The 120,061-nt window shown below is 46.1% G+C and overlaps 1 protein-coding gene across 1 annotated transcript; it reads right to left on the bottom strand.

Annotated features, from left to right (window-relative positions):
- Window positions 1-18,206: 18,206 nt before the first annotated feature.
- On the bottom strand, window positions 18,207-80,387 carry LOC138667364 (oocyte zinc finger protein XlCOF22-like). Its single transcript, XM_069755590.1, has 5 exons — window positions 80,235-80,387; window positions 80,029-80,152; window positions 79,848-79,945; window positions 76,711-76,801; window positions 18,207-19,752 (listed from the first exon to the last, which is right to left on the bottom strand). Exons 1-5 carry the CDS (start codon window positions 80,256-80,258, stop codon window positions 18,563-18,565), a joined length of 1,527 nt encoding a protein of 508 aa, XP_069611691.1. The 5' UTR covers window positions 80,259-80,387; the 3' UTR covers window positions 18,207-18,562.
- Between the last annotated feature and the right edge of the window lie 39,674 nt (window positions 80,388-120,061).

The raw sequence follows: 120,061 nt of genomic DNA, 5'->3' as shown, positions 1-120,061 counted from the left end.
TCTGTTGTCTATTCCATTTGCACAGCAGCATGTGAAATTGATTGTCAATCAGTGTTGCTTCCTAAGTGGACAGTTTGATTTCACAGAAGTTTCATTTACTTGGAGTTAGATTCTATTGTTTAAGTGTTCCCTTTATTTTTTTGAGCAGTGTATTTATACATATATATAATAAATATCTAATCTAATATATATAATATCTAATATATCTATTTCATAGGTACATCTTCTTGACCACAACAGCTTACACTGCCGGTGTTGCCCACAGCAACCAATCACTAAGCATCTTTCATTTCACCAGAGCTGTTTAGAAGATGAAAGCTGAGCTGTGATTGGTTGCTGTGAGCAACAGTATTCCTTGTAGACAGTTGTGGTAACTGAGGCCTATTATTCTTATCATTTCTATGGTGTTATCGTCCTTCTGTAAAGCTGGAAATAACACAATTTATTACCGTGGCGACACAGACCGCTCTCTGCCACAGACTGCAGGGGGCCCAGAATCAGGAACTTCTCTTTGTCTGGGATGAAGCATCTCATTAACTTCAACCACAGATTAAAGAAAGAAACACAAGACGGATTTCTCCAACCCAGGAACCATTTTACTCGGTGTAACAGCTCCACCCTGACAATGCCGGGTTCACTTTATACCTATTTATACAGATACAACTAATGTCACTCTAAATCAGGAGAAAAATCTGTAACTGTGTAATCTGTAATTATGTATCGTTTTGGTCCAAAATTGGACCTTCTTCAAACTGGGATACATATATTGAAAGAAAACAAAAAAGAATCTAGAATCAGTTATAACACGTCACTGATATTTGGTAACAGTTAATACAGAAATAGAACATCGAGGCTAAATATTATAATGAATCAGGACCTGATGACACTGGACAGCTTACAATGCTATACAATAACTAAACTACCAGTTATGCATTATTGTATTATTGGGACTATCATATGTTCAATAAATATCTTTCATATTGATGCATTAACCCCTTCATGACCCAGCCTATTTTGACCTTAATGACCTGGCCGTTTTTTGCAATTCTGACCAGTGTCCCTTTATGAGGTAATAACTCAGGAACGCTTCAACGGATCCTAGCGGTTCTGAGATTGTTTTTTCTTGACATATTGGGCTTCATGTTAGTGGTAAATTTAGGTCAATAAATTCTGCGTTTATTTGTGATAAAAACGGAAATTTGGCGAAAATTTTGAAAATTTCGCAATTTTCACATTTTGAATTTTATTCTGTTAAACCAGAGAGTTATGTGACACAAAATAGTTAATAAATAACATTTACCACATGTATACTTTACATCAGCACAATTTTGGAAACAAAATTTTGTTTTGCTAGGAAGTTATAAGGGTTAAAATTTGACCAGCGATTTCTCATTTTTACAACGAAATTTACAAAACCATTTTTTTTAGGGACCACCTCCCATTTGAAGTCAGATTGAGGGGTCTATATGGCTGAAAATACCCAAAAGTGACACCATTCTAAAGACTGCACCCCTCAAGGTGCACAAAACCACATTCAAGAAGTTTATTAACCCTTCAGGTGCTTCACAGCAGCAGAAGCAACATGGAAGGAAAAAATGAACATTTAACTTTTTAGTCACAAAAATGATCTTTCAGCAACAATTTTTTTATTTTCCCAATGGTAAAAGGAGAAACTGAACCACGAAAGTTGTTTTCCAATTTCTCCTGAGTACGCTGATACCTCATATGTGGGGGTAAACCGCTGTTTGGGCGCACGGCAGGGCTTGGAAGGGAAGGAGCGCCATTTGACTTTTTGAATGAAAAATTGACTGCACTCTTTAGCGGACACCATGTCACATTTGGAGAGCCCCCGTGTGCCTAAAAATTGGAGGTCCCCCACAAGTGACCCCATTTTGGAAACTAGACGCCCCAAGGAACTTATCTAGATGCATAGTGAGCACTTTAAACCCCGAGGTGCTTCACAAATTTATCCGTAAAAATGAAAAAGTACTTTTTTTTCACAAAAAAATTCTTTTAGCCTCAATTTTTTCATTTTTACATGGGCAACAGGATAAAATGGATCCTAAAATTTGTTGGGCAATTTCTCCTGAGTACACCGATACCTCACATGTGGGGGTAAACCACTATTTGGGCACATGGTAAGGCTCGGAAGGGAAGGCGCGCCTTTTGACTTTTTGAATGGAAAATTAGCTCCAATTGTTAGCGGACACCATGTCGCGTTTGGAGAGCCCCTGTGTGCCTATGCATTGGAGCTCCCCCACAAGTGACCCCATTTTGGAAACTAGACCCCCCAAGGAACTTATCTAGATGCATAGTGAGCACTTTAAACCCCCAGGTGCTTCACAGAAGTTTATAACACAGAGCCATGAAAATAAAAAATAATTTTTCTTTCCTCAAAAATGATTTTTTAGCCTGGAATTTCCTATTTTGCCAACGGTAATAGGAGAAATTGGATGATAAATGTTGTTGTCCAGTTTGTCATGAGTATGCAGATACCTGTTGTGAATTCTGTGGCAGAGTTCACTCCTGTGGTCACAAGTGGTATTTCGGCTGATTCTCTCTGGGAGCTTCCGTTTGTGGAGGAAAGTGGTACTGCAGCTTCTGAGTTTCCTCCCTCAGGTGATCTGGTGAGCTCGTTAGCTGCTTCTCTACTTAACTCCACCTAATGCTTTGATCCATGCTTCCTGTCAATGTTCCAGTGTTGGACTTGTGTATCTCTGGATCATTCCTGTGGCCTGCTGCTCTGCATAGCTAAGTGCTTCTTTGCTATTTGTTGCTATTTTTTCTGTCCAGCTTGTCTATTTGTTTTGCTGGAAGCTCTGGGACGCAAGGGGTGTACCTCCGTGCCGTTAGTTCGGTACAGAGGGTCTTTTTGCCCCCTTTGCGTGGTTTTCTTTAGGGTTTTGTGTAGACCGCAAAGTTATCTTTCATATCCTTGTTCTGTCTCGGGCCTCACTTTGCTGAATCTATTTCATCCCTACGTTTGTCTTTTCATCTTACTCACAGTCATTATATGTGGGGGGCTGCCTTTTCCTTTGGGGTATTTCTCTGAGGCAAGGTAGGCTTATTTTTCTATCTTCAGGCTAGTTAGTTTCTCAGGCTGTGCCGAGTTGCATAGGTAGCGTTAGGCGCAATCCACAGCTGCCTCTAGTTGTGTTTGGAGAGGATCAGGGATTGCGGTCTGCAGAGTTCCCACGTCTCAGAGCTCGTTCGATTATTTTGGGTTATTGTCAGATCACTGTATGTGCTCTGATCGCTATGCACATTGTGTTCCTGAATTGCCTATCACAACAGATACCCCATATGTGGGGGTAAACCACTGTTTTGGCGCACGGCAGGGCTCGGAAGGGAAGGCACGCCATTTGGCTTTTTAAATAGAAAATTAGCTCCAATCATTAGCGGGTTTTGAGAGTATTGACCATAATCTTTTAAATGGAACTCTAGCGCTTTCATGGCTACATTATGGGGTATGCTTGTGTATAACGAGATTACATCACAACTGAGCCAGGTGTGATTAACCTCCCATTTACGATTTTTAAATGTTTTTAAAATTTCTCTGGAGTCTTTCACATATCCTGGCATTTTTTTCACCAAAGGTTGCAATAATGAGTCAACCCATTCACATAGGTGTTCTGACATGGAGCCTATGCCCAAAATTATCGGTCGCATGGCTGGTAAACCTGTGCTTTTGTGTACCTTAGGAAGGCCATACATGATAGGCAGTTTTGGGGTTTCTACATATAAATATTCGGCTTGTTCCATTTAAAAGATTATGGTCAATACTCTCAAAACCTGATAGATTTTCTATTGAAAGTAACGTACTTTCTTATGGAACATAATATTTTTTCATTTGATGGTGAAATATATATTCAGAAGTCGGGAGTCCCAATGGGGGCAAAATACTCACCATCTCTGGCAAATCTGACAATGGCTTATTGGGAACAAGAATTTATTTATGCTGCTGAGAAACCCTTTGTTGACCACATCTCCTGGTATGGCAGATACATAGATGACACCCTCATTATTTGGGGGGGTGATGTGTCTGCCATACCGGGATTTGTGGAATACATTAATTCTAATAATTTTGGTATAAAATTCACTTATGTTCAGGACAACAAATCCATTTCTTTTTTTAGATCTGGAGCTAAGTGGTACTGTTGGCGAAGAAATCACTAGTCGAACTCATATAAAACCAATTAGCGGCAATACAATTCTACATGCTAATAGTAGTCACCCATCTCACACTATAAAATCCATACCAGTGGGGGAGTTCACTAGGCTGAAACGAAATTGCAGCAAAAAAGAGGATCAATCAAAAGAGTTCCAGGAACTAAAAACCAAGCTAAAAGCTAGAAACTATCCAAATTGGACACTGAATAGGGCCATTAATATAGTGGAGAAAAAACAAAGGGAGGACCTTCTAGTTCCTTCTAAAATCAAAAAAGGTACTAATGACAATAAAAATAAAAACAGAAAATATGCAAATAATTTACATTTATGTTTACAATTTTCCCCACAGTTTAATTTAATCAGAAATATTATCAATAACAGATTACCTATTCTATATGAAGATGAAGGGCTATCACATTTATTAAAGGATGGTGTAAATATAGTTGCTAGAAGGGCACAAACCATTGGTGATATCATTGCCCCTAATTCACTTCAATCTAAAACTAAATCTAAGTCCACTACTTGGTTAGACTGCAAGGGTTTCTTTAAATGCGGTACCGCAGCCTGCAGCACTTGTATTCATGCGCAGCTGGGAAATAAATTCTGGAACTCTGATAAATCTAAAAGCTATAATATAAATAGCTTTATAAATTGTCATACAAAAAATGTAGTCTATGAAATAGAGTGCACTACATGTCAGAAATCCTATGTGGGCTGCACATCGCGCAAATTAAAAACTCGCATTACAGAGCACCTGAAAGATGTCAATATGTGTAATATGACTAATAGAAATATATCAATGGCTGCAAAACATTTTCGTACGATGCATAATGGTGACACTTCATCCTTTAAAGTGCATGGCATAGAAAAAATCTATCCGCCTAATCGAGGAGGAGACATAAAAAGACGTCTACTCACAAGAGAGGCGTTCTGGATTTTTAATCTCAACACTCGATTTCCATCAGGGTTAAACAAAAGAAACAAATTATTATACTACTATTGCTAATTGTTTAGTGTTATTGTTTTAAATTGTAGATCACATATGTGTTTGTAGGACCTTTCACTAGAGATCATATGATGTGGAGAGGGCAGAACCTTCTGTCTAGGAACACTATATGTGTAACTTTCATTTGCAATGTAACACAGGCATGAGTAAGACCGATTTAGGTCGAAACGCGTAGCCTTATCTATTACAAACACCTGTTTGGTCCACCACATGTAAGGATTATCTATTTTAACCATTTGGATTATTAAAGATTTCAAGTTTTTATCGGAGCTGGAGTATCTATTTTCTGTTGGATTTGCTGTTGCTGGACGTTTGGATCAAGACGGACTCTCGTGCTCCATTACTGCTGGTCTGGTTGGTGAGCTGGCTAAGGCTTTCTAAGCCGCTTTTCGTATATATGTACAACCTCCGTATACCAGCTTCGCCTTTATATGCCATGCACAACCTCCGTATACCAGCTCCCCTATATATGCCATGCACAACCTCCGTATGCCAGCTCCCCCTGTATATGCCACGCACAACCTCCATATGCCAGCTTCCCCTTTATATGCCACGCACAACCTCTATATACCAGCTCCCCCTGTATATGCCACTCACAACCTCCGTATGTCAGCTCCCCCTGTATATGCCGCGCACAACCTCCATATGCCAGCTCCCCCTGTATATGCCACGCACAACCTCCATATGCCAGCTCCCCCTGTATATGCCATGCACAACCTACATATGCTAGCTCCCCCTGTACATGCCATGCACAACCTCCATATGCCAGCTCCTCCTGTATATGCCACGCACAACCTCCATATGCCAGCTCCCACCTGTATATGCCACGCACAACCTCCATATGCCAGCTCCCCCTATATATGCCATGCACAACCTCCGTATACCAGCTCCCCCTGTACATGCCATGCACAACCTCCATATGCCTGCTCCCCCTGTACATGCCATGCACAACCTCCATCTGGCAGCTCCCACCTGTATATGCCATGCACAACCTCCATGTCAGCTCCCTCTGTATATGCCATGCACAACCTCCATATGCTACTTCCCCCCTGACACATACCAACCATGCCTCTGTACAAAAAGCAGTATTCCTGGCCCTTCACCTCTGCAGCCCTGTTACCAATGGATGATGCCACCATCCCACTCCTGTCGTCGCTGAAGCACCCCTGGTATACAGCAGGTTGTCTTGTCTCTAACAGTACCTCTGGTCTACAGCAGCTCATATCCTGTACTGATCTCAAGAAGCTCCTCCGTTATGCACAATGTGACCATTCGAGACCTGTTATGCCAGAAGTGAACAGTACAGCATCCGGCATAACAGGGCTTGCGATAGTGTAAATAGAGTTCAGCGGATAGCGCTGGTCTCTAATAAAATGGCGCCTGGCCACACCTACAGCTGTTAATTGGGCAGTCCACAGAAGCGTGCCCAGTTCACAGCTGATGCGGCTGCAATGTTAGAGATAGAGTCAGCATCTGACCGCTGTCTCCTATGCACAGGGACTGCCGTATTTGAGGATGGAAAGTGTTGTTCAGCAGCCATTATAGACCTGCAAAGTAAAATGGCAGCCCCCAGTGGCTGCACTAAAACAGTAAAAAAAAGAGTCACCCTTAGGTGAAAACATCTTTTTAGATAATTTTCATTTTTACAATAAATTATCAAAAATTATGGCGCCTTCCCTTTAACCCCCTTAGTGACAGAGCCAATTTTTACAATTCTGACCACTGTCATTTAATGAGGTTATAACTCTGGAATGCTTTAACGGATCCCACTGATTCTAAGACTGTTTTTCGTGACATATTGTACTTCATGTTAGTGGTAACATTTCTTCAATATTACTTGCGATTATTTATGAAAAAATGGAAATATAGCGACAATTTTAAACATTTTGCAATTTTCAAACTTTTTTTATTGCCATAAATCAGAGAGATATGTCACACAAAATTGTTAATAAATAACATTTCCCACACGTCTACATCAGCACAATTTTGGAAACAAATTTTTTTTTGTTAGGAAGTTACAAGGGTTAAAATTTGACCAGCGATTTCTCATTTTTACAACAAAATTTACAAAACCATTTTTTTTAGGGACCACATCACATTTAAAGTCACTTCGAGGGTTGTACATGACAGAAAATACCCAAACTTGACACCATTCTAAAAACTGCACCCCTCAAGGTGCTCAAAACCACATTCAAGAAGTTTATTAACCCTTTACGTGCTTCACATGAACTGAAACAATGTGGAAGGAAAAAATTAACATTTAACTTTTTCTTGCAAACATTTTATTTCAGAACCAATTTTTTTTTATTTTCACAAGTGTAAAAAGAGAAAATGAACCACAAAATTTGTTGTGCAATTTCTCCTGAATATGCCGATACCCCATATGTGGGGGTAAACCACTGTTTGGGCGCACGGCAGGGCTTGGAAGAGAAGGAGCACCGTTTGAATTTTTCAATGCAGAATTGGCTGGAATTGAGATCGGACACCATGTCGCATTTGGAGAGCCCCTGATGTGCCTAAACAGTGGAGATACCCCACAAGTGGCCCTATTTTGGAAACTAGATCCCCCAAGGAACTTATCTAGATGTGTGGTGAGCACTTTGAACCCCTAAGTGCTTCACAGAAGTTTATAACAGAGCCGTGAAAATAAAAAATTGTATTTTTTACACAAAAATGATCTTTTCGCCCACAAATTCTTATTTTCACAAGGGTAACAGGAGAAATTAGACCATAAAAGTTGTTGTGAAATTTCTCCTGAGTACGCTGATACCCCATATGTGGTAGTAAACCGCTGTTTGGGCGCACGGCAGAGCTTGGAAGAGAAGGAGTTCCGTTTGACTTTTTCAATGCAAAATTGGCTGGAATTGAGATCGGAAGCCATGTCGCGTTTGGAGAGCCCCTGATGTGCCTAAACAGTGTAAACCCCCCACAAGTCACATCATTTTGGAAACTAGACCCCTCAAGGAACTTATCTAGATGTGTGGTGAGCACTTTGAATGCCCAAGTGCTTCACAGAAGTTTATAATACAGAGTCGTGAAAATAAAAAATATTTTTTTCCACAAAAATGATTTTTTTAGCCCCCAATTTTTTATTTTCACAATGTAACAGGAGAAATTGGACCCCAAAAGTTGTTGTCCAATTTTTCCTGAATACGTTGATACCCCCATGTGTGGGGGGATCACTGTTTGGGCACAGTGATCCCCCCTTCAGGGGCTCAGAAGGGAAGTAGTGACATTTTAAAATGCTGGTGTCATGTTGCATTTTCAGAGCCCCTGATGTACTTAAACAGTAGAAACCTCCCACAAATGACCCCATTATGGAAACTAGACCCCCCAAGGAACTTATCTAGATATGTGGTGAGCATTTTGAACACCCAAGTGCTTCACAGAAGTTTGACGCAGAGCAGTGAAAATAAAATATCATTTTTTCCCACAAAAATGATTTTTTAGCCCCCAATTTTTTTTATTTTTGCAAGGGTATCAGGAGAAACTGGACCCCAACAGTTGTCCAATTAGTCCTGAGTGTGCTGATGCCCCATATGTGGGGGTACACCACTGTTTGGGCGCATGGCAGAGCTCAGAAGGGAGGGCGCACCATTTGACTTTTTGAGCGAAAAATTGGCTGTCGCATTTGGAGACCCACTGATGTACCTAAACAGTGGAAACCCCCCAATTATAACTCCAACCCTAACCCCAACACACCACCAACCCTAATTCCAAACCGATCCAAATTCCTAATCACAACCCTAACCATAACCCTAATCACAACCCTAACCCCAAAACACCCCTAACCCTAATCCCAACCCTAACCATAATCTTAATCAAAACCCTAAGCCCAACACACCCCTAATCCTAATCTCAACCCTAACCCCAAACCTAACCCTAATCCCAATACACCCCTTACCCTAATCCCAACCCTAATCCCAACCCTAACCCTAATGCCAACCCTAATCCCAACACTACCCCTAACTTTAGCCCCAACCCTAACTTTAACCCCAACTCTAAACCTAACCCAAACCCTAACTTTAGCCCCAACCCTAACCCTAACTTTAGCCCAACTCAGTTTAGACCAACTGTAACCCTAATTAGAAAACAGAAATACATATATATTTTTTATTTTATCATTTTTTCCTAACTAAAAGGGTGATAAAGGGGGGGTTATTTTCTTTTTTTATTTTGACCACTGTGATAGGATCTATCACAGTGACCAAAATGAAACAAGAGAAAGAATCTTCCTCTGCTGGCCAGCAGATCATGGCGGGCGCACTGCGCATGTGCCCGCCATTTTCTTACAGGAGTAAGAAGCCGGCGGCCAGGAGGTGAAGCAGCAGGACCCAGGGACACCGGTAAGCATGAGGGGGGGATCGGGGACCCTATTCTCTGTCCTCTGATGTGCAATCACATCAGAGGACAGAGAATGACACATCACACTTTATTTTTGCAGTCGCCGATAAAAAGTTAATACCGGCAATCACAAAACAGGGGTAGGTAAAAACCGACCCCGATCATGTTCTTTGGGGTCTCGGCTACCCCCGGCTCCAGCACTGAGCCCACATCTTTTCTGGAACATGCAGCAAGCACACCGGAAATCCTGCCCATCAGTGACCCTGTCACATTATCGCGGCTCACCGATGGGTTGTGTGACACAACAGTCTGGGATCGCCTTTGCTGGGGTCAAAGGCCACGTGGTTTGTGCATTGAATCTGAGGCGTACAGCAGGTTTCTGAGCAAGCTGACCTCAGGTCAGATTTATTAACGTGAAAGCAACATAGAAAAAACAAAACATAAAAATAAATCCTAGCCCGTCCGGCGCTAACTAAACCAACACGTTGCTATCTCAACAACTGGGGGAGCTTCTCCTACCCAGCTAACATCACACAATTCTTGAGCACAGCTCTCACTCACGTTTGTCTCACACAGACAGGCAATCTGTGTGCCCCAGGCTGACGCTGGAAACCCCCAGCTGGTCATCTTTTATTCCTGCACTTGTTAACCCATTAGCACCCTGAAGATACTGAGCGGCCTAATTCACATAGGACAAACACCTGGGCGAGATATACCTGCCTCCAACTACCACACCAGCATGAGTCTTACATATCCCCCCCCCCTTGCTCAGACCACTCCGGTCGAGCAAGAACACTCTTGAAACAGTGCACTCGGGACAGGGCATCGGCGTTCCCCATCTGTACCCCAGGTCGGTGTTCCACCGAAAAAGAGTAAGCCTGCAGGGCAAGGAACCACCGGGTTACCGGACTATTACGGTCTTTGTGGAGATGCATCCACTTGAGAGGGGCATGGTCTGTGACCAGCCTAAACTTCCTACCGGCTAGGTAATACTTGAGGGAGTCGAGAGCCCATTTAATGGCTAGGCACTCTTTTTCAACCACCGCATACCTCTGCTCATGTACATTCAATTTCCGACTGAGGTAGAGGACCGGGTGTTCGACTCCGTCCCTCACCTGGGAAAGTACAGCTCCGACACCAGTATCAGAGGCATCAGTTTGTACCACAAACTCGCTGCTGAAATCAGGAGTCACTAGTACGGGCTGAGAGCACAAAGGCCGTTTCAGGCTGTGGAAGGCCTCTTCAGCAGCTGAGGTCCATTTTACCATGACGGAACCCTTCCCCTTGGTAAGATCCGTCAAGGGAGTAGCCATGGCTGCAAAATTGGGTATGAACCGGCGATAATAGCCGGCAATCCCCAGGAAAGCCTGTACTTGTTTTTTGTTCAGTGGTTGTGGCCAGCCCTGAATTGCCTGTATTTTGTTGATCTGGGATTTAACCACTCCTCTGCCAATCACGTAGCCCAAGTATCGGGCTTCTTCAAGCCCGATGTGGCATTTCTTGGGGTTGGCCGTTAAGCCTGCATCTCGCAGGTCATCAATCACCGCTTGTACCTTCTGGAGATGAGTTTCCCAGTCCATGCTGTAAATTACGATGTCATCCAGGTAGGCAGAAGCGTACTGTCTGTGGGGCCTCAAGACTCGATCCATCAATCTCTGGAACGTTGCGGGAGCTTCGTGAAGTCCAAACGGCATGTAGACATACTGGAACAGACCTTCCGGTGTAGCAAATGCCGTCTTCTCTCTGGCCATCTCGGCCAGAGGGATCTGCCAGTACCCCTTTGTTAAATCCAGGGTCGTAATGTATCGGGCTTTACCAAGCCGGTCGATCAACTCATCGACCCGGGGCATAGGGTACGCATCAAATTTAGAAACCGCATTCAGTTTCCTAAAGTCATTACAAAACCGTATGGAGCCATCCGGTTTAGTTATCAACACGATTGGACTGGACGAGGCGCTGTGCGACTCCTCAATGACTCCTAAGTCCAACATTGCCAATACTTCCCGGGAGACGGCTTCATGGCGAGCTTCCGGAATCCGGTAGGGCTTCACATGAACGGTGACGCCAGGCTCTGTGACAATTTCATGTTTCACTAGCTTAGTCCGGCCAGGTTTTTCCGAGAAAAAGTGTCGGTTCTGTAACAAAAACTACTTAAACTCAGATTTTTGTCGTTCCGAGAGAGTCTCGGCAACCTGCACCTCCGGTACGGTAGGTGAACAAACCGGACGGGGTAGATCCGCCGTTAGGGCAGAGTGGTCTTTCCAGGGTTTTATCAGATTCACATGATAAATCTGTTCTGGTTTTCTTTTACCAGGCTGGTGCACTTTATAATTCACTTCACCAACTCTTTCCAGGACCTCAAATGGGCCCTGCCATTATGCCAGAAATTTACTATCCACCGTAGGGATTAGGACCAACACCCTATCCCCGGATGCAAACGTACGGACCGTAGCGCCTCTATCAAAACTTTGCCTCTGGGCTCCCTGGGCCTGTAACATATGGTCCCTAACAATGGGCATGATAGCGGCAATACGATCCTGCATTTGTGTTACATGGTCGATCACCGTTTTAAAGGGAGTGACTTGACCTTCCCAGGTTTCTTTTGCGACGTCCAAGAGTCCCCGGGGACGACGGGCGTACAACAGTTCGAAAGGCGAAAACCCTGTGGAAGACTGGGGAACTTCCCTAATGGCAAACAGCAAATAGGGTAACAAGTAATCCCAGTTCTTCCCATCTTTGTCTATCGCCTTCCGGAGCATCTGTTTTAAGGTTATGTTGAACCGCTCGACCAGGCCACACAAAACAATGCAATATCCTTTCTGTGGTTTTCTGTACCCCCAGATGTCCCCCCATTATATGTCCGTGGGCCAAGTCCAGTACCTTCCGCCGATAAGGGTTGGGTACCACTAACCGTTGCACTGTGTCTTCCCCTTTTTTTTCTACCTGGTAGAGCAAATCATTTTCAAGAACCATATACGGGTACGCTAGCCTAGTGTCAGGTTCTACAGGTACCCCATCTATCATTTTTACATTTTTCCTAGCCGGGGTCAGGGTAGGATCTTTCATTTGCTCGCTGTGGAAGTCATCCAACTGGACCCCCAAATCTGGCAGGCAGGGGGCCGGATGGCTGTCTGCCTCCGCCTCTCGCTGAGGTTCCTCAGTTTCCTCCGTTTCCCCCGCCATGACGGAGAAGGGGAACTGGAGGTTAGATTCACTAACCTCCCCAGCCACATCTTCCTGTGGGGTCTCCTCTAGGGACTCGGGACCTCCAGATGGCATGGGAGAAGTTTCACGGGTATAGCTACTGTGAAGGAGCAACTGATTCTCCCACAACTGCCAGAAATAGGGAAAATCCCTGCCCAGGATTACATCCTGTAATAATGCGGGAACGAGTCCCACTTTGTGCTGCACTGACCCATAGGGAGTGGAAATCCATATGACCGCTGTTAAGTACGAGCAGGTGTCACCATGCACACACGTTACAGAAAACTTGTCAGACGGACCCGATGGAAGTGCCACCAGGCTAGCTTTCACCAGAGTCGCCACACTTCCAGAGTCTAGTAATGCCACAACATTTTTCCCGTCAACAGATAATTCACACAGGTGTTTCGCTGTATCATTTTGTCTCGCATTCACACTCACTAGCCGAGTAACCAAAGACATGCGTTTTTTAGAGTCTATAACGTCGCACTGCATGGGTTCAGCGGTAACAGGACAGTTTGCAGAAACATGGCCCTTCTCATGGCAGCGGAAACACCTAACAGGTCCCCTACTGGGACCACCGTCCAATACTCTCGGTCTCGGAGTGCGAGCAGTCCCGGGTTCCTCCCCCACAGTTTTAAGTGATTTTCCTTCACCCGTGGTCCCTGGAACAGTTTTACCGGTTCCACGAGGAGGAGGCACAGACCGGGGGCTGGCGGTGTCGTCGGGAAGTCCTTCTGCCACGGAATAACGCTCGACCAACTCCACAAGTTGATCCGCTGTCGTGGGATTTCCTTGGCTTACCCACCTTTTCAGTGCTGGTGGTAGTACTCTCAGGTACTTGTCCAGGACAACCCGCTGGATTATTTCGGGTATTGTCAGTACCTCGGGTTGCAGCCATTTCTTTGTCAAGTAGATCAGGTCGAACATCTGAGACCGCGCCGGTTTATCTTGCTGGTATGTCCACTTATGTACCCTCTGTGCTCGGACAGCCGTCGTCACACCCAGCCGGGCCAGGATCTCAGCTTTCAGCTTCTCGAAGTCCTGAGCGACCTCTGGGTCCAAATCATGGTAAGCTTTTTGGGCCTCGCCGGAGAGAAACGGGGCAATCAAATCGGCCCATCGTGCCTTCGGCCACTTCTCCCTCAAGGCCGTCCGCTCAAACATTGTCAGGTATGCCTCGATGTCATCTTCTGCAGTCAGCTTTTGCCAGTATCGACTCACATGGATCCTTCTGGACTCTGCTTCCGGGTCCGCATCAGGCATGCTCACCAGGCGCTGCGCCACCTGTTGGAGAAGCTGGCAATCTGCAACCGTCATGTCGACTATCTCCTTCAGCTGTGCGGCCATCAAGCGATTAGCTTCATGCTGTGCGGCAGTGGCCTGCTGCTGTACGGCAGTGGACTGTACTAGGGCTTTCACCACGTCTTCCATACTGTCGCCTGTGCCACTGTATGCCCGCGTTCTCCACCACAATGTGACACAACAGTCTGGGATCGCCTTTGCTGGGGTCAAAGGCCACGTGGTTTGTGCATTGAATCTGAGGCGTACAGCAGGTTTCTGAGCAAGCGGACCTCAGGTCAGATTTATTAACGTGAAAGCAACATAGAAAAAACAAAACATAAAAATAAATCCTAGCCCTTCCGGCGCTAACTAAACCAACACGTTGCTATCTCAACAACTGGGGGGGCTTCTCCCACCCAGCTAACATCACACAATTCTTGAGCACAGCTCTCACTCACGTTTGTCTCACACAGACAGGCAATCTGTGTGCCCCAGGCTGACACTGGAAACCCCCAGCTGGTCATCTTTTATTCCTGCACTTGTTAACCCATTAGCACCCTGAAGATACTGAGCGGCCTAATTCACATAGGACAAATACCTGGGCGAGATATACCTGCCTCCAACTACCACACCAGCATGAGTCTTACAGTTGGCATGAAAACCAGAGGTCTCCAGCAGAAGTCTATGGTTGTCACTGCCGGATTGCTATGAGCGCCGCCCGCTAGCCGGAAATGCATGGATCAGGAATCGTCCCACCGAACTCCCGCTCTCCTTTTTCATGGGCAAAATGCTACTCAGGCAACACAGGGTGAGGGTAAAACAGTATGACAATGCTTTATTGAGTCACAAAATAGGCAGATAATTAAATAAAAACAAAATAGGCAGATAACAGAACAGTCGAAGCTAAATTCCCAAGATGGTACACATTACAGAATTTACAGAATCTCACCCTTCTGCTGACTCGCCGGGATAATAGCAGCTGTGACTACAGATCTTATAGGGTCGTTACCTCACCTGTGGCACACACACAGAGAGGAGGTAATGACAAGCATAGGAAGATAAGAGTCCATAGAGTCCATACAAGGTACAAGGCCAGTTGATCTGAGGATCACAACCTGGCTTCCCCAAATGTATCCATGGTTCATTGATGGCTCAGTGGAGCAGATCTGTATTATTGCAACAGAGGCCGAAAACCCCTAGGTTGTTTCCTATAGAATGATAGACCCATGTCCCTTGTAATGGAGCCATGATGTAAAATGGCTGCTGTCCTGTCTCTCGTCCTTTTGAGATGTATGGATGTCTTGGCAGAATCTCTCTGGCTGTTTCTCTCTCTCAGTCTCTTTATACAGAGGCATGTAACCTATCTTTAGACTTAACAAGTGTCCCTCATTCAGTATTTACATAAAGGGTAAGAATAGAGAGGAGATCAAGTAGCATTACTTGATTATTTAAACTATTTGCATAGTTTTATCCTCTCTGCTTTAGAAGTCAACAAACTGGCTCCATAACACAATGCATAATTAGCATATCAGCAAATATTACTAGTGATCAAGGCTAAGCCTCAATAAAAGTCTGTATTAGAGGCTGACACAAACAAAAGTCTGTTTTCTTGACCAACCAGAAATCAACACTTAAATTTCAAGCCAATATACAGATAACATTCTATTATTCTTCGTTTGCTAAAAATAGTCGTCTGGTTAATTAAGATACAATGCTGTATGTTTTCTCAATGCCAAAAGTAAAAAAAAAAGTTTTTAATATTAAAAAGAAAAAAAAAAGTTCAAATCACCCCTTTCTGCCTCATTCAAAATTAAACAATAAGAAAAATCAAACATGCACATATTTGGTATTGCCGTGTTCAGAATTGCTTGATCTATCAATATAAAAAATAATTAACTTGATCGCTAAACGGCATAACAAGAAAAAGTCAAAATGCCAAAATTACGTTTTTTTGGCCACCATAGCAACATTGCATTAAAATGCAATAACGGGCGATCAAAAGATCGTATCTGCACCAAAATGGTATCATTTAAAATGTCAGCTCGGCACCTAAAAAATCAGCCTTCACCCAACCCAAGATCATGAAAAATAAAGATGCCACGGGTATCGAAAAATGGCACAATTCTTTTATAGTTTACCTAATAACGATTAGTTATTTTTACTGATAAATGTTTGTTTTGGGTCATTTACTTTCTGTTGTTGTTTCTTTTATCCTATAAAACTCCCATATAATATTCTCAACTTGTACGCACGCCATGCGCATCATGTTTTTGTACAATTTGTCAATAATATATAGAGGTTCTTCCCGTTTGAGTTATTTTTGAAGGTCAACAAAATACGATTTTCCTGTAATTCATTTCTCACCCTCTAGGTATAATAATGACTTTTCCCTCTGTGGGATTTTGATGTTTAAAAAGGTTGCCAACTAGTTGGACAAGCCCTTCTCATTCCTCATGTTCGGTCCTCATATTTGCTGGCACCGTTTCAGAGGTGTTGGCGCTTGTGTTCTTGGGGCTCTTTTGAGGTTTTTACGTCATGTGAGCCCTGTGCCCAATCAGCGCTGACGTCACTGTCCCCACCTTCGGACAAATCAAGCATCATGAGGCAGTCAGAGAGCAGCCACGGCCCTGACTTCCTGGTCATGTTCAATACGTCCGAAGGAAGGAGCAGTGAAGCTGCCGCTGATCGGGTGCAGGCCTCGTGTGATGTAACAACCTCACATAAGCCCCGGGACAGTGAGTCTTGACACCGCAGAAGTGGAGCCGGCACGCCAGTGGAGTATGAGTGTTTTTAATTTAATGAGGCCAAACATGAGGATTGAGTTCACTAAGAAAAAAAGATATATATATATATATATATATATATATATACACCATATTTTTGGGATTCTAAGATGTACCTAGGTTTTAGAGGAGGAAATTAGGAAAAGAAATTGAAGCAAAAAAATTTGGTCAATTCTGCACTTAGTATCCCCTATCCTGGTATATATGGTCTCCTCATCCCCATCCTGATACACATAGTCTCCTCACCCCCATCCTGATACACATGGCCCCCTCATCCCTAACCCTGGTATGCATGGCCCCCTCATTCCTATCCTGGCAGGAATGATCTCCCTCATCCCTATATTAGTATGCATGGCCCCGTCCTTATCCTGGTATGCAGGGCCCCCATCTCATCCTGGTATGGAGGGTCCCCTTCTCATCCTGGTATGGAGGGTCCCCATCTCATCCTGGTATGCAGGGTCGTATCCCTATACTGGTATGATTGGCCCCCATGCCAGTCCTGGTATGCATGGCCCAATCCTTATAATTGGCCCCCATCATTGTATGCATGGCCCCATCGTAAAATATTAAAAAACATTACACTTACCTACCCGGAGCTCCCTCCCTGCTCCAATGCCAGCAGATGCTTTATGCTTGTAAGCAGCACATGGCAGGGACATCACAAGCAGAGAACAGCTGCCGGAGTACTCGCCGGGACTGTGCACAGAGAGTGGTGAGTATTCATTGCTCTTCAGTAGTGCACAGTATCAGCCACTGGCTTCCTCCTGCTGCTGGCGGTCGCGTGTGCCGCTACTTAAGAGAAATGAATATTCATTGGATTTATTCATTCATCAGGAAACTATTTAATATTGACCTATATTCAAGCGGGACTAGATGAAGAAAACCCTAAAATCATGTATCATGTTATCCGCAACAGTCAGAAAACCAGCCACATATTGGCAGATCCCAGACCTCAAACTATATACTTCATAAGTTTATAAGCCACTCCAGTGTCAGGAATAGATAGTATGTGACAATACAGTATATACCGCTCAGGGAACACTTAACTTTCAGAGATAATCTCCATATTCATACTAAATAATGGCACAGATCTTCCAGACATTATGATTGCACACATCCTTAGTCTTTACAATGATATTGCACTCATTCCTGGACAGACCGCAGCATGGCCATTAGTTAGAAGCTGCTATTGATCTTTGGAGCAGGTAAGTGTTCCCTGAGCGGTATATACTGTATTTTCACATACTATCTATTCCTGGCACTGGAGTGGCTTATAAACTTACGAAGTATATAGTTTGAGGTCTGGGATCTGCCAATATGTGGCTGGTTTTCTGACTGTTTCGGATAACATGATACATGATTTTAGTTTTTTTTGTCTAGTCTCGCTTGAATATAGGTCAATATTAAATAGTCTCCTTTTGAGTCGCCCTTGGTGAGGATGATGAAACCCGTAGAAATGAGAGGCTTGGAGAGTGAGTGTGTATACGTCACCTCATCCTATATACTGAACTGTGAGGTACATGTTTTTTCTATTAGTCACCTACTGACTAACCTTCAGGAGGTAAATTATGGATATAGTTTTACATTTGGAATTAATAAAGTTTAGTTTTACCCTTTTGTCAGCAAACATGAGGAATGACAAGAGACAACCCTTTTAAGAAGATTCAATCTTGGTTAAAACTATTCCAATATTATGAACAGCTTGAACGGCTTCTCCCCTATGTAACGTCTCATGTTTATTAACAGTTGATTTCCAAATAAAATATCTCCCACATTAAGAAAATGAAAAAGGCTTCTCCTCTGTGTGACTGCTCTGATGTCTAACGAGAAGCTCTTGGCATTTAAAACATTTCCCACATTCTGAACAGGAAAAAAGCTTCTCCTCTGTGTGACTGCTCTGATGTCTAACAACAAGCTCTCTCCGGTTAAAACATTTCCCACATTTTGAACAGGAAAAAGGCTTCTCCCCTGTGTGAGTTCTCTGGTGACGAACAAGATGTGATTTCTGGTTAAAACATTTCCCACATTCTGAACAGAAAAAAGGCTTCTCCCCTGTGTGAGTTCTCTGGTGACTAACCAAATATGATTTCAGGTTAAAACATTTCCCACATTCTGAACACAAAAAAGGCCTCTGTCCTGTGTGAGTTTTTTGGTGTCTAACAAAATTCTCTTTGAGGGTAAAACAGTTCCCACATTCTGAACAGAAAAAAGGCTTCTCCCCTGTGTGAGTTCTATAGTGAAAAACAAAATGTGATTTTATATTAAAACATTTCCCACATTCTGAACATGAAAACGGTTTCTTCCCCGTGTGGGTTCTATGGTGAATAACCAAATCTGATTTCCGGTGAAAACATTTCCCACATTCTGAACAGAAAAAAGGCTTCTCCCCTGTGTGAATTGTTTGGTGTCTAACCAAATCGGATTTCCAGTTAAAACATTTCCCACATTCTGAACAGGAAAAAGGCTTCTCCCCTGTGTGAGTTCTCTGGTGAACAACAAAATGTCCTTTCTGGTTAAAACATTTCCCACATTCTGAACATGAAAACGGCTTCTCCCCAGTGTGAGTTCTATGGTGACTAGCAAGATTCCTTTTATGGCTAAAACATTTCCCACATTCTGAACAGGAAAAAGGCTTCTCCCCTGTGTGAGTTCTTTGGTGTCTATCAAAATGTGATTTCGGGTTAAAACATTTCCCAGATTCTGAACATGAAAATGACTTCTTTGCTTTAGGAGCAGTTTGTTTTTTAATGCCTCTTTTGTGACTTTGATTTTCCTTAGTAGTAAGTAATGAATCAGAAGATGGGACCTGTTTCATAGGATTAAATGACAGATATTTGCTGTGAATGGATGATGATATATCTGGAGTAATGACATTCACTTCAGTTGTATCTTGTACGATATCAAGATCATCAGATTTAAAAATTGAAGTTGTCAGCTGTCCCTCTGATCTCCTGGTACAGTCATCTGCTAAGATAAATAAACAATTATTATTTTTTAATAAAATATCCTTGAGTTTTATATTTTTGAACATTTCTACTACTATAAAAATAGCAAGCTATGTAAAAAAAACTTTAATTACACTATGTAACAATTTTTTTTCCCTGGATAGAAAGTGTATTTTCCTAATCCATTATGCCTAAAACAAATAGAAAATATATAGAAGAAAAAAGCATGAGCCCTGTGCACAGTGAACAAACCTATAGAGACATGTTCACACCACCGAGAGACTTGAACATACAAAAAAGCACAGTGAAACCAAAAACACTCTGTTGCAAAAAAATCACAGTGAACAGCAAGTGCTAGTAAAAAGATGGAAAAAACAGGGTATTTGGTTGATACGTTTTTTGCAAAAAATGTATATTAAGCCGCTCTACCAAACGTCAAGGTATACCCATATCAGAGCAGTCCTAACTAATGTATGTAATCCCTATCTAATGTATTTAAAAACCTGATCATTTGTACAATACTTGTATCAGCAGGGTTCAGAAAGGGAATGTCCGTGCTGTTCACAGTGATTTTTTTGCAACAGAGTGTTTTTGGTTTTACTGTGCTTTTTTGTGTGTTCAACAAATAGAAAATAGAAAACTTTTCTTCTGTGATCAGGACAAACAAATTTTGAAATTTTCTGTTTTCGGTAAAAATCTCAATTCATATTCAATATTGAGTAGTCTTCTAGAATATTCTTGAACTGCTAGAATTGTGCAGAAGTTTCTACAATTTTCCAGAATTATCTAGAAGTCTCTAGAAACGTTTAGAACTTTCTAGAACATTCACAGACTGTTCAGTAGTAGTCATACAAGAATAAAAGCACATGTGACTCGAACCAACATTTCGGTTTATGATATTGCTGAGTAAGAGAATAACAAATTGTAGTTAAACAGTAATTATTTTTTTTTAGATGGCATCAATAGGTTGTTTGCGCCCAGCAGATGCATTTTGCTATGTGTGTGGACAATTTATAAAGACAACAGAGAAAAAGTATTCTATGAAAGCATGTTGTGACTCGTAAGATGTGCGAGGCCTACAAGGCATATTTTGGCATGCCTGTTGGTGATCAAGACAAGTGATTCACGTGCGAATATTGCAAGAAAACTCTTGAAGGTAAGGTGAACAATTGCTGCTTGTTTAGATGGCAGTGCTTTATTTTGTAGAATTTCAATGATTTAGATCTAGTACAGTTTAAGGAGTTGCAATTGACAACATTTTCACATATGTCAATGCACAATAGTAAAATATGTATTAAGTAATGTGTAAAATTTCATGCTTTTAAATTTATATAATTAATTATATCTGCTATGTTACAGGTTGGTACAGAGGAGAAAAGAGCCATGAAGTTTGCTATCTCGCAAATTTGGCAGCAACCGACCAACCACTCAAGCAACTGCTACTTCTGAATGGTGGATCCTGCCAAACGTGGCACAGGCAAGAATGCGCCTCAATTCATTTATCCAGACCTTCCTTCCCCCATTCCCCCAGTACCACACTGCCCCGAGATGCCTTTTCCAACTCCCCTGAAGAGGGATCAGCCATCTTCAGGAAAAAGCAGCAAGTCGGACAGTGAGGAAGATATTATTGGAGATCAAGATTACGTTTTCACACATGCGATTGAGGAGAGAAAACCATACTTTCCTAACGAGAAAGATATCAACGATCTAATCAGAGACCTTCATCTTACCAAGTCCAATGCTGAGCTTCTGACATCCAGGCTCAAGCAGTGGAACTTGTTGGATGAAAGCGTGCAAGCCACAGATCACAGAAAGCGTCAAACATTTCCAACTTCTTCTGTTGAGAAGATGGGTTGTGCTTCTGCAACAATGTGGCCGGTCTTTTTGAGGCTATAGGTATTACATGTTACCTGAGTGAATGGCGCCTATTCATAGACAGTTCATCCCAGAGCTCCAAAGCCGTGCTGCTTCACAACGGAAACAACTACCCTTCTCTTCCTATGGCTCATTCTGTGTATCTCAAAGAGGACTACACCAGTGTCAAAATGTTGCTAAGTGCCTTGTAGTAGGATGACTATGGATGGAAGGTCATCGGAGACTTCAAAATGGTATCATTCCTGATCGGCCTTCAAGGTGGTTTCACAAAATCTCCTTTGCCTCTGGGACAGCCGGGACACTAAAAGTATCAAATATAAATAGTAAAGCCGCACCCTATAATGGCAATGTCTCTATGGACAGCAGAGTGCACGTCCTCACCAGGGGATCCATCCCAGTAGGTAAATCCAGAAGCACATGAAGAAAAGGACAGCACCACAGCAATTGTGAAAAGACAGCTCCAAAGTTTATTCTGCCATCTGCAACGTTTCGGTCCGTGGACCTTTTTCAAGCATAGTGAAAAGACAATACAACCACCATTATATACCCTTAGGCCAAACCCATTAATTAACAAGCAACCAATGGTGTGGCTCCATATACCTGGAAAAAATACATCATAGTGCAACGTACATATATACATATAAAAACAGTCCCACATTGCCAGCCCCCTATATATACTAGCCGCTAACATAGTCCAACTACCTCTGATCGCTCGCCACTATTGTGTGACACTCGTAAATCCCCAAAATCCACAATGTAAACAAATATCACTCGCACCAATCCGGGTACTGCATCCATGATCATCATGGCATTGTGGGCGTGTTCAGAACAAGAGCAGTCCAATCAGCTCCTCAATCTTAAATCATGTGATCGACATATGCCCAGCATGCAGTGCTCCTTACCGCACTAGTTCATAGGCTGCTGGACCACATGTCAGTGGTAAACAAACACCGCCCACTTTTGTCCAATGGTGCACATTGTATTGTACATGTCCGTGACATTATCCCTGTTCGTAGCTCATATGCGCATGTCGCAGTCCCGGACTCCAGTACAATCAGCACACTGAGTCCATATAGTCAGCGACTGCGTATGACAAAGGAATTCTCCATAAATCTCTTCATGACAGATGGTTCCAGTGAGCGGTCCCATAGCGCTATAATGACGGAATCCAGCATAGTCAGCACACTGAGTCTATTTAATCGGCAACTGCAAAGTAATGCTCCATAGACTTCTTCATAATAGATGACTCCAGTGAGCGGTCACATAGCGCTACAATCAGCGCGCAAAAGTACATCCAGGCTCATAGCTAGGTATAGTATTTTTTCACTCCAGGTCCATAGTATACAACGGTATACAATATGACATTTCTCCACTGAACACCTTATATATTTATCCCCAATATCGACTATTCATATATTATGTGATCCGTCATTTTAAATATTTACATCTCATCATACGGGCCTGTAATGAAAAACGACATATACCGAAAAAACAACCATCATAATAGCTTAAACTCAGTCCGTATAAAACTCCTTGCAAGGACATACATACATTACAAACACCTTTGGTACCAGGGATTCCCAGCCCATCTCCCATGTTGGTAATTGCCCAGCCTCAAGCTGCTTAGCATTTGCGATCTGGCGAGAGCAGGCACATTAACTCCATAGACATCTATATTTTTTTTATCCTGGACAAACTACATCCAAGCATAAAAAGGGAAAAAGGAGGGGAAAAAAACGGATTAAGGTAGATATCAGGCAACTAGCCACACTCTCCTCAGATCAAATTGATCAAGAGGCTACATTTGTATATATAGGACAGATCTAAAAAGCAACTGTTAATGAGACCACCCCTAACAAAAATAAACAGTATATAATAGAATTAAAAACAATAATACACCGATAAGGTACCACAAATGACCAAAAGGACCTTACAGGAGACAACTTTGTTGATAATCAATATTTAAGCCTTTTGGAGAGAGAGTATCAAGCTCATAGATCCATTTCAATTCTTTTCTCTTCAGAAGAGAGACCCGATCGCCACCCCGTCTTGGCATAGGTACATCATCAATGACTCGGTATCTGAGCTGATTAACCGAGTGCCCGAACTCATGGAAGTGCCTAGGTACTGGAAGGTCAATCAAATTCGTTCTAATAGTACTCTTATGCTTTGAAATTCTCGCTTTGACCTCCATTGTGGTCTCCCCTACATTGTAGAGACCACACGGGCAGCTAAGGATGTAGACCACAAAACTACTTCTGCATGTATACCGTTTCCGTATCGTATACTTTTTTCCAGTGTGGGGATGATAAAAACATGCCCCTTTGATTAAATTATTGCAGCTTGCAGACAGGGAAAATTACCCAGGCTCGGACGGCTTAAAGTAGTCTGCGGATCCCTCCTTGAGCTGCCCACATCAGACACCACCAACTCGTCCTTCAGATTTCTATTTCTCCTATATGAGAATAATGGGGGCGACTGAAACTCACTCACATTGTCATGTCCCCTCCCCAAAAGTGACCAGTGCCTTCGAATCACATCCGAGATCTGGCCACTCAAACCATTAAATGCTGTCACAAATGGTATCCTCTTATCAGATTCTATAGCAACCTTGGGAGTAAGGAGCTCATCTCTTCCTTTAGACAATGCTTTAGTTTTGAATGTATCCAAGTCCTCCTTAGGATATCCTCTCGCCAGAAATTTTTGGCACATCTCATTAAGCCTCAAATCTATAAGAGAGTCACTCGAGACAATCCTCCTGACTCTTAGGAGTTGGCTCCATGGGAGGGACTCCACCATTCTCCGTGGATGTTCACTGGAAAAATGTAAAACATTATTCCTGTCTGTCTTTTTGACAAACAGGTCAGTATATAAAAAACCTTCACTCTTATAGACACATGTATCCAGAAATTGCATCCTGGTCTGAGAGCACTCCATTGTGAAACCCATCCCAGGGTAGATATTATTCAAAAAAAGGTGGAATTGTACGAGCTCATCATAATCACCATCCCAAACCAGGAAGATGTCGTCGATGTAGCGCCGCCAGCCCCTAACACGGCCCCAAAACTGCGACTTGTACACGTGTTCGCCCTCCAGGACAGCCATATAGATGTTAGCATACGTAGGGGCCACATTGGACCCCATGGCTGTCCCGCGGCGCTGTAGGAAGAAATCATCCCCAAAGAGAAAAAAATTCCTCTCGAGAATGAACTCCAGCAGCGCCAGGGCGAACCGTGCACAGTCCGGGGCCATGTCGGAGCCGGCCAGCGCCAAACCGACAGCAGACAACCCCCTGGCATGCTCGATGGAAGTGTATAGAGATGTAACATCAAATGACACCAACCATGTGGTATCCCCGACCTGCACACCCTCCAAGGACCTAATGAAATCACTAGTATCCTTCACATAGGAAGGTGTAGTAACCGCAAATTTTCTCAGTAAATGATCCAAAAAGATTGCCACTTTATTACACAGAGACCCCCTGCCCGACACAATCGGGCGGCCAGGGGGCCTCTGAAGATCCTTATGAATTTTTGGGAGGGTGTACAGGACGGGAACCACTGGGTGTTCAACTGTAAGATATTTGGCCAACTTAGCATCAATTAGGCCACTATTCAATGCCTCCTCAATTATTGTATCCAATTCTGATTTAAACCTCTGGGTTGGGTTCACCTGTAGCCTCTCATAGACCTCTGTATCTGAAAGCTGCGACCTTATCTCATCCAAATACTGGGCCGTGTCCATCACCACCAAGGCTCCGGGACACTAAGGCGCACTATCACAGAAAGGACTGGCCACAGCGGACAGAGTTCTCTGTGGGGAAGAGCAACGTCAAGTGGGAGACACTGATAGAACCTCTGAAGGCGCTGATGCCACCACTGCACATCAAGTTAGGCCTCATCAAGCAATGTCACGGCTCTTGACAAGTAGTCAGCAGCTTTCAGGTACCTCCAAGGTCTTTTTCCAAAGCTGTCCGAGGCAAAGGCCAAGGCTGGCATCTTCGTCGGACAGCAAATCAAGAAGATCATAGAATGTGACGAGTTCGCCAAGCTGCTGAACATTACTGAGAAAACTGCTTGGAACAGTTTCGTTGCAGTGGTTCATGGCTTCCTGGGTAATTACAAGGCTGAAAACTATGTGCAGTTGGTTCAGACTCTCATAAAGAATTATAGAAGAGAACTCAGAGGAGCAAGGTGGGTGCTTTCATCAAGTTATATTGGACTTTGACCGTTATTACCAAGGACAGTATAATGAAAACCTGATGGGGGACTACATTTGAGGGCTTCTTCGAAAAAGCGATTTGCAGTACACTCGCAAATTTAGAACACCTAATCATTTTTTAACCTTTTTGAGAGATTTTTGACTGCCTTTGTCTATTTGCCATGCAAGTGTTTTTTTTATCAGACCGCATGAATGAAAATATAATAATTTCCTTTTTTTCTCAAAATAAATACGAATTTTTTTTAGGCTGTGGTCATAAAATCAATGTTTGTGCTGTACATAGTCGTTTTTCCATAGTCTTTAAACATAAGCAGTTGAAATATTACACTTGGAAGCCAGGAACAAAAATTGTGTTACATGGTGTTATTTACCAAGACAATGACTGTTCACAGTCTAATAGAAAACCTTGTTGGATGAACCAGCAGTGTGTGGTGTTCAACTGGTGAATGATCTCCAGTCTTATTTAGAAGCATTTCGCAGGACCTTCGAGGAACCTGGTCATGTCACATCGACAGCTTCAGCTCTGCTTCGCCTACGTTGTTCGATTCCGCAGTCTTTCGTCTGAATTATCCTACAATAATGAGTCGTTACTGGCTACCTTCTGGGAGGGTTTGTCGGGAAGAATTAAAGAGCTGACGGGACAGGCCTACAAACCCTGGATGACCTGATTTCTCTTGCAACTCGAATAGATCTGCGTATTCATTAACGTGCAAGGAGATCAAATGAGACAAGAGGCCCTACCACCTGGGCTCTACTTCACCTAAGTCAGCTACCTCATCTTCCTCCCCTGAGCCCATGGAGGTTGATCGTGTAAGTCTGGCCAGCCGACGCCAGGATGCACGTCGCAAAGAGGGAAGTTGTCTCTACTGCGGTGGTCTTGAACACCTTATTCGTACCTGTCCAAAGAGGTTGGAAAACTCCAGTGCCTAGGTTCAGTTGGAGAGGCTACCCTAGGTAGAGAACATTCCTCTCCATCTTTGCAAGTCTTAGTCACCATGTATTTTGGAGCAATTGAATTCTCGGAACTCTGCTGGATTCTGGAGCTGCAGGGAACTTCATCCAGCAGGCGGATGTAGATCTCTACCACTTACCAGTCCAGTGTCTTCCTGATCCATTGCGTGTGACCGCCGTAGATGGCAAACCACTGACCGAGCCTGTGCGGTTTCAAACCGAGTCTGTAGAACTCTGGGTAGGTCTAACTAATTCTGAAAGAATCTGTTTTTATGTGTATCCCGGTTTGTCTACCTGGACAACATTCTGATTTTCTCTGCAGACTTGGCCTTGCATCGGAGGCAAGTGCGTCTGGTACTACGAAGACTCAGAGAGAACAGGCTTTATGCCAAACTCAAGAAATGCCACTTTGAACAGGCCTCTTTGCCTTTCCTCAGTTACACTGCATCTTCTACAGGATTAAACATGGTCCCTGAGAAGTTGTCTGCCATTCTCAAGTGGCCTCATCCGTCTGGACTAAAAGCCATACAATGGGTCCTGGGGTTTGCCAACTACTACCAGCAATTCATCCCTCACTTTTCCGCCCGAGTGGTGCCCATCACAACTTTAACCGGGAAAGGGGTAAACTCCAAGGAATGGTCTTCCGAGGCATGACCCTGGTATTGTCGAAGCCTCCTGGGAAAGAGGGAGATACCTCCGCTGACACTCTTACAGCCCCTTACCTTTCTCTCCCAGCGCGACCACCCGAACCCATTCTCCCAATTAAGACAGAGACAAGAGTTTCTTTGGAATTATGTAGGCCACAGCAGCCTGTTTATTAAACAAAACAACAGTTAACAATTAATGTAAAAGCATACATTTCAAAACTAGGGGAAGTCCTTGGAGCCCAAAAGAATCTGGTGATTTTAACCATACCGCGAACATAACTCAAACCATATTTTACTCCCAGCCGTTGTAAGCCTGGCTCGGGAGCACCAAAAACCCCACAAGAGGGTTCACTGTTCGTGGTAAAAACGTGAGATCTGACCACCCCTGCCGGAACTCCCCACCACCAATCACCAGATCCGAAACATAATAAACTTCAAAACAGAGGAGCCATATACCTATGGACCCCCCAAACCAATTTCCACTAACTCCAAGGACTCCCCCCAACCGCCACAACGAGAGGCCTTTGAACACCTTAAAGGCCCGAGACCCCACCCGACCGAAAAGTTATGGCCTTCTCAATGCCCTCCTGTAACCCGAGAGCCCAAAAATCCATTCCGACAGCATTCAAATGAACGCCGTCCGCCAACCAATACTCCCCATGTCCTGATTCCAGTTCAAAATGTCTAACCGCCGCGCCCCCATTCCTAACCACAAAGGCAGACACCGCCCTGTTCACCTTTATGCGGGCCTTATCAATTTTTTGCAAAGACCGCATGTGCTTCCACCGTTTCCGCGGCACAATTTCGGACCAGACGATAGTCAATCCCGGGTACAAAACCCACAAACGCAAACAGTCCTGTTTTATGTCTCTAACCAACTCCCGAAAAGGTCGGACCCCGAGATCGTTACCCCCCACGTGCAAAACCAAAACGTCGGGGGCTCTGTCCAGTCTCACGCTGTTCTGGATCTCCCGCAACACGCGATTCCAGGCCATACCCCGAAAACCGAGCCACCGGATAACTGCGACGCTTCGATCAAAGCCCAGTTGCCTGCCCTCCGTCCGAACGTCGGCTCGCAGAGCTCCCCAGTGCACGTACGAGTGTCCAAGAATCCACACCAATAAACCTTGGTGACCTGGAAAACAAAACACAAACTTAACAACTGTCCCCTACTGCAGCAAAACGCTCCATCAAGCCTATAAGACCCCATGGACCACCCCTTGTGGCCGCACATAACTCCTAAAGCGGTTGGAGCGCCACCTACCGATCCTACGAATGGCGGAATCCCCCAATCCCCCAATTGCCGCTTCAGTTGCGGCTCCTATCCGGAAGGAGTGAGGGGCGAAGCAAGCCCCATCCAAACCCACCGAGGAAATTGCCTTTTTGAAAACCGCCGTAAACTGGTATCGAGACAAGCAGGAACTGTCCTGGTGACATAACAAAGCCCCATCCCGCCTAGGCTGCAGGCCCCAAAAGATGCTAAGGCAAGAGACTGGACACATAACGGACCCCGCAACTGAGCCCGCCACAATTCTGCTGCCCCGCCCCTCCTGATCCGATTTTGACCGTCGCAACCATAACTCCACCTGGCCCTCAGCCAACAATACGTCCCTGGCCAATGAACCCCCCGGCCCTTTTTTGTTTGGTGCCACCAACTCTCCTACTCTAAAGGCCCCAAAAAAGGCCAATGAAAACGCCAGCCGAAATAAACAAAGCTCAAAAAACGAAGAACACAATGAAGACAACGCTTCGCCCAATTTTTCCAAAACGTTAAAAGACACAGGCCGCCTAGAATCTGTTCCTCTGGGCCGCCACCTAAAACATTTTACGGCCCTCTGCACCAGAAAGGACTTGGTGATATCGTCCTGACCCCGCAATTTGCAACCAAAGGCAAGAGCCGCCATGACTCTTGACACTTTTGCAGGAGACCAACCCGCTGATGCCCCCCGGCTTAACCATGACAACAGGATCCCAATCTGATCCTGGTGGCTCCACCCTCCAGATGCCGCCACTAGCAAAACCTCCCACTCCCGCCAGATTGCCTGATAGGCCTCCCAGGTTCTGGGAGCCAACGACGCCTTAATCAATGCCTGAGCGTCCCGGACACCGCTAGCCAAAGTTCTGGAGGGCACTCCAAACCGACCATCTCCGCCTCCGGGGCCAATGACCGAAAACGATCGAACTGTAAACGAGAAAGAGAGTCAGCGATAGAGTTATGAACTCCAGGCACATGCGACGCTGTAACATGCGCGTTCAAAGTCAAACACAATAGCACCAAACGCCGTAACACGCAAACCACCGGCGGCGATGATGCAGACAAGCTATTGATCGCGCACACCACCCCCATGTTATCGCAGCGAAAACGAACACACCTGTTCTGAAAATTATCTTGCCACAAGTGCACAGATACCAAAATCGGGAAAATCTCCAGGAGAGCAATGTTACGAACTAAACCGGTAGAAATCCAACTCGCAGGCCACTTTGCCGCGCACCATTGCCCTTGAAAATACGCTCCAAAACCCGAACCTCCGGCCGCGTCAGTGAATAATTCCAATGACTCGTTGTCAATCACGCCCGCCATAAACAACGACCTACCGTTATATGATTTCAGGAACTCACTCCACACTGCCAAATCCTCCTTGTGCTCAGCTGATAACCGCACGAAATGGTGCGGAGCCTTAACTCCCGCCGTAGCGCTAGCCAACCTCCTAGAAAAAACTCGCCCCATTGGCATGACTCAACAAGCGAAATTAAGTTTACCGAGCAGTGATTGCAAGTCTCGCAACGGCAACTTACGCAGGCGACCAGTCCGCACAACGTCTTCCCGTAGGCCCGTCAATTTGTCCTCAGGCAAACGAAACTCCCACCGCACGGTATCAATGACTATGCCTAAGAAACACAAGCATGTACTCGGGCCTTCCGTCTTGCCCGGGGCCAGCGGGACCCCAAACCGCAAAGCCACCCATTCAATCGCACTCAAAATCCTTGCACAGCAATCGGACCCCGCCGGGCCGATGCACAAAAACTCGTCTAGGTAGTGTAGAACCGCGTCACAACCAGACACGTCCCGTACCACCCATTCCAAAAAGGAACTAAACGCCTCGAACAGAGCACAAGACAGCGAACAACCCATGGGCAAACATCTGTCAACAAAATATTTATCCTCCCAAAAGCATCCAAGAAGTCTAACGCTAGACGGATGAACCGGCAACAATCGAAAAGCGGATTCTATGTCCGTCTTTGCAAGCAGGGCGCCTTTTCCGCATCTCTGCACCCAAACTACCGCTTCATCAAATGATGCGTAAACCACCGAGCACAACTCAGGATCGATGCCGTCGTTCACCGACCTACCCTTAGGATACGACAGGTGCTGAATAAGGCGAAATTTACCCGCTTCCTTCTTAGGGACCACCCCCAGAGGGGAAACAACTAGGTCCTCAAATGGAGCGTGGTCAAAAGGGCCAGCCATGCGGCCCAGAGCCACCTCCTTACGTAACTTCTCTGAAACCACCTCAGAGTGTAACAAGGCTGAATGCAAATTTTTTCTAACATCGGGAACCACAAAAGGAGGTGCCGGAATAACAAAACCTTCCGTAAAACCGGACAATAACAGTGCCGCCTTTTCCTTATCCGGGTACCTACTTAGATAAGGGACCATCCTTTCCACCATCACCGGAGTCTCCCCCATGGGAATTACCTGAACCTGATTTTGCCTTGCCCTTCTTAAAGCACTTTGCGGCTCCGTGGGAGGAGCCACTGCAGTGGGAGCACAAATGTTTAAATCTACAATTGCTTCCAAATTTGCACTGTCCCTCATTAAATTGCCAGCAGACGCCCAACTTCTGTCCGCCTGCCTGACCGGCGCTGCCTGAGGAGCTCCCTGCACCGGACTGAGATCCATGGCCGGACCCACCGGCCCCCCCTTGAAAGGGATGGCCGAACTTGTACTGCGCCATCACGCGCAACCAGAGACCAATATCTTTCTGGTCCCACCTAATGGCCGGCCGCACAGCTTTTCTCTGCCTAAACTGCTCATCGTACCTCAGCCACGCCTGACCGCCATACACCCTATGAGCCTCGCTGATGGAGTCCATGTAGCAAAATAGCCCCGAGCAATTCTCCGGAGCCTTCTCGCCAATAACACTGGCCAAAATGGCAAAAGCCTGAAGCCAATTTGCAAAAGTCTGGGGAATCAAACGCCAACGCCGTTTCTCCTCCTCCTCCTTTTTTAAATCCTCCTTCTCCTTGTCAATGTTAAATTTCTCTAGGGGGAGCAGTGAAAAAATTTCAACGTACTCGTCCTTGCTAATCTTCTCCCTGACCTCTTTCTTAAGATGCGCCCCCAACGGGCCCTCAAAACACACGTATACTTCGCCGTGCGCCCTATCATCTAAATGGACCCTACACTCCTTCTCCTTTTCGGTCTGCACAGAAACCGAAACTGGCTCAGCAACCTCAGCCTGCACTGCTGCTGCACTAACCGGACTCCGTGATACACCAGACCAAGCACCCAGAAAACCCTGCGGAGCCACATCACGATCCAATCTAGCTAGTAGGTTCTGCACATTAACCAAAAGCTCCCGTACCCCTGCCGCTTCACCGCCGCCTGCCACCCCCGCCGCAGCTATGCCGCTAAGCGCTCCCTGACCCCCACTAAGCGCAGGCGCACTAGCATCAAAAGAACACACACGAGACACAGACGCATACTCACCGGGCTGCAAGGGATCTGTGGTCCCTCCAGCCGGAGTGCTGGTATCCGGACGTCCACGGACGGCCCAATCCGCCACCGACCCGTCCACCGATGTGCCTTGGAGGTGTCCGTCAGACCCGCTGCTATGGGACGCCGCTGGCCCTTGGGACCCCGGATTCGGACTCCACGCGATAGGGGGAGACGCCGCCTGGACCGGCGAGGGCACATCCTGCTGACCGGCGCCAGCCGCACTCCAGGCCGCCGCAGGAGGCTGCCCGCTCCAAAGCCCTGGAGCAGGGGGACCCCCTGCCGCTGTTGTAGGGGCCGACCCAGCGCCGTCCTGCCTCGGGCCGCCCGCCTCGCTTCCATCCACCGCTCCTCTGGGCCCCGCTCGCACCGCCGAGGCAGGCCGCGCGGCGGGAGCGGCACCGCCGCGGCCTCCCGCTGCTCTAGGCCCCAAGCGCTGCCCGGCGCGTCTTGGCTCCGCCCCCACCGCACCACGAGGTGAGGGCCTTGCAACCGCCGCTGCGCCCCGCCTGGCAGTCGGATTCCTCCCGGGAGGGGCTCCTACGCCTGCGGGGGGCGCTAGGCCCAGGATCCGGCGATAGGCGCTCGGGGGGCCGTGTCCGCCGAGCCCGCCGATCGAGGTGGGGGACCGCCGGCGAGGATCCACTGCCGCCGGCGCCGCCATCCAGCAGGTGGGCAACCTGTGCCTCCAGCCATCCAGGAGGCCGGGAGGCTGCAGCCGCCCTCAGGCTCTGCAGCACAGCGTCCACACCTGACATGATGCTTCTGCTTCCAGTGCTGGTGAGCGGGAACTGACCGGCCCCCGCCCCCTGACACTTCCCTAACCCTCTCTTCCACTAGCCCCCCCCCGCCCCCTAGTACTGTTAACCCTTTCAGCCCCACCCCCTCCTCTCCAACCCATTGTCATGCTGGCCTCCGCTTAGCCTTGGGGGGGAGGGGGCGGCTCGCTCCGGCCTGTCCTGAGGAGGCCTTTTTTTCTCTCAACAAAGCCTTCACTTCTGCACCCATTCTCCATGGTCCAAATTCTAATGAGCCATTTTTCCTTGAGGTAGATGCTTCCTCCATAGGTGCAGGAGCAGTTCTCACCCAAAAATCATCTACCGGAAGAATGGTCTCCTGTGGTTTTTTTTTCCTAAGTTTTTTTCCCCCACAGAGAGAAACTATTCCGTTGGAGATTGGGAATTGTTGGCTATCAAATTAGCTTTGCAAAAATGGAGACATCTTCTAGAAGGAACACTTCATCAGGTAGTCATATTCAACGATCATAAAAACCTTGCATACCTTCAATCCGCACAAAACAATCCCCAAAAAAACAATCCTCAAACAAAGTCCTGCTTTTCCACGTTGCTTGTCAGCGTGCTTTAAGGTAGCCCCGAAGCACGTTCAGGGTACAGCCTCCTGAAGAAGCCCACGTGAAATGCGCGTTGGGGCTGCCTTGGACACACACTGACAGGTGACATGGGTAAGCAGGACTTTGTTTGAGTGTCGCTTTTATCCCTAGGGTAGTGATATTTGGCTAATGGGTTTATTTAGAGTGATGTATACTCTCCCACATTTATTTGGTATAATGTTTGCACCTTATTTGCACTGTGCATTTTTTTGCTATTGCATTGAAGTTTACTGAGGTGGAGATTTATGACCTCTTTTTTTCCCAGCCTGCTTTTTCTCAGTGCCACTGTTTTTGTGTCCTTCACACAGAAGCTCTCCATGTGCCTTGTCATTGATAAGCTGTTTTTATCATGATTTTTTGTGATTTTCATGTAATATGTTTTCAATAAACTTTGTTATTTTTATGAAATAACTCTTTTTGGACAGTGAGTATCTGTAGCCCTATATACAGGCCACTCACTGAAATCCAAGATTGTAGACACCCGTGATGCTAGTTACTGGACACACCGTGATTTAACATATCCCTTTTGTCACATCATTTCTGTCCAGGCCTATTTCATGAGTTTTATTTTTTTAAAAATTATGTGGAAGCATGGTTGAAAAGCATTTGTTCATTTTCATAGATCTTTTATTTCTTATTACTTTTGTCAGATTCAAGTTATTTCTGAGCCCATTGTGGGTTTTTCTGACATTAAACGAGGGGTACCAACAATTTTGACAACATGTCAAATAATGACATGATTATAACCCTCAGTGAATTAATTTATAAAATGGAATCACTTTATGGGAATGGGAATGTCGACTATTCTGGTTGTCACGATAATGTGAATATGCCATGTTTGAGTCTGCCTAGCTTTACAAGACACACGCTGCGGGCTATTCCCCCTCTCCTCTCTTCTGCCTGCTGCTATGTGTGTGTGTGTGAAGACGAAGTTTTATTGCTTCCAGCTGCAAATTCCAGGCTCTGTGCAACTTACTCATCCCTCCTCCCATCTAGTACCACCTAAAACTGGTATAAGTCCCTTCCAAAAGGCAGGAATTTCTTTGTTCTATTATAGCGATATATTGGGCCACCAATCTGGACTAGAAATATAAGGAGTACATATTACGAATGTCCTCAATAGATCTGTCAATCACGGTAAGCGCTAGCAGCTAAACGTAACAAGTGCAAAGTGCGGATTTCTCCTTAAAGGGAAGGTGCCATCAAAAAATGTGTTTATTATTTAGTAAAATATGAAAAATAATTTGAAAAGGTTTGACATTTCCACTTTTAAACACTAGGGGGAGCAGCTGCTGAAATTTGACAAAAACCTAGTGTACAATTAGCTCACATTACTGCACTGCAGTAAATATGGGCGGAGTCTGCTGACGTGTGTGACGTCTCCTTTCCTCCCCTTCTGGGTGTTTGCTAAGGGATAAGAGAGGATGAGATTCAGGAACCCAGTGAGCAGCCATTTTGTTGGTGATGGCAAAGTTATACTGACAAGTAGACACAGAGGATGGCAGGCAGCAAGGATTCTGGGAGATATATGATGGATGGAGCAGGGTGACAGCAGCACAGAGTATTTCAGGAGAGCAGTGTGCTGGTCTATGGGTGGGCACCCTGCTTGGTGCGTGGAGCAGCCAGGGATTGTACATAGAGCGCTGTCTTTTATACACATGGATGGACCATCGCCTCAGAAATCCAGGAAACATTTCTGTGGATTGATGGCCTGTTCTGATCCAGACATTGCATGCAAAGACCCCATTCCCCTCCTCAGTTCTTGTCCTGGCGATGTGTGAAAGCGAGGCGACAGGCGCAGTCCGGGGTGACGCTGGGGGGAAATGTAGCCATATAGTAACACTAAAAATGAGACGCCTCTCTTCAGCTGCCTCACCAGCCCTCCCGACTGCACCTAACTGGAGGTCATGCTGCCCCCTCTATTACCGCTGACCCGTGTGCAGCTGCTCAGCCAGAACCACCATAGAATGGGTCCCCTTTTTGAAGATAATACTGCCATAGTGTTCTCACATAATACCGCCTTAGTGTTCTCACATAATACCGCCATATAGATCACACATAATGCAGCCATGTAGATCTCACATAATGCCGCCATATAGATCACACATAATGCCGCCATATAGCTCACACATAATCCTGCCATATAGATCACACATAATGCCATCATATAGATCACACATAGTGCCACCATATAGATCACACATAGTGCCACCATATAGATCACACAGTGCCCCCATATAGATCACAGTGCCACCATATAGATCACACATAGTGCCACCATATAGGTCACACATAATACCGCCATATAGATCACACATAATGCAACCTCATACATCTCACATAATACCGCCATATAGATCACACATACCACCACATACGCCTCACATAATACCGCCACATACGTCTCACACAATATCACCATATAATTTTCACATAATACTGCCACATATCACACATAATCCCACAATATAGTTCCGTCATATAGCTTTTACATCATTCCACAATACTGATCAGGCATAATACCGCCATATAGATCACATATAATACAGTCATATAAATCACACATAATGCCATAATACAGCATAATACAGCTCCTGTTAACGCACGCACTGAGCTGTGTGCAATGGGGAAAGACATGCAGGGGGGAGAGGAGTGCATAGGAGAGGATTAGATACACAGCTCAGCAGACAGTATTGCACAGGAGAGGATTAGATACACAGCATAGCAGGCGGTATCACACGGGATAGGATTAGATACACGGCTCAGCAGTCAGTATCACAGGAGAGGATTAGATACACAGGGCGTCAGTCAGTATCACACAGGATAGTATTAGATACACGGCTCAGCAGTCAGTATCACACAGGAGAGAATTAGATACACAGGGCGACAGTCAGTATCACACAGGATAGGATTAGGTGCACGGCTCAGCACAGTATCACACAGCATAGTAATAGATACACGGTCTGATGTCCTTGATCAGTGGCTGCAGTGAGAGGCAGAGCAGGAGCAGCACAGAGAGACTCTTCCCCTCCCCCGTGTTACCTCTCTGCATGATAAGGACATCAGACCGCAGCATTTCATCCTCTCTAGGGATTCTAGAGATCACACACCAGGCAGCAGAGCAGAGGATAGGGAATGGACGCTGACAGTCTGAAGGGGAGACAGCTGCCCCTCCAACAGCATGGCTCTCAAGACACAGTGAGTGGAGCTCACAGGTACACTCCACTGTGGGCTGAAGAAAGATAGCGCTGACCTCCTGCCTCTGCTGTGATGTGGAGACAGCCCAGGGGGCGTGGCCACATCAGAGCAGGGAGCAGCACAATGATAGCTATGGGGTCGGCTCCCAACCGCAGCCTCCTATGCCCAGGGCTGCCGTATTTGCAGAGTGTAAGTGTCGTGCTGGGACTCTTACACTCCTGCAAAGCAAAATGGCGGCGCCCAGTGGCTGAAAAAATAATGAATAATAAAAAAGATTTTAAAGTTAAAAAAAATAATTTTGTATTAAAAATAATTGCTTATATAAACAATCGTTTTTAATACAAAAACAAAATTGCGGCACCTTCCCTTTAAGCAGTTCATGTAATGGTTCTGTATTTACACTTAAAAGAACGCCCCTGATGTGGGGAACATCATGAGCATCGTGTTGTACTTATGTGAGGTTTACACAGCAATTTATGAGTAAAAAAAAGTTTTCATATTGTAAGTAACGAGGATGTTTCAGCTTCTAAAGTGATGTCACCACAGGGGGAGTGCCTGGGTTTTGGGTTGTGAGATATCTTAGTGGGACTGCATTCCAGCAGTGTCTTTTGCCAGGGGATTCAGCTACGAATGACACGCTGTCCAATCTGACCTGAGGATAAGTGGGGAAAGTCCCCCTCACCCAGCCAGCACATGGCGTACCATTGAATGATATGAAAGAATCGTAAGTCAATTTTCACCATTAATCCCTTTTTACTTGTAATTGTAAAATACACATGATTCGTCTTCTTTATAATATCTTTTTAATATTTTTTTGTAAATACTGCCTATCTTTTATGGAGTAAAATATATAATTTTACTAGCTTGTCTCTTCATGCTCTATAAGACTATGCAACCTCGGAGGTGAATTACGCTACTGATTTGGGTTGGCTCCGGACCCGTTAACCTTTGGTGAAAATCAGAGCTGGTGGCAGCGACCTTCTTCTGTGCAATTGGGCGTCTTTGTATCGACTGGTGGCGTTGATAATTATTCTTCCTGCTTGTGTGGGAGTAGTTATAAAGCCCTCGCTGCTGTGTGCCCAATAGCCAGTACATAGCATTCAGCCTTTCTGGCAACTAATTACCCTAGGTGCAGTACCTAATCTGACCTGAGGTTAAGGGGGGCGCCAGGGAGCTGCAAGTTCCAAACCAGAAGTGGGATGTAGATAAATCCCCTTCAGAAGGAACCAGGGGCACCTAAACAACCCGGTTTGTGACAAATTGGTGTGAGTAGTGGGGACGGTAAAGATATCCTCCCAGGGATTCCTGACATATTGATGGGATCCGCAACATAGTGTTGGCAGCATGGTGTGAACCGTGACATATTGGTGGCAGAACGGTGGGATAATAGAGCATTAGTGATCTGGTTTGAGCAATTATTCCTCTCACTAAAAACTTGCACAGTTCTGGAGAGGACTCTGCGCAAATAAGCTTGGAGAACAAGTTCAGTGTTTACTGGTCCTGAGACGATACCATGTGTACTTGCGATTACCCCCTCCCTTTCTCTTTGTTTTCTATCCTATCTTTTATTTGGCAATGATGGCCACAAAAGGTGAAGGCTGGTATAAGCAGCATAACAAGGGCACTCTGATTGCCCTCTGTGGGTTGATGCAGATTGACGCCATGGGCAAAAACAAAAGCCAACTGGTCGCAGCTCTGGTGCAATTTGAAGCAGACCAAGGCCAGTCTCAGAGCCCAGTGGCCGCAGAAGCCAGCACAAGCTAAAATGGTATTGCAGCAGAGGTCTAACCACTGAATGCTGGCCCTACTTGCAACCAGGGCGGATTGGATCCCCGCCTACAGCTGGCTCTGCAACAATGCTCCGCAGATGACAGAGTGACATATGCAGCTGGTCCTGCAATTCCAAGAGGCAGAGAGAGCCGAGCGGGAGGCACAAGCTTTGAGGGCCCATGAACTGCAGATGGCCCAACTTGGGGCAGTACCATCCACAATGTGGGGCAGTGAGTCCAACAGCGCTCAGACCCCTAAACAACGGCCAGAGCACTTTCCTGTGATGGAAAAGGACGGGGACTTGGACACTTTCCTGCGCCTTTGAGAAAGCCTGCAGACAGTACCAGCTGCCTGGGAACCAATGGGCCCGATACCTGACCCCAGGGCTAAGATTTAATGCTCTGGAGGCGTTTGCTGTTCTCCCTCAAGACCAAAATGAAGATTATGAGGCCATCAAGCAGGCCCTGATAACCAAGTACCAGCTTACACCTGAGGTTTACTGTAGAAAGTTCTGGAACCTCCAACGTGGCCCACACGACAGTTACAGTGATGAGGCGCATGGACTCGGGACCCACTTTGATCAGTGGATCCAAGTGTGAAGGTGATCTCTTAAAGTGAGATCTATATGATTGCTTGTACCTGACCAAATATAAGCTAAGTGCGCGCTAAGAGGCCAAAGAATGTATCTGATATACAGAGACAGATACACACTTCCTATCTCAGCCAAAGTTGGAGCACAACTGCTTTATTCTCTGAACAAAGGAAGATACTAGAAACAGGAAATGGGGGAAGTCGCACAATTTTGAATAGTTAGTGTCACTCTATGATTGGTTCATTCCAACTTCATTTCCATATATGGTATTCAGTCCAATGTCCAGTGTCCAATGTCCAGTGACTTCTTCACTTTCCAAAAGTTCCTTCCAGTATGCTGCTGATCAAGAAATAAACTCCATCTTGCTACACCATATCTGAACTGACTTATATAAGGTTTAATAATTGATTTCATTAGCCATTTTTCTCATTCAAACAAGGACTGTCAGTGACCACCTTAGCACAGCTGCGGGACCTGATGATCAAAGACCAGTTCTTACATCTTTGCCCAGCTGAGGTGCGACAGTTCATGATAGACAGAGAACCCAAAGACGTGACGAAAGAAGCGCAGATTACCGATGCCTATGAGGCCAACCGTTAATCGTAAGTTCGAAAGCTAGTCACCGCCAGCTAGAGAGGGGGTAAGCATTCAACCAACGCCAGTACCCCTGCCAGCCAAAACAACAGAGGCTCTGTCCCTGTTGCCAACAGCATCAGACCTACCACCGACCCTCGCCAGTGTTTTTCCTGCAAGCGGACTGGTCACATCAGCGCCCTATGTCCAGAGAAGCAGAGAAACCCCCCAGCCAAGGCCCCAGGGTCTAAAGCAGCAGTTCTTTTGGTGGGTGGGGCGGTTGGGAGGGTGAGTGACAATGTGCAGAACGTTACCGTGGGGGCCTTGTCGCTACAGACCTCAAGGACACCGGGGCTGAACGAACCCTCATCTGACGGTCCCTAAAGAGATCATTCAGGGGAAAACCCTGACTGTCACCGGAGTTGAGAGCATTAGCTGTCCCTTGCCAATGGCCCGGGTTTATATAGATTGGGGTGGCGGAGCGGGAGAAGGAAATGGGGCGGTTCGATATCTTGCGCACTGATGTTTTATTGGGCACTGAATTGGGGAGAATGGTTGCAAATTATGTCCATGACTCTCCTCCCTGATCGAATGCTGATGATAGCAACGGGAAATTGAATGTGTTACCTGACAATGCGTTACTGGTTAATAATGTACTTGATAATGATTTTTCAGAAAATGCCGAGGGTAATATTGATGATGCTAATGATGAAAATTTGCATGTTCTACCTGATAACCATTTGTTTCCTAGGAATGATGTGTTCACCGGTGCAGGAGTGCTCAGCCACATCGCTCCGCTGGGAGGGATGGCTGAGGAACCTCTAACAGGAGCAAGCGATGGTGCTCAGGGAAATGGGGAGATGCATGGGAACCATGAGGAAGGTGATGCCGTGCAAATGATCAGTGCAACAGAGGAAGGTAGCTGCCCCATAAGTAGAACTGCTCCTGGAATGTTGGGGATGGATGGGGAGGTAGAACCCATAGCAGCGCCAGCTGATGGGTCTGTGCTAATCCCCGGGAAGACAGCCTGCGTAGATGTTGTCACCCGCAGTCAGAGTGCCCGGAACGCAGATAACATTCTGCCTCCAGGACCCTCCTCAGTCACAGGCGTGACTGAACCAGAGATGGACCCTGAGCAGGTCCCAGTGGGTTCCTGTGGGGAAGGGACCCTGACGTCGCTTCTGGCTGCCCCTAGCCAGGAGTTCCAGGCCGCCCTGCACTCGGATGTGAGCCTGGAGAATTTGAGACACCTTGCCGAGACACCCACCTTTGTGACTGATAAGGAGAGGGTGTTCTAGGAACGAGGTAAGTTGTATCGGGAGACAGTACCAGGAAAATTGCAAAAGGAGTGGTTGAGGGAAAGACAGCTGGTTGTCCCGCAGCAATTCCGGAGTGAGTTGTTATGGATTGCCCATGAGATCCCGCTCGCTGGACACTTGGGGATCAGCAAAACTAAGGCCCGGCTGTCTCACCACTTCTATTGGCCCAAGATGGGGACAGATGTGACTAACTACTACCGCTCCTGTATCACCTGCCAAAGAGTAAGGAAGGCCGGGCCTGCTCTTAAGGCTCCCCTGATCCCTTTGCCAGTGATAGAGGAGCCTTTCCAGAGGATCGCAGTGGACATTGTGGGCCCACTGGCCGTCCCCAGCAGCCCTGGAAAGCAATACATACTCACTGTGGTAGACTACGCAACCCGGTACCCAGAGGCAGTGGCTCTGTCCTCAACTAGGGCAGATAAGGTGGCGGCGGCACTGTTGGCTATCTTTTCACATGTAGGATTTCCTTGGGAGATGCATACTGATCAAGGGACCCAATTCATGTCTCACGTAATGGAGGCTCTCTGTAAGAAAATGCAGGTGAAGCATCTTTGTATAGAGTGTGTATCATCCACAGACCAATGGTTTGTGTGAGCGCTTCAATGTTCCCTCAAACAGATGCTACACATGCTGGTTGAGACCCAAGGACGTGACTGGGAGCAGCACCTCCCACACCTGCTGTTTGCTTACTGAGAGGTTCTGCAGACCTCAACGGGGTTCTCCCCCTTCGAGCTCCTGTATGGCAGGCGAGTCCAGGGACCCCTTGGGTTGGTAAGGGAACCCTGGGAAGAGGAGCCAAAGCCTTCTGAAGTGTCCATAGTGGAGCATGTCATGTACTTCCATGACAAAATGCAGATCTTGATGCACTTGGTGCATGACAACGTGCGCAGGCTCAGGCTGATAAGAAGCACTGGTACAACCAGAACGCCCGGGAGCAGGCCTACCATTTGGGTCAAAAGGTGTGGGTGCTGGTCCCCGTACCAAAAGATAAGCTTCAGGCAGCCTGGGAAGGCCCGTACTTCATCCACCAACAGCTCAACCCGGTCACCTATGTGGTCATGCTTGACCACGCTCAGGGTAGCCGAAAGGCCTTTCATGTCAACATGATGAAGACTCATCACGAACGTGAACCTTACGTCCTACCGGTCTGCAGCCTGCCCAAAGACGTGGAGGAAGACCCCCTCCTGGACATGCTGTCCCAAGCCAAGGCCGGTGGGTCCATTGAGGACATGGAGGTAAGCGCCTCACTAACCAAACACCAGCGGTCGCAGTTGCGGAACAAGCTGGAACCCTTCCGGTTCTTGTTTTCCAACTGACCTGGAAGGAGTGAATTAGCGGTCCACGAGGTGGACACCGAGAATCATGCCCCACTACGGCGAACACCCTATCGGATTTCCAACGAGGTGCAGCAGGTTATGTGCCATGAGATTGATGAGATGTTACAGCTGGGGGTGATTTAACGGTCAAAGAGCGCGTGGGCCTCATCCGTAGTTCTTGTGCCAAAGAAGCATCGGACCACCCGGTTCTGCGTGGACTACAGGGGGCTCAACACCATCACAACCTCTGATGCGCACCCAATGCCGCACATCAAGTAGCTCCTTGAGAAGTTAACTGGCGCAAAATATCTGACCATAATAGATCTGAGTCGAGGATACTGACAGATTCCCCTGAGCCCCGAGGCGCAGGAGAAGTCCGCCTTAATCACACCCTTCGGACTGTACAAGTCCACGGTCATGCCCTTCGGCATGAAGAATGCCCCTGCCACTTTACAGCGGATGATCAACCACCTGCTTCAGGGACTGGTGAAGTACGCGGTGACGTACCTGGATGACATTGCCATCTTCAGTTCCTCCTGGGGTGAACACCTGCAGGAACATGAGGTGCTCAGGCAAATTCACCAAGCCAGTCTGACCATCAAGCCGGGAAAGTGCCAGATGGGCATTGGTGAGGTCCACTACCTGGGGCACCAGGTAGGCGGGGGCTCCATAAAGCCAGAGCCGGGGAAAGTGGATGCGATTGTGTCCTGGCCCACCCCCAGGACCAAGAAACAGGTGATGTCCTTCCTGGGCACTGCAGTGTGCTATAGGCGCTTTGTACAGAGCTATAGTAGCCTGGCAAAACTCTTGACGGACCTCACCAGGAATACTACCCCACATCGTCAACTGGACCGACAGCTGGGAAGAGGCCTTCCAGGCGTTGAAAACTGCACGGTGCAATGCTCCTGTGTTGAAAGCAAGTCAACCGTTCTTGGTTCAGACCGACGCCAGCGAGTTTGACCTTGGTGCTGTGCTCAGCCAGGTCGACTCGGGGAATCACGAGCATCCCATGTTGTACCTGAGCAGGAAACTTCTGCCGAGGGAAGTGGCCTATCCCACCATCAAGAAGGAGTGCCTGGCCATAGTATGGGCCCTTGTTGTGAATTCCGTTCTTGGTTGTAAGTAGTATTTTTGTGAGTTCTGCTCTTGGGCTCCTCCTGTGGTCTTTAGTGGTATTGCTGCTTTTTGGGGATTTTCTCTGAGGCAAGATAGTCTTCCTGCTTCTATCTTTAGGGGTAGTTAGCTCTTAGGCTGTGACGAGTTGCATAGGGAGCTTTAGGAGCAATCCACGGCTGCTTCTAGTTGTGTGTTGAGCTTAGGGTCTGCGGTCAGTATAGATACCACCTGCTCAGAGCTAGTCTCATGTCGCTCCATAATCACCAAACCATAACAGTACAACTGGCCAAAATTGAACTGAATGCCTCTCAAAAGAAGGAAAAGAAAAGGAGTTTTGAGTCATTTTTTTTCCTTTGGTTTGTTTTGTCTTTTTTTTTTTTTTCCTCTTGATCTCTGGGTGATTCTGGATTTGGATGCAGGCATGCAGGTTCAGGGGTTAATTTCTCTTGTGGATCAGCTTGCTGCAAAAGTACAGAATATTCAAGATTTTGTTGCTCAGACTCCGGTCTTAGAGCCTAGAATTCCTACTCCGGATTTGTTTTACGGGGATAGATCTAAGTTTTTGAATTTTAAAAATAATTGCAAATTATTTTTTGCTCTAAAACTTTGTTCCTCTGGTGATCCCATTCAGCAAGTAATGATAGTTATTTCTTTGCTACGTGGCGATCCTCAGGACTGGGCATTCTCTCTTGAGTCAGGGAATCCGGCATTGCTTAATGTAGATGCATTTTTTCAATCGCTCGGATTATTGTATGACGAACCTAACTCTGTAGAGCATGCTGAGAAAACACTGTTGGACCTGTGTCAGGGTCAGGAAGCGGCAGAATTGTACTGCCAGAAATTTAGAAGATGGTCTGTGCTCACTAGATGGAATGAGGACGCTCTGGCGGCCATTTTCAGAAAGGGTCTTTCTGAAGCCCTTAAAGATGTTATGGTGGGGTTTCCCACGCCTATTGGTTTGAGTGAATCTATGTCTCTGGCCATTCAGATTGATCGGCGCCTGCGCGAACGCAAAGTGGTGCACCATATGGTAGTGTCCTCAGAGCAGAGTCCTGAGCCCATGCAATGTGATAGGATTCTGACTAGAGCGGAACAGAGGGGATACAGACGTCGGAATGGGCTGTGTTTTTACAGTGGTGATTCAGCTCATGCTATTTCTGATTGCCCTAAGCGTATAAAGAGGGTCGCTAGATCTGTTACCATTAGTACTGTGCAGCCTAAGTTTCTCCTGTCTGTGACCCTGATTTGCTCATTGTCATCTTTTTCTGTCATGGCATTTGTGGATTCAGGCGCTGCTCTGAACTTAATGGACTTAGAATTCGCTAGGCGCTGTGGTTTTTCTTTGCAGCCTTTGCAGAGTCCCATACCCTTGAGGGGTATTGATGCTACACCCTTGGCCAAGAATAAACCTCAGTATTGGACTCAGCTGACTATGTGCATGGCTCCTGCACATCAGGAAGATTGCCGTTTTCTGGTGTTGCATAATTTACATGATGATGTGGTACTGGGTTTTCCATGGTTACAAGTACACAATCCAGTGCTGGATTGGAAATCTATGTCTGTGACTAGTTGGGGTTGTCAAGGGGTACATAGTGACGTTCCTCTGATGTCAATTTCCTCTTCCCCCTCTTCTGATGCTCCTGAATTTTTGTCGGATTTCCAGGATGTATTTGATGAGCCCAAGTCCAGTTCCCTTCCTCCACATAGGGACTGTGATTGTGCTGTTGACTTTATTCCTGGCTGTAAGTTCCCTAAGGGCCGACTTTTCAATCTGTCTGTGCCAGAGCATGCAGCCATGTGGAGCTATGTTAAAGAGTCTTTAGAGAAGGGGCATATTCGGCCGTCTTCGTCACCATTGGGAGCGGGATTTTTTTTTTGTTGCCAAGAAGGATGGCTCCTTAAGACCCTGTATTGATTATCGCCTTCTTAATAAGATCACGGTCAAATTCCAATATCCTTTACCCTTGCTCTCTGATTTATTTGCTAGGATTAAGGGGGCTAGTTGGTTTACCAAGATTGACCTTCGAGGGGCATATAATCTTGTTCGTATTAAAAAGGGTGACGAATGGAAAACTGCATTTAATACGCCGAAGGCCATTTTGAATATCTGGTGATGCCTTTTGGGCTTTCTAATGCTCCTTCTGTATTTCAGCACTTTATGCATGATATTTTCCGCAATTATCTTGACCAATTCTTGATTGTGTATTTGGATGATATTTTGATTTTTTCTAATGATTGGGAGTCTCATGTGAAGCAGGTCAGGATGGTATTCCAGATCCTTCGTGATAATGCTCTATTTGTGAAGGGGTCTAAGTGCCTATTTGGAGTACAGAAGGTTTCTTTTTTGGGGTTTATTTTTTCCCCTTCGTCTATTGAAATGGATCCTGTTAAAGTCCAAGCCATTCATGACTGGATTCAACCCACATCTGTGAAGAGTCTTCAGAAATTTTTGGGCTTTGCTAATTTTTATCGCCGTTTCATTGCTAACTTCTCTAGTGTGGTTAAACCCCTGACCGATTTGACTAAGAAAGGCGCTGATGTGACTAACTGGTCCGCTGAGGCTGTTGAGGCTTTTCAGGAACTTAAACGCCGATTTACTTCTGCCCCTGTCTTGCGTCAGCCGGATGTGTCTCTTCCTTTTCAGGTTGAGGTTAACGCTTCTGAGATTGGGGCAGGGGCCGTTTTGTCACAGAGGAATTCCGATGGTTCCTTGATGAAGCCATGTGCCTTCTTTTCTCGGAAGTTTTCGCCTGCGGAACGCAATTATGATGTCGGTAATCGGGAGTTGTTGGCTATGAAGTGGGCATTTGAGGAGTGGCGACATTGGCTTGAGGGAGCCAAGCACTGCATTGTGGTTTTGACCGATCATAAGAATCAGATTTACCTTGAGTCGGCCAAGCGGCTGAACCCTAGACAGGCTCGGTGGTCCCTGTTTTTCTCCCGTTTTGATTTTGTGGTCTCGTATCTTGCGGGATCTAAGAATGTTAAGGCGGATGCCCTCTCTAGGAGTTTTTTGCCTGATTCCCCTGGAGTTCTTGAGCCGGTTGGCATTCTTAGAGAAGGGGTTATTCTATCTGCCATCTCCCCTGATTTACGGCGGGCGCTCCAGGAATTTCAGGCTGATAAGCCAGACCGCTGTCCTGTAGGGAAGCTGTTTGTTCCTGATAGATGGACAAGTAAGGTAATTTCTGAGGTCCATTGTTCTGTGTTGGCCGGTCATCCTGGAATTTTTGGTACCAGAGATTTGGTTGCTAGGTCCTTTTGGTGGCCTTCCTTGTCGCGGGATGTGTGTGCTTTTGTGCAGTCCTGTGGGACCTGTGCCCGGGCTAAGCCTTGCTGTTCCCGTGCTAGTGGGTTGCTTTCACCTTTGCCCATTCCGGAGAGGCCTTGGACGCATATTTCCATGGATTTTATTTCAGATCTTCCTGTGTCCCAGAGGATGTCTGTTATCTGGGTGGTTTGTGACCGGTTCTCTAAAATGGTCCATTTGGTACCTTTGCCTAAATTGCCTTCTTCCTCTGATTTGGTTCCATTGTTCTTTCAACATGTGGTTCGTTTGCATGGCATTCGAGAGAATATTGTGTCTGATAGAGGTTCCCAGTTTGTTTCCAGGTTTTGGCGGGCCTTTTGTGCTAGGATGGGTATTGATTTGTCTTTTTCTTCGGCGTTCCATCCTCAGACAAATGGCCAAACTGAGCGAACTAATCAAACCTTGGAAGCCTATTTGAGATGCTTTGTGTCTGCTGATCAGGATGATTGGGTGACTTTTTTGCAGTTGGCCGAGTTTGCCCTTAATAATCGGGCCAGTTCGGCTACTTTGGTTTCGCCTTTCTTTTGTAATTTTGGTTTCCATCCTCGTTTTTCTTCAGGGCAGGTTGAGCCTTCTGATTGTCCTGGTGTGGATTCTGTGGTGGACAGGTTGCAGCGGATTTGGGCTCATGTGGTGGACAATTTGACGTTGTCCCTGGAAAGGGCTCAGCGTTTTGCTAACCACCGTCGGTGTGTTGGTCCTCGGCTTTGTGTGGGGGATTTGGTCTGGTTATCCTCTCGTCATGTCCCTATGAAGGTTTCTTCCCCTAAGTTCAAGCCTCGGTTTATTGGTCCTTATAAGATCTCAGATTATCAATCCTGTGTCTTTTCGTTTGGTCCTTCCAGCTTCTTTTTCCATCCATAATGTTTTCATAGATCTTTGTTGCGGAGATATGTGAAGCCCGTTGTTCCATCTGTTGATCCTCCTGCCCCCGTGTTGGTTGAGGGGGAGTTGGAATATGTGGTTGAGAAAATTTTGGATTCTCGTTTTTCAAGGCGGAAGCTTCAGTATCTTGTCAAGTGGAAAGGTTATGGCCAGGAGGATAATTCTTGGGTTGTTGCCTCCGATGTTCATGCCGCCGAGTTGGTTCGTGCTTTTCATTTGGCTCGTCCTGATCGGCCTGGGGGCTCTGGTGAGGGTTCGGTGACCCCTCCTCAAGGGGGGTACTGTTGTGAATTCCGCTCTTGGTTGTAAGTAGTATTTTTGTGAGTTCTGCTCTTGGGCTCCTCCTGTGGTCTTTAGTGGTATTGCTGCTTTTTGGATTTAGCTTCTCAGCTGTTTCCTTTGATTGTCTTTTGGGCTCGGCTATATTAGTCTGGCCTTAGCCCTCATTCAAGGCCAGTTGTCAATTGTCTCTGCCTGGAGTCATGGCTCTTTGGATTTTCCTGCCACTCTGACCAAGTTCTGCTAAGCTAAAGTCCTTCCATGTCCTTTGCAGTTCACTTATTGTGGACTTGTTGTTTTGTACTGTCTTGTTTTGCTCATTTGTCCAGTTTATCAGTATGGATCTATTTAGCTAAACTGGAAGCTCTGGGCAGCAGAGTTTGCCCTCCACACCTTTAGTTAGGTGTGGAGATTTTTGCATTTCTCTGTGGTGGACTTTTTCTAGTTGTTTTCTACTGACCGCACAGAGCTCTATTCTGTACTTTCCTTTCTAGCTAGAAGTGGCCTCCTGTGCTCAATCTTGTTTCATACTACGTATGTCATTTCCTTCTCCTCTCACAGTCATTACATGTGGGGGGCTGTCTTTCCTTTGGGGATTTTCTCTGAGGCAAGATAGTTTTCCTGCTTCTATCTTTAGGGGTAGTTAGCTCTTAGGCTGTGACGAGTTGCATAGGGAGCGTTAGGAGCAATCCACGGCTGCTTCTAGTTGTGTGTTGAGCTTAGGGTCTGCGGTCAGTATAGATAACACCTGCTCAGAGCTAGTCTCATGTCGCTCCATAATCACCAAACCATAACAGGCCCTGCAGCGGTTTCAGCACTACTTGTACAGTCTCACCTTCACTGTGTTGACTGACCACAACTCTCTGCACTGGCTACAACCCATGTGTGGAACCAACGGAAGGTTGCTACACTGGAGCCTTTCCCTTCCGCAGTATGACTTTACCATCGAACACAAAATGGGCAGGGAGCATGGCAATGCAGATGGGTTATCCTGCCGGGATGAACCTGCTGAGGTGCGCATGGAGGAGTACCGAGAGTTTCTGCCTCCATAGCGCAGTTCAAAGGGGGAGGTGTCATGATAATGTGAATATGCCATGTTTGAGTCTGCCTAGCTTTACAAGACATACGCTGACGTGGGGAACATCATGAGCATCATGTCGTACTTATGTGAGGTTCACACAGCAATTTATGAATAACAAAAATAGTTTTCATATTGTAAGTAAAGAGGAGGTTTCAGCTTCTAAGTGATGTCACCACAGGGGGAGTGCCTGGGTTTTTGGGTTGTGAGATATCTTAGATTCAGCTACGACAGGCTGTGCAATCTGACCTGAGAATAAGCAGGGAAGGTCCCCCTCCCCCAGCCAGCACACGGCGTACCATTGAATTTTATGAAAGAATCATAAGTCAATTTTCACCGTTAATCCCTTTTTATTGGTAATTGTAAAATACATATGATTCGTCTTCTTTATAATATCTTTTTAATATTTTTGTAAATACTGCCTATCTTTTATGGAGTAAAATATATAATTTTACTAGCTTGTCTCTTCATGCTCTATATGATGTGCATCCTCTGAGGTGAATTATGCTACTGATTTGGGTTGGCTCTGGACCCATTAACCTTTGGTGAAAATCGGAGCTGGTGGCAGCGACCTTGTTCTGTGCAATTGGGCATCTTTGTATCAACTGGCGGCGTTGATAATTATTGTTCCTACCTGTGTGGGAGTAGGTATAATGCCCTCGCTGCAGCGTGCCCATTAGCCAGTACATAGCAGGCAGCCTTTCTGGCGACTAATTACCGTAAGTACAGTATCTAATCTGACCTGAGTGTAAGGGGGGTGCCAGAGAGCTGCAAGTTCCAAACCGGAATTGGGATGTAGATAAATCCCCTTCAGAAGGAACCAGGGGCACCCAAGCAACCCCGGTTCATGACAAATTGGTGTGAGTAATGGGGACGATAAACATATCCTCCCCGGGATCCCTGACATTGTTGTGATCCGTGACATATTGTTGGCAGCAAAATGTGAACTGTGACACTGGTTTTATGTCATTTAGTCATATTAGGGCTTCTGCATATGGTGTGTCCAATGTCATCTGGGATCTGTTCCTGCTGTCTAGCTGGAGTAATCTGCTCCCTACTTCAGCAAATTGGAAAGTACCACACCCTACTAAAGCTCAAAGCACATGGCCGGAATCTGCCAGATACAGCATTGTTCTCCTCTGGTTCAATCCTCTGTGCTCAGCTTGTGGCTTGTGTATTTGTTCCCTGTTGTGACTGTGGCCCGTTTACTGACTACTCTTGTGTCTTCTGATTCTGTATTCTGTCCTTCCGGTTCTGACCCAGCTACCTGACTGTTCTTCTTGCCATCTAACACCACAGAATAGCAGGTAACACCATGGTCCAAGCCTAGGGGTCCCAGTGTAAGTCCAGATCCATGTAATGGTGTTAAAGGGCGATGAGCAAGGCAATCCTTGGGATATGGAAAGCAGAGAAGATAGTGCCAAGCATGTTCATGGTGGAGATCTTTTGAGCTGCCAGTTGACCACGAACAGTGCTCCCAATACATTATATCTGCAAACTATTCCAGCTACATCTGCAGTCAAACAGCTAAATGGCGCTCCTTCCCTTCTGAACACGGCCATGTGCCCAGAGAGTAGTGTACAATCATATGTAGGGTATTGTGAGAAGATGGAAAATAATGTGTAAGATCCATTTGTTTTCTATTATCCTTTGCAAATAATTCCAAAGTTATCACCACATAAAGTGACACACGTCAAATTGTAAAAATGGGGCCTGATTAAGAACACAAAACTGGCTGTGGGAAGAGGATAAATCAGAGGATTCTGGACACTACTGTAATCAAAAACTGACTATAGACAATAACATCTACTGAAATGCTCAAACTGAACAGTCTCCATCAGTAATAACTGAGCAGGTAGTGGTGAAACCTCTCTGGGGGAATTAGAGCACGGGGCTCGGTGACTTCACAATCTAAACTATCGGAAGCTCCAATATTTTCTCTCAGATGAGTTTGAAGAAGAAATATTACACATTTAAAGAGAACTGTGTATAATAGTGCAGAGGGGAGATGTCTTAAAGGGAACCTGTCAGCAGGATTGTGCTCAGTGACTACAGACACTGTCAGGTCGGTGCCGTTATACTGATTACACCGATACCTGGTGATGAAATCCGTCTTGTGGTTGTTGTTTAATCTGCATTTGTAGTTTTCAGTTAATGAGATTCTCGTGCTCTGGGGTGGGGCTGTGGGCGGGACTTTATGTGGTGCTCTGGGGCGGGGCACGAGCACCACATAAAGTCCCGCCCACAGCCCCACCATAGAGCACCTCATAAAGCCCCGCCCACAGCCCCGCACGAGAGCACCACATAAAGCCCCGCCCACAGCCCCACCTCAGAGCATGAAAATCTCATTAAGGCCGGCGTCACACTACACCTTAATACAGACCGATGCTATGGGATAAAAAAAATCACACAGCACTCGGCCCAATGTTAATGTATGGGGCAGCTCCTATCATCCGTTCTTTTCTCGGCCGTATTATACGTGCGTACGAAATAGCAGCATGATGCGATTGTCATCGTATTACACCAGAAATCCGCCAATGCAAGTCTATGGGTGCGAGAAAAACTCGCACACCACACGGACCATCAGTGTGACTTGTGAGAAATATGCATCGGTGTTCTATAGAAATGCCGGCAATTCAGTGCAGTGCACAGTAAAATCACACTGACAGGTTACAATAGATAGAATAAATGTATAAGTAGATATATACAGTATATATATATGTATATATATATATATATATATACATATATATATATATATATATATACACATATATATATATATATATACATACATATATATACACACTGCTCAAAAAAAATAAAGGGAACACTTAGGCTACTTTCACATTTTCGTCTTTCTGCTACCGTCGCAATACGTCGATTTTTGAAAATGCAGGATCCTCCCAAAAAATTGCTGTATTTTCCCATAGACTTGTATTAGCAACATATGGGCTCACGTTTTGTCCGCTGTGCACTGGATCCCGTAAAATGTGACGGCCCGTCTTTTGCAAAAAACGTTCAAGAGAACATTTTTCTGCACGTTGTATCCTGTGTTTCCGACTGCGCATGCCCGGCAGGAAATCTCGCTCTCACCCTTTCCTCCCCAGAACTTTAGACTGGACAGCGGACCAGTTGAAAAACTGCGTCCGCTGCTCTCCATATACACTATTTCACAAACGTCTGTCGGTATGTCGCGCCGACGCTTAGTGACGGCCGACTACCGACGGAAATGTGAAAGTAGCCTTTAACAGCAGAATCTAACTCCAAGTAAGTCAAACTTCTGTGAAATCAAACTGTCCACTTAGGAAGCAACACTGATTGACAATCAATGTCACACCCTGCTGTGCAAATGGAAGAGACAACAGATGGAAATTATTGCCAGTTAACAAGGCACTGCTGCTAGTCACCGAAGCTCTGTTCCCTGCATTTCATTAATTCCCCAGTGTTTTACAGGTGGGAGTGGCCGCATTAGCAGCGTTCCAGGTTGTAAATGTATTTAACCCCTTGAGATGGATTTACAGCGTGGGACTTGACTGTACGGCGGACAGGTATGGGATATTGTTGCTTTTTTATTTTGGAATTTTTGAAAGGAGAACGAGGGTCTTCGGTTGGATTGAGCGTACAATAAAGATAATAAAAGCTTTGTGCTTGTTTCATTAAAATACTTTATTCTTAATGTGTTTTTTTAACCCCTTCAGACTAGTGGCTTAATAATGGAAAGGAGTCTAATTGACACCACTCCATTATTTACCAGGCTTAATGTCACCTTACAATAGCAAGGTGACATTAACCCCTTATTACCCCATATCCCAATGCTACAGGGCAGTGGGAAGAGAGAGAGATGCGGAGTTTCTGGGTGGCTGGGGGCAGATGTTTTTAGCCGGGGGGAGGGGGGGCAATAACCATGATCCCTCTCTAGGCTATTAATATCTGCCCTCAGTCACTGGCTTTCCCTCTCTGGTGGAGATGGCGCATGAGCCAATGTCAGTTTTTTCCATGATTTAACCCTTTATTTTAACACGTAGAGTCCCCAAATTTTGCCCATACACTACTAACATTATTAGTGAGGGATATATAAAAATATAAACAATATGCAGTGGTTTACTGTATGTAACCATGTCTCATATCCTGTCACGTTGGGTAAGGATTTAGCAAAAGCCGACAATTGAATTACCGGACTTTATGCTATCTAGCACTGTATGAAATATAAATATATAAACATATGTGTTATGATCCGGTGACCTTGGAGCAGCATGAAAACTTTCACTGGAGTAGGTGGTAACTATACTGACCGCAAATCCTGATCTTAACACCGCAACTAGAAGTAGCCGTGGGGTGTACCTAACAAACCCTAGACACCTCGTCACAGCCGGAGGACTAAATACCCCTATAGATGGAAATAGGAATTCTACCTTGCCTCAGAGCAGAACCCCAAAGGATAGGCAGCCCCCCACAAATATTGGCGGTGAGTAGGAGAGGAAAGACACACACAGGCAGAAAACAGGATTAAGTACAAGAGGCCACTCTAGCCAGTATTAAAACCCTTCCAAAAATATCCACAGCAGATTATACAAAAATTCCTCAATCTAACTAAAGACGTGGAACGTATATCTGCAACTCCAGTGAATCCTACACACAGAGCAGGAATAGAATAAAAAAACAAGCACACAGCTTGTATGCCATAGAAAAAGAAACAGACACTTATCTTTGCTGAATTGGCAGCTAAGCACGAGAAGCCAGACAGAGGTCCAACACTTCCCAAGAAACATTGACAACTGGCAAGGACTAATGAGTCCTGCAAACCTAAATACCCCAGTCAAAATTGCAATCAGAAGATACACCTGTCCAGGACTGCAGCCCAGGGACAACTGCATCACCACCTACAACCACCGGAGGGAGCCCAAAAGCAGAATTCACAACAGTACCCCCCCTTGAGGAGGGGTCACCGAACCCTCACCAGAGCCCCCAGGCCGATCAGGATGAGCCAGATGAAAGGCACGAACCAAATCAGCAGCATGGACATCAGAGGCAAAAACCCAAGAATTATCCTCCTGGCCATAACCCTTCCATTTGACAAGGTACTGAAGCTTCCGCCTCGAAAAATGGGAATCCAAAATCTTCTCAACAACATATTCCAACTCCCCATCAACCAACACAGGGGCCGGAGGATCAACAGAGGGAACAACGGGCTCCACATATTTCCGCAATAAAGATCTATGGAAGACATTATGGATCGCAAAAGAGGCCGCAAGCGCCAGTCGAAAAGACACCGGATTAATAATCTCAGAAATCCTATAAGGACCAATAGACCAAGGCTTAACCCCTTAGTGACGGAGCCAAATTTTTGAAATCTGACCAGTGTTACTTTATGTGTTAATAACTCTGGAATGCTTCAACAAAGCCCAGTGATTTTGAGATTGTTTTTTCGTGACACATTATACTTTATGATAATGGTAAATTTAGGTTGATATGCTTTATGTTTATTTATTAAAAATATCAGAAATTTGAAAAAAAATGTTAAAAAATTTGCAATTTTCAAACTTTGAATGATTATCCCTTTAATCCCGATAGTCATACCACAGCAAAACATTAATAAATAACATTTCCCACATGTCTGCTTTACAACAGCACCATTTGCAAAATGTTATTTTATTTTGTTAGCATTTTAGGAGGATTAAAAATGTATCAACAATTTAAATTTTTTTCAAGGAAATTTACAAAATGTATTTTTTTAGGGACCTATCCATGTTTGAAGTGAATTTGGGGTCCTTTATATAGGGAAATCCCCACAAGTGATATCATTTTAAAAACAGCACCCCCTGACATATTGAAAACTGCAGTCAGGTCATTTGTTAACCCTTCGGGTGATTTTCAGGAATTAATGCAAAGTGGCATGAGAAAAATGAAAATGTGTATTTTTATCACCTAAATGTCCCTAACTTCTGAACAGGTTACTAGAGCTGACAGACTCTAAGGCCACTATTTGGTCATGAATTTCCATGACAAACATCAGGACCATGCAATCATGATCTGAGACCACCAATTGGGATAAAGAGGAAGCCACCACAGTCTGTTAACCGTTTATAATGATGTAGTCACTATTGACAGCAGCATCTAAGGGGTTAAATAGATTTGGATGGTGCAAACACTGATCATGGCTGATGCAGCAAGTTGTCAGCTATAGTGGACAGCTGACAGCTACTGGATTGTCACCTGTATGGGGATATAAGTCTCTTATATCTCAGGTCAGTTAAAAGGCGTATTGGTGGTCACTAAGGGGTTAAACTTAGGAGAAGAAACCTTCATAGGAACATGACGGGAAGACAACCAGACCAGATCCCCAACCCGAAGCCGGGAACCAACACACCGACGATGGTTAGCAAAACGTTGAGCCTCCTCCTGAGACAACACGAAATTGTCCACCACATGAGCCCAAATCTGCTGCAACCTGTCAACCACAGAATCCACACCAGGACAGTCAGAAGACTCAATCTGCCCAGAAGAAAAACGAGGATGAAAACCAAAATTACAAAAGAAAGGCGAAACCAAAGTAGCCGAACTAGCCCGATTATTAAGGGCAAACTCGGCCAATGGCAAGAAAGCCACCCAATCATCCTGATCAGCAGACACAAAGCATCTCAAATAATTCTCCAAAGTCTGATTAGTTCGCTCGGTCTGACCATTTGTCTGAGGATGAAACGCAGAAGAAAAAGACAAATCAATGCCCAGCGTAGCACAAAAGGCCCGCCAAAACCTAGAAACAAACTGGGAACCTCTGTCGGACACAATATTCTCCGGAATACCATGCAAACGGACCACATGCTGAAAAAACAAAGGAACCAAATCCGAAGAGGAAGGCAATTTAGGCAAAGGCACCAAATGAACCATCTTAGAGAACCGGTCACAAACAACCCAGATAACCGACATCCTCTGGGAAACCGGAAGATCAGAAATAAAATCCATAGAAATATGCGTCCAGGGCCTCTTAGGGACCGGCAATGGCAAAAGCAACCCACTAGCATGGGAACAACAAGGCTTGGCCCGCGCACAAGTCCCACAGGACACAAAAGAACGCACATCACGCGACAAAGAAGGCCACCAAAAGGACCTACCAACCAAGTCTCTGGTACCAAAAATGCCAGGATGACCAGCCAACACGGAACAGTGAACCTCAGAAATCACTCTACTAGTCCATCTGTCAGGAACAAACAGTTTCCCCACAGGACAGCGGTCAGGTTTGTCAGCCTGAAAGTCCTGAGAAACCCGTCGTAAATCAGGGGAAATGGCAGAAAGGACCACCCCTTCTTTCAGAATACCAACCGGTTCTAAGACCTCAGGAAAATCAGGCAAAAAACTCCTAGAGAGGGCATCAGCCTTAATGTTCTTAGAACCCGGAAGGTACGAGACCACGAAATCAAAATGGGAAAAAACAAGGACCATCGAGCCTGTCTAGGATTCAGCCGTTTGGCAGACTCGAGGTAAATCAAATTCTTATGATCGGTCAAGACCACAATACGGTGCTTAGCTCCCTCAAGCCAATGTCGCCACTCCTCAAACGCCCACTTCATAGCCAACAACTCCCGATTGCCGACATCATAATTGCGTTCAGCAGGCGAAAACTTACGGGAAAAGGAGGCACAGGGTTTCATTAAGGAACCAACAGGATCCCTCTGAGACAAAACGGCCCCTGCCCCAATCTCAGAAGCGTCAACCTCAACCTGAAACGGAAGAGAAACATCCGGTTGGCGCAACACTGGAGCAGAAGTAAATTGACGTTTAAGCTCCTGAAAGGCAGAGACAGCCGCAGAGGACCAATTCGCCACATCAGCACCTTTCTTCGTCAAATCGGTCAAGGGTTTAACCACGCTGGAAAAATTAGCAATGAAACGGCGATAAAAATTTGCAAAACCCCAAAATTTCTGAAGGCTCTTCACGGATGTGGGCTGAATCCAATCATGAATGGCCTGAACCTTAACCGGATCCATCTCTGTAGACGAGGGAGAAAAAATGAAGCCCAAAAAAGAAACCTTCTGCACCCCAAAGAGACACTTAGACCCTTTCACAAACAGGGCATTGTCACGAAGGATCTGAAATACCATCCTGACCTGTTCCACATGAGACTCCCAATCATCGGAAAAAATCAAAATATCGTCCAAATATACAATCAAGAACTTATTAATATAAGTCCGGAAAATATCATGCATGAAGGACTGAAAAACAGATGGAGCATTAGTGAGCCCGAATGGCATCACAAGGTATTCAAAATGACCTTCGGGCGTGTTAAACGCAGTTTTCCATTCATCACCCTGCTTAATACGAACAAGATTATATGCCCCCCGAAGGTCAATCTTCGTAATCCAACTATCTCCTTTAATCCTAGCAAACAAATCGGTAAGCAAAGGTAAAGGGTATTGAAACTTGACGGTGATTTTATTCAAGAGGCGATAATCAATACAGGGTCTCAAGGAACCATCTTTTTTAGCAACAAAAAAGAACCCCGCTCCCAACGGTGAAGAAGATGCCCGAATTTGCCCTTTCTCCAAAGACTCCTTAATATAGCTCCGCATGGCGGTATGTTCAGGCACAGACAGGTTGAAAAGTCGACCCTTAGGAAACTTACAGCCTGGAATCAAGTCAATAGCACAATCGCAGTCCCTGTGCGGTGAAAGGAAACTGGACTTGGGCTCATCGAATACATCCTGAAAATCAGACAAAAACTCTGGAATTTCAGAAGAGGAAGAAGAGGAGATTGACATCAAAGGAACATCATTATGAACTCCCAGAACAACCCCAACTAGCCACAGACATGGACTTCCAATCCAACACAGGATTATGTACCTGCAACCACGGAAAACCCAGCACGATAGCATCATGCAAATTATGCAACACCTGAAATCGACAATCTTCCTGATTGGCTGGCCTTCATGCGCATGGTCACCTGTGTCCAAAACTGGGGCTTATTTTTAGCCAAGGGTGTAGCATCAATGCCCCTTAAAGGAATAGGGTTCTGCAAAGGCTGCAAGGGAAAACCACAACGCCTGGCAAACTCAAAGTCCATTAAGTTCAAGGCGGCACCTGAATCCACAAACGCCATGACAGAAAATGATTACAATGAGCAGATCAAGGACACAGATAACAGAAATTTAGGTTGTACAGTACTGATGGTAAATGAACTGGCGATCCTCTTTGTCCGCTTAGGGCAGACTGAAATGACATGAGAAGCATCGCCACAATAGTAACACAACCTATTCTGACGTCTGAATCCTTGTTGTTCCGTTCTAGACAGAATCTTATCACACTGCATTGGCTCAGGAACCTGCTCTGAGGACAACGCCACAGCACGCACAGTTCTCCACTCCTGCAAGCGCCGGTCAATCTGAATGGCCAGAGACATAGAATCATTTAGACCGGAAGGCGTGGGAAACCCCACCATAACATCTTTAACGGATTCAGAAAGACCCTTTCTGAAAATTGCCGCCAAAGCATCATTATTCCATTTAGTCAACACAGACCATTTTCTGAATTTCTTACAATACAATTCTGCCGCCTCTTGACCCTGAGACAGGGCCAACAAGGTCTTCTCAGCTTGATCTACAGAATTAGGTTCATCATATAATAATCCTAAAGCCTGAAAAAAGGAGTCTACATTGAGCAAAGCCGGATTCCCAGATTCCAGGGAAAACGCCCAATCCTGCGGGTCGCCACGCAGCAGGAAGATGACGATTTTAACCTGCTGAATGGAATCACCGGAGGATCGAGGTCTCAAAGCAAAAAACAGTTTACAGTTGTTTTTAAAACTCAAAAATTTGGACCTGTCACCAAAAAACAAATCAGGAGTAGGAATCTTCGGTTCTAAAACAGGAGTCTGAACAATATAATCAGAAATACCCTGTACCCTAGCAGCAAGCTGGTCTACACGAGAAGCTAATTCCTGAACATCCATGCTAGCACAAGTCTCCTCAGCCACCAAGAGATAAAGAGGGAAGAGAAGATAAAGCAGACTGAAGAAAAAAAAATGGCTCAACACCTTTCTTCCCTTCTTCTGAGATGTATTTAACTGATTATTGGCCAGTTGTACTGTTATGATCCGGTGACCTTGGAGCAGCATGAAAACTTTCACTGGTGGTAACTATACTGACCGCAAATCCTGATCTAACACCACAACTAGAAGTAGCCGTGGGGTGTACCTAACAAACCCTAGGCACCTCGTCACAGCCAGAGGACTAAATACCCCTATAGATGGAAATAGGAATTCTACCTTGCCTCAGAGCAGAACCCCAAAGGATAGGCAGCCCCCCACAAATATTGGCTGTAAGTAGGAGAGGAAAGTCACACACAGGCAGAAAACAGGATTAAGCACAAGAGGCCACTCTAGCTAAAATAGGAAAGGATAGGACAGAGTACTGTGCGGTCAGTATTAAAACCCTTCCAAAAATATCCACAGCAGATTATACAAAAATTCCTCCATCTAATTAAAGACGTGGAACGTTTATCTGCAACTCCAGAGAATCCTACACACAGAGCAGGAATACAATCAAAAAACAAGCACACAGCTTGTATGCCATAGAAAAAGAAACAGACACTTATCTTTGCTGAATTGGCAGCTAAGCACGAGAAGCCAGACAGAGGTCCAACACTTCCCAAGAAACATTGACAACTGGCAAGGACTAATGAGTCCTGCAAACCTAAATACCCCAGTCAAAATTGCAATCAGCAGATACACCTGTCCAGGACTGCAGCCCAGGGACAACTGCATCACCACCTACAACCACCGGAGGTGCCATAGAAAAAGAAACAGAAACCCAAACCAGGGATTCAAGCTTGAGGAGGATAATTTGCATATTCCAGGTGCCTTCTGGGAAAAGCGAAGAGTCTCCCTAAGCAAGAAGATCGTTGGGTACAGCCGGGACCAGCTGCTTGGAAAGCATCACCAAACCAGGGATTCAAGCTTGAGGAGGATAATTTGCATATTTTTGCCTGTAGGACATTATTGCAAGAAAGCTTGGCTGAGTAGATTACACAAGAAGGAAAACACACAGCAAGCCAGCAGGATCTAGGAGCAACATGGCAGATGTGACAACCTACATGGTGAGCTGCAGCATGTGCTACATGTTCACAGATCGACCAGAAGAAGAATCCAATTTCACCTGTCAGAAGTGTAGACTAGTGGCCCTTTTAGAAGAAAAGGTGCGGGGTCTGGAAGAAAGAATAGCAACTTTGAAACTCATCAAAGAGAATGAAGACTTCCTAGACAGAACAGAAGCATCTCTACTGGTCACAGAAGGTGAAAAAAGTGTCAGAGAACCTTCAAAAGCAGATGAGTGGAAGCATGTGACCAAAAGAAGCAAGAAGACCATGGAGAAATCACCAACCACACAACTGAAGAACCGATATCAAATCTTTGTAGAGGATGAAGATGGCACACCTAAGGATGAAGCAATACCAGCAAGCAAAAAAGAAAAGGGCACACAGCAACAAGTGACCACAAAAAGTACAGCCAAGAAGCAACGAAGAGTGGTGGTGGTGGGAGACTCACTACTGAGAGGCACAGAAGCAGCCATCTGCAGACCGGACATAACCGCAAGAGAAGTATGCTGCCTTCCAGGTGCGATGATCAAGGATGTGACCGATAGGATACCAAAGCTCTTCAGCTCCAAGGACGTCCACCCATTTCTTCTGATACATGTTGGCACCAATGACACGGCAAGGAAGGACCTACCGACAATCTGCAAGGACTTTGAAGAGTTGGGGAAGAAAGTAAAGGAACTGGATGCACAGGTAGTTTTTTCTTCTATCCTTCCAGTAGACGGGCATGGCACCAGGAGATGGAACAGGATCCTTGATGCGAACAACTGGCTAAGACGATGGTGCAGACAACAAGGATTCGGATTCCTGGACCACGGTGTGAATTACTTTTACGATGGACTCCTCGCCAGAGACGGACTACACCTCAACAAACCTGGGAAACACACATTCGCCAGAAGACTCGCTACACTCATCAGGAGGGCGTTAAACTAGAAGAAGAGGGGACGGGAAGAAAAACATTAGACTCGAACAAAGAAGACCCAGGAAAACATACTCAGAAGGGAGGTAAGAACATTTCTAAAACAATCCACAGCGAGGAGATTGGAACAAAACAAAACCCTCTAAACTGCATGCTCGCAAACGCCAGAAGCCTGACAAACAAGATGGAAGAACTAGAAGCAGAAATATCTACAGGTAACTTTGACATAGTGGGAATAACCGAGACATGGTTAGATGAAAGCTATGACTGGGCAGTTAACTTACAGGGTTCCAGTCTGTTTAGAAAGGATCGTAAAAATCGGAGAGAAGGAGGGGTTTGTCTCTATGTAAAGTCTTGTCTAAAGTCCACTTTAAGGGAGGATATTAGCGAAGGGAATGAGGGTGTCGAGTCCATATGGGTCGAAATTCATGGAGGGAAAAATGGTAACAAAATTCTCATTGGGGTCTGTTACAAACCCCAAATATAACAGAAATCATGGAAAGTCTACTTCTAAAGCAGATAGATGAAGCTGCAACCCATAATGAGGTCCTGGTTATGGGGGACTTTACCTACCCGGATATTAACTGGGAAGCAGAAACCTGTGAAACCCATAAAGGCAACAGGTTTCTGCTATTAACCAAGAAAAATTATCTTTCACAATTGGTGCAGAATCCAACCAGAAGAGCAGCACTTTTAGACCTAATACTATCTAATAGACCTGACAGAATAACAAATCTGCAGGTGGTCGGGCATCTAGGAAATAGCGGCCACAATATTGTACAGTTTCACCTGTCTTTCACTAGGGGGACTTGTCAGGGAGTCACAAAAACACTGAACTTTAGGAAGGCAAAGTTTGACCAGCTTAGAGATGCCCTTAATCTGGTAGACTGGGACAATATCCTCAGAAATAAGAATACAGATAATAAATGGAAAATGTTTAAGAACTTCCTAAATAGGCACTGTAAGCGGTTTATACCTTGTGGGAATAAAAGGACTAGAAATAGGAAAAACCCAATGTGGCTAAACAAAGAAGTAAGACAGGCAATTAACAGTAAAAAGAAAGCATTTGCACTACTAAAGCAGGATGGCACCATTGAAGCTCTAAAAAACTATAGGGAGAAAAATACTTTATCTAAAGAACTAATTAAAGCTGCCAAAAAGGAAACAGAGAAGCACATTGCTAAGGAGAGTAAAACTAATCCCAAACTGTTCTTCAACTATATCAATAGTAAAAAAATAAAAACTGAAAATGTAGGCCCCTTAAAAAATAGTGATGAAAGAATGGTTGTAGATGACGAGGAAAAAGCTAACATATTAAACACCTTCTTCTCCACGGTATTCACGGTGGAAAATGAAATGCTAGGTGAAATCCCAAGAAACAATGAAAACCCTATATTAAGGGTCACCAATCTAACCCAAGAAGAGGTGCGAAACCGGCTAAATAAGATTAAAATAGATAAAATCTCCGGGTTCGGATGGCATACACCCACGAGTACTAAGAGAACTAAGTAATGTAATAGATAAACCATTATTTCTTATTTTTAGGGACTCTATAGCGACAGGGTCTGTTCCGCAGGACTAGCGCATAGCAAAAGTGGTGCCAATATTCAAAAAGGGCTCTAAAAGTGAACCTGGAAATTATAGGCCAGTCTAACCTCTATTGTTGGTAAAATATTTGAAGGGTTTCTGAGGGATGTTATTCTGGATTATCTCAATGAGAATAACTGTTTTACTCCATATCAGCATGGGTTTATGAGAAATCGCTCCTGTCAAACCAATCTAATCAGTTTTTATGAAGAGGTAAGCTATAGGCTGGACCACGGTGAGTCATTGGTCGTGGTATATCTCGATTTTTCCAAAGTGTTTGATACCGTGCCACACAAGAGGTTGGTACACAAAATGAGAATGCTTGGTCTGGGGGAAAATGTGTGTAAATGGGTTAGTAAATGGCTTAGTGATAGAAAGCAGAGGGTGGTTATAAATGGTATAGTCTCTAACTGGGTCGCTGTGACCAGTGGGGTACCGCAGGGGTCGGTATTGGGACCTGTTCTCTTCAACATATTCATTAATGATCTGGTAGAAGGTTTACACAGTAAAATATCGATATTTGCAGATGATACAAAACTATGTAAAGCAGTTAATACAAGAGAAGATAGTATTCTGCTACAGATGGATCTGGATAAGTTGGAAACTTGGGCTGAAAGGTGGCAGATGAGGTTTAACAATGATAAATGTAAGGTTATACACATGGGAAGAAGGAATCTATATCACCATTACACACTGAACGGGAAACCACTGGGTAAATCTGACAGGGAGAAGGACTTGGGGATCCTAGTTAATGATAAACTTACCTGGAGCAGCCAGTGCCAGGCAGCAGCTGCCAAGGCAAACAGGATCATGGGGTGCATTAAAAGAGGTCTGGATACACATGATGAGAGCATTATACTGCCTCTGTACAAATCCCTAGTTAGACCGCACATGGAGTACTGTGTCCAGTTTTGGGCACCGGTGCTCAGGAAGGATATAATGGAACTAGAGAGAGTACAAAGGAGGGCAACAAAATTAATAAAGGGGATGGGAGATCTACAATACCCAGATAGGTTAGCGAAATTAGGATTATTTAGTCTAGAAAAAAGACGACTGAGGGGCGATCTAATAACCATGTATAAGTATATAAGGGGACAATACAAATATCTCGCTGAGGATCTGTTTATACCAAGGAAGGTGACGGGCACAAGGGGGCATTCTTTGCGTCTGGAGGAGAGAAGGTTTTTCCACCAACATAGAAGAGGATTCTTTGCTGTTAGGGCAGTGAGAATCTGGAATTGCTTGCCTGAGGAGTTGGTGATGGCGAACTCAGTCGAGGGGTTCAAGAGAGGCCTGGATGTCTTCCTGGAGCAGAACAATATTGTATCATACAATTATTAGGTTCTGTAGAAGGACGTAGATCTGGGGATTTATTATGATGGAATATAGGCTGAACTGGATGGACAAATGTCTTTTTTCGGCCTTACTAACTATGTTACTATGTTACTATGTTACTTATCTTTGCTGAATTGGCAGCTAAGCAGGAGAAGCCAGACAGAGGTCCAACACTTCCCAAGAAACATTGACAACTGGCAAGGACTAATGAGTCCTGCAAACCTAAATACCCCAGTCAGAATTGCAATCAGCAGATACACCTGTCCAGGACTGCAGCCCAGGGACAACTGCATTACCACCTACAACCACCGGAGGGAGCCCAAAAGCAGAATTCACAACACGTGTCTCATTGACATGCATTATATATAATGCTGGGAGCGTCACTCTGTCCGAAGCCTTTATAGACTGCGAAGTCTGGACCCCACAGAGTGACGCTCCCAGGAGATCGCGGTATGCGTAAACACTGAACGCACACTGCGATCTCCAATGGAGAGGCAGGGACAGTGGACGCGCCAGGAGGGTAAGTATTATATTCACCTGTCCCCCGTTCCAGCGCTGCGTGCGGCTCCATGTTCCGGGTCCTCTGCCTGTGACGTTCACAGTTCAGAGGGCGCGATGACGCGCTTAATGCGCGCAGCCCTCTGACTGAACAGTCACAGCCAGAGGAGCCGGAATACGGAGCGGCGTGCAGCGCTGGATCGCGGCTAGGTGAATATAGCAAGTGCTGGGGGGCCTGAGCTAGCGGCAACTCCGGCACCTGACCCCCACAACGCGCCGGTGTCCCCGCCTGCTCAGGCCCCCCAGCACTCGGCGCCCAGCGACGATAGGTGAGTATGGTATTTTTTTTTTTATATATCGCAGCAGCATACGGGGCATATAATATGGAGCATCTTATGAGGGCCATCAACCATAATGGAGCAGTGTACGGGGGTGTCACGATTCCCCTGACCGCTGTCACCACTGGGTCAGGATTCACACCGTTACCGTCACCCCTACGTCACGGATCAGGGTGACTTTAGGCCAACAGACGGCTATCACATGTGCAGGGGGGCTTATCTTAGTTATCCCTCCACTGCTAACAATGTGATGAAAAACCACACACAAGGCTATTGACCTCTTAGTTTACAGCAGGGGCTTATTCTAGGTATCCCACTGCTTTTCTATATACCACGAACTGCAGGGATTTATGTATATCCCGCTTACAGTTCCACTTAACACTTGCAGCTCTCTGGCGCCCCCTTACTCTCAGGTCAGATTAGGTACTGCACCCTGGGTAATTAGTCGCCAGAAAGGCTGCCTGCTATGTACTGGCTATTGGGCACGCTGCAGCGACGCGATAACTACTCCCACACAGGCAGGAACAATAATTATCAAACCCGCAGTTGCTTCAGCAGAATCCAACCGTCAGCACACTTCGCTGCCACCAGCTTCGATTAAACGGGTCCGAAGCTAACCCAACACAACAGTAACAGTAGCGTATTTTCCCTTCAAGAGACTTAGGGTACGGTTTAGAGCAGGAGAACGAACTAATATATAATAGTATATCCCATTAAAAATAATTAGGCAATGCTTTATCAAAAATAGTTTATAAAGAGGTTATAAATGAGACAATTGCAAATATGTACATGGGTAATTATAACATAAAGGGAATAAATGAGAAAAGCAACACTTACATGTTTAAAGCATGACAAGCAACCAGGCTAGTGGAGTTTTTCCCATACGTCCCAGCTCATTTGGACGTGAGCAGGGCTCTTCCAGGACAGGACAAGAAATCCAGCAGCAAGTGACTCCTCAGAGCCTGCCAGACACTTAAAACATTAAGGCTGTGACATCACAGAAAGGCTGGCTTATCCAGACCCTCCTCTCTCTACATTCTGCCTAAACTTTAAACTATTCTCTTCTAATTTCTATAACTTCACTACAAAACATGTCAGCGTCCTAAAAAGCTCATCATTCATCTCAGATTAACGTGAGCATTCTAATGAGATCAAATATGTCCTATCTGGGATACATATTTACAGAGAAAACCCTACTTCTTTACCAGATGGAGTTAGAAACCCGAGTGTCATGAGATGTGTAGCTACACCGAGTGGGACTACGAATATATATTTTCGTATTTCTAGCTTAAATCGTTTGCCTAATATCTAACAAAAACTAAACAAAGAATCTTTCATGGATTTTTGGAGCCATTTTCCTGTTCTAGCTGGAGCGAGATTCTACCCTGGCCGTAAATTCCTCTCGGCCATAAAACTTCCCCCAGTGCAGGGGCACAGCAGCTCTTGGCTGAATGAAAGGGAAGGGGGGCTTGTTAGCCCACAGCCTTGAGCAAGAGAACTACTTATGATATTTCATACCATATCGTGACACCTCCCCCTTTTGGTGTGCGCTAGGGAGGCAGGACCTGATGGTTCTCCTCCATGCGCACCTCAGCAGGTTCACCCTGGTGGGCCAACCCATCACCATTGCCATGCTCTGGCTCCATGGTGCCTTCGCCTACCCGGTGCCCCAGGTAGGGAACCTCCCTCATGCCCATCTGACACTTTCCCGGCTTGATAGTCAGTCCTGCTTGGTGAATTCGCCTGAGCACCTCCTCAAGATGCTGCAGGTGTTCCTTCCAGGAGGGACTGAAGATGGCAATGTCATCCAAGTACGCCACGGCGTACGTCTCCAGTCCCTGAAGCAGGCGGTTGACCATCCGCTGGAAAGTGGCAGGGGCATTCTTCATGCCGAAGGGCATGACCGTGGACTCGTACAGTCCAAAGGGTGTGATAAAGGCGGACTTCTCCTGCGCCTCGGGGCTCAGGGGAATCTGCCAGTATCCTCTACTCAAATCCATTATTGTCAGGTATTTTGCGCCAGCTAACTTCTCAAGCAGCTCCTCGATGCGCGGCATTGGGTGCGCGTCCGAGGCTGTGATGGCGTTGAGCCCCCTGTAGTCCACGCAGAACCGTGTGGTCCGGTCCTTCTTTGGCACGAGAACTACAGGCGATGCCCACGCGCTCTTTGACCGTCGAATCACCCCCAGCTGTAACATCTCATCGATCTCTTGGCGCATAGTCTGCTGCACCTGGTCAGAGATTCGATAGGGTGTTCGCCGTAGTGGGGCGTGATTCCCGGTGTCCACCTCGTGGACTGCTAACTCAGTCCTCCCAGGTCGGTTGGAGAACACGACCCGGAAAGGTTCCAGGGTGGTTTGCAACTGCACCCGCTGGGGTTCAGTTAACGAGGCGCTTACCTCCACATCCTCGATGGACCCATTGGCCTTGGCTTGGGCCAGCAAGTCCAGGAGGGTGTCTTCCTCACCGTCTTCGGGCAAGCTGCAGACCGGTAGGACGAAAGGTTCACGTTCGTGATGAGCCTTCATCATGTTGACGTGAAAGGCCTTTCGCCTACCCCGAGCGTGGTCAAGCGTGACCACGTACGTGACCGGGTTGAGCTGTTGGTGGACGACGTACGGGCCCTCCCAGGCTGCCTGAAGCTTATCCGTTGGTACGGGGACCAGCACCCACACCTTTTGACCCACGTGGTAGGTCCGCTCCCGGGCGTTCTGGTCGTACCAGTGCTTCTGATCAGCCTGAGCCTGCGTCATGTTGTCATGCACCAACTGCGTCAAGGTCTGCATCTTGTCACGGAAGCGCCTGACATACTCCACTATGGACACTTCAGAAGGGTTCGGCTCCTCTTCCCAGGATTCTCTTACCAACCCAAGGGGTCCCCGAACTCGCCTGCCGTACAGGAGCTCGAAGGGGGAGAACCCCGTCGAGGCCTGCGGAACCTCTCTGTAAGCGAACAGCAGGTGTGGGAGGTACCGCTCCCAGTCGCGCCCTTGAGTCTCAACCAGCATGCGTAGCATCTGTTTGAGGGTACCATTGAAGCGTTCACACAAGCCATTGGTCTGTGGGTGGTACGCACTCGATACCAGGTGCTTCACCTGCATTTTCTTACAGAGAGCCTCCATTAGGCGAGACATAAATTGGGTCCCTTGATCAGTAAGCATTTCCCTGGGAAATCCTACACGTGAAAAGATGGCCAACAGGGCATCCGCCACCTTATCTGCCCTAGTTGACGACAGAGCTACTGCCTCTGGGTACCGGGTAGCATAGTCTACCACAGTAAGGATGTATTGCTTTCCAGAGCTGCTGGGGACGGCCAGCGGGCCCACAATGTCCACCGCGATCCTCTGGAAAGGCTCTTCTATCACTGGCAAAGGGATCAGGGGAGCCTTAAGAGCAGGCCCTGCCTTCCCCACTCTTTGACAGGTGACACAGGAGCGGCAGTAGTTTGACACATCTGTCCCCATCTTAGGCCAATAGAAGTGTTGAGACAGCCGGGCCTTAGTTTTGCTGATCCCCAAGTGTCCAGCTAGCGGGATCTCATGGGCAATCCGCAACAACTCACCCCGGAATTGCTGCGGGACGACCAGCTGTCTTTCCCTCAACCACTCCTTTTGTGATTCTCCGGGTACTGTCTCCCGATGCAACCTCCCTCGTTCCCAGAACACCTTCTCCTTATCAGTCTCGGAGAAGGGCGTCCCGGCAAGTTGTCTCAAACTCTCTAGGCTCGCATCTGTGTGCAGAGCGGCCTGAAACTCCTGGCTAGGGGAAGCCAAAAGCGACGTCAGGGTCCCTTCCCCACGGGAACCCTCTTGGACCTGCTCTGGGTCCACCTCTGGTTCAGTCACAGTGATGACTGAGGAGGGTCCGGAAGGCAGACAGTTATCTGCGTTCCGGGCACTCTGACTGCGGGTGACAGCAGCTACGTAGGCTGTCTCCCCGGGGGTTTCTACAGTCCCATCAGCCGGCGCTGCTATGGGCTCTACCTCCCCATCCACCCCCAACACTCCAGGGGCTGTGCTACTTATGGGCCAGTTACCTTCCTCGGTGGCACTGGTCACTTTCATGGCGTCACCTTCCTCACGGTTCCCATGCATCTCCCCATTTCCTGTAGCACCGACACTTGCCCCTGTTAGGGGTTCCTCAGCCGTCTCACTCCGCAGAGCGACGTTGCTGGGCACACCTGTACCTATGGACACATTAACCTTCACAGAAAAATCATTATCAGGTTCAGCTGGCACAGGTACAACATTTTCACCATCAATCCTAGGGAAAAAATCATTAGTAGATGCATCAACACAAGATAAAGCATGGTCAGGTAACACATGCGATTTCCCATCATCATCATCATCAGGGTTAACTTTACCCTCATTAGTAGATTGGGGAGGGGTGTCAGGGACGTAGTATGCATACATCCTCCCCAAATCAGTCCCCAACAAAACATCAGTGGGCAAATTATCAGACAGCCCCACTTCCTTCACCCCGCTCCCAGCACCCCAATCAATAAAAACCCGGGCCATCGGTAAGGGACAGCTGATGCCCCCAATCCCAGTGACAGTTAGGGTTTTCCCCGGAATGATTTCTTCAGGGGCCGCCAGTTCGGGTCGGATGAGGGTTCGTTCAGCCCCGGTGTCCTTGAGGCCTGTAGCAACATGGCCTCCCACAGTGACGGGCTGCACGTTGTCACACACCCTCCCAACCACACCACCCACCAAAAGAACTGCTGCATTAGGCCCTGGGGCCTTGGCTGGGGTGTTCTTCGGCCTGTCTGGACAGAAGGTACTGATATGCCCAGGCCGCTTGCAGGTGTGACACGTGCGAGGTTCGGTGGTAGGTCTGGTGCTGTTGGCCACAGGGCCAGGACCTCGGGTGTGCTGGCTGGCAGGGGTACTGGCGTTGGTTGCAGGCTTACCCCCTCTCCAGCTGGTGGTGACTGGCTTCCGCACTTCCGATCTACGGTTGGCCTCATAGGCATCGGCAATCTGCGCTGCTTTCGTCACGTCTTTGGGTTCTCTGTCCATCACGAACTGTCGCACCTCAGCTGGGCAAAGATGAAAGAACTGGTCTTTGATCATCAGGTCTCGCAGCTGCGCAAAGGTGGTCACTGACAGTCCTTGGGTCCACTGGTCAAAGTGGGTCCCCAGTCCATGCACCACATCACTGTAACTGTCGTGTGGGCCACGTTGGAGGGTCCGGAACTTTCTACGGTACACCTCGGGTGTAAGCTGGTACTTGGCTATCAGAGCCTGCTTGATGGCCTCATAGTCTCCATCTTGTTCTTGAGGGAGGGCAGCAAACGCCTCCAGAGCTTTACCTTTCAGCCCTGGTGTCAGGTATCGGGCCCATTCATCTGTAGGCAGCCGGTACTGTCTGCAGGCTTTCTCAAAGGCCCGCAGAAAAGTGTCCAACTCTCCGTCCTTCTCCATAACAGGGAAGTGATCGGGCCGGGGCTTAGGTATCTGAGCGCTGCTGGGCTCACGGCTGGTCTGAGACAACCCCTGCATTTGCAGTCGGGCTAACTGCAGCTGGTACTCCCGCTCAGCTTGCCGCTCGGCTCGGGCCTCTTTCTCGGCTTGCTGGGCCTGGGCCTCCTGCCGGTATTGCTGAATCAGCTGCCGACGTCCCTCATGGTCGTCAATGGGGAATTCTTTCAAGGCCGCCTGCAGGTGGGGGTCCAATTCGCCCGGATTACTAACAGGGCCAGCATTCAGTGGTTGGACCTCTGCTGCAGCACCATGTTCGCTGGTGCTGGCTTCTGCGGCCTCTGAGCTCTGAGATTGGTCTCGAGCGGCTTCCCATTGCACCAGATCTGCGACCAGTTGGGCTTTGTTTTTGCTTGCAGAGTCAATGTGCTGTGACTTGCATAAGGCGACAAGGGTGTCTCTGGTCTGCTGCTCATAAAAGGTTTCTCCCAGCACAACCATGGTTGCCAAATAAAAGATAGGATAGAAAAACGAAGAGAAAGGGAGGGGATAATTACCAGTACGCAATTGTCTCACAACTAAAAAGCACTGAGTTCGTTCTCCAAACTTATTTGCGCAGAGTCCTCGCAAGAACTTTCTGCAAGTTTTTAGTGAGAGGAATGATTACTCAAACCAAATCACTAATGCTCTAAGATATCCCACCGCCTTGCCACCAATTGTCACGATTCCCCTGACCGCTGTCACCACTGGGTCAGGATTCACACCGTGACCGTCACCCCTACGTCACGGATCAGGGTGACTTTAGGCCAACAGACGGCTATCACATGTGCAGGGGGGCTTATCTTAGTTATCCCTCCACTGCTAACAATGTGATGAAAAACCACACACAAGGCTATTGACCTCTTAGTTTACAGCAGGGGCTTATTCTAGGTATCCCACTGCTTTTCTATATACCACGAACTGCAGGGATTTATGTATATCCCGCTTACAGTTCCACTTAACACTTGCAGCTCTCTGGCGCCCCCTTACTCTCAGGTCAGATTAGGTACTGCACCCTGGGTAATTAGTCGCCAGAAAGGCTGCCTGCTATGTACTGGCTATTGGGCACGCTGCAGCGACGCGATAACTACTCCCACACAGGCAGGAACAATAATTATCAAACCCGCAGTTGCTTCAGCAGAATCCAACCGTCAGCACACTTCGCTGCCACCAGCTTCGATTAAACGGGTCCGAAGCTAACCCAACACAACAGTAACAGTAGCGTATTTTCCCTTCAAGAGACTTAGGGTACGGTTTAGAGCAGGAGAACGAACTAATATATAATAGTATATCCCATTAAAAATAATTAGGCAATGCTTTATCAAAAATAGTTTATAAAGAGGTTATAAATGAGACAATTGCAAATATGTACATGGGTAATTATAACATAAAGGGAATAAATGAGAAAAGCAACACTTACATGTTTAAAGCATGACAAGCAACCAGGCTAGTGGAGTTTTTCCCATACGTCCCAGCTCATTTGGACGTGAGCAGGGCTCTTCCAGGACAGGACAAGAAATCCAGCAGCAAGTGACTCCTCAGAGCCTGCCAGACACTTAAAACATTAAGGCTGTGACATCACAGAAAGGCTGGCTTATCCAGACCCTCCTCTCTCTACATTCTGCCTAAACTTTAAACTATTCTCTTCTAATTTCTATAACTTCACTACAAAACATGTCAGCGTCCTAAAAAGCTCATCATTCATCTCAGATTAACGTGAGCATTCTAATGAGATCAAATATGTCCTATCTGGGATACATATTTACAGAGAAAACCCTACTTCTTTACCAGATGGAGTTAGAAACCCGAGTGTCATGAGATGTGTAGCTACACCGAGTGGGACTACGAATATATATTTTCGTATTTCTAGCTTAAATCGTTTGCCTAATATCTAACAAAAACTAAACAAAGAATCTTTCATGGATTTTTGGAGCCATTTTCCTGTTCTAGCTGGAGCGAGATTCTACCCTGGCCGTAAATTCCTCTCGGCCATAAAACTTCCCCCAGTGCAGGGGCACAGCAGCTCTTGGCTGAATGAAAGGGAAGGGGGGCTTGTTAGCCCACAGCCTTGAGCAAGAGAACTACTTATGATATTTCATACCATATCGTGACAGGGGGCATATACAATGAAGCATCTTATGGGGGCCATCAACCATAATGGAGCAGTGTACGGGGGCATATAATATGGAGCATCTTATGGGGGCCATCAACCATAATAGAGCAGCATATGGGGCATATGGATGGGAGCAGCAAATTACAGAACGGTGGCGTAGGATGGGAGCAGCACATTACAGAATGGGGGCGAAGGATGGGAGCAGCACATGACAGAATGGGGGCGAAGGATGGGAGCAGCACATGATAGAATAGGGCAGCACATGACAGAACGGGGGTGCAGGATGGCAGCAGCACATGACAGAACGGGGGCGCAGGATGGGAGAAGTACATGAAAGAACGGGGCGCAGGATGGGAGCAGCACATGAAAGAACGGGGGCGCAGGATGGGAGCAGCACATGAAAGAACGGGGCGCAGGATGGGAGCAGCACATGAAAAAACGGGGGCGCAGGATGGAAGCAGCACATGACAGATCGGGGGCGCAGGATGGAAGCAGCACATGACAGAACGGGGGCGCAGGGTGGGAGCAGAAAATGACAGAATGGAGGCACAGGATGGGTGCAGCACATGTCAGAATAGAGGCGCAGGATGGGTGTAGCACATGTCAGAATGGAGGCGCAGGATGGGTGCAGCACATGTCAGAATGGAGGCGCAGGATGGGTGCAGCACATGTCAGAATGGAGGCGCAGGATGGGTGCAGCACATGTCAGAATGGGGGCGCAGGATGGGAGCAGCACATGACAGAATGGGGCGCAGGATGGGTGCAGCACATGACAGAATGGGGACGCAGGATGGAGCAGCACATGACAGAATGGGGACGCAGGATGGGAGCAGCACATGACAGAATGGGGAGCAGGATGGGTGCAGCACATGACAGAATGGGGACGCAGGATGGAGCAGCACATGACAGAATGGGGTGCAGGATGGAGCAGCTCATGACAGGATGGGGACGCAGGATGGAGCAGCACATGTCAGAATGGGGCGCAGGATGGAGCAGCACATGACAGGATGGGGACGCAGGATGGAGCAGCACATGACAGGATGGGGACGCAGGATGGAGCAGCACATGACAGGATGGGGACGCAGGATGGAGCAGCACATGACAGGATGGGGACGCAGGATGGAGCAGCACATGACAGGATGGGGACGCAGGATGGAGCAGCACATGACAGGATGGAGACCATATACCAATATAAATGCTCGCCACCCCGGCGTAGAACGGGTTCAATAACTATTTTTTATTTTAATTATTTTTTTAACAGGGATATGGTGCCAACACTGCTATATACTATTTGGGCTGTGTTAGATACCGCGTGGCTGCTATATACTACATGGGCAGTGTTAGATGCTATGTGGGCTGTATTCTATACTGCGTGGACTGCGTTATATATTACATGGCTGCTATATACTATGTAGGCAGTGTTATATACTATGTGCCTGTGTTCTCTACTGCGTGCTATCTACTACGTGGCCACTGTTAGATACTATGTGGGCTGTGCTATATATTGAGTGGGCTGTGTTATATATTACGTGGCCTGTGTTACATACTACGTGGGCTGTTATATACTGCGTGGCTGCTATATACTGCGTAGCTGCTATATACTGTATGGGCTGTGTTATATACTATGTGGGCTGTGTTATTTACTGCGTGGCCTATATTAACGCATCAGGTATTCTACAATATGTATGTATGTATATAGCAGCCACATGGTATATTCCACAAGCCACATAGTACTCCTATATACTGTGTGGCCTGTGCTATATACTATGTGGCTGCTATATACATACATACATATTCTAGAATACCCGATGCGTTAGAATCAGGCCACCATCTAGTATATATATATATATATATATATATATATATATACACACGGTATATACTCGAGTATAAGCCGACCCGAGTATAAGCCGACCCCCCTAATTTTGCCACAAAAAACTGGGAAAACTTAATGACTCGAGTATGAGCCTAGGGTGGGAAATGCAGCAGCTACCGGTGAATGTCAAAAGTAAAAATAGATAACAATAAAAGTAAAATTAATTGAGACATCAGTAGGTTAAGTGTTTTTGAATATCCATATAATCTCATATAATGCTCCATACAGTTCATGATGGGTCCCATAAGATGCTCCATATTAAAATATGCCCCATATAATCCTGCATAAAGGTTAATAATGGCCTCATAAGATGCTCCATAAACACATTTGCCCAATATAATGCTGCACAAACGTTGATTATGGCCCCATAAGATGCTCCATACAGACATTTACCCCATATAATGCTGCACAAACGTTATGGCCCCATAGGCCCCCCTGCCTCACAGAGGCCCAATAGCAGCTGCGTGATGTGCCGCTAGCTGAGGGCCCCTGGGGGAGCGGGGGCCCTAGGCACTGGCAGCTGCCTGCCCCTAACGATGGCCCTAAATGAGCCCGCCTGTCTTGCCAGGGCCCCAGCACTTGCCCGGGTACACCGGGTGCTGACGCCGGCCCTGCATACAGACACTTGCCCTATATAGTGCTGCACAAACGTTATGGCCCCATAGATGCTACGTACTGACACTTGCCCCATTTACTGTTGCTACGATAAAAAAAAAATCACAAACTCACCTCTCCATCGCTCAGGCCCCCGACACTTTCAATGTTCACCTGCTCCCCGTTCCGGCGCCGCTCCATCTTCAGCATCATCTGCACTGACGTTCAGCAGAGGGTGCGCACTAACCACGTTACCGCGCCCTCTGACCTGAGCGTCACTGGAGAAAACGCTGAAGACGGAGCGGCGCCGGAATGGGGAGCAGGTAAATATCGCGCAGAGCTCCCCTCCCCGTTATACTCACTTGCTCCTGATGCTGTGCAGTCCCTGCTTCCCCGGCGCCGCAGCTTCTCCCTGTATTGAGCGGTCACCGTTACTGCTCATTACAGTAATGAATATGCGGCTCCACCCCTATGGGAGGTGGAGCCGCATATTCATCACTATAATGAGCAGTACCATGTGACCACTCAGTACCGGAAGAAGCTGCGCCGTCGGGGAAGTAGAGACCTGCAGGGACCGCGCCAGGAGCAGGTGAGTATAATTTGACATCCCCGCTCCCCCTCCCCTGCCGACCCCTAGGTATGACTCGAGTATAAGCCGAGAGGGGGATTTTCAGCCCAAGAAAATGGGCTGAAAATCTCGGCTTATACTCGAGTATATACGGTATAAATATATATATATATATATATATAAATATATATATATATATATATATAGACTGGATATATGTTTTCACGAATGTTTGAGCCCATGGATCCATTATATGTCCATTTTGCAAGTCGGCGAGAAAGTCTCGCCATACAGATGACACACGGATACTTTTTGGAGAAAAAAAAAATCGCATCCTCGCATTGAATATGGATGCCATAAGGAACAATGTTCATGAACATTTTTGCGTATCTCGGCTGTAAAAAACAGACCGTATTTTTATACGTTAGGTGTGACGCCGGCCTAACTGAAAACTACAAATACAGATTACAGAACAGTAAACCAGAGTTGCATTCATTTATGGTGGACCATTGGAGCTACTATGAATCCTGACCAGAAGATTAGAGAAAATAATATTGCTCCCCATTTCAGGAGAGATTGTGCAGTAATCTGAATTTCTTAGGATAAAACAATGTAATTTATGAGGTGGAGTGAATCCATGAAACCAGGGCTGGAGCCAACACATCTCCTGCAGGCGGGAATAAATGTATATTACAGCCATCAGCCACGCACAGCTCAGAGATATATCATGGCACCGGTGTGATGGGTTTATGGAGATTATCACAATTCTCCTGGAAGTTAGTCGGTTTTAAAACAAATTGAAAAGTCGGGATAAAGGGAAACTCTGTTATTGTCCAGAAATTCACACTTGGCCTCACTGCACATTTAATGTTGTCGATCATAAAAGTGAAGTTTGGCCAGAAAGATGGAACCTGGTCTTGTAGGGACCATATGATCACATTCAGCAGCACAGAAGGGAGAGAAGGGAGATTAATTCGATAAGATCTCAGGGTTCTTGGAAGCCAACAGCATCATTACCCTCCGCTTTCTCTTACAGCCCATCAGAATATTTTTCTTCAAGTGATTTTCTATCTTGTCAGCACATTCTATGTACGCTTTCATTTGGCTTTATAGTTTACAGATCTGGGCAGGTAACAGTGTCTCCTAAACCCAGGAGGTAGGTGGATCTACCAGGTTGTAAGTTCTATAGAAAAGGGCTTTCAATGAACAAAGTCATTTGAACAGTTTTGGGTGGAGGAGAATGTTGTGGTCTAGAGGCAAAATGGTGATCATGGTAATACGGCCGGACTACACCACCGATAAAGCAGCCACAGCCGGTGATGAGAAGAATCTGTGACTTCTCTGCATTTAGTCGTCACTACTCACCTGGGTAGCCATATGTGGGAATCTCCTCTTTACAGCACTCATCATCTCTCACATATGTCTCTGTAGTATTAATATGGGTTAGATCTTCACCCTGAAACAAATATTGTAAAAGTCACCGACAGATGGAGAAGTCCCATCTATGATCAGCTCTAATCCTGCCATCTCCACCGTTCTCATTACACAAGTATAAAACATATAATACTGGTGGATAAAACAAGACTGAGCACAGGACCTTCACAGGCGTCTACACATCATACACTCCCTGACAGAAGTTATGTCGCTTATTCATGTTATGTAAATAAAAGCTTATAACCTAATGTTAAATTCATCCATTGGTTGTATAAATTATTCTTTTGAAAGCTGAAACTCTCCGAAATGTGGTTTAGGTTAAGAAAATAAATTGGCATCATTGCAGAAATATTGATCACTTAAAGGACACAGAATGGTCAGATTTTGGCAAGACAAAAGTTTTGTCGCCTGGTCGTATAATGCACCCAATCCTAGCTTACAGCCTCACCTGTGCTCAGTAAATGATTGGTTAATTAGTGTGTGTGTATGTGTGTGTGAAGCCCCAGAGTCCTGGTTGTCACAGTGGCATTGCTTTCCCCTTGGGGAGAGTGATGTCATGCTTGGAGGAGATGAAGGATAACTTTCACCATGTAAATCTCACATACAACACGTTCACACTCCAGGCCAGAAGGGGGAGCTCCGAACCCGGTTTCAGAGTGAACTTCCCTTATATATTCTGGCTGGACAGGAAGTTAGAGAGCATTCTGTCAGAGGACAGAGAAATGAGCAGTTGGTCCAGAGAGACCAAGGGAGCAGAGAGTGTCTGACAGCAGACTGGAGCAGTCTGAGCATAGGGACGTGTTTGGAGCTGTGCAGCCGGAGGTGCTGCAGCTCAAGCATTGAAAGGATTACGAAGGACAAACAGATTGTGGAAGAGATTGCACGAGAGAGAAAGCACAGGAGGATAACGCCAGTGGAACAGAGCTGAGAAGTGGCTACCTCCCTGGATAGTGCAGATGCCGGTAGCCGGAAGACCGTGGCCGGCTGAACTATACAGTGGCATAGCAGAAACCAGCAGGACAGCTGGATTGTAGAACACCTGTCCGCATTGATACCCAGGAGACACAGTGAAGACTATAGTGCCTGGGTCATGATAGAGACCCTGTAAAAAGGTCCAGTTCACCTGTCATATGGGTTGTGTCCTAAGCTTTATGAGGGACAGAGAGGAACTGTGAGGACCTTATTTGAAGCCTTAGGCAGTAAGGAACCACATCACCACCGCACTTTGAGGAAGGCTTTGATCTACACCTGGTGAGAGGACTCTGGAGTTGCCTCCAAGCCGGCCGGACCCTGCCTATACCTGTTGTCTGGTGCCCTGGACTGCAGTTGCCTGAAGCCTACAGTAAACCAGGTAAAGACATTGCAAACCTCGTTCTTCATAGCACCATTCATCATCTTCACCTATACACTGGGAGCCCTGGGGACCTACTTCACCTGTGGGAAGTTATACCATCTAGCTGCCATACCATCACCCCAGTGGACCGCTTTAAGCATCGTCGGTCCCTACTGACCGAATACCACAGGTGGCGTCACAAACTATATTCATAAAACCCCTAAAAGACCTTTCCTTTAATTGGGCACCCAGGTATACCGTGACATCCCCTTTAAATACTGGACCCGGTACGGAGTACACCACGGCCCAAGCGGATGACTCGTGTGTATAAAGAGAAACCCAGCACCGCAGACCTTCACTTGAACTGCAAATTGAGTTCTGACAACATGCCAAAAATCCACCTTGCGACCAAAGCCTGGATTATCAAGAGGATGATGACCAGATCCACTGCAGAGGTGGCTGGCACCTTTAATGTGTCTCAGCATCAAGTACAAAGAATTAAAAAAAGATTTGAAGAGACTGGAGATGTGTTTGACAAGCCCCGGTCTGGCAGACCCCGCAAGACAACTGCACAGGAGGAACGTTTGTTGGTTAGAAAATCCAAAGGAAGCCCCTCTTCCACTGCAGCAGAGCTCCAACAGGCCTGGTCACCTCAAGTCCCTGTGTCAACTAGAACAGTTTGTAGGATTCTGTCTCGAAATTGCCTCCATGGTTGAATCAGTGCCCCGAAGCCAGCACTAAACAAAAGGCAAATAAAAAACCGTGTGGCATTTGCAAAGTCCCACAGCTGCTAAACAGATGGAGGCTGGAAAAGTGGCAGAAGGTGGATTTCTCTGATGAATCTTCAGTAGAATGACACCACAGCCACCAGAATTACTACAGGAGACCTACTGGAGCCCGTATGGATCCAAAATACACCCAGAAAACAGTTAAAATTGATGGTGGAAAGATCATGGTCTGGGGTTACATTCAGTATGGGGTGTGCAAAAGATTTGCAAGGTGGAAGGCAATATCAATAGCCTAAAATATCAAGAAGTATTAGCTACCTCTTATATTCCAAATCATAAAAGGGGTTAAATTCTGCAGCAGGATGGCGCTCCATCTCATACATCCATCTCTACAACAAAGTTCCTCCATCAAAAAAGAGCAAGGTGCTCAAGGACTGGCCAGCCCGGTCACCAGACATGAACATCATTGAGCGTGTTTGGGGTAGGATCAAAGAGGAAGCTTGGATGACAAAACCAAAGAATCTAGATGAACTCTGGGAGGCATGTAAGACTGCATCCTTTGCTATTCCTGATGACTTCATTAATAAATTGTATGAATCATTGTTGAACCGCATGGATGCAGTCCTTCAAGCTCACGGAATTCACACAAAATATTAAATATGACTCTAATTGCACCACAACTTCATTCATCAATGTTATGCAACACATATTTGTATTTTAAGTTAATTATTTATCACATTACTTTCTGTGGGCGACAAAACTTTTGTCTTGCCAAAATCTGACCATTCTGTGTCCATTAACTGATCGATATTTCTGCATTGATGCCAATTTATTTTCTTAACCTAAACCACATTTCGGAGGGTTTCAGCTTTCCAAAGAATAATTTATACAACCAATGGATGAATTTAACGTCAGGTTATAAGCTTTTATTTACATAACATGGATAAGCCACATAAATTCTGTCAGGGAGTGTAGTGGAGATCTCCTGATACCTTCTCTCCATCTACCTGATGATCCTGAGGAGCATTGGGATCTTCTTGCTTGCAGTCTTGTGGAAGAAGAGGACGGGGACATCTCTCTCGTGTTGTCATCTTACTTGATAGATCTGGAGGAAATACATACAGGGAGTGAATTCATTCTACATATACAGATAATTATAGGCCGTGTGTATTTAGTCCTGTCTATTACCTGGAGATGTGAGGGGCTGGGGAACCTCCATTATGATGTTCTTGTACAGATCTCTGTGGCCTTCTAAATACTCCCACTCCTCCATGGAGAAATAGGCAGCGACATCCTGACACCTTATAGGAACCTGACACATACAATGATACCGTCATCCCCCGATCCCTTCATAGTGTTACTGTATAATGTCCCAGCATTCCCAGCAGTGTCACCTCTCCAGTCAGCAGCTCAATCATCTTGTAGATGAGTTCTAGGATCTTCTGGTCATTGATGTCCTCATGGATCAGGGGGTGAGGTGGAGGCCCCGTGATTGGGCTCAGGGGTCTTCCCCATCCCTCAGACACAGGGTCCTGACAGCGATCACTAGAGGTCTTCTTCACCACTGTGTAATCCTGGTAATGGAGAGACACATTAATAAATCTCACTACAGACATTTCCAGAGTCCTCACCTCTCCAGTTCTGTCCATCTGTTATTGCCATAGATAAGAATGATGTAATGTGACGTCATCAGAATCTCTCACCTCTCCAGTAAGCCGGAAGAGGATCTCTAGGGTGAGGTGTAATATCCTCTCCGCCATCTTGTCTCTGTCCATATCTATCTTTGATGGGTAAATCAGGAAAATTCTCTTTTGTAGAAGATCTTCACTGAGAGGATCCGATATTGTAGAGACCTGAATGAGAAGATGAGCCGATGTAACATCATAAGAATCCTGTAATAATACAATTACTGGAGATAATAAGGGAAACATATGAGGAGATTTATTATTTTACAGTATTTAGTTTCCTTCTTTACATCTACTAATAAATCTTATATATTTAGGCCACAGACAACAAGCAGTTTCTTCCTCGGAGTCGGCAACTGAATACGTTTCTCATAGACTCATCTTCCATAACGCTAATTCTCGTCTCATTTACCGACCCTGGAATCGGCATTAGCAATACTGCAGGAGATACAGGTCCTTCTCAAAAAATTAGCATATAGTGTTAAATTTCATTATTTACCATAATGTAATGATTACAATTAAACTTTCATATATTATAGATTCATTATCCACCAACTGAAATTTGTCAGGTCTTTTATTGTTTTAATACTGATGATTTTGGCATACAACTCCTGATAACCCAAAAAACCTGTCTCAATAAATTAGCATATTTCACCCATCCAATCAAATAAAAGTGTTTTTTAATAACAAACAAAAAAACCAACAAATAATAATGTTCAGTTATGCACTCAATACTTGGTCGGGAATCCTTTGGCAGAAATGACTGCTTCAATGCGGCGTGGCATGGAGGCAATCAGCCTGTGACACTGCTGAGATGTTATGGAGGCCCAGGATGCTTCAATAGCGGCCTTAAGCTCATCCAGAGTGTTGGGTCTTGCGTCTCTCAACTTTCTCTTCACAATATCCCACAGATTCTCTATGGGGTTCAGGTCAGGAGAGTTGGCAGGCCAATTGAGCACAGTAATACCATGGTCAGTAAACCATTTACCAGTGGTTTTGGCACTGTGAGCAGGTGCCAGGTCGTGCTGAAAAATGAAATCTTCATCTCCATAAAGCATTTCAGCCGATGGAAGCATGAAGTGCTCCAAAATCTCCTGATAGCTAGCTGCATTGACCCTGCCTTTGATGAAACACAGTGGACCAACACCAGCAGCTGACATGGCACCCCACACCATCACTGACTGTGGGTACTTGACACTGGACTTCAGGCATTTTGGCATTTCCTTCTCCCCAGTCTTCCTCCAGACTCTGGCACCTTGATTTCCGAATGACATGCAAAATTTGCTTTCATCAGAAAAAAGTACTTGGGACCACTTAGCAACAGTCCAGTGCTGCTTCTCTGTAGCCCAGGTCAAGCGCCTCTGCCACTGTTTATGGTTCAAAAGTGGCTTTACCTGGGGAATGCGGCACCTGTAGCCCATTTCCTGCACACGCCTGTGCACGGCGGCTCTGGATGTTTCCACACCAGACTCAGTCCACTGCTTCCTCAGGTTCCCCAAGGTCTGGAATCGGTGCTTCTCCACAATCTTCCTCAGGGTCCGGTCTCCTCTTCTCGTTGTACAGCGTTTTCTGCCACATTGTTTCCTTCCAACAGACTTACCATTGAGGTGCCTTGATACAGCACTCTGGGAACAGCCTATTTGTTGAGAAATTTCTTTCTGGGTCTTACCCTCTTGCTTGAGGGTGTCAATGATGGCCTTCTTGACATCTGTCAGGTCGCTAGTCTTACCCATGATGGGGGTTTTGAGTAATGAACCAGGCAGGGAGTTTATAAAAGCCTCAGGTATCTTTTGCATGTGTTTAGAGTTAATTAGTTGATTCAGAAGATTAGGGTAATAGGTCATTTAGAGAACCTTTTCTTGATATGCTAATTTATTGAGACAGGTTTTTTGGGTTATCAGGAGTTGTATGCCAAAATCATCAGTATTAAAACAATAAAAGACCTGACAAATTTCAGTTGGTGGATAATGAATCTATAATATATGAAAGTTTAATTGTAATCATTACATTATGGTAAATAATGAAATTTAACACTATATGCTAATTTTTTGAGAAGGACCTGTATTTGGCCAGAGTCGGTCACTGAATCCATCACCACCGGCCTCTATATGAAGGTTTCCAGTCTTCCCCGCACTGTAATCTTCTATCACGTTAGATCTCAGCTCTGATTCACACACAGAAGTTTGAGGCTTTTAGAAAAGCTTTTTGGTTTCCACAATCAACGCGGACAGAAATGATCTGATCATTGTATTGTCATTCGATATTGTGTGTAATAAACTCTCCTTCATCCATGACTTCTACCTTTCTAATTCTCTTAATCTCCTGGCCCTTACTAAAACCTGGATCCAGCAGTCAGACACCACCGCTGCTGCTGCTCTTTCATATGGTGGACTACATTTCTCTCATACCCCAAGATCGGACAACAGAGCAGGTGGAGGTGTTGGTCTGCTCCTTTCACCCAAATGTACCTTCCAAGTTATCCCCAAGTACCCTCACTTGTCTTCCCTTCCTTTGAGGTCCATGCTGTCAGACTCCACATCCCCTTCTCCATGCGAGTGACGGTGGTGTATCGTCCTCCCGGCCCCTCTCATCAGTTCCTGGATCACTTTGCCACCTGGCTTCCACACTTTCTCGCCTGCGACATCCCCACCCTCATCATGGGTGATTTCAACATCCCCATTGCTTCTTCCCTCTCCCCATCTGCTTCTCACCTTTTATCTCTAACCTCCTCTTTCGGCCTCTCGCAGCATACAAACTCCCCAATGCATGAAGATAGAAACTCCTTCGACTTGTTCTTCTCCCAGCTTTGCTCAGTGGATGATTTCACAAACTCCCCTCTCCCGCTCTCTGACCACAACCTTCTTTCATTCTCTATCAAGAACTGCCATCCCACTCAGGTCACCCCCATTTTCCACACTTATAGAAACATACAGGCCATTAACACCCAGAAACGTATGAAGAACTTGAAGACCTCATTGGCCCCAATCTCCTCCATCTCATGTCCTGATTCTGCTCTGAAGCATTACAATGAAACCCTGCAAAGTACCCTGGATGAAGCTGCTCCTCCTATACATAAAACAACTCAGCACAGACGGCGACAACCGTGGCACATGCTGCAAACACGTTTCCTGCAGCGGTGCTCCAGGTGCGCCGAACGTCTGTGGAGAAAATCTAATTTACCCGAAGATTTCATCCATTATAAGTTCATACTAAAAACATACAACTCTGCCCTTCACCTCTCCAAACAACCCTATTTCAACACCCTCATCACCTCGCTGTCCAATAACCCTAAACATCTCTTTGACACTTTCCAGTCCCTACTCAACCCAAGAGTGCAGGCCCCAACCACAGATCTCCGCGCTGACGATCTGGCCAATTACTTCAAAGAAAAAATTGACCACATTCGACAGGAAATCATCTCCAAATCTCTTCATACCATGCACTGTCCTCCCTCCCCCACTGCATCTAGTTCACTCTCTGACTTTGAACCAGTTACAAAAGAAGAAGTAATCAGGCTCCTTGCATCTTCTCGCCCAACCACTTGCACCAGTGACCCCATTCCATCACATCTCCTCCAGTCCCTTTTCCCAGCTGTCACCTCTCACCTAACAAAAATATTCAACCTTTCTCTCACTTCCGGTATTTTTCCATCCTCATTTAAGCATGCCATCATACATCCATTACTTAAAAAAACATCCCTCGATCAAAACTGTGCCACTTATTATAGACCTGTCTCTAATCTTCCCTTCATCTCTAAATTCCTCCAACGCCTGTTCCACTCCTGTCTTACCCGCTATCTCTCACATAACTCTCTTCTCGACCCTCTTCAATCTGGTTTCCGCTCTCTGCACTCTACTGAAACTGCCCTCACTAAGGTCTCTAATGATCTACTAACAGCTAAATCTAATGGTCACTACTCCATGCTAATTCTCTTGGATCTCTCTGCAGCATTCGACACTGTGGATCATCAGCTCCTCCTCACTATGCTCCGCTCCATCGGCCTCAAGGACACCGTTCTCTACTGGTTATCCTTCACTGTATCTTTTGCTGGTTCTTCCTCCTCTCACCTTCCCCTTACTGTTGGGGTTCCTTAAGGATCAGTCCTAGGCCCCCTCCTCTTCTCTTTGTATACCGCCCCTATTGGACAAACAATCAGTAGATTTGGTTTCCAGTACCATCTCTATGCTGACAACACCCAATTATACACCTCCTCTCCTGTTATCACGCCGACCTTTTTAGTAAACACCAGTGATTGTCTTACCGCTGTCTCTAACATCATGTCCTCCCTCTATCTGAAACTGAACCTGTCAAAAACTGAACTCCTCGTGTTTTCTCCCTCTACTAACCTACCTTTGCCTGACATTGCCATCTCCGTGTGTGGTTCCACCATTACTCCAAAGCAACATGCCCGCTGCCTTGGGGTCATACTTGATTCTGAGCTTTCATTCACCCCCCACATCCGATCACTGGATCACTCTTCTTATCTGCATCTCAAAAACATTTCTAGAATTCACCCTTTTCTAACTTTCAACTCAGCAAAAACTCTTACTGTTTCACTTATTCATTCTCGTCTGGACTATTGTAACTCTCTACTAATCGGCCTCCCTCTTACCAAAATCTCTCCGCTCCAATCTGTCCTGAATGCTGCAGCCAGGATCATATTCCTCACCAACCGTTACACCGATGCCTCTACCTTGTGCCAGTCATTACACTGGTTACCCATCCACTCCAGAATCCAGCACAAAACTACTACCCTCATCCACAAAGCACTCCATGGCTCAGCACCACCCTACATCTCCTCCTTGGTCTCAGTCTACCACCCTACCCGTGCCCTCCGCTCCGCTAATAACCTCAGGTTAGCATCCTTAATAATCAGAACCTCCAACTCCCGTCTCCAAGACTTTACACGTGCTGCACCGATTCTTTGGAATACACTTCCCATGTTAATACGATTAATTCCCAATCCCCACAGTTTTAAGCGTGCCCTTAAAACTCATTTGTTCAGATTGGCCTACCACATCAGTGCATTAACCTAACTATCCCTGTGTGGCCCATAAAAAAAAACAAAAAAAAACATAATTGGGTTCCTCGCATCATGTTCTCATACACTTTATGCAGTTAATAGCCCTCTGTGTCTGTACTGTTACATACTTAGGCAGTTAACTGGTTCATGCAGCTTTACATGAACACCCGAGCCTTACACTATGGCTGGTCCGAACGACGAAAGCAATTGTCACCATCCACCTCTCGTGTCTCCCCTTTTCCTCATAGTTTGTAAACCTGCGAGCAGCAGGGCCCTCACTCCTCTTGGTATCTATTTTGAACTGTGATTTCTGTTATGCTGTAATGTCTATTGTCTGTACAAGTCCCCTCTATAATTTGTAAAGCGCTGCGGAATATGTTGGCGCTATATAAATAAAATTATTATTATCCCAAAGTCTCCATGTACAGTGATTTATGGGGTTTATTTCTGGCCTTAGGCTTTCCTATATTACAGGAAAAACACCAGAAAAAAACAGATATTAAAATGTTTCTATAGAAAATTGGCTCCAACAATTCTTGTAAAAAGAAAAAACATAGAAAAAGCAGAAGACACATTTTATAATTTTTAACATGTTTTTGTGCACCAGAACATAGATGTACACCACAGGGACGGCACAGATGAGGCTTCAACAAAAACCCTGGCAGTTTAACAACTTGCTGCTGTGAAAAGCAAACATGACATCTAAAGGTACCTTCACACTGAGCGACGCAAAGAGGTGAGTCTTCAGGTTCTTTTTGAAGGTTTCTGTGGTAGGCGAGAGACTGATGTGTTGGGGTAGAGAGTTCCAGAGTATGGGGGAAGCACGGGAGAAGTCTTGGATGCGGTTGTGGGAAGAAGAGATGAGAGGGGAGTAGAGAAGGAGGTCTTGAGAGGATCGGAGGTTGTGTGTAGGTAGGTACCGGGAGACCATGTCACAGATGTATGGAGGAGACAGGTTGTGGATGGTTTTCTATGTCACTGTGAGGGTTTTGAACTGGAGTCTCGGGGCGATAGGAAGCCAGTGAAGAGCTTGACATAGGGGAGAAGCCGGGGAATAGCCGGGAGACAGGTAGATTAGTCGGGCAGCAGAGTGTAGGATGGATTGGAGTGGTGCCACAGAGTGCTAGAGGGGAGTCTAGAGAGTAGGAGGTTGCAGTAGTCGAGGCGGGAGATTATAAGGGCATGCACTAGCGTTTTTGCGGTGTTGCGGTCAAGGAAAGCACGGATCCGGGAAATATGTTTGAGTTTGAGATGGCAGGAGGAGGCAAGGGTTTGGATATGTGGCTTGAAAGAGAGGGCAGAGTCGAGAATCACCCCGAGGCACCAGGCGTGTGGGACTGGGGAAAGTGAGCAGCCATTGACATTGATGGATAGGTCTGGTGGAGGGGTAGAGTGAGATGGGGGAAAGATGATAAATTCTGTTTTATCAATGTTCAGTTGTAGAAAGCGTGCAGAAAAGAAGACTGAAATAGCAGACAGACAGTGCGGGATTTTGGTAAGTAAGGAGGTGAGGTCAGGTCCGGATAGGTAGATCTGCGTGTCATCAGCGTAGAGATGGTACTGCATACCGTGGGATTCTATGAGCTGTCCCAGGCCGAAAGTGTAGATGGAGAAGAGTAGGGGTCCTAGAACAGAGCCTTGAGGAACACCGACTGACAAGGGGCGAAGTGAGGAGGTGGTGTGGGGGAGGGAGACACTGAATGTTTGGTCTGTCAGATATGACAAGATCCAGGACAGGGCCAATTTGTGATGCCAAGAGATGAGAGGATTTGTAGCAAAAGGGAGTGGTCCACAGTCTATCACGGAAATCCCAAGTTGCTGATTGGTTGCGGCAAAACGGCCACGACCAATCAGCGACAAGCACAGTCCGGGGGCAAAATGGCCACTCCCTACTCCCCTGCAGTCAGGGCCCACTCCATAATCCCCTCCAGTCAGCGCTCACAAAAGGTTAATGGCAGCGCTAACAGACCGCGTTATGCTGCGGTGTAACGCACTCCGTTAACGCTGCTATTAACCCTGTATGACCAACTTACTATTGATGCTGCCTATGCAGCATCAATAGTAACATAGTAACATAGTAACATAGTTAGTAAGGCCGAAAAAAGACATTTGTCCATCCAGTTCACCAATAGTAAAAAGATCTAATGCTAAAAATAATAATAATAATTAAAAAAAATTCATTATATACTCACCCTTTGTTGGCCCCCCGGATCTAGCCGAGGCCTTTCCTGCTCCTCCCAATGCCCCAGTGACAGGTCCATGCATTGCGGTCTCGCGAGATGATGAAGTAGCGGTCTCGCGAGACCACTACTTCATCATCTCGTGAGACTGCAATGCACTCTTGGGGCCGGAGCATTGCGAGGAGCATCGGTAAATGTCTCGGCTGGATTCGGGACCCGACAGAGGGTGAGTATATGACTATTTTTTATTTTAATTCTTTTTTTAACAGGGATATGGTGCCCACATTGCTATATACTACGTGGGCTGTGTTAGATACTGCATGGACTGTGGTATATACTACATCTCTGTGCTATACACTATGTGGTCTGTGCTATATACTACGTGGCTGGGCAATATACTACATTGCTGTGCTCTATACTACGTGGCCTGGGTTATATACAGTCATGGCCAAAAGTATTAACACCCCTGCAATTCTGTCAGATAATACTCAGTTTCTTCCTGAAAATGATTGCAATCACAAATTCTTTGGTATTATCATCATCATTTAATTTGTCTTAAATGAAAAAACGCAAAAAGAATTGTCCTAAAGCCAAATTGGATATAATTCCACACCAAACATAAAAAAGGGGGTGGACAAAAGTATTGGCACTGTTCGAAAAATCATGTGATGCTTCTCTAATTTGCGTAACTAACAGCACCTGTAACTTACCTGTGGCACCTAACAGGTGTTGGCAATAACTAAATCACACTTGCAGCCAGTTGACATGGATTAAAGTTGACTCAACCTCTGTCCTGTGTCCTTGTGTACCACATTGAGAATGGAGAAAAGAAAGACCAAAGAACTGTCTGAGGACTTGAGAAACCAAATTGTGAGGAAGCATGAGCAATCTCAAGACTACAAGTCCATCTCCAAACACCTGAATGTTCCTGTGTCTACCGTGCGCAGTGTCATCAAGAAGTTTAAAGCCCATGGCACGGTGGTAACCTCCATAGATGTGGACGGAAAAGAAAAATTGACAAGAGATTTCAACGCAAGATTGTGCGGATGTTGGATAAAGAACCTAGACTAACATCCAAACAAGTTCAAGCTGCCCTGCAGTCCGAGGGTACAACAGTGTCAACCCGTACTATCCGTCGGCGTCTGAATGAAAAGGGACTGTATGGTAGGAGACCCAGGAAGACCCTACTTCTTACCCTGAGACATAAAAAAGCCAGGCTGGAGTTTGCCAAAACTTACCTGAAAAAGCCTAAAACGTTTTGGGAGAATGTTCTCTGGTCAGATGAGACAAAAGTAGAGCTTTTTGGGCAAAGGCATCAGCATAGAGTTTACAGGAGAAAAAAAGAGGCACTCAAAGAAAAGAACACGGTCCCTACAGTCAAACATGGTGGAGGTTCCCTGATGTGCTGGGGTTGCTTTACTGCCTCTGGCACTGGACTGCTTGACCGTGTACATGGCATTATGAAGTCTGAAGACTACCAACAAATTTTGCAGCATAATGTAGGTCCCAGTATGAGAAAGCTGGATCTCCCTCAGAGGTCATGGGTCTTCCAGCAGGACAATGACCCAAAACACACTTCAAAAAGCACTAGAAAATGGTTTGAGAGAAAGCACTGGAGACTTCTAAGGTGGCCAGCAATGAGTTCAGACCTGAATCCCATAGAACACCTGTGGAGAGATCTAAAAATGGCAGTTTGGAGAAGGCACCCTTCAAATATCAGGGACCTGGAGCAGTTTGCCAAAGAAGAATGGTCTAAAACTCCAGCAAAGCATTGTAAGAAACTCATTGATGGTTACCAGAAGCGGTTGGTCGCAGTTATTTTGGCTAAAGGTTGTGCAACCAAGTATTAGGCTGAGGGTGCCAATACTTTTGTCTGGCCCATTTTTGGAGTTTTGTGTGAAATGAGCAATGTTTTGCTTTTTGCTTCATTCTCTTTTGTGTTTTTTCATTTAAGACAAATTAAATGAAGATAATAATACCAAAGAATTTGTGATTGCAATCATTTTCATAAAGAAACTGAGTATTATCTGACAGAATTGGAGGGGTGTTAATACTTTTGGCCATGACTGTACTGCATGGGCTGTGTTATATACTACATCTCTGTGCTATATACTACGTGGCTGTGCAATATATTATGTGGCGGTGCTATATACTATGTGGCTGTGGTATATATATATTACGTGGTTGGCAATCTACTACATCGCTGTGCTTTATACTACGTGGCCTATGTCAGGGGTCTCAAACTGCATTCCTCCAGGGCCGCAAACCATGCATGTTTTCAAGATTTCTTTAGCTTTGCACAAGGTGCTGTAATCATTATGTGTGTAGGTGATTAAATTATCACCTGTGCAGTACAAGGAAATCCTGAAAACATGACCTGTTTGCGGCCCTTGAGGAATGCAGTTTGACACCCCTGGCCTATGTGATATACTACATGGCTGTGTTATATACTACGTGGCGGTGTTATATACTACGTGGCTGTGCTATATACTACGTGGCTGTGCAATATATTACGTGGCTGTGCAATATATTACGTGGCTGAGCAATATATTACGTGGCTGAGCAATATATTACGTGTCTGTGCTATATACTACGTGTCTGTGCTATATACTACGTGGCAGAGCAATATACTACGTGGCTGAGCAATATACTACGTGGATGGGCAATATACTATGTGGCAATTTGAACCACGCTTCGCTAATTGGTCGCGGCAGGCTGGCCGGCCGAATCCTGTGTGTAAATTGCATTATTCTGAAAACTTCATAAATAAACTACATACAGATTCTAAAATACCTGATGCGTTAGAATCGGGCCACCATCTAGTTTTGAATATTGGCCCCACATTTGCTATACGCCAGTCCTGTGGTATAGACCATGTTATTATGGAGTCTTTAAAGATTACAAATATAGGGATTTTTGTGTACTCACCGTAAAATCCTTTTCTCCGAGCCACTCATTGGGGGACACAGGACCTTGGGTGTATGCTGCTGCCACTAGGAGGCTGACACTAAGTAAGTACAAAAAAGGTTAGCTCCTCCTCTGCAGTATCCACCGCCCACTGGCTCTGGATAATACCAGTTCGTAGCCAAGCAGTAGGAGATTAACAAGATTTAACCATAGTAACAACATGTCAAAGACTAAAACACTCATCATAGGCAATAAGCCAAAAACAAGGGTGGGTGATGTGTCCTCCAATGAGTGGCTCGGAGAAAAGGATTTTACGGTGAGTACACAAAAATCCCTATTTCTCCATCGCCACATTGGGGGACACAGGACTGTGGGACGTCCAAAAGCAGTCCCTGGGTGGGGAATAACAACCCAACAGTGTAAACTTATGGCACCTGCTGTCTACAGGTGCGCAACCGCAGCCTGCAGAATACGCCTGCCCAGGCTTGCTTCTGAGGATGCCTGAGTATGGACATTGTAATGCTTTGAAAAAGGTGTGCAGGCTAGACCAGGTTGCAGCTTTGCAAACCTGCTCTGCAGATGCTTGACTCCGAATGGCCCAGGAAGCAGCCACCGACCGAGTGGAGTGTGCCCTGAGGCCCGCAGGAATAGGCTTGCCTCTGACACGGTAAGCCTCTCCAATGGTCGACCGAATCCATCTGGCAATTGTCGACTTAGAAGCGGCCAGTCTCTTCCGGTGTCCAGCCGGGAGCAAGAACAGAGCATCCGTCTGACGAAAGGATGCTGTCCTGGACACGTACTTCCTGAGAGCTCTGACAAGATCCAAGGAGTGAAGAGCCTTCTCCACGCGGTGCGTTGGAATAGGGCAAAGTGACGGAAGTACGATCTCTTCATTGAGGTGGAAGGAAGACACCATCTCCAGGAGGAAAGTAGGGGACGGTCTGAGGACCACCTTGTCTCAGTGGAACGTAAGGAACGGCGTCCGACAGGAAAGAGCAGCCAACTCCGAGACTCCTCTGACCGAGGTAATAGCAACAAGGAAGGTCACTTTCCATGAAAGAAGAGATAGAGGGATGTCCTGCAATGGCTTGAAGGGAGATTCCTGCAGGAGACCTAGGACCAGATTAAGGTCCCAAGCCTCTAGAGGCGCTCTGTAGGGAGGCACCACGTGAGAGAATCCCTGAAAAAAAGTTCTGACCTGAGGCTTGGAAGCAATTTTCCGTTGAAAAAGGACTTACAAGGCCAAGACCTGCCCTTTAAGGGACTGGACTTTAAGCCCCAAGTCCAGACCGGATTGGAGGAAATCCAGGTTGGTAGGGATGTTGAAAACCATCAGAGGGCGGCCTCTGCTTCTGAACCAATCGAAGAAGATCCTCCAGATCCGATGGTAGATGCGCGATGACAACGGCTTTCGGGCATTGATCAAGGTGGAAACTATCTCGCGGGAGAAACCCGCTTGAGTCAGAACCCAGGATTCAACAGCAATGCCGTCAAGCACAGGGCCCCTGAGTTCTGGTGATACATCGAGCCCTGAGAAAGTAGATCTGGACGATCTGGTAGGCGCCAAGGAATGTCTGCGAGGAGCTGGATCAGCTCTGCATACCACGCCCTGCGAGGCCAATCCGGGGCGATGAGAATCACCGGGACGCCCTCTGCCTTGATCTTCCTGATTACTCTGGGAAGCAGTGGCAGGGGGAAACAGGTAAGGGAGGCGAAACTAACTCCAAGGAAGGACTAGCGCGTTCGCCCCGATTGCTCTGGGGTCCCGGGACCGGGCTACAAATTGAGGTACCTTGGCATTGAACCCGGAAGCCATCAAGTCTACGTCCGGAGTACCTCAACAATGGCAAATCTGTTGGAATATGTCCTGATGGAGAGACCACTCTCCTGAGGCGAGACCTTGCCGGCTGAGGAAATCCGCGGCCCAATTCTCCACTCCTGGAATGTGAACTGCCAATATGACCGAGAGGTTGTTTTTGGCCCAGCGAAGGATGTGCTCTACCTCGCGCATTGCAGCTCTGCTGCGGGTTCCCCCTTGATCGTTTATATAAGCCACAGCCGTGGCATTGTCCGACTGTATATGGATGGGGCGGCCTGCTAGGAGATGATGGCACCGCTTTAGGGATAGCCGAATTGCACATATCTCCAGGATACTGATGGGAAGGCGAGACTCGTGATGAGCCCAAGTTCCCTGCACAGTGTGATGGCAAAAAAACGCACCCCAGCCTAGGAGGCTGGCGTCGGAAGTGACTACCAGCCAATGGACTGGGAGGAAAGACCTCCCTTGGAGGAGAGAGGATCAGAGCATCCACCATTGGAGTGACTGCTTGCCCCAAGGAGAGAGAGGACATAGTTGGTCAAGGGAAAAGGGACTCCCGTCCCATGCGTCCAGCAGAGTATGCTGTAGGGGACGGAGGTGCAGTTGCGCAAATGGAATTGTCTCCATTGCGGCCACCATCTTCCAGAGAATCCTCATGCCGAAATGGATGGAACAATGGGATGGCTGAAGAAGCTTCCAGACCCCCTGTTGAAGAGCCAGGACCTTGTCCCGAGGAAGAAGCACCAACCCTAGGGAGGTGTCCAGGGTCATGCCCAGAAAGGAGATCCTTTGAGCTGGAACAGGAGACGACTTTTTTTAGGTTGATCAACCAGCCCAACCGAGAAAGATTATCCAAGGAAAAGTGGACGCTCTCCTCGCAGGCTCGGAAAGATGTGCCTTTGACCAGTAAGTCGTCTAGGTAAGGAAGCACGACTAGACCCCGAAAATGCAGAATGGCCATGACAGCCACCATGACCTTTGTGAAAACTCTGGGGGCGGTGGCAAGGCTGAAGGCCAAGGCCGTGAATTGAAAATGTTCTTCTCCGACGGCGAAGCGAAGGAACCTTTGATGAGGTGGGAAGATTGGGATGTGGAGGTACGCATCCCGGATGTCGATGGATGCTAAGAATTCACCTTGTTCCATTGAGGCAATGACGGAACGGAGAGATTCCACCATGACATGACGGACTTTGACAAATCTGTTCAAGAGCTTTAGGTCCAGGATGGGCCTTACCATTCCATCCTTTTTGGGGACCAAAAACAGATTTGAATAAAAGCCTCGGAACCTTTCGTCCTCTGGGACAGGGACAATCACTCTGTCTTGTCGGAGCGACTGAATGGCCTTGGAAAAAGCCCGAGCGTGCATTCCCGCTTCGGGAGGGCGGGAAGCAAAAAACTGGGTTGGAGGGGGAAGGAAAAATCGATTTTGTAATCGGAGGACACCAGATCCCTGACCCACTCATCGTGAACGACTGAGAGCCAGACATGACGAAACAAAAGAAGGCGTCTGCCTACTTTGCTGGTGTCATCCGGAAGAGATTGCGAGTCATTTAGAGGAAGACGGATGGGTTCTGGATCCCCTGGACCAAGGCTGTGTCGAGCGGCCCTTCCAGGAATGGTTGGGCCTGTATGGAGCCTGAGGGCTTTTGTCTCTGCCGGCGCGGTGCCCCAAGCCAGGGGAATTGGCTGAGGAATGCCATGCGTAAGATCCACGAAAGGGCCTAAAACGAGCCTGCAGCTGTCGTCGGAATGGTTGTCTGAACCTCTGCTGGGGAAGGGAAGTACTTTCTCCCCCCCGTAGTGTCTGAAATCAGTTTGTCCTGCTTTTCGCCAAATAGACGGCCCCCGATATGTGGCAGAGATGTGAGGGACTTTTTAGAGATGGAGACCGTTCGCCAATTCCTCAGGCATAGCGCTCTTCTAATCACCACAGCGTTTGAAGCCGTAAGTACAGAGCAGTTTGCCGCGTCCAGGTGAACTGGACTGGATTACTAAGTAATCACCCACCAGGGAAATTTGATTTGCTAGCTCTGCTAAGTCAGAAGGAAGATCACTGCTTTGTAAGGCCTTGTGCAGGGAGTCTGCCCAAGAAGTCACAGCTTTGACTACCTAGGTAGCAGCGAAGGAGGGAAAGAGTGCCGAGCCTGAAGCCTCGAAAGCTGTCAACTAGGCGGTCTGTGGGATCTTTGACAGAAGATCTGTCCGGCACTGGGAGGACAGTTTTAGAGGACAAACGTGAGACAGGAGGATCCACAGGAGGGGATTCTGTCCATTGTTTGCGGAGATCAGGAGAAAAAAGGATATTTGGACTCTAGAGATCTCTGGCCCTGAAAGCGTTTGTCTGGACACTCCTTATGCCGCTGGACTATGTCCTGGAACTCCGGGTGATTGGCAAACACCTTGTGAGTACGTTTTGTCCTTTTAAAAGATACCGAATTTTCCATACTGGAGGTCGTCGGTTCCTCATCAACCTAAAGGGACTGGTTGACAGCCTCGATGAGACTATCTATAGTGCTCTAATAACCTGGCAACTCCAGATCTAGAGGCCCATCAGACTCAGGATCAGAGTCCTGGTTGGAAGAGGTGCCTGGGGAGCGAGAACAGGAAGTGGAGCTAACGGATACCGAGGCACAAGAGGGCCTGGGGGACGAGCTACGGATGCGCTTCCTAGATAGCCGCTTCCTAGATGTGCCTAGAGTGAGAGCGGCCCCTGCAGGCTGAAGATTCCGCAGCCATAGGGGAAGCTTCCTGATTAGGCGGATTAGTGGTCCTGCTCCTGGTTGGATCTAGGAGGGACTCGATAGCTTTAGTCAAAGACGCCATAGATTGCGAAAGTGACACAGCCCACTCAGTGGGACTGGTCACTGTGGGTTCGTTTGCAGCAGGGGGCTCCTGAGCGCATTTAGGGTCACAAGCATTACAGAGCGGAACAGTATGCCCGCTTGATAGCGCAGCCTGACAGGAGGTGCAAGAAGTGAAGAACACTGTATGTGTTTTTGCAGAGACATGTTGTCAGCTAACCTCCGTGCAGGGCTGTGGGGCACCTGTGCAGCTAGTGATAGGAGCACTGTGTGCAGGAGTAGGAGGGCCTGTGTCAGTGTGCAGCACACCTACCCAGGTCCTGTGTCCGGAAGCCGCACTGAGACCGGAGAGGGACGTACTCCTTGATTTGGTGGCGTTCTGAGGCTCTTGAGAGACAGCGGGAACTCTCTCTTCCGTCCAAGATAGCTGCCAAGAGTTAAGAGGCGCTTTTCGCAATGTGCGAGAAGCGCTGAAGCGGTGGGCGGGGCCTCATGCGTGACGCGAGCAGTGGGCAGAACGCAGCCTAGCTAAGGCCGAAGCCGGGGACTAAACTAGCGGTGCCCAGCCGCGAAATGCGGCCGAGCCCGCGGTGCGCTTGGGAGCCCCCCTACCCTATCAGACTCACCGCTTGTGGTCCTCTTCAGGTGAGGTACAAGGGAAGGTGCAGTGAACCTCAATCCACCACCCTCTTGATGAGGGGGTGGAGAGGGACTGAGGAGCTCCATGCAGCATCGCTGTTCCACAGTGGTGGTGCAGAGGGAGGGCGGCCTGACTGTGCTCAGTGAAAGTGCCTCTGTGTATCCTAAGGGTTCGCTCCCCTAGGATTTCACAGGGCTAGGTCACGGCCAAACATCCCACGTCGCAGGAAAGGTTACGGGGAGTAAACTCGTCGTGCTCACCTGTTGGTGTTTCGGGGGAGATCAGCCCTGTTAAAAGGGTCCGTCGCCCCCTTCGTCCTATTGCGCAAAGATAAAAATAAAAATTAAAAAAATGAAACGTCTGGAAAAATTCAGACGCAGTGTGCCTCCAACAGACACTAAGCAAGAACTGGTATTATCCGGAGCCAGTGGGCGATGTATACCACAGAGGAGGAGCTAACCTTTTTTGTATTTACTTAGTGTCAGACTCCTAGTGGCAGCAGCATACACCCACGGTTCTGTGTCCTCAATGTGGCGATGGAGAAAATGGTTTATCAATGACTGTACTTAATTCCTGCAGTACTCGGGGGTGGATCCCATCCGGGCCCGGAGATTTGTCAATTTTAGTGATTTTTAGACGCCGCCTTACTTCCTGCTGGGTTAAGCAGGTGATATATAATGGGGAATTTTTGTTATCACTGATGATATTGTCTGCCATGGGATTTTCCTGTGTAAATACTGATGAAAAAAAGTCATTTAGCATACTGGCTTTTTCCTCATCCTCCTCCACCATTTCACCCACACTATTTTTATGGGGGCCAACACTACCACTTTTTAGTTTCTTACTATTTATGTAGAATATTTTGGGATTATTTTTACTCTCTCTGGCAATGAGTCTCTCTGTCTCAATCATTGCTGCCTTGATTTGCTTTTTACAGAATTTATTTAATTTTCTGTATTTATTTAATGCCTCATCACTACCTACTTCCTTTAATTATCTATATTCTTTCTTTTTGTCACTTATTGCGCCCCTTACAGCTCTATTTAGCCATATTTGTTTCCTCCTATTTCTAGTATGTTTATTCCCATACGGTATATACTGTGCACAGGTCCTATACAGGATGCTAATAAATGTCTCCCATTTTATTTTCTTTGTGTATTTTTATGTCTCAGGATATCATCCCAGTTAATTGCACTAAGACCATCTCTCATCCGTTGGAAATTTGCCCTCCTGAAGTTTAGTGTCCTTGTAGCGCCTCTACTACACCAGACAGAAAAGTTAAATAAAAAATAATAGCAAAGTATTAATAAAATACAGACAGCAATTCAGTAATTCCTCCCTTGGAAACTCCCTGAATCCAAAGTCACTGAATCACAAGTCATCGAACAATTTTCCGATAACGTAGCATCTCCATTTTTTGTGATCTGGGGTGTTGTGAATTCTGTTGTCGAGCTCCCTCCTGTGGTCAGGAATGGTACTTCGGCTGGTTCTGTCCATGGACTTTCTCTGGTGGCTGTGGGTGTTTCTGAGTTTCCTTCCACAGGTAAGGAGCTTAAGTCGTTAGTTGGCTACTCTATTTAACTCCACTTGGATCATTGCTAGATGCCAGCTGTCAATGTTGTACTACTGGTCTAGTTCGCTCCTGGATCGTTCTGGTTTCCTGTTCACTCCAGCAGAAGCTAAGTTCCTCTTTGCTATTTTCCTATTTGTTATTTTTCTGTCCAGCTTGCTATTGTTAATATTGTCTTGCATGCTGGAAGCTCTGGGATGCAGGGTGGCTCCGCCGCACCGTGAGTCGGTGCGGAAGGTTTTATTTCCTGCACACCCTGCGTGGCCTTTTGTAGGTTTTTTTGCTGACCGCAAAGTGACCTTTCCTATCCTCTGTCTGTTCAGTCAGTCGGGCCTCTCTTTGCTAAATCTATTTCATCTCTGTGTTTGTCATTTCCATCTTAACTCACAGTCATTATATGTGGGGGGCTGCCTTTTCCTTTGGGAAATTTCTCTGAGGCAAGGTAGGCTTAATTTTCCTCTTTAGTGCTAGCTAGTTTCTCAGGCTGTGAAGAGTTGAATAGGGAGCGTTAGGAGCAATCCACGACTATTTTTAGTGTGTGTGATAGGCTTAGGGATTGCGGTCAGCAGAGTTTCCACTTCCCAGAGCTTGTCCTGTGTTTTTGTAGCTATCAGGTCTTTCCGGGTGCTCTTAACCACCAGGTCCACAATTGTCCTAACCACCAGGTCACAAAAGTACAGCTGGCCAAAAGTATTAATGCATCTCAATAGGGGGATAAGAGAAGCTCTGAGACCATTTTTTTTCTTCTTTGCAGCGTGTTTTGTCTCTCTTTTCCCCTTTACCTCTGGGTGGTTCAGGACACAGGTGTAGACATGGACATGCAAGGTCTGTCCTCTATGATGGATAATCTCACTATAAGGGTACAAAACATTCAATATTTTGTGGTTCAGAATCCGATGTCAGAGCCTAGGATTCCAATTCCTGATTTGTTTTTTGGTGATAGATCTAAGTTCTTGAATTTCAAGAATAATTGTAAATTGTTTCTTGCCTTGAAACCTCGCTCCTCAGGTGATCCTGTTCAACAGGTAAGGATTATTTCTTTGTTGCGTGGCGACCCTCAAGACTGGGCATTTTCCCTTGCGCCAGGAGATCCGGCATTGCGTGATGTTGATGCGTTTTTCCTGGCGCTTGGATTGCTTTATGACGAACCTAATTCAGTGGATCAGGCAGAGAAAATCTTGCTGGCTCTGTGTCAGGGTCAGGATGAAGCGGAGATATATTGTCAGAAGTTTAGAAAGTGGTCTGTGCTCACTCAGTGGAATGAGTGTGCCCTGGCAGCAATCTTCAGAAAGGGTCTCTCTGAAGCCCTTAAGGATGTCATGGTGGGATTTCCCGTGCCTGCTGGTCTGAATGAGTCTATGTCTTTAGCCATTCAGATCGATCGACGCTTGCGTGAGCGCAAAGCTGTGCACCATTTGGCGGTACTATCTGAGCATAGGCCTGAGCCTATGCAGTGTGATAGGACTCTGACCAGAGCTGAACGGCAAGAACACAGATGTCGGAATGGGCTGTGTTTTTACTGTGGTGATTCCACTCATGCCATCTCCGACTGTCCTAAGCGCACTAAGCGGTTCGCTAGGTCTGCCACCATTGGTACGGTACAGTCTAAATTTCTATTGTCCGTTACTCTGATTTGCTCTTTGTCATCCTACTCTGTTATGGCATTTGTGGATTCAGGCGCTGCCCTGAATTTGATGGACTTGGAGTTTGCTAGGCGCTGTGGTTTTTTCTTGGAGCCCTTGCAGTATCCTATTCCATTGAGAGGAATTGATGCTACGCCTTTGGCCAAGAATAAGCCTCAGTACTGGACCCAATTGACCATGTGCATGGCTCCTGCACATCAGGAGGATATCCGCTTTTTGGTGTTGCATAATCTGCATGATGTGGTCGTTTTGGGGTTACCATGGCTACAGGTTCATAATCCAGTATTGGACTGGAAATCTATGTCTGTGTCCAGCTGGGGTTGCCAGGGGGTACATGGTGATGTTCCATTTTTGTCAATTTCGTATTCCACTCCTTCTGAAGTTCCGGAGTTTTTGTCGGATTATCGGGATGTATTTGATGAGCCCAGAGCCAGTGCCCTACCTCCTCATAGGGACTGCGATTGTGCTATTAATTTGATTCCTGGTAGTAAGTTTCCTAAGGGCCGATTATTTAATTTATCTGTGCCAGAACACGCCGCTATTCGGAGTTATATAAAGGAATCCTTGGAGAAAGGCCATATTCGCCCGTTGTCATCACCGTTAGGAGCAGGGTTCTTTTTTGTGGCCAAGAAGGATGGTTCTTTGAGACCTTGTATTGATTACCGTCTTCTTAATAAAATTACAGTCAAATTTCAGTATCCTTTGCCATTGGTGTCTGATTTGTTTGCTCGTATTAAAGGGGCTAGTTGGTTCACCAAGATAGACCTTCGAGGGGCGTATAATCTTGTGCGTATTAAACAGGGCGATGAATGGAAAACAGCATTTAATACGCCCGAGGGCCATTTTGAGTACCTGGTTATGCCATTCGGGCTTTCCAATGCTCCATCAGTGTTTCAGTCCTTTATGCATGACATCTTCCGAGAGTACCTGGATAAATTCCTGATTGTGTATTTGGATGATATTTTGGTCTTTTCGGATGATTGGGAGTCTCATGTAAAGCAGGTCAGAATGATGTTCCAGGTCCTTCGTGCGAATTCCTTGTTTGTAAAGGGGTCAAAGTGTCTCTTTGGTGTTCAGAAGGTTTCATTTTTGGGGTTCATTTTTTCCCCTTCTACTATCGAGATGGACCCTGTTAAAGTCCAGGCCATTTACGATTGGACTCAGCCGACATCTGTGAAGAGCCTGCAGAAATTCCTGGGCTTTGCTAATTTTTATCGTCGCTTCATCGCTAATTTTTCTAGTGTTGCTAAACCGTTGACTGATTTGACCAAGGGTGCTGATGTGGTCAATTGGTCTTCTGCGGCTGTGGAAGCTTTTCAGGAATTGAAGCGTCGTTTTTCTTCTGCCCCTGTGTTGTGCCAGCCAGATGTTTCGCTCCCGTTTCAGGTTGAGGTGGATGCTTCTGAGATTGGAGCAGGGGCTGTTTTATCGCAAAGAAGTTCTGATGGCTCGGTGATGAAGCCATGTGCTTTCTTTTCTAGAAAGTTTTCGCCTGCTGAACGCAATTATGATGTTGGTAATCGAGAGTTGTTGGCCATGAAGTGGGCATTCGAGGAGTGGCGTCATTGGCTTGAAGGAGCCAAGCATCGCGTGGTGGTCTTGACAGATCACAAGAATTTGACTTATCTTGAGTCTGCCAAACGGTTGAATCCTAGACAGGCTCGATGGTCGCTATTTTTCTCCCGTTTTGATTTTGTGGTTTCGTACCTTCCGGGCTCTAAGAATGTGAAGGCTGATGCCCTGTCAAGGAGTTTTGTGCCTGACTCTCCGGGTGTTCCTGAGCCGGCGGGTATTCTCCAAGAGGGGGTAATTTTGTCTGCCATCTCCCCTGATTTGCGGCGGGTGCTGCAAAAATTTCAGGCTGATAGACCTGACCGGTGCCCAGCAGAGAAACTGTTTGTCCCTGATAAATGGACTAGTAGAGTTATCTCTGAGATTCATTGTTCAGTGTTGGCTGGTCATCCTGGAATCTTTGGTACCAGAGATTTGGTGGCTAGATCCTTTTGGTGGCCGTCTTTGTCACGGGATGTGCGTTCTTTTGTGCAGTCCTGTGGGACTTGTGCTCGGGCTAAGCCCTGCTGTTCTCATGCCAGTGGGTTGCTTTTGCCCTTGCCGGTCCCGAAGAGGCCCTGGACGCATATTTCTATGGATTTTATTTCTGATCTCCCTGTCTCTCAAAAGATGTCGGTCATTTGGGTGGTTTGTGATCGCTTTTCTAAGATGGTCCATTTGGTACCCTTGTCTAAATTGCCTTCCTCCTCTGATTTGGTGCCATTGTTTTTCCAGCATGTGGTTCGTTTGCATGGCATTCCGGAGAACATTGTTTCGGACAGAGGTTCCCAGTTTGTTTCGAGGTTTTGGCGATCCTTTTGTGCTAGGATGGGCATTGATTTGTCTTTTTCCTCGGCTTTCCATCCTCAGACAAATGGCCAAACCGAACGAACTAATCAGACTTTGGAAACATATCTGAGATGCTTTGTTTCTGCTGATCAGGATGATTGGGTGTCCTTTTTGCCTTTGGCTGAGTTCGCCCTTAATAATCGGGCCAGCTCGGCTACTTTGGTTTCGCCGTTCTTCTGCAATTCTGGTTTCCACCCTCGTTTCTCTTCAGGGCAGGTTGAGTCTTCGGACTGTCCTGGTGTGGATACTGTGGTGGATAGGTTGCAGCAGATTTGGACTCATGTGGTGGACAATTTGACATTGTCCCAGGAGAAGGCTCAACGTTTCGCTAACCGCCGGCGTTGTGTGGGTCCCCGACTTCGTGTTGGGGATTTGGTTTGGCTGTCGTCTCGTTATGTTCCTATGAAGGTTTCCTCTCCTAAGTTTAAGCCTCGTTTCATTGGTCCGTATAAGATTTCTGAGGTTCTCAATCCTGTGTCATTTCGTTTGGCCCTTCCAGCTTCTTTTACCATCTATAATGTGTTCCATAGGTCGTTGTTGCAGAGATACGTGGCGCCTGTGGTTCCATCCGTTGATCCTCCTGCCCCGGTGTTGGTTGAGGGGGAGTTGGAGTATGTGGTGAAGATTTTGGATTCTCGTATTTCGAGACGGAAACTCCAGTACCTGGTCAAGTGGAAGGGTTATGGTCAGGAAGATAATTCCTGGGTTTTTGCCTCTGATGTTCATGCTGCCGATCTCGTTCGTGCCTTTCATTTGGCTCATCCTGGTCGGCCTGGGGGCTCTGGTGAGGGTTCGGTGACCCCTCCTCAAGGGGGGGGGTACTGTTGTGAATTCTGTTGTCGAGCTCCCTCCTGTGGTCAGGAATGGTACTTCGGCTGGTTCTGTCCATGGACTTTCTCTGGTGGCTGTGGGTGTTTCTGAGTTTCCTTCCACAGGTGACGAGCTTAAGTCGTTAGTTGGCTACTCTATTTAACTCCACTTGGATCATTGCTAGATGCCAGCTGTCAATGTTGTACTACTGGTCTAGTTCGCTCCTGGATCGTTCTGGTTTCCTGTTCACTCCAGCAGAAGCTAAGTTCCTCTTTGCTATTTTCCTATTTGTTATTTTTCTGTCCAGCTTGCTATTGTTAATATTGTCTTGCATGCTGGAAGCTCTGGGATGCAGGGTGGCTCCGCCGCACCGTGAGTCGGTGCGGAAGGTTTTTTTTCCTGCACACCCTGCGTGGCCTTTTGTAGGTTTTTTTGCTGACCGCAAAGTGACCTTTCCTATCCTCTGTCTGTTCAGTCAGTCGGGCCTCTCTTTGCTAAATCTATTTCATCTCTGTGTTTGTCATTTCCATCTTAACTCACAGTCATTATATGTGGGGGGCTGCCTTTTCCTTTGGGAAATTTCTCTGAGGCAAGGTAGGCTTAATTTTCCTCTTTAGGGCTAGCTAGTTCTTAGGCTGTGAAGAGTTGCATACGGAGCGTTAGGAGCAATCCACGGCTATTTTTAGTGTGTGTGATGGGCTTAGGGATTGCGGTCAGCAGAGTTTCCACTTCCCAGAGCTTGTCCTGTGTTTTTGTAGCTATCAGGTCTTTCCGGGTGCTCTTAACCACCAGGTCCACAATTGTCCTACCACCAGGTCACAACACTGGGGTCATGTAAGGGCTTATTTTTTGTGCGCCGAGCTGACTTTTTTAATAATACCATTTCGGTGCAGATACGTTTTTTTCATCGCCCATTATTGCATGTTAATGCAATGGCGCGGCAACCAAAAAAATGTAATTTTGTCATTTTGATTTTATTTCTCGCTACGTCGTTAAGTGATCAGGTTAATCTTTTTTTTTTATTGATAGATCGGGTGATTCTGAACGCGGCGATACCAAATATGTGTAGGTTTTATTTTTTTTATTGTTTTATTTTGATTGGAGGGAAAGGGGGGGATTTGAACTTTTATATTTTTTTCATTTCTTTTATATTTTCAAACACATTTTTTTTTTAAATTTTGACATGCTTCAATAGCCTCTATGGGAGGCTAGAAGCATGCACAACTGGATCACCTCTGCTACATAGAGGTGAAACACTGATCACCTTTATGTAGCAGAAATGCAGGGTTGCTATGAGTGCCAACCACTCTGGTTGTGATGGCAATGCACCGATGACCCCTGATCACATGACGGGGGTCCGCGGTGCGAGCATATCCGGCCGTGTGGCCAGGAGCGCTTGTTAAATGCCGCTGTCATGCCAAGATTCCGCTTGCACCCATTGGGCGCACATGTCAGCTAACAGCTGACATGTCGCGGCTTTGAGGTGGGCTCTCCGCCGGAGCCCACCTCAAAGCGAGGGATACTGCCAGCTGACATACTATTCAGTCAGCTGGCAGAAAGGGTTTAACAAAGGTTTAAAGTGAAAAAAACATCATAGTTTCAGCAACAAGAAATATCCATCACTATATGGAAAGCAGAGTCACTGCACAATGTTAGTTAAGTCTCGTCCATAACTACTTTATTATACTCTATTATCCTGTACACAGTGGAGGAGATAGAAATCACAGGTCCGACAGCAACAGCTGGAATTGGGCCCTCCAACGTAAAGAAAAAAAATCTATATATATATAACGCTGAGTGTATGTATGTATGTATGTATCTATCTATCTATCTATCTATGTATGTGTGTGTGTGTGTGTGTGTGTGTGTGTGTATGTATGTGTATGTGTCAAGCCATGCCCATTCTACATATCAACCAATCACTAAGCATCTTTCATTTCACTAGTGCTGTTTAAAAGAAGCTGAGTTGTGATTGGTTGCTATGAGCAGCAGTTTTCCCACTCCACAACACCTCAGCAGACACTGTCCGGGTGGGAGAAATCTATCATCCCTGGGAACATAAGCTCCAGCCATTGTCTGCCCCCCAGAAAGGAGCAGAGAGCACATGACAGAAATGAATCCCCCTCCTCTATTACTGCCGCACTCTATTGTTACCGGCGTAGAAAATCGTATCATCAGCGGCCGCACACAGAGCCGCACTGCCAGGTTACATAACAGCACATCTCCAGGAACTCCCTGCTCAGCGCCACCCAGCTCAGGACTATGGGATGGAGGATGTGTGATGGGTATATGGGCACGGGACTATGGGATGGAGGATGTGTGATGGGTATATGGGCACGGGACTATGGGATGGAGGATGTGTGATGGCTATATGGGCACGGGACTATGTGATGAAGGATGTGTATGATGGGTATATGGGCATGGGACTATGGGATGGAGGATGTGTGATGGGTATATGGGCACGGGACTATAGGATGGAGGATGTGTGATGGGTATATGGGCACTGGACTATGGGATGGAGGATGTGTGATGGGTATATGGGCACGGGACTATGGGATGGAGGATGTGTGATGGGTATATGGGCACGGGACTATGGGATGGAGGATGTGTTATGGGTATATGGGCACGGGACTATGGGATGGAGGATGTGTGATGGGTGTATGGGCACGGGACTGTGGGATGGAGGATGTGTGATGGGTATATGAGCACTGGACTATGGGATGGAGGATATGTATGATGAGTATATGGGCACGGGACTATGGGATGCAGGATGTGTGATGGGTATATGGGCACTGGACTATGGGATGGAGGATGAGTGATGGGTATATGGGCACGGGACTATGGGATGGAGGATGTATAATGGGTATATGGGCACTGGACTATGGGATGGAGGACGTGTGATAGGTATATGGGCACGGGACTATGGGATGGAGGATGTGTGATGGGTATATGGGCACTGTACTATGGGATGGAGGATGTGTATGATGGGTATATGGGCACTGGACTATGGGATGCAGGATGTGTGATGGGTATATGGGCACAGGACTATGGGATGGAAGATATGTATGATGGGTATATGGGCACTGTATTATGGGATGGAGGATGTGTATGATGGGTATATGGGCACTGGACTATGGGATGCAGGATGTGTGATGGGTATATGGGCACGGGACTATGGGATGGAAGATATGTATGATGGATATATGGGCACTGTACTATGGGAAGGAGGATGTGTATGATGGGTATATGGGCACTGGACTATGGGATGGAGGATGTGTGATGGGTATATGGGCACTGGACTATGGGATGGAAGATATAGTAACATAACAAACCCTAGTCCATGCCCTCATCATCTCTCGCCTTGACTACTGCAACCTCCTGCTCTGTGGCCTCCCCTCTAACACTCTCGCACCCTTCCAATCTATTCTAAACTCTGCTGCCCGACTAATCCACCTGTCCCACCGCTATTCCCCGGCCTCTCCCCTCTGTCAATCCCTTCACTGGCTCCCCATTGCCCAGAGACTCCACTACAAAACCCTAACCATGACGTTCAAAGCCATCCACAACCTGTCTCCTCCATACATCTGTGACCTCGTCTCCCGGTACTTACCTACCCGCAACTCCGATCCTCACAAGATCTCCTACTCTACTCCCCTCTTATCTCCTCTTCCCACAATCGTATACAAGATTTCTCTCGCGCATCACCCCTACTCTGGAACCCTCTACCACAACACATCAGACTCTCGCCTACCATCGAAACCTTCAAAAAGAACCTGAAGACCTATCTCTTCCGACAAGCCTACAACCTGCAGTAACCATCGATTGACCAAACCGCTGCACGACCAGCTCTACCCTCACCTACTGTATCCTCACCCATCCCTTGTAGATTGTGAGCCTTCGCGGGCAGGGTCCTCATTCCTCCTGTACCAGTTATGACTTGTATTGTTTAAGATTATTGTACTTGTTTTTATTATGTATACCCCTCCTCACATGTAAAGCGCCATGGAATAAATGGCGCTATAACAATAAATAATAATAATAATAATAGTAATAGTAACATAATTAGCAAGGCCGAAAAAATACATTTCTCCATCCAGTTCAGCCTATATTCCATCAAAATAAATCCCCAGATCTACTTCCCTCTAAGGAATCTAATAACTGTATGTATGATGGGTATATGGGCACGAAAGTATGGGATGGAGGATGTGTGATGGGTACATGGGCACTGTACTATGGGATGGAGGATGTGTATGATGGGTATATGGGCACTGTACTATGGGATGGAGGATGTGTGATGGGAATATGGGCACAGGACTATGGGATTGAGGATGTGTGATGGGTATATGGGCACTGGACTATGGGACTGAGGATGTGTATGATGGGTATATGGGCACTGGACTATAGGATGGAGGCTGTATGATGGGTATATGGGCACTGGACTATGGGATGGAGGATATGCATGATGGGTATATGGGCACTGAACTATGGGATGGAGGATGTATGAAGGGTATATGGGCACTGGACTATGGGATGGAGGATATGATGATGGGTACATGGGCACTGGATTATTGGATGGAGGATATGTGTGATGGGTATATGGGCACTGGACTATAGGATGGAGGATGTGTGATGGGTATATGGGCATTGTGCTATGGGATGGAGGATATGTATGATGGGTATATAGGCACGGGACTATGGGATAGAGGATGTGTGATGGGTATATGGGCATGGGACGGAGGATGTTTGATGGGTAAATGGGCACTGGGCTGTGGGATGTAGGATATGTATGATGGGTATATGGACACTGGACTATGGGATGCAGGATGTGTGATGATCTCCCGCTTCGACTACTGCAACATCCTTTTCTGTGGCCTCCCTGCTAAAACCCTTGCACCTCTCCAGTCCATTCTTAACTCTGCTGCCCGACTAATTCATCTCTTTTCTCACTACTCCTCCACTTCTCCCCTCTGCAAATCTCATCACTTGCTCCCATTCCCTCAGAGTATCCAGTTCAAATTACTAATACTGACCTACAAAGCCATCTATAACCTGTCTCCTCCATACGTCTCTGAACTAATCTCCCGATATCTTCCCTCACATAATCTCCGGTCCTCCCAAGACCTCCTTCTCTCCTCTACACTTATTTGATCCTCACCCAACCGCCTCCAAGACTTCTCCCGAATATCCCCCATCCTCTGGAATTCTGTTCCCCAACACGTCCAACTATCAAACACATTCGGATCCTTCAGACGGAACCTGAAAACCCACCTCTTCAGGAAAGCCTACAGCCTGCACTGAACCCGCTGCCTCCTCACCACTACCGGAGCTACCGCCTTACCAACACCCGAGCTGCTGTAGCCCCCCAGAATGTAGAATGTAAGCCTGCAAGAGCAGGGTCCTCTCCCCTCTGTATCAGTCTGTGATTGTTAGTTTGTTTATTGTAAGTGATGTTTGTAATTTGCATGTAACCCTTTCTCATGTACAGCACCATGGAATCAATGGTGCCATATAAATAATAATAATACTAGTAATAATAGTATATGGGCAATGGACTATGGCTGGAGGATAATCATTATACCTTGTTATAACTAACCACAGTTAGTTACTATGCCCGGGCAATGCCGGCTCTTCAGCTAGTATACAGTGCCTTGCGCATTCGGCTCCCTGGAACTTTTCAACCTTTTCCCACATATCATGCTTCAAACATAAAGATACCAAATGTAACTTTTTGGTGAAGAATCAACAACAAGTGGAAAACAATTGTAAAGTTGAACAAAATTTATTAGTTATTTTACATTTTTGTGAAAATTCCAAAACTGAAAAGTGGGGCATGCAATATTATTCGGCCTCTGTAACTTAATACCTTGTTGCCCACCTCTTGCTGTGATTACAGCTGCAAGTTGCTTGGGGTATGTCTCTATCAGTTTTGTACATCGAGAGACTGAAATTCTTGCCCATTCTTCCTTGGCAAACAGCTCGAGCTCAGTGAGGTTTGATGGAGATCGTTTGTGAACAGCAGTTTTCAGCTCTTTCCACAGATTCTCGATTGGATTGAGGTCTGGACTGGGACTTGGCCATTCTAACACCTGGATATGTTTATTTGTGAACCATTCCATTGTAGATTTTGCTTTATGTTTGGGATCATTGTCTTGTTGGAAGACAAATCTCTGTCCCAGTCTCAGGTCTTTTGCAGACTAACAGGTTTTCTTCAAGAATGGTCCTGTATTTGGCTCCATCCATCTTCCCATCAATTTTAACCATCTTCCCTGTCCCTGCTGAAGAAAAGCAGGCCCAAACCATGATGCTGCCACCACCATGTTTGACAGTGGGGATGATGTGTTCAGGGTGATGAGCTGTGTTGCCTTTACGCCAAACATATCTTTTGGCATTGTTGCGAAAAAGTTTGATTTTGGTTTCATCTGACCAGAGCACCTTCTTCCACAAGTTTGGTGTGTCTCGCAGGTGGCTTGTTTCAAACTTTAAACGACACTTTTTATGGATATCTTTGAGAAATGGCTTTCTTCTTGCCACTCTTCCATAATGGCCAGATTTGTGCAGTGTACGACTGATTGTTGTCCTATGGATAGACTGTCCCACCTCAGCTGTAGATCTCTGCAGGTCATCCAGAGTGATCATGGGCCTCTTGGCTGCATCTCTGATCAGTCTTCTCCTTGTTTGAGATGAAAGTTTAGAAGGACGGCCGGGTCTTGGTAGATATGCGGTGGTATGATACTCCTTCCATTTCAACATGATTGCTTGCACAGTGCTCCTTGGGATTTTTAAAGTTTTTGAAATCATTTTGTATCCAAATCCAGCCTTAAACTTCTCCACAACAGTATCACGGACCTGCCTGTTGTGTTCCTTGGTCTTCATGATGCTCTCTGTGCTTCAAACAGAACCCTGAGACTATCACAGAGCAGGTGCATTTATACGGAGACTTGATCACACACAGGTGGATTATATTTATTATCATTAGGCATTTAGGACAACATTGGATCATTCAGAGATCCACAATGAATTTCTGGAGTGAGTTTGCTGCACTGAAAGTAAAGGGGCTGTATAATATTGCACGCCCCTCTTTTCAGTTTTTGGAATTTCCACAAAATTTAAAATAACTAATAAATTTTGCTCAACTTCACAATTGTGTTCCACTTGATGTTGATTCTTCACCAAAAATTTACATTTGGCATCATTATGTTTGAAGCATGATATGTGGGAAAAGGTTGAAAAGTTTCAGGTGGCCAAATACTTTCTCAAGGCATTGTGTGTATATATATATATATATATATATATATATATTTGGCAGAGTCATATCTCCCGACAAATTGCATGCTGTCGTTGAAGGCCCAGACCAGATGATATGGAGATGAATGAGGGAGACCAAAGTTCAAAAATAGACTTTCCTTTACTTAACAAGAACTTGATGAGAAGTATACACATCAGATAGCAGGCACAACACTTTATGAATGCTTCTTCTGCATTGTGCAGGGTCAGGAACTTTACGGTTAAGGTACCGTCACACTAGACGATATCGCTAGCGATCCGTGACGTTGCAGCGTCCTCGCTAGCGATATCGTCCAGTGTGACAGGCAGCAGCGATCAGGCCCCTGCTGTGCTGTCGCTGGTCGGGGAAGAAAGTCCAGAACTTTATTTGGTCGCTGGACTCCCCGCAGACATCGCTGAATCGGCGTGTGTGACACCGATTCAGCGATGTCTTCACTGGTAACCAGGGTAAACATCGGGTAACTAAGCGCAGGGCCGCGCTTAGTAACCCGATGTTTACCCTGGTTACCATCCTAAAAGTAAAAAAAAACAAACACTACATACTTACCTACAGCCGTCTGTCCTCCAGCGCTGTGCTCTGCACTCCTCCTCTACTGGCTGTGAGCGTCGGTCAGCCGGAAAGCAGAGCGGTGACGTCACCGCTCTGCTTTCCGGCCGCTGTGCTCACAGTCAGTACAGGAGGAGTGCAGAGCACAGCGCCGGGGACAGACAGCTGAAGGTAAGTATGTACTGTTTTTTTTTTTTTACTTTTAGGATGGTAACCAGGGTAAACATCGGGTTACTAAGCGCGGCCCTGCGCTTAGTTACCCGATGTTTACCCTGGTTACCGGCATCGTTGGTCGCTGGAGAGCGGTCTGTGTGACAGCTCTCCAGCGACCAAACAGCGACGCTGCAGCGATCCGGATCGTTGTCGGTATCGCTGCAGCGTCGCTAAGTGTGACGGTACCTTAACATGTGGCTGTACATAACTTTTGTTATAAGCCACAATAGTGCAGTAAACCTGAGCTAATGACCTCCTCCTGCTCTTTGTCTCCACTATGCTCCCTGCCTGGAATCCGAATTCTTACTGCCATTATATCTTTGCTTACTTACAGAACGTACTATCTGATGTCTCCCTCCTGGCAAACAAAACACCCTATCAATTCAGGAGGACTGCAATCATATAGACCAAAGGTCTGTACTTCTCATTTTCTATCTGACTTATCACAGGGAGCCCATGTAGCTCAGTATGAGGTCTCCACACAGTATGACGGCCCCACAGCACCTCACACAGTATTATGGCTAGAGATCAGCCAATATTTCAATGTTCTGTTCATCTCACAATTGTCGAATTTGCAATAATCGCCAATTAAATCGTTGATTAAATCACCAAATATAGCCGAACATGCACAGCCCTAAAGCCGGTATTTCCCAAGCTGTGTGACCGGCGTAGTGATTCTGATCTGCGGTAAAATCATCCCCACCGGTCAGAGAGCCGCAGTCCCCACCCTGTCAGAAGGCAGCGTGACCGCTCATCTGTGATCAGAGGTATAAAGTTTACCTCCAGTCACTGGTGTCAGCTGATGGGACTACAGCTCCCATCATCCGACACCTACAGCCGCTAATAACAGTGAGAGCCGGAGCCGCTGATGGGTGTATTCATCAGCCACTACTGCGCTGTAAATAAATAAAAAAAGAAACTGCGTGGGTTCCCCGGTATTTGATAACCAGCCAGGAAAAACTCACAGCTGGGGGCTGCAATCCTCAGCGGTCAGCTTCAGCAAGGTTGGCTATCAAGAATAGAGGGGTCCCCCCAAAAGCCGGCAATTCATGTGCAGCGTTCAGTAAAATCACAGAGCGACAGGTTAGAATAAAATAGATGGAACAGATATATACACATAGAATACATAGATATATAGATGTCAGTGATATTTGTATTTAATTAATAAAAGACTATTTTTCTGTAAAAAATGGCGTGGGCTCCCTTATAATTTTCGTAACCAGACGAGGGAAGCCGATGGCTGGGGGCCGATGTTTATAGCCTGGGAAGGGGTTAATATCCATGGAGCTTCCCAGGCTATGAATATCAGCTCACAACTGTATACTTAGCCTTTAGTGGCTATTAAAATGGGGGACCCAACAAAAAAGTGGCGTAGGGTCCCCCTATATCTAATAACCAGCAAAGGCTATGCAGACAGCTGCTGGTTGAAATTAATAGCCTAAGAAGATGCCATGGTTATTGCCCCCAGACTAAAAACATCAGCTCTCAGCTGCCCCAGAAAAGGCACATCTCTAAGACGCACCAATTCTGACAATTTTCATATTTCCCAGAGAAGCATTGCATCTTTAAGTCTCTTCATCTCGACATGCTTAACATATCACTCTTCGCAAGGAAAAATTATACTTCTTGGATCTTGGTCAGACACCTTTCACTCAGCCAAACCAGATCTCCACTTTGCACTGATGAGGGGCAGTGCCCCGAAACACAGTGTCTGCAAATTGAGAATCTGGTTTGGCTTTTATCCTAAGTCATGTGACAAGGCTTGTTAAAGGGTCGACATTGACTGTTAGGATTGCTACTTCCAATAGGTGAAGAGGCAATTTGCATATTTCCCAATGGCGCTTTGTGGCTTTAAGTCTCCTCACCTCGACATGCTTAACATGTCACTTTCCGCAAGGAGAAATGATACTTCTTGGATCCCGATCAGACGCCTCTCACTTAGCCAAACCTGATCTCCACTTTGCATTGATGGGCAATACCCTGAAACACAGTGTCTGCAAATTGAGATTCTGGTTTGGCTTTTATCCTAAGTCATGTGACAAGGCCCGTTAAAGGGTCGACATTGACTGTTAGGATTGTCCTTTAAAACTTTCAGAAGAGGCAATTTGCATATTTCCCAGAGGAGCATTGCGGCTTTAAGTCTACTCATCTCGACATGCTTAACATGTCACTCTCCGCAAGGACAAATGATACTACTTTATGATATTGAAACGTTGGGTGACTAGCTGTTTCTCAGCTAGTGGACATGTGTCCATCCAGAGTTTCCTCATACGCTTCATATACCCTCTCTCATTTGGTCGGCTGTTATAGTAGCATTTCACCAGATCCAGGTTCTCTTCCCCTATCCATGTATGGTTTGGTCCTGTAGCCCATTTATCTTCAGATTGTCCTGGTTCCTCGACATCTGACGCAGACCTTGTTAATCCAGGTGACGTCTGAGCCGGCATGTCTCTCTTTGCTCGTGACACTCTCATGTTTATTGAAGTAGGCACCATAGTGTTATGGACCACTACTGGTATATTATGTCCAACAGGGCAGAACCAGGATTTGAACCCCAGTCTCCCACATTGGTGGCTGTGATTTTACTAAACGCGGCACATGTATTGCTGGCTTCTATTATATCTTTTACCGAATGTTACCGACTATTTCCGATGTTAAGAAAAATGCTCGTGTTACCGATGATGAATCTGAATGTACCATATTCCTGCTGAATTTATGTTTGGTGATCGTTTTCTGAACATATTCGCTCATCTCTAATTATGGCCACCACAACCTGCTACACAAAATAAAACCCCCACTCAGTATGGAGGCATTTACCGTCCACCACAACCCCAGTATAATGGCCCCTACCAGCCACACATTCAGTATGAGAGTCCCAACAGCTCTTCTCTTAATATGATGCCGCCACAATTCCTGATATAAACCCACACACTACTCAGCCAACCCGGTCCCTGAGGAGCGCTGCTCTGGTCTGTGCGGTGTGAGTACTGAGGCTCCGTACTACAGGTGTGATGTAGTGACGTCATTGTGCCTGCAGTGCACGGAGTCTCAGACTCAGAAGTGAAGGCTGAATGGTGGATCAGGAGCTTTCCAACCCCTGATCCACTAATCTATTCAGCGGTATCACCGTCATGGGAATGTGGATATCGCTGACATTGTGATGATGGGAAGGAGAGGGTGACCAATACCGCACCACACCGAGCCCTGTCAATTCATAGGCATCATAGCAACCGAGTGAGCGACCTTTATGGATGATACACTCCTGCCTATCCAACTATCGTATGGTAAATATCTCATAGATCCTGGGTTCATTAGTATTTGCACCAAGAATGAGGCTAAGTGAGTATTTATTAATTGTCGGTGGTCGGAGGTAGTCAGTGAGGTGGATGGTACCATATTGTGCATGTAGGGGGCAGTACTGTGGGAACATTAGAAAGAGGGGGGATGGCAGTACTGTGGGGACATTATACTGAGTGTGAGGGGGATGCCAGTCCTGTGGGGACATTATACTGTGTCTGTGGGAAGCCACTATTGTGGGAACAAAATACTGTGTGTGGTGGGATGATGGTACTGTGTGAACTTTATATTGTGTGTGGGGGTATGGCGGTACTATGAGAACATTATACTGTGTGTGGGGGTATGGTGGTACTATGAGAACATTATACTGTGTGTGGGGGTATGGCGGTACTATGAGAACATTATACTGTGTGTGGTGGGATGGAGGTACTATGAGAACATTATACTGTGTGTGGGGGTATGGCGGTATTATGAGAACATTATATTGTGTGTGGGGATATGGCGGTACTATGAGAACATTATACTGTGTGTGGGGATATGGCGGTACTATGAGAACATTATACTGTGTGTGGGGGTATGGCAGTACTATGTGAATATTAAACTGTGTGTGGGGGTATGGCGGTACTATGAGAACATTATACTGTGTGTGGGGGTATGGCGGTACTATGAGAAGATTATACTGTGTATGGGGGTATGGCAGTACTATGTGGAGATTATACTGTGTGTGGGGGATGGAGGTACTGTGAGAACTTTATACTGTGTGTGGGAGTATGGCGGTACTATGAGAAGATTATACTGTGTGTGGGGGTATGGCGGTACTATGAGAAGATTATACTGTGTGGGGGGATATGGCGGTACTATGAGAAGATTATACTGTGTGTGGAGGGGTATGGCGGTACTATGAGAAGATTATACTGTGTGTGGGGGAGTATGGCGGTACTATGAGAAGATTATACTGTGTGTGGGGGGGTATGGTGGTACTATGAGAAGATTATACTGTGTGTGGGGGGGTATGGAGGTACTATGAGAACATTATACTGTGTGAGGGGGTATGGCGGTACTATGAGAAGATTATACTGTGTGTGGGGGGTATGGTGGTACTATGAGAAGATTATACTGTGTGTGGGGGGTATGGTGGTACTATGAGAAGATTATACTGTGTGTGGGGGTATGGCGGTACTATGAGAACATTATAGTGTGTGGGGGGTATGGCGGTACTATGAGAACGTTATACTGTGTGTGGTTGTATGGCGGTACTATGAGAACATTAGTGATGAGTGAGCACTAAAATGCTCGGGTGCTCGTTGCTCGGGTCGAGCAGATTGGAATACTCGGGTACTCGGCCAGAACAACGAGTCCAATGTAAGTCTATGGGAGACCCGAGTATTTTTACCGCGATCCCTCCGGGGGTCCTTTTAAGGTCTAAAAACCTCTCAAAATGATGGAAACACTGCTGAAATGACTCAGGGACATCATGGGGATTGCCCCTGGAAGCATTCCTGACTCCTAGATCACAGCTTTAATCATTATTTTCTGAGATTCATGCCATTTTTTCCCGGTGCCACAAAAACACATTAAAACAAAACCAAAATAAGTATTTCTGGGAAATATGTAGGTAAGGTCCATCCTTTGCAGGTTAATGACTTGCCTGTAAGGCCGGCGTCACACACAGCGTATGAAAATACGGTCCGTATATTACGGCCGTAATACGCTGAAAAGTCCCCAAAATAGTGGTCCGTAGCTCCTCCGTAGGCAGGGTGTGTCACCGTTTTTTGCGCATGGCATCCTCCGTATGTAATCCGCATGGCAGCCGTACTGCGTGTTTTTATCGCAGGCTTGCAAAACCGACATACGGCTATACAAGGGATCCATGTTTAAAAAAAAAACAAAAAAATATATACTATCTGTCTGTCTATATATATCTATATTTATATCTATATATATCTATCTATCTATCTATCTATATATATATATATAATTGCCTAAGGGTTTTTCCGTCTGTCTGTCTTTCTGTCTGTCTGTCCTGGAAATCCCGCGTCTCTGATTGGTCGAGGCCGCCAGCAACGGGCACAGCGACGATGATGTCATAAAGGACGTAGAAATCCCACGTTTCTGATTCAGCAACGGGCACAGCGACGATGATGTCATAATGGTTGCCATGGCGACGATGATGTCATAAAGGTTGCCTCGACCAATCAGCAACGGGCACAGTCTGCCGCGAATTCTGGAATCATCATTGTCCATATATTACGGGGACATGCATATTCTAGAATACCCGATGCGTTAGAATCGGGCCACAATCTAGTATATATATATATATATATATATATATATATATATATATATATATATATATATGTCAGTAGACACATATATGTATATATATTAATATTTCATCCACCGCGATATAGCAGAAAGCCGGGAATTCAATTGCCGGCTTTTGCCATCTCCTTCCTAAACCCGACATGATATGACACATGGTTACATACAGTAAACCATCTCATATCACCATTTTTTTGCATATTCCACACTACTAATGTTAGTAGTGTGTATATGCAAAATTTGGCCGTTCTAGCTATTAAATTAAAGGGTTAAATGGCGGAAAAAATTGTCATGGGCTCCCGCACAATTTTCTCCGCCAGAGTAGTAAAGCCAGTGACTGAGGGCAGATATTAATAGCCTGGAGAGGGTCCATGGTTATTGCCCCCCCCCCCCCGGCTAAAAACACCTGCCCCCAGCCACCCCAGAAAAGGCACATCTGGAAGATGCGCCTATTCTGGCACTTGGCCACTCTCTTCCCATTCCCGTGTAGCGGTGGGATATGGGGTAATGAAGGGTTAATGCCACCTTGCTATTGTAAGGTGACATTAAGCCTAATTAATAATGGAGGGGCGTCAATTATGACACCTATCCATTATTAATCCAATACTAGTAAAGGGTTAAAAAAATACACAAACACATTATTAAAAATTATTTTAATGAAAAAATCACAAAGGTTGTTGGAATAATTTATTCTACGCTCAATCCACTCACTGAAGACCCTCGATCTGTAACAAAGTCAAAATAATAAACCAACAATATACATACCTTCCGAAGATCTGTAACGTCCAACGATGTAAATCCATGTGAAGGGGTTAAAATATTTTGCAGCCAGAAGCTCTGCTAATGCAGCGCTGCTCCTTGCTGCAAAACCCCGGAGAATGAAGGTAAAGTAGGTCAATGACCTATATTTACCTTCATTTGCGGTGAGGCGCCCTCTGCTGGTTGTCCCTAGATCGTGGGAACTTTTCTAGAACGCTCCCTGGCTCGAGTTCATATGAGGACAACCAGCAGAGGGCGCCCTCTTATGATCTCGAGCCTGGACCCTCTCCAGGCTATTAATATCTGCCCTCAGTCACTGGCTTGACTACTCTGGCGGAGAAAATTGTGCGGGAGCCCACGACAATTTTTTCCGCCATTTAACCCTTTAAATTAATAGCTAGAATGGCCAAATTTTGCATATACACACTACTAACATTAGTAGTGTGGAATATGCAAAAAAAATGGGGATATGAGATGGTTTACTGTATGTAATCATGTCTCATATCATGTCGGGTTTAGGAAGGAGAAAGCAAAAGCCGGTAATTGAATTACCGGCTTTCTGCTATATCGCGGTGGATGAAATATTAATATATATACATATATGTGTCTACTGACATACACCTATTTTATGTGTACACATTTATTCTACCTATTCTATTGTTGTAAACTGTCAGTGTGATTTTACTGTACACCGCACCGAATTGCCGGCTTTTCTCGCTAACACCGCTGTGTATTCCTCGCAAGTCACACTGCTGGTCCGTGTGTAATCCGTATTTTTGGGGCTTCCATAGACTTTCATTGACGTTTTATTTGCGCAATACGGTGACAAACGCAGCATGCTGCGATTTTCTACGGCCGTAGAAAGCCGTATAATACTGATCAGTAAAATACGGCAGATAGGAGCAGGGGCATAGAGAATAATTGTGCCGTATATTATGCGAGTTTTACGGACGCAGTTTCTGCGCTCTTACATCCGTAAAACTCGCAAGTGTGACGCCGGCCTAAGGCCAAATATTTCACCCCAGACCGAAAATTTCCTCCCCACTTAGGCTTAGTTCAGACGCAGCATTTTTGAAGCTTTTTTCAACTTTAACATTGCTTTCTACCACTAGAAATGCATTCACTGGGAAATGTCATTGTAACATGTAACCCCCCTAGCTGGCCATGTGGTGTGTGACACATAAGCAGACCCATCTTGTTTAATTTACAAAGGAGGGACTCTTAAAGTCACAGAGCCTATTTTTACTGGTGCCTCAGGCGGCATTAATCTTCTTAACCCCTTCATGACCCAGCCTATTTTGACCTTAAAGACCTTGCCGTTTTTTGCAATTCTGACCAGTGTCCCTTTATGAGGTAATAACTCAGGAACGCTTCAACGGATCCTAGCGGTTCCGAGATTGCATTTTCGTGACATATTGGGCTTCATGTTAGTGGTAAACGTAGGTCGATAATTTTTGTGTTTATTTGTGAAAAAAATGGAAATTTGGCTAAAATTTTGAACATTTTGCAATTTTCAAATTTTGAATTTTTATTCTGTTAAACGAGAGAGTTATGTGACACAAAATAGTTAATAAATAACATTTCCCACATGTCTACTTTACATCAGCACAATTTTGGAACCCAATTTTTTTTTTGCTAGGAAGTTATAAGGGTTAAGATTTGACCAGCGATTTCTCATTTTTACAGCAAAATTTACAAATCCATTTTTTTTAGGGACTACCTCACATTTGAAGTCAGTTTGAGGGGTCTATGTGGCTGAAAATACCCAAAAGTGACACCATTCTAAAAACTGCACCCCTCAAGGTGCACAAAACCACATTCAAGAAGTTTATTAACCCTTCAGGTGCTTCACAGCAGCAGAAGCAACATGGAAGGAAAAAATGAACATTTAACTTTTTAGTCACAAAAATGATGTTTTAGCAACAACTTTTTTATTTTCCCAATGGTAAAAAGAGAAACTGGACACCAAAAGTTATTGTACAATTTGTCCTGAGTACACGATACCCCATATGTGGGGGGGAACCACTGTTTGGGCGCACGACAGGGCTCGGAAGGGAAGGCGCGCCATTTGACTTTCTCAATAAAAAATTGTCTCCAATCGTTAGCGGACACCATATCGCGTTTGGAGAGCCCCTGTGTGCCTAAACATTGGAGCTCCCCCACAAGTGACCCCATTTTGGAAACTAGACCCCCCAGGGAGCTTATCTAGATGCATAGTGAGCACGTTGAACCCCCGGGTGCTTCACAAATTGATCCGTAAAAATGAAAAAGTACTTTTTTTTCACAAAAAATTAATTTTAGCCTCAATTTTTTCATTTTTCCATGGGTAATAGGATAAAACGGATCCTAAAATGTGTTGGGCAATTTCTCCTGAGTACATCGATACCTAATATGTGGTCACAAACCACTGTTTGTGCACAGGGCAGGGCTCGGAAGGGAAGGAGCGCCATTTGACTTTTGAATGAAAAATTAGCTCCAATCATTAGCAGACACCATGTCGCGTTTGGAGAGCCCCTGTGTGCCAGAACATTGGAGCTTCCCCACATGTGACCCCATTTTGGAAACTAGACCCCCCAAGGAACTTATGTAGATGCATAGTGAGCACTTTGAACCCCCAGGTGCTTCACAAATTGATCCTTAAAATGAAAAAGTACTTTTTTCACAAAAAATTTCTTTTAGCCTCAATTTGTTTATTTCCCCATGGGCAACAGGATAAAATGGATCCTAAAATGTACTCAGTAATATCTCCTGAGTACATGGATACCTCACATGTGGGGGTAAACCACTGTTTGGGCACATGGCAGGGCTCGGAATGGAAGGAGCGCCGTTTGACTTTTTGAATGAAAAATTAGCTCCAATCGTTAGCTGACACCATGTTGCGTTTGGAGAGCCCCTGTGTGTCTAAACATTGGAAACTAGACCTCCCAAGGAACTAATCTAGATGTGCGGTGACCACTTTAAACCCTCAAGTGCTTCAAAGAAGTTTATAACGCAGAGCCGTGAAAATAAAAAATCATTTTTCTTTCCTCAAAAATTATTTTTAACCCACAATTTTTTATTTTCACAAGAGTAACAGGAGAAATTGGACGCAAAAAGTTGTTGTCCAGTTTGTTCTGAGTACGCTGATACCCCATATGTGGGGGGGGGACCACTGTTTGGGCACACGTCGGGGCTCGGAAGGGAAGTAGTGACTTTTGAAATGCAGACTTTGATGGAATGGTCTGCGGGCGTCACGTTGCATTTGCAGAGCCCTGATGTGCCTAAACAGTAGAAACCACCCACAAGTGACCCCTCTTTGGAAACTAGACCCCCCAAGGAACT

This window comes from Ranitomeya imitator, chromosome 2 (genome assembly GCF_032444005.1).
Source record: "Ranitomeya imitator isolate aRanImi1 chromosome 2, aRanImi1.pri, whole genome shotgun sequence".
NCBI lineage: Eukaryota > Metazoa > Chordata > Amphibia > Anura > Dendrobatidae > Ranitomeya > Ranitomeya imitator.
This window is presented reverse-complemented; position numbering and strand designations above follow the sequence as displayed.

What these genes read in the sequence shown, in the direction of transcription:
- LOC138667364 (XM_069755590.1), bottom strand. Translation starts at nt 80,258, where the DNA reads ATGATTGAGCTGCTGACTGGAGAG. An exon ending in TTGAGCTGCTGACTGGAGAG is followed by an intron (nt 80,153 to 80,234) that starts GTGACACTGCTG and finishes TGTATGTGTCAG; the next exon opens with GTTCCTATAAGGTGTCAGGA. An exon ending in TCCCACATATGGCTACCCAG is followed by an intron (nt 19,753 to 76,710) that starts GTGAGTAGTGAC and finishes TTATCTTAGCAG; the next exon opens with ATGACTGTACCAGGAGATCA.